Consider the following 133032-nt stretch of genomic DNA (forward strand, 5'->3'; position numbering starts at 1 on the left):
GTTTTACAATACAATATTTCCCTCTAATTCACTTCATGGCTGTGTTTTCCTTTTAGTCAGACTTGGCAATTTACTAAATATAATTTGTCATTAGAAATGTCCTGCCGGGAAAATCACAATGGGAAACAAATGTGTAGGAATACTATGCACATAAAGAATACTCTTCACTTCTCCAGCTGGCTACATCTGTGCTGCTGTACCTCCAGAACAACTGTCTTCCAGAGTATGTGAATCATGGAGCAGAATGTGCATGAAGTAAGACCCTCTTTATTTATTGAACCTTTATTTAACTAGGCAAGTCAGTTAAGAACAAATTCTTATTTACAATGACGACCTGCCCCGGCCAACCCCGGACAACACTGGGCCATTGTGCGCCACCTTATGGGACTCCCAATCATGGCTGGATGTGATTCATCCTGGATTCAAACCAGGGACTGTAGTGACGCCTCTTGCACTGAGATGCAGTGCCTTAGACCGCTGCACCACTCGGGAGCCCCTTTACACAATAGGCCAACTGGGAATCCTCCTCAAATTCAACAGCCTTTTTCCTCAGTGTCTCCTTTAGCTAACTTTAATGTTACACCAGTTTTCCAGGATCATTCTGTGGTCTGATGAGACCAGAAAAGCAAAATATACAAAGGCTTGACTCCCCTGAATTTGTCGGCCACTATGTAATGTAAGCTAGTACAGTATCTTAGAGGCTGCTACAGATGGATGAGTATTGCAGGGTTTGTTTATTTCACTAACATTCCATCAAATCTTTAGTAGTATGGTTCTTTTTTGCATTGTGGACAACACGATCACCCTCTTAGTAAATGTGTTTCCTGTCAAAGCTGATAACCTTGTACTCACCTTTGGTACTAGTGTTACAGTACATCATAGTGATCTATTGGCAATGACACTAAGTGAAATGACTTGACTAAAAAAGCTGTTGAGTCATCAGAAAGTTTGTGGTTTGTTTGTAACATTTTGACTCATTCAGAGAGATAGAAAACCGTTTCACACACACAGCTGGTACTGACAGTGAGGTTGTAGCTGAAGCATCCTGTGTCAATGGACTACAACTGAATCTGGAAGCCATTAGAAAATACATTTGACTTTTCATTATGTCAGATAAGTATTCTCTCTCTCTACTCTCACTCTCTCGCTCTCTTTCTCTCTTTCTCTCTACTCTCACTCTCTCGCTCTCTTTCTCTCTCGCTCTCTCTCTCTCTCTCTCTCTCACACACACACGAACGCACACATGCACACACACACACACACACACACACACACACACACACACACACACACACACACACACACACACATACCCACACACACACCACAGACTGGCAGTTTCTGCAGTAAACAGGAAGACCTGAAGTCAAGTAATAACCTCCCTGCGTTTCCTGTTGTGTCTTCATTAAGGTCTATTCATCAGGCTGAAAGTGACTAGGAACAGCAGCAGGACATTTTGAAAATATACTTTAATCCATATTCTGATATGTTTCTACACTACAGTAAATCAGTTTAATCAATACTATGAGTTGTATACAATCACTCTATATCTGATGATTCTGTCATTTACTGTCATTGCTGCAGGCATGATTTACAGGCATAAAACACTGATGATTTTATCATATTTGACATCATGTGATACTGATTTCAAAAATATAATTGAATTACATGGGCCATTAGCTATTAATAAGAAATATTTAACATGGAGTTAGCTTGTCTCTCTCATCCCTGACATAATGTGAATAATCACATGAGCATAAAGTCTTCCAACTGTTTTTCCACCCAATGAAATGACCTTCAATGGTTTTCCTGAAATCTGGAGAGAGGGGGAGTTTAGCAGTGGGAATAGTCAGGAATTTTAACTTCTTCTCATTGCCATTTACAACCTACTGTCTGCGGACTGTCTGAAACCTTCTGTAAATCACTAGGGATAAAACATGTATTATTTGTGGTATTTATGAACTTCACAGATGTACTGTTGGCATCCATCTATCTCATAAGTGTAGTTACACCCTTCTCTCTCTGACACACGCAAGTGTGCACACACACACACACACACACATTGTGTCTTTGGAAAAGAGAGTGGAAAAGGTGGCAGATGATCAGGCCCGTAATGATGTTCATGGGACAGATCATTGAGATGGGTCACTTAAGGGCTGTGACGAGCCACTTAACCCGATGGAAAGGAGAATATCATCATTCTTTCCAGAAGTTGAAAAAAATCATAGAAAATGTCTCTCCATTCTTCTGCACTCCCCTGTTCCCCATATGAACCCTATCTCCCAACCCCCATTCCCTTCCTAGGCATGGCACTGTTATAGATTCCACATTGACTCCAGACTTGATTTATATACTATTACTCGGGAAGCAATCTGAGGTATGTGGAAGAATGAAGACATATGAGATTTCTGTGCTGCAGGCCAAACTGAGAGGGGAAACACGTCTGCGTCCCAAATGCCACATTATTCCCTTTATAGTGCACTACTTTTGACCTGGGCACATAGGGCAGGTTCTGAGATGTCATTCTCCACAGCATGGACAGCTCACAAAATGACCACACTAAGACAATTAAGACTAAAGACCAACTTTCTTTTGAGGAATGTGTACCTGGCAAAATGCATTGGTTAGTTGTCAGGGCTTCTCTTCTCCTCAGGCTCAGGTAAAGTGTCCTGGTTTTCAGGCCACCTGTTCAGAACCCATGCCTACGAAACAAAAGATGGGGGAGGGAAGTGATTGTGGTGTTATAAATTCTTTTCTGGTATTATTTCCTTTCTGTTTTATGCAAGAGAGGTACAGCAACATTTCACTCTTTACTCAGCAAGGCATGGCCTGTTCATGCATTGTACTGAACTCTCCTCCCCTGAACATGACGTTATACTCATGCTTAGAGCATGCTGAAAGGCTGAGTGCTTGATGGCTGTTGAGTGGAGGGAAATTACTCTGTTGGTCTCCTAGACTAGAGTGCACAGCAGCAGATTGTGTTGACTCATCTATCATTAGAGTAGTGGTATAGCTTACAGTGATGGCTGTCTATGGTAAATGGCCACCTGCATACTGTATGTGAGCTACTCCTGCAGTATCAAGTCATTTAATACAGTTTGTGGTAGCTAGGCTGCTTTGCACTGGGGGCACTGTACCCAGGTGTCCTTTTGAAATACAGCGAGGTGCAGTCTGCATTTAAAAAATAACTCACAATTGTCATGTGTTGCTCAGTTGGTAGAGCATGGCACTTGCAATGCCAAGGTTGTGGGTTAGATTCTCACGGGGACCAGTATGAAAACAGTGTATGCACTCACTCTGGATAAGAGCATCTGCTAAAATCTAAATGTATCACATGACACAATCTGACATACATGTGTGTGTGTGTGTGTGTGTGTGTGTGTGTGTGTGTGTGTGTGTGTGTGTGTGTGTGTGTGTGTGTGTGTGTGTGTGTGTGTGTGTGTGTGTGTGTGTGTGTGTGTGTGTGTGTGTGTGTGTGTGTGTGTGTGTGTGTGTGTGTGTGTGTGTGTGTGTGAGATCACTCCTGGGGTGAAGTGCTGTTGGCAGGGAGAGTATCAAAAGAGCATGGCAGTGAATATGGACAGCAGATGGGGTTCTGGTTTGGTTACTGTATGTGCCTGGCTTGTCCTGGCTAGGCCAGCGAGATCCAAGGTGGAGTCCACCATGCCTGGCACCACTCCTGGTATCCCCTGCTGCAGGGATCTTTCCAGAGTATAGGCAGAGAGCTTCTTCCAGTGCCAACCAAACCTACAGGTCCCGAGCATGGGGGAGGTGACTCATAATATCAGCCCATCATCCAAGAGCTGGTCAATAGCAGTGCCCAAATATGGGAGGCATGCATGTTCTTTGTTCACAACCAAGACCGTAGTCATGGACTAAGAATGCCTTTGACTGTTGTTGTTTTTGTTGGTGCACTAGCTAGAATGCTCACAGTACCTCAGGAAATACCTTTTTGAACCACAACGCTTCAAGGAGCAAAGCAGAGGAGCCACAAATGAAAAGGTAATTTATGTTGACAGTCAACAGTCAACAAAGCCTCATGAACAAACCATTGAATATCACAAGAAATCTGCATGCTGTACATTGTGTGGCCCCCATTCTCCTACTGTACCCTACGCCACAAAACCTCTACTCCCTGCTTGAGAGAATTATCTTAAGAGTGTTATCGTGAAAAGCCGAGGGGCACGCATACTTCTATGCTGATCTTGATAGATGTGCCCATCGCAGTTTGGAGATGTCCGGTTGCTAGAAGCATTAAACGAGTTAAAGATGTTGCTTTCCTTGGCAACGAGGTCTTAATTAAAAGCAGTGTAATTTGAGTTCCACCTCTGAAGCGGACAAGCAGCGCTACTGCATGTGCTGCTAGCTACACCCAGCTCAGCTGACACAACAGAAAATTCACACGCAACCTTAGACCTGGGGGAAAAATTACCCGACACTGGCCAGGATGGGGGCTGTGGAGTGGAGTGAGGGAAGCAGCAAATCAATATGGTTTTATTGGCCTGAATCATACATAAATATTCCCTCTTAGCAGGCCTATTTTCAGTCATGTTTGATCTAGTCTCTCCAGGGGAGGACTGAGAGGAGGCATGGGGAGGGTCCCACATGCAGGCTGCCTGGTGGGGTAATGGAGAACATTAGGGCTGCGTCCCCAATGGCACTAAAGTCCCTTTATAGTGCACTACTTTTGACCAGGGCCCTATGGCCCAATGGGACTCAACCTAGGACTGTTAGTTTTCCTTCACGTCAGCCATCCTCAACACTGTTTCAAACCTGCCATGCACCAACACACTCAATATTCACCTTTAAAGGGACATAATATAAAACATACTGTAGCAGTCAAACTCAACTCATGGCTGCCATCTATAGGCTTGCAGTTACTAATGGACATCTCTGACATGAGGAAAGAGAAAATCATGTAAAAGCCGGGAAAAGCTACAGTACACTCACAAGCTCTAAATGCTACGCTTGTAAATGTGACAAAAAAACATTTCCATGACATCATAGCTCTGTAAAATAAAAGAAGACATTTGTTCTTTTACTAGACAAAATCTCTCTCTTTTATAGATTTTTTTTTATTTCACCTTTATTTAACCAGGTAGGCTAGTTGAGAACAAGTTCTCATCTGCAACTGCGACCTGGCCAAGATAAAGCATAGCAGTGTGAACAGACAACACAGAGTTACACATGGAGTAAACAATTAACAAGTCAATAACACAGTAGAGAAAAAAAAAGAAAAAAGGGGGTCTATATACAATGTGTGCAAAAGGCATGAGGTAGGCGACTAATTACAATTTTGCAGATTAACACTGGAGTGATAAATGATCAGATGGTCATGTACAGGTAGAGATATTGGTGTGCAAAAGAGCAGAAAAGTAAATAAGTATGAGGTAGGTGAAAATGGGTGGGCTATTTACCAATAGACTATGTACAGCTGCAGCGATCGGTTAGCTGCTCAGATAGCTGATGTTTGAAGTTGGTGAGGGAGATAAAAGTCTCCAACTTCAGCGATTTTTGCAATTCGTTCCAGTCACAGGCAGCAGAGTACTGGAACGAAAGGCGGCCAAATGAGGTGTTGGCTATAGGGATGATCAATGAGATACACCTGCTGGAGCGCGTGCTACGGATGGGTGTTGCCATCGTGACCAGTGAACTGAGATAAGGCGGAGCTTTACCTAGCATGGACTTGTAAATGACCTGGAGCCAGTGGGTCTGGCGACGAATATGTAGCGAGGGCCAGCAGACTAGAGCATACAAGTCGCAGTGGTGGGTGGTATAAGGTGCTTTAGTGACAAAACGGATGGCACTGGGCCAGGGAAATGGCCATAATTAAACTCAAATTAGCCTTAAAGTGGCAAGTAGCAGTAGAAACAATAATACAAGTTCCCCTCCCCTGTTTCTGTAAAAAGCTGAGGGTAGCTTAGCGGTTAAGAGCGTTAGACCAGGAACTGGAAGGTTGCTGGTTTGAATCCCCAAAGCTGACTAGGTTGAAAATCTCTTGATGTGCCTTTGAGCAAAGTTATTAACCCAAGTTGCTTAGGATAAGAGTGTCTGCTAAATGACCAAGAATGAATGGGGTTGGAGAAATGTAACCACTTTGGCAGCATCATATTGTGGGGGTGCTTTGCTCCAGGAGGTACTGGTGCACTTCACAAAATAGATGGCATCATGAGGGAGGAAAATTATGTGGATATATTGAAGCAACATCTCAAGACATCAGTCAAGAAGTTAAAGCTTGGTCGCAAATCGGTCTTCCAAATGGACAATGACCCCAAGCATACTTCCAGAGTTGTGGAAAAATGGCTCAAGGACAACAAAGTCAAGGTATTGGATTGGCCATCACAAAGCCCTGACCTCAATCCTATAGAACATTTATTGGAAAAACTGAAAAAGCGTGTGCGAACAAGGAGGCCCACAAACCTGACTCAATTACACCAGCTCTGTCAGGAGGACTGGGTCAAAATTCACCCAACTTATTGTGGGAAGCTTGTGGAAGGCTACACGAAACATGTGACCCAAGTTAAACATTTTAAAGGCAATGCTACCAAATACTAATTGAGTGTATGTAAACTTCTGACCCAGTGGGAATGTGATGAAAGAAATAAAAGCTGAAATAAGTCATTCTCTCTACTATTATTCTGACATTTCATATTCTTAAAATAAAGTGGTGATCCTAACTGACCTAAGACATGGAATTATTACTAGGATTAAATGTCAGGAATTGTGAAAAACAGAGTTTAAATGTATTTGGCTAAGGTGTATGTACACTTCCGACTTCAACTGTATATGTGCCCTTTGGTTTCCATTGGGGGGTCGATTATTGTTAGTTTGTCCGTTGATCGTGTGAGTACCTGTGCTGTGTGTTTTGGCTTTCATGCCATTGTGGATTGCGCAGATGGTTACGGTCTCGTCCCGTGTGATAATCATTGTGCACTTGTGTTATCTATTCGAGGTACTCCTCGCTCTTTCGTTTGGGTTTCAACCCTGTGTGTTGCATACGTGTTTGTTTGGTCCCTGTGCCTTTACATGGCATGCTGTAATTTGGGTGCAATAAAAAAACTATTACACATTCCTGTGCTTGTCTCCTGATCCTTCATGCCAACGTGACAGGTCCATTTGTAGCTCTGTTGGTAGAGCATGTTGCTTCTAACACCAGGGTAGTGGGTTTGATTCGCGGGACCATCAACACGTAAAATGTATACACGGATGACTATAAGTCACTTTGGATAAAAGCGTCTGCTAAATGGCATATATTATTTGGAATAGGGTGTCATTTAGCACTCAAAGGCTGACTCCAGGGCTGGAAGTGCAGAGTGTTGGCCCGACAGGGTGACCAGGGATGATCCAAAGGTCTGAGCCAAGAATACACATGCATGGATGATGAGAGCAGAGCTCCATGAAATCCTTCATGGTGCCTTCTCGTGTATTCACTGACCGTCGGACCAAAGCATTCCTGTTACTCACTTTACTACAGGTTGAAGGACTAGCTGTGTTGATACAGGAATCACCATAATCACAACTGGATCTGTAGAGCCAGACTCTCTCTGTCCAATTAACCTTTAACCTCACAGCAGCAATAGACCTGATCACAATAGACCTGATCACGACCTGGCCTGATCAATATATAACCATTCACCCAATGCTTTTCACATAAGCATCCAAACAGAGAGATATTTCTCTCTGAATTACCTTTATCCCTATTCTCTTCGCCTTATGGATCTTGACCTGTGTTGAACCTGTGCTGAGTTAGCGTTCACACCAATGTTCACACAGTCCTGGTGTCTATCTACGAGTGTGATCTATGGTGGTGATTGCTGATGACAGCCCAGTATAGGTTTGAGAGGCAATAGTTCAAACCCCAGCCCTACCTCTCCACTCCCCATCCTCCTCTCTCCAGGCTCTCCAAGCCTCATCCACCCTGGATCATTGTTGATGGAGCCATTGATCCCCTTAATGGGCCAAGGTTAATTAAAAGCAATTAGTCATGTCCTGCACCTATATTGTGGGGAGTAACCTATAGTCAACTCTTATCTATGCCTGAGGCTCTGATCCTGTTGAAATCTATTCTGCTACTTCATATAATATGTGCACACACATATTACCATCAAATCTAACATAATAAATAATAACTAAGGTATGTCAAATATGAAATATGTCACCAGACAGTGATATGATAATACTGTATGTTTTGTTTATATAGTAGATGTTATACAGTACCAGTGTATGATATCATTTGTAATATTCAGCGTGAGACAGGACAACAAGAGAAATCCTTTTATATCCATGTAATGAAAAGACAGCAGTCAGTCCTTCCAAGGACCCTGTGGATGGTCTCTCACCTGAATGTCAGGCTAAATGTCACTGACTGTGAGCTTCGGTGCCATATCAGAGGCAGGCCTGCGATCCATAAATAAACTCCATTATTCCCCAGGCCCACCACACCATCAAAGATAAGTACAAACAACACCTTCAAAACAGCCTTAACAGCCCTAGAAAGGTCACAACAGTTTCTTCTTACATTAATTAGATTTAGTTTCCTGCATTTTTATTTTATTTTTTATTTCACCTTTATTTAACCAGGTAGGCTAGTTGAGAACATGTTCTCATTTGCAACTGCGACCTGGCCAAGATAAAGCATAGCAGAGTGAACAGACAACACAAGAGTTACACATGGAGTAAACAATTAACAAGTCAATAACACAGTAGAGAAAAAAAAGGGGGAGTCTATATACAATGTGTGCAAAAGGCATGAGGAGGTAGGCGAATAATTACAATATTGCAGATTAACACTGGAGTGATAAATGATCAGATGATCATGTACAGGTAGAGATATTTGTGTGCAAAAGAGCAGAAAGGTAAATAAAGAAAAACTGTGGGGATGAGGTAGGTGAAAATGGGTGGGCTATTTACCAATAGATTATGTACAGCTGCAGCGATCGGTTAGCTGCTCAGATAGCTGATGTTTGAAGTTGGTGAGGGAGATAAAAGTCTCCAACTTCAGCGATTTTTGCAAATCGTTCCAGTCACAGGCAGCAGAGTACTGGAACGAAAGGCGGCCGAATGAGGTGTTGGCTTTGGGGATGCTCAATGAGATACACCTGCTGGAGCGCGTGCTACGGATGGGTGTTGCCATCGTGACCAGTGAGCTGAGATAAGGCAGAGCTTTGCCTAGCATGGCCTTGTAGATGACCTGGAGCCAGTGGGTCTGGCGACGAATATGTAGCGAGGGCCAGCCGACTAGAGCATACAAGTCGCAGTGGTGGGTAGTATAAGGTGCTTTAGTGACAAAACGGATGGCACTGTGATAAACTGCATCCAGTTTGCTGAGAAGAGTGTTGGAAGCCATTTTGTAGATGACATCGCCGAAGTCGAGGATCGGTAGGATAGTCAGTTTTACTAGGGTAAGCTTGGCAGCGTGAGTGAAGGAGGCTTTGTTGCGGAATAGAAAGCCGACTCTTGATTTGATTTTCGATTGGAGATGTTTGATATGGGTCTGGAAGGAGAGTTTGCAGTCTAGCCAGACACCTAGGTACTTATAGGTGTCCACATATTCAAGGTCGGAACCATCCAGTGTGGTGATGCTAGTCGGGCAAGCGGGTGCAGGCAGCGATCGGTTGAAAAGCATGCATTTGGTTTTACTAGCGTTTAAGAGCAGTTGGAGGCCACGGAAGGAGTGTTGTATGGCGTTGAAGCTCGATTGGAGGTTAGATAGCACAGTGTCCAATGACGGGCCGAAAGTGTATAGAATGGTGTCGTCTGCGTAGAGGTGGATCAGGGAATCGCCCGCAGCAAGAGCAACATCATTGATATACACAGAGAAAAGAGTCGGCCCGAGAATGGAACCCTGTGGCACCCCCATAGAGACTGCCAGAGGACCGGACAACATGCCCTCCGATTTCACACACTGAACTCTGTCTGCAAAGTAATTGGTGAACCAGGCAAGGCAGTCATCCGAAAAGCCGAGGCTACTGAGTCTGCCGATAAGAATATGGTGATTGACAGAGTCGAAAGCCTTGGCAAGGTCGATGAAGACGGCTGCACAGTACTGTCTTTTATCGATGGCGGTTATGATGTCGTTTAGTACCTTGAGTGTGGCTGAGGTGCACCCGTGACCGGCTCGGAAACCAGATTGCATAGCGGAGAAGGTACGGTGGGATTCGAGATGGTCAGTGACCTGTTTGTTGACTTGGCTTTCGGCAGGGCAGAATGGATATAGGTCTGTAACAGTTTGGGTCCAGGGTGTCTCCCCCTTTGAAGAGGGGGATGACTGCGGCAGCTTTCCAATCCTTGGGGATCTCAGACGATATGAAAGAGAGGTTGAACAGGCTGGTAATAGGGGTTGCGACAATGGCGGTGGATAGTTTCAGAAATAGAGGGTCCAGATTGTCAAGCCCAGCAGATTTATACGGGTCCAGGTTTTGCAGCTCTTTCAGAACATCTGCTATCTGGATTTGGGTAAAGGAGAACCTGGAGAGGCTTGGGCGAGGAGCTGCGGGGGGGCCGGAGCTGTTGGCCGAGGTAGGAGTAGCCAGGCGGAAGGCATGGCCAGCCATTGAGAAATGCTTGTTGAAGTTTTCGATAATCATGGATTTGTCGGTGGTGACCGTGTTCCCTAGCCTCAGTGCAGTGGGCAGCTGGGAGGAGGTGCTCTTGTTCTCCATGGACTTCACAGTGTCCCAAAACTTTTTGGAGTTGGAGCTACAGGATGCAAACTTCTGCCTGAAGAAGCTGGCCTTAGCTTTCCTGACTGACTGCGTGTATTGGTTCCTGACTTCCCTGAACAGTTGCATATCGCGGGGACTGTTCGATGCTATTGCAGTCCGCCACAGGATGTTTTTGTGCTGGTCGAGGGCAGTCAGGTCTGGAGTGAACCAAGGGCTGTATCTGTTCTTAGTTCTGCATTTTTGAACGGAGCATGCTTATCTAATATGGTGAGGAAGTTACTCTTAAAGAATGACCAGGCATCCTCAACTGACGGGATGAGGTCAATGTCCTTCCAGGATACCCGGGCCAGGTCGATTAGAAAGGCCTGCTCACAGAAGTGTTTTAGGGAGCGTTTGACAGTGATGAGGGGTGGTCGTTTGACTGCGGCACCGTAGCGGATACAGGCAATGAGGCAGTGGTCGCTGAGATCCTGGTTGAAGACAGCGGAGGTGTATTTGGAGGGCCAGTTGGTCAGGATGACGTCTATGAGGGTGCCCTTGCTTACAGAGTTAGGGTTGTACCTGGTGGGTTCCTTGATGATTTGTGTGAGATTGAGGGCATCTAGCTTAGATTGTAGGACTGCCGGGGTGTTAAGCATATCCCAGTTTAGGTCACCTAACAGAACAAACTCAGAAGCTAGATGGGGGGCAATCAATTCACAAATGGTGTCCATTGCACAGCTGGGAGCTGAGGGGGGTCGGTAGCAGGCGGCAACAGTGAGAGACTTATTTCTGGAGAGAGTAATTTTCAGAATTAGTAGTTCGAACTGTTTGGGTATGGACCTGGAAAGTATGACATTACTTTGCAGGCTATCTCTGCAGTAGACTGCGACTCCTCCCCCTTTGGCAGTTCTATCTTGACGGAAGATGTTATAGTTGGGTATGGAAATCTCTGAATTTTTGGTGGCCTTCCTGAGCCAGGATTCAGACACGGCAAGGACATCAGGGTTAGCAGAGTGTGCTAAGGCAGTGAGTAAAACAAACTTAGGGAGGAGGCTTCTAATGTTGACATGCATGAAACCAAGGCTTTTTCGATCACAGAAGTCAACAAATGAGGGTGCCTGGGGACATGCAGGGCCCGGGTTTGCCTCCACATCACCCGCGGAACAGAGAAGGAGTAGTATGAGGGTGCGGCTAAGGGCTATCAAAACTGGTCGCCTAGAGCGTTGGGGACAGAGAATAAGAGGAGCAGGTTTCTGGGCATGGTAGAATATATTCAGGGCATAATGCACAGACAGGGGTATGGTGGGGTGCGGGTACTGCGGAGGTAAGCCCAGGCACTGGGTGATGATGAGAGAGGTTTTATCTCTGGACATGCTGGTTGTAATGGGTGAGGTCACCGCATATGTGGGAGGTGGGACAAAGGAGGTATCAGGGGTGTGAGGAATAGGACTAGGGGCTCCATTGTGAACTAAAACAATGATAACTAACCTGAGCAATAGTATACAAGGCATATTGACATTTGAGAGAGACATACAGCGATGCATACAGTGAACACAGGTGTTGAATTGGGAAAGCTAGCTAAAACAGTGGGTGAGACAACAGCTAATCAGCTAGCATAACAACAGCAGGTGAGATGGCATTGACTAGGCAACTCGGCCGACAGATAAAACAAACAAGCAGAATGGAGTACCTTGATTAATGGACAGTCCAGCGTGCATCAGCTATGTAGCCAAGTGATCAGAGTCCAGGGGGCAGCGGTGGATGGGGCAGGGGGGCTGGGCTGGCGAATGTTATCCAGGTTAAGAAAACTAACAATGACTAAATAGCTTGTAGCTAGCTAGCTGGTTAGCTTCTGGAGGTTCTTGAGTGTGTTCTAAAAATAAAGATAATAGCGATTCCGTATCACATTGGGTGAGGCAAGTTTCGGAAGGTATAAACAATTTTTTTTTTTTAAATCGGGAAGAGATAGAGTACATATGGGCCACTGCGTTTTTGGGACGCGGCGGACGGTTAGCAGGCCTGTGCTAACAAGCTAACAGATTAGCAGGCCGGGGTAAACAAGGTATGAGAGGGAAAAGATTGGGGTTCATGTTGTCCTTGAGACACGCTAAGTCAGTGTAGGAAATGAGGTGATTGAGATTCATGTTTCAGTGACTCAGTGCCTGGCAGTAGAAATGGAAGATGTTTAAACTGAAATAATAACCTTCAGTGAATTTTACGGTTTGTGTTTCTTTAGCATACAGTAGATTGGATAGTAAAATGCCTGCCGCCGTTTTCAAACCTGAGAGATGATCTTTATGATACAGTTTATGAGATTTATTCCAGTGGCATTGGATTTGCATCTACATTCTCTCAAACAACTTGAAAACCACTTAAATGGGAAACAGGAAATTGCACTTTATCAAAGAATCGGATGCGTCTTCCTAATACAAAACAATGAAATATAAAACGAAAATGTAACAAAAATGTATTTTCCACTTAGCAACTATTTCAAAAAGTGGCAACCAATAAAAAATGGCTTTGTTTTATTGTACTTGAGAAAAACTCACGAAAGGAAATATCAACAGAAGACGTTGTTGTTCTAGTCCTGACTATTAACTAAAGGCTTTGAATTATACCCATAACAATTTAGAACCACTAATTACTGTAAAAGACTGGTCTCAATGGATAAATCACTGGAAACAAATCACAGCTACAGTGGGGAGAACAAGTATTTGATACACTGCTGACATTGCAGGTTTTCCTACATACAAAGCATGTAGAGGTCTGTCATTTGTATCATAGGTACACTTCAAATGTGAGAGACGGAATCTAAAACAAAAATCCAGAAAATCACATTGTATGATTTTTAAGTTGCATTTTATTGCATGACATAAATATTTGATACATCAGAAAAGCAGAACTTAATATTTGGTACAGAAACCTTTGTTTGCAATTACAGAGATCATACGATTCCTGTAGTTCTTGACCAGGTTTGCACACACTGCAGCAGGGATTTTGGCCCACTCCTCCATACAGACCTTCTCCAGATCCTTCAGGTTTCGGGGCTGTCGCTGGGCAATACGGACTTTCAGCTCCCTCCAAAGATTTTCTAGTGGGTTCAAGTCTGGAGACTGGCTAGACCACTCCAGGACCTTGAGAAGCTTCTTACGGAGCCACTCCTTAGTTGCCCTGGCTGTGTGTTTCAGGTCGGTGTCATTCTGGAAGACCCAGCCATGACCCATCTTCAATGCTCTTACTGAGGGAAGGAGGTTGTTGGCCAAGATCTCGCGATACATGGCCCCATCCATCCTCCCCTCAATACGGTGCAATCGTCCTGTCCCCTTTGCATAAAAGCATCCCCAAAGAAAGATGTTTCCACCTCCATGATTCACAGTTGGGATGGTGTTCTTGGGGTTGTACTCATCCTTCTTCTTCCTCCAAACACAGCGAGTGGAGTTTAGACCAAAAAGCTCTATTTTTGTCTCATCAGACCACATGACCTTCTCACATTCCTCCTCTGGATCATCCAGATCGTCATTGGCAAACTTCAGACGGGCCTGGACATGCGCTGGCTTGAGCAAGGGGACCTTGCGTGCGCTAGAGGATTTTAATCCATGACGGCGTAGTGTGTTATTAATGGTTTTCTTTGAGACTGTGGTCCCAGCTCTCTTCAGGTCATTGACCAGGTCCTGCCGTGTAGTTCTGGGCTGATCCCTCACCTTCCTCATGATCATTGATGCCCCACGAGGTGAGCTCTTGCATGGAGCCCCAGACCGAGGGTGATTGACCTTCATCTTGAATTTCTTCAATTTTCTAATAATTGCGCCAGCTCTCTTCAGGTCATTGACCAGGTCCTGCCGTGTAGTTCTGGGCTGATCCCTCACCTTCCTCATGATCATTGATGCCCCACGAGGTGAGCTCTTGCATGGAGCCCCAGACCGAGGGTGATTGACCTTCATCTTGAACTTCTTCCGTTTTCTAATAATTGCGCCAACAGTTGTTGCCTTCTCACCAAGCTGCTTGCCTATTGTCCTGTAGCCCATCCCAGCCTTGTGCAGGTCTACAATTTTATCCCTGATGTCCTTACACAGCTCTCTAGTCTTGGCCATTGTGGAGAGGTTGGAGTCTGTTTGATTGAGTGTGTGGACAGGTGTCTTTTATACAGGTAATGAGTTCAAACAGGTGCAGTTAATACAGGTAATGAGTGGAGAACAGGAGGGCTTCTTAAATAAAACTAACCGGTCTGTGAGAGACGGAATTCTTACTGGTTGGTAGGTGATCAAATACTTATGTCATGCAATAAAATGCAAATTAATTACTTAAAAATCATATAATGTGATTTTCTGGATTTTTGTTTTTGATTCCGTCTCTCACAGTTGAAGTGTACCTATGATAAAAAATTACAGACCTTTTCATGCTTTGTAAGTAGGAAAACCTGCAAAATCGTCAGTGTATCAAATACTTGTTCTCCCCAATGTACGTTCATAGCTATAAAATGGAGACAAAAAGTGCTGCAGAGTTTTAAAGGTAGAATCCTTAGTTGCTACATCCATTTTTTAACTTATAAATTAATATATATCCATCTTGAAGAATATCACTTATAAATGCCTCATGAGCTTAGTTCAACTGTTGTACCCCATCAGAAACCAAAACATAAGCTTGTTTGTAAACAAAGTACATATACACAAACACTTTATGGCCTCAAATCACGGTTAAAACTCACATTTCTGTATCTTGGATGATTACAGTAGTCCTTGCGTCCATATCTCTGTCTATGAATTTGAGAAAGGTTACATTTACCCAGAGGCACGTCTTCAGATTTTTACCAAAACAGAGGCGTTATTGCTTTGTTATTGTTTCATTTAAAGATTCTAACATTAATTAGGTTATAACTAAAGACTAAAGTAGTTGTCCTATCAAATCTTTGTTCATATGGATGTGGAATGACTAGTCACCCAGGAGAATCATGTTGAGGAAGAATCAACACCCATCCCCCAGCTCTGAAAAAACAGCAGACCTTGTCACAGTTGGGTGGCCCTGCCTGGCGCCCCAACCTCCTCTGGCTATTCTGGCTTTACTTGATCGCTGTGTCCACACTTCCACAGCTCTCTCTCTCCCTCTCACAATATATCAATAATGACTCCACATTCAGACTCAGAGACACACATCTGCACAAAGCCTGTTCTCTATTGCAAAGCCTATTCTCTATTTCCCAAACTCGGTCCTGGGTCCCCCTTAGGTGCACGTTGTTTTTGTCCTAGCACTACACAGCTGATTAAAATCATCAAAGCTTGATGATGAGTTGGTTATTTGTATCAGCTGTGTAGTGCCAAGTTTGGGAAACCCTGCTCTATTGGCACACGTAAATATTGAGTCTGACTGGGATGACCTGTGTCCCTAGCAACAGAGTTACCGGAGTCATGGTTTGGTACAGTAGACATGCAGAGCCTCATTAAAACACATGGGCTGCATCTAAAATGGCTCCCTAGTCCTCTATGCAGTGCACTTCTGACCAGAGCCCATAGGTATCTGTTCAAAAGTAGTGCACTATGTTAGGAATAGGGTGCCTTTTGGGACACAGACATAGGACTTTCTCTCCTCTATAATTAGTGACTCACTCCTGTCCAGTGTCTGCTTAATGACGTCCAACATCAAGTAAAAAGAGAAAAAAATAGTCTCCAAAAAGTCACATTTTTGCCACATATTCCACCTAATAATTTTAGGGGCTCAACATTTTCAGTCAATAAAAAAGGTCTGGAGCCAGACATGGTGGCCAGACGGTTTTATTGCCTTCTGGGATTATACAAGCCAGGCTGAAAAATTAAAGTGCATAGTCACGGTTACCAGCTAGCTACCAGTCCTCTGATCCTCATTGCTAGAGTGACACACATTCATGACCCCTCCTCTCCAGGTAGCACAGCCAGGGGTCAATTGAAAAGCCATGGGTCCAAACGGCAGCGTGGCCAAAAGAGAGCTGCCACATAACATTTGTTCTGCTGTCACCACGGGAGCCGCTTGGAGATTTAGCTAATTGAAAGAGCTCAATAACTTAGTCACCCTTGAGGGCATATAAAGCCGTCTTTGTCTGAAAGCCATTTTTAGTTGAGGCATAATCTAAAAGGATTTGTTATTTTACTCTATGCACAGTAACAGTCACCTAAATCATCTCTCACTAGGCATTATTACACCATACGAATCTTTCTCGTTTCATCTTCTTGGATCATGTGAATATACTCCACAACTTCCTTTTGAAGTTGTGTGATAAAAACAAGCACTAACTGGTCTAAAAGAGGGTTCCAACCCTGACAGCACAGCGAGGGAGGAGACAAGGGCCAAGGTTAACAATGTCCAATCTGATTCACATGGTAAATATCTAACCCTCATGATGCCCTCTATAAGGTACTGTATTATGTAGCGCAAATGGCTCCCTATTTCCTATGTAGTGCACTATGGGCTCTTGTCAAAAGTAGTGCACTACATAGGAAATAGGGTGCCTGCCATTTGGGACACGACCACAGTAAGTCTTGACCAGCTCCTCTCTCTCTCAATGTCTGGTCCTTTTCCAAGTTCATTTTCTTCTCTCAGTGTGAACAGCAGGCAGTGCCATGTGATTGGTCAGCGGGAAGTAAATTGGGATCATTATTGCAGGTAAACTCAGTGAGCATGAAGGTTCAACCTGACAGGAGTAATGTTGTGAAAGTAGCTGATTTGATGATGGAATATTCCTCTCCAGTCCTCCCCTCCTCTCTCCCTCAGACTGGTCCAGTCAAGGTCAGAATGTTGCCTAACCTGATTATACCTAACGTTCCAGACAATGGATTATATCTGCCTCTATAACGTCCCGTTATGCCCCAAGTCTCAGACCTGAGAGGCACCCTATTTCCTTTGTAGTGCACTACTTTTGACCTGGGCTCATAGGGCTCTAGTAAAATGTAGTACACTACATAGGGAGTAGGGTTCCATTAGGGACAAATCCACTGCCTTCAGAAGAAGGGTCAGTCAGTCTCCTCTCCTTCCTCCTGGCAGCGGGAGCAGCAGGTCTAAACTCCAGACCAGCGCAGCGTGAGTGCAGCACAGGCCAGTGTTAAGTCCCTGTAATTAGGACTTCACGCTGCTCACCTTTAAAGGCCTCTAGATGGGGCCTCTCACATCCCCTCCCTTTATATGTCATGTCATTTATTAGTTTGACATCAGTTGTGTTTTCACCTCATCTTCCCCTCCGCTGTCACACGTCTGGGTTGTCTTGTGGAACAATGGTATTACTTTGCTCCCTTTGTTTGATTTTCGTATTTTATCATCTACCATGCTGGATACTGTACTGATTGTGTTTAATTAAATCAAAAGTGCCTCTGTGTTACAATGGACAAACCTTAAAACTAGTACGTATCTTTAAGGCCAAACTTTCCTAAAATACAAGGCCAACAAAAGTAGTTCAAGAGAGCAAGTTCCAAGCAGTAGTGAAAGCAGGCATATAGCACTGTCAGTGCATTAGGGTTTTGAACTTATATCTGAGACAACAATCTCAAGTGGTGCTCAAACAAAACCGACAACTCTCTTGGCTGTGAGCCTCTTCATCAAAGCAGGAGTCATATGATGTGTGGTGTCACGTGTACAAAGGCACAGCTGGCAGTAGAGAAGAGCAAGGAGACAATCAAAGACACTATAACAAGTGTTCTATATGGAGACAATACTGTCAGTCCGTCAAGCAAACAGACAGCAGAGCACTATGTTTGAGAGGAGGGATGAGACATGGAGTGTGTGGTGTGGTGTCTACTCCTGCTACTCCTCAGCTGTCTGTCAGGAGGAGTGCCTGTCTGTTTTGAGTGACAGACAGCCAGAGGACAGGTGGAATAAACACAGCTTTAATGCTAAGGATAACAGCAGCTGATCTCTGAAGAACAACAACATGGCCGACAGACAACCTCTCAGGCAGCCAGGGGAAATCACTAGACAGATGGTGCTCTCTGGCACCCTATTGCAGTGTAGTGCACTACGTTTGAACAGAGATCAGTCCGGGTCAAAAGTAGGGTGTCATTTGGGATGCACACTAATTCTGACTATCTTCGCTAGTTTGTTGCGTCAGTCAGGACAATTATGTCTTAGGATATCGGAATGTATTATGTTCCTTTTGGTCAAATACATTACCCAGTTATGTACTGTATGGACAGTATATTTGACACCAGGCCAATCCTACTACTATAGTAGTATCTGAGCCGCCACCTCCACCTGCTCTCCCTTGTTCTGTTGTTTTTTTGTAGGCTATTTCCCAGGGACCATTGCAGTGTTTGGGCCTGAAGGATTTAAATGCATTGAGGATTATATGTGCTCCAGCACTGAGAACAATGTCGGGGATGTGGGGGTCTTGTAACGTCCCAGTGCGATGACTGCCCACCCATTCTAATCCCAGCCCCTTGCATACCATGAGGGCAATTCGAGGTTGATCCGACCTATGTGAAAGCAGCTCTCTGCCCCTGCCTGCCTTCATTGCAGCATGTCAATGTTTTTGTGTTGAAGTAGCTTAACCTGTTCCCAGATTTTGTTGTGCTCTTTCCAAGTGACAAGGATTTAGCATGATAGCACAAACAGACTGGCACTCAGGCTAGCTACTGCAGGCCTGGGATGTAGATATGCATAATGGTGGATTTTATTAAAGGGGCATTTGGCTCATGGCTGTCATAAAACCCTGATAGACAGACCTATGGTATCCAAAGACAGTACCGACCATACTGCACATCTGGACTCTGAGAATAGACACAGTATGCCTGAAGTAGAGTATGGTAGTACTGCACAGTCATGGCCAAAAGTTGAGAATTACACAAATATTAATTTTCACAAAGTCTGCTGCCTCAGTTTGTATGCTGGCAATATGCATATACTCTAGAATGTTATGAAGAGTGATCAGATGAATTACAATTAATTGCAAAGTCCCTCTTTGCCATGCAAATGAACTGAATCCCCCTAAAAACATTTCCACTGCATTTCAGCCCTGCCACAAAAGGACCAGCTGACATCATGTCAGTTATTCTCTCGTTAACACAGGTGTGAGTGTTGACGAGGACAAGGCTGGAGATTACTCTGTCATGCTGATTGAGTTCGAATAACAGACTGGAAGCTTTAAAAGGAGGGTGGAGCTTGGAATCATTGTTCTTCCTCTGTCAACCATGGTTACCTGCAAGGAAACACGTGCCATCATCATTGCTTTGCACAAAAAGGGCTTCACAGGCAAGGATATTGCTGCCTGTAAGATTGCATCTAAATCAACCATTTATCAGAACATCAAGAACTTCAAGGAGAGCAGTTCAACTGTTGTGAAGAAGGCTTCAGGGTGCCCAAGAAAGTCCAGCAAGTGCCAGGACTGTCTCCTAAAGTTGATTCAGCTGCGGGATCGGGGCACCACCCCGACTGATATTCTGCAAAAGGTACAGGGATTGGACTGCTGAGGACTGGGGTAAAGTCATTTTCTCGGATGAATCCCCTTTCCGATTGTCTGGGCATCTGGAAAAAGCTTGTCCGGAGAAGACAAGGTGAGCGCTACCATCAGTCCTGTGTCATGCCAACAGTAAAGCATCCTGAGACCCTTCATGTGTGTTGTTGCTTCTCAGCCAAGGGAGTGGGCTCACTCACAATTTTGCCTAAGAACACAGCCATGGATAAAGAATGGTACCAACACATTCTCTGAGAGCAACTTCTCCCAATCATCCAGGATCAGGTTGGTGAAGAACAATGCCTTTTCCAGCATGATGGAGCACCTTGCCATAAGGCAAAAGTGATAACTAAGTGGCTCGGGGAACAAAACATCGATATTTTGGGTCCATGGCCAGGAAACTCCCCAGACCTTAACGCCATTGAGAACTTGTGGTCAATCCTCAAGAGAAGGATGGACAAACAAAACCCCACAAATTCTGACAAACTCCAAGCACTGATTATGCAACAATGGGCTGCCATCAGTCAGGATGTGGCCCAGAAGTTAATTGACAGCATGCCAGGGCGGATTGCAGGGGTCTTGAAAAACACTGCAAATATTGACTCTTTGCATCAACTTCATATAATTGTCAATAAAAGCCTTTGACACTTAGGAAATGCTTGTAATTTTACTTCAGTATTACATAGTAACATCTGACAAAACTATCTAGACACTGAAGCAGCAAACTTTGTGAAAATGAATATTTGTGTCATTCTCAAAACTTTTGGCCACAACTGTAAGCTCCCATCACTCTCCACCCTCTCTTTAAAACTTTGTGACAAACACAGCTATCTTCTCATCCAGCAGAGAGAGAGAGAGAGAGAGCAGGCTGGGAACAGCAGAGCTACGATAGAGTATAATCTGTGAAAGGCCCTCAGTATGAAAACCTTCATTGTCTTTACTCCCAGTCTCAGAGGAGGTGCTCAGTACAAAAGGGCTTTTGTTGTGCTGTCCTTGCCTAGTCTTTTACCGAACACAACCCTTTAGCCGAAAACAATGAATATCCACTGATTCATTCAAACAAAAACGGCTGCTTCTTTCTTTCCTAAATTGCCCTGTTCATTTCACGGGTATTTGTCAAAGAAGTTTCACGCATGCAAATGACTTAAAGTACTCCACATTCAGCCACATGTATGATTTGAAAAGGTCAAGTGACTAGGGGAGTATAGAAACATTTTTTTTTAGTAGATACTGCATGTTTTCAGGCTTACATGATGTCTGCCAAACACGTAAAGAAAGAGAAATGGCAGTTTTATAGAGAGGGAAGGAAAATGGTGAAAAACAAAGGCTTCAGAAGTAAACCCTTAACCCTCTCCATGGCCTGGCCTGCTTTATGAAGTGCACTGAACCAAGTCGCCGTGGAGACAGCACTCCACTGCTGATGTATGGAGAACCTTTTTCGCCCCGCTCTCCCCCTCGTCTGGCGCCCCGTCTCTCTCTCACGGTCAGAGGTGCAGCACTGACCCATGTGTTCATCTGGGACTGAGGGGTTCCTGTTTCCAAACTGGGCAGTATGACCAGATCACGACACCCACCTGACAGACAGCAGAGAGTTGCTTCTCACTCTGCCATGACATCTCTGCTGTAGGTGTTCTGCAGTCCGCAGTCCTCGTTACATCACATCAAGGAGAGCTGGCGTGGCCGGGGGTGGACCTTGACAACATTTTTGTTGTAACTGTGCTGCACTCTCCCACCCTCTGCAGCATTTAGTTATTTCCGAGCCCATGAGCCCAAACTATTTCTCTGTTCAGCTATATCAGCTGTGGCCTTTGATGTTCTTAGACCTTCTCTCCCATGTTCTCTCCCTGGTGCACTGCTTGTGTTAATTAGCTAATAATTGTTGGGTTGTTTATGGAAAGACTCAAACATTGGGTGGGGTCTACCAAGAATGTTGAAAGTTTTGGCTGCTGTATAAGTTAACAAAAGCAAAACACATTCGCTGACAGATTCGTTAAGCGTGAAAAAAACACAAACCAAGAAAAAAAACTCTAGCAGACAGCTGCAAGAGAGAGAGACAGAGAGAGAGAGAGAGAGAACAACTGAAGCCCACCAACAGAGCTATTTACTCCTGCAGCCTGTACAAACATGCAGATAGTAACAATGATGAATTAGGCCAGGGTTATCCCGGTCAGGTAACGTGACAGTAATAGAGCGGGTGTGTTTGGAACGGCCGGGGCCACTGTGGCCAGTCAAGTGATGAACGCAGAGTTAGGCTGTATCGCAAATGGCTCCTTATTCCGTATGTAGTGGGGCCTGGTCAAAAATAGTGTACTATATAGGGAATAGGGTGCAATTTGGGATAGACTCCAAGACTGAAAGAGGGGAGATTTCAGTCTGACATACTAGATCTGGTTTCTCTCTTTATCTGGGCTGGAGGGGAGTGAGTGTCACTCTGGCTTAGTTGAATAACAGACAATGATACTCTTCATGCCACCTCCAGAAGCAGGTTAACACAGAGGATTAGATACTAACACTTAGAGGAAGAAGAGGCCAAATTGAAGATCTGAGCTGGCATACGACAGAACGATTATGTAACAAAGGGGCCTTTTTGTGAACATCATGCAGTTTGATGCAATACTTTTTTTTTTGCATTTATCATGGTAAATAAAAGTGGGATATGAATACATTACACCATATTCTATTAAATTCATTCCAAAGTGCAGAGGAAACACCCGCTCTGAAACTTCATGGAATAAGGCTTTATTTTTTCACCAAATCAAGGTCAATAAAAGAATGGGACTCATCTCGCAGCAATCACTCAAGACCTCATTGGTGACTAATGGGCTTGGGGACAGGTTCAGAAACCAAACCCAACCACCTATCCCAGTACAGGTGTGATCCATTTGTCCATCAGAGAGTGGGTCTATTCTGTAGGCCAGTGATAGAGAGGGTGCTGAATGAGACAGGAGAGGGGTGATGTGTCAGCAACTGATCAACAAAGGTGTGGGCAGTGAAGGCTGCCGAGCGTGACAGAGATAGATGGGTTAGGGTCTGAGAGAGGGGAACACCTTTGTCCTTTCAAAGTGGATGCAAATGGAACCTTATTCCCTATATAGTGCACTACTTTTGATCCGGGCCCCTCGGGCGCTCCACTCTTTGCTTCTGTCCAATAGGGCAATGGTTAAAAGTAGTGCACTATATAGGGAATAGGATGCCATTTGAGACACACCGTTCAGCCTCTTCCAATGCAATCAGATTACACTAAATGGGCCAAGAAATAAAACTATTAGTAGAAAAACAAACAACCTGTTCTTATTATACCCATAAAGCTCTTGTTTGTTCCTGATATGTGATTTGAGGTTAAAGATATTGCTGACTATCACTGCAACAGAGATGAGAATATAAACCTATGGGTCAACACAGTTCAGTATGATTCAGATAAGATATTCTTATTACAAACAGATAACTAATTAATTGGCAACCAAATAATTAGTCACAAACTTTTGAGCACTAATATCTGTGTAAATCTACTAGCCCCGGCCCGCTAGATTTTCTGAACGCTGTGTCCCCTGCTCGCCTAGCGTATTAGTGACTACCGAACGGCACCCTGACTCACCTATTGCTGCTCTTTTGACCCTATGATCACTCGGCTACACAGTTGATGTTCCCTGGACTGTTCCAATAACACGGTACCTCATTTTGTTTACCTGTCGGCCCCAGCCTCGAACTCAGGTCCTGTATGTACCTAACTAACCCGCTCTGCCCATTCATCGCCATTTACCCGTTGTCTTAGCTCTTCTGAACAACACCTGTGTTTGCTTTATGCCTTGCTCTAATGTCAATATGCCTTGTCTACTGCTGTCTTGGCTAGTTCTTATTATTTTATTTCACTGTAGAGCCCTCAGTCCCACTCAAAATGCCTTAGATAGCTATTTTTTCCCACCACACACACATGCGGAGACCTCACCTGGCTTAATAACTGGTGCCTCCAGAGACCTTTCTCATCGTCACTCAACGCCTAGGTTTACCTCCACTGTACTCACATCCTACCGTACCATTGTCTGTACATTATGCCCTGAATCTATTCTACCACGCCCAGAAGTCTGCTCATTTTATTCTTTCCCCAATGCACAAGACGACCAGTTCTTATAGCCTTTAGCCGTACCCTTATCCTATTCCTTCTCTGTTCCTCTGGTGATGTAGAGGTTAGCCCAGGCCCTGTAGCCCCCAGTTCCACTCCTATTCCCCAGGCACGATCTTTTGTTGACTTCTGTAACCATAAATGCCTTGGATTCATGCATGTTTGTCACGACTCCTACCGAAGGTGGCTCCCCTTCCTGTTCGGGTGGTCGTTGTCATTAGCCTACTAGCTGCCACTGATCCTTTTTTTCCCCCTTGTCTGTTTATTCGTTACACCTGTGTTTAGTTAGGTTAATTGGTTGGGCTTTATTATCCAGCCGGCCCGCCTGCTGGGTGTGCGGGATTGTTTTCTGTGTACTTTTGTGCACACCTGTAAGTCATGGTCTTGCGTGGACGTGTGTTGTTCTGGACTGTTTAGTTCCCCTGTGTTTTGGGGCATTTGTTTGAGTGGCGTCATTTTCAACAGTGTGGTGAATAAAAAAGTATCGCTACTCTGAATTCTCTGTTTCCTGCGCCAGACTTCTTCCTCCACTCCACCCCGGGCATTACAATGTTAACATCAGAAGCCTCCTCCTTAATTTTGTTTTATTCACTGCTTTAGCACACTCCGCCAACCCTGATGTTCTAGCCATGTCTGAATCCTGGCTTAGGAAGGCCACCAAAAATTCTGAAATTTCCATCCCCAACTACAACATTTTCAGCCAAGAACTGTCAAAGGGGGTGGAGTTGAAATCTACTGCAGAGATAGTCTGCAGAGTTCTGTCATGCTATCCAGGTCCGTGCCCAAACAGTTCGAGCTTCTACTTTTAAAAATGCACCTTTCCAGAAATAAGTCTCTCACTGTTGCCACCTGTTATAGACCCCCCCACAGCCTCCAGCTGTGCCCTGGACACCATATGTGAATTAATTGCCCCACATTTATCTTCAGTTTGTACTGTTAGGTGACCTAAACTGGGATATGCTTAACACCCTGACCGTCCTACAATCTAAGCTAGATGCCCTCAATCTCACACAAATTATCAAGGAACCTACCAGGAACAACCCTAAATCCGTAAACACGGGTACCCTCATAGATACAATCCTGACCAACCTGCCCTCTAAATACACCTCTGCTGTCTTCAACCAGGATCTCAGCGATCACTGCCTGCATCCGTAAAATCACCACCCCTCATCACTGTCAAACGCTCCCTAAAACACTTCAGCGAGCAGGCCTTTCTAATACCTGACCCAGGTATTTTTTTATTTTACCTTTATTTAACTAGTTAAGAACAAACTCTTATTTTCAATGATGGCCTAGGAACAGTGGGTTAACTGCCTGTTCAGGGGCAGAATGACAGATTTGTACCTTGTCAGCACAGGGGTTTGAACTTGCAACCCTCTGGTTACTAGTCCAACACTCTAACCACTAGGCTACCCTGTATCCTGGAAGGATATTGACCCCATTCCGTCAGTAGAGGATGCCTGGTTATTCTTTAAAAGTGCTTTCTTCACCATCTTAAATAAGCATGTCCCATTAAAAAACAATTGAACTAAGAACAGATATAGCCCTTGGTTCTCTCCAGACTTGACTGCCCTTGACCAGCACAAAAACATCCTGTGGCATACTGCATTAGCATCGAATAGCCCCTGCAATATGCAACTTTTGAGCTAAGTTAGGAACCAATACACAGGCAGTTAGGAAAGCAAAGGCTAGTTTTTCCAAACAGAAATTTGCATCCTGTACCACAAACTCAAGAAGGTTCTGGGACACTGTAAAGTCCATGGAGAATAAGAGCACCTCCTCCCAGTTGCCCACTGCACTCAGGCTAAGAAACACTGTCACCACCGATAAATCTAGGATAATCGAGAACTTCAATAAGCATTTTTCTACGGCTGGCCATGCTTTCCACCTGGTTACCCCTACCCCGGTCAACAGCCCTTCACCCCCCACAGCAACTTGCCCAAGACTCCCCATTTCTCCTTAACCCAAATCCAGATATCTGATGTTCTGAAAGAGCTGTAAAATCTGGACCCCCTACAAATCAGCTGGGCTAGACAATCTGGACCCTCTTTCTAAAATCTCAGCTCACTGGTCACCATAGCAGCACCCACCCGTAGCACGCGCTCCAGCAGGTATATTTCACTGGTCATCCCCAAAGCCAACTCCTCCTTTGGCCGCCTTTCCTTTCAGTTCTCTGCTGCCAATGACTGGAACGAATTGCAAAAATCACTGAAGCTCGAGTCTTATATTTCCCTCACTAACTTTAAGCATCAGCTATCAGAGCAGCTGACCGATCTTTGCACCTGTACACACATCTGCAAATTGCCCACCCAACTACCTCATCCCTATATTGTCATTTCTTTTTTCTCTCCTTTATACCCCAGTATCGCTACTTGCACATTCATCTTCTGCACATCTATCACTCCAGTGTTTAATTGCTAAATTGTAATTATTTCGCCACTATGGCCTATTTATTGCCTTACCTCCCTAATCTTACTACATTTGCACACACTGTATATAGATTTTTCCATTGTGTTATCGACTGTGCGTTTGTTTATCCCATTTATCCCGTTTGTTAACTCTGTGTTGTTTGTGTCGCACTGCTTTGCTTTATCTTGGCCAGGTCGCAGTTGTAAATAAGAACTTGTTCTCAACTGGCCTACCTGGTTAAATGAAGGTGAAATAACATTTAAAAAATAATATAAAATAATCTAATGCACTGTGACAATTTCAGACCAAAAAAATACAAAACATTTGTTTTTTTAATAAAGAATAAAAAAAAGCCAGCATATTTTCAAAACAATAACATTGACTATGATTCTGGCCTGCTTAGTACTACCCATGTAATTTTCCAGTGAAATACAATTATCAGGTACATTGTAACTTAAGTTGCTACAAGAGTCTGTGTGTATAAGGCTAAACAATTCACCTTAAGTCAACTGTGCTGGTTTAAAAACAAGCAACAAAATCATAAATATTAAAAATTAAAAAAGTACATAAAAAGGCATAAGGCACCAACCTTTCTCTCCAGGGGCCTTCAGGACTTAAATCAACACATGAATCATCACACATAAAAACCATGAACATATATACATAAGCAGAAGAATAAACCATAAAGGATTCAAATTAAATGAAGGCAGTATAGGCACAACAATAACTTAATATATTTCCATTCCAAAGAAGGTCAAGTTGAAAACAAAAGCTTTGCCAAATTAAACATTCAATCACTTTCTTCCACTCTCAATGAAATTACATGTCAAAGGTCAGCCTGTATTTGGACAAATGTTCAAAACAGGGAGTAAAACCAAGCTAACCTCACATTGTGTGTACAGACAAACAGTCAAAGACATGAGAATCTATCCCTGCATTGTATCTAACCTACGTGCCCACAACCCCTGGGTGGATGTCTGAGCAGTAGCTAAGCTAAGAAAAGCCTTGAATCCTTGACTCAAACAGATAAAAACACATGAGTGTGCTTGCATACACAGATGCTCTACACGTCACTGAGGTCAAACATTCGCCAAGTCCATCCAGAGAAGAGAAGTTAATTAAAAAGCTAAAACTTTGAGGTGAAGGCTGGGCTTTGAACATGACAGGGTTGGAGTGGCCTAGGAAGCAGGCAGCATGTGGAGTGTGTGTGTGATACACAAGTGTTTTATGAGCCACCAAAGGGTTGGGAGCAACAAAAAAAAGAAGGATCAAATTAAAAAGAGTGTGCCCTCAATTTGCAAAACCCCAGAAGAAGAAACAAAGAAACCTCAGGCTAAAGCCAAGCCCCATCTTGAAATGCCACAGGGAGATCTCCCCCTCTACAACCCCCTCCTCCAACAGTCAGTGTATACATGCTCCCCTCCACCCGACCAATTGACTGAAGAGATCTTTCCTTTAACGGCGAGGCTTTGGAGAGGTCACTTTGATCCTTTAGTTTCTCAGGTAGAACGAAGCTACCGGCTGAGCAGTAACAGGAAATGGAAGGTCAATACCAGCTAATGGAGATAGAATCACTGGTGATGTCAACCCTTTAGTAGCTACAACCTCATGTCATGGACTCATTCCCAAATGGAATCCTAATTCCCTATATAGTACACTACTTTTGACCAAGGCCCATACGGCTCTGTTCAAAAGTAGTGCACTATGTATGGAATAGGATGCCATTTGGGACAAAACCATGTCATGGTGCCTGGTTGTGTACTGGAAAAACCCATCACATATCACACTGACACACACTGAGTTTTGCCTGGTCCGACAAATTCTGGTTCCTATCGCGTCATTCTGATGACAGTCAGGACTATATGGGTGCACCTAATAAACTGGCCACTGAATGTATATGGAATAGGGTGCCATATGGGACACAATCTAGAATGTGCCACCAATGCTAAAGAACAATACACTGTCCTAAGTAGATACAAACCTTGAGATATATTCCTCCGATGTGCTTAAAAGTGTCTTATCACGTCCCATAGTCCTGACAGTATCACTGTGCATCCTGCTCACAACATGTGGATATATTCTATTGTCGTCTAGAACCATAAACTTGGCAAATTGCTCCCTTTTTGTCACGTTGTTGAATCCTTTTCCCTTTCACATCTGTATAACAGTTTGAAAACTAAAATATAATCTGATTTAGGTGCTCTCAACAGCAACAAGCAATCAGAATGTAACCTTTATGAAAAAGTCATAAAGTCATATGATTACAGGCAATTGTTTTGGAAATGTCATTGAATATGAGGGGTTTGAATTGATGCAACATATGGGCACATAGTTTAGAATTTTCAAAAGGGATAGAAATATTTCACTAATGAGGGCTGAAATGCCAGACTCATGACGTAAGACAGGTGTTTAAATACATAAAAGCAGAACGACAAAGTGAACCACTCACATCTGTTGAAACAACATAGTACAGAGAAACCCTTGCCAAATGAACCCTAGTTCTAAAGTTAAGCGGATAATGACAGCAGATTACTGCCATTCCCAGCCTGCGATCATCTGTTGAGATGCTACGACATTATAACACACTCCATATGGAAGTCATATGGAAGTCCTTGGGGTCAGAGCACACAAATGAGCCGGGAATGTTCATTCTTGTGTAGAAGAGTCTGTTTATTGAATTGACAAATTCTCTATAATATATCTATTTCAACTCCTGTTAAATTATTGTCTCACCGAGTCATTTTGAGCCAAAAGGTATTTTCCAGCTCCCCTGTAGCGCTCAGACATACCACTCTCTGCGTGAGATCACAGACCCATCCATGTGGGACACATACTCGCTGTCTGTGCCGTTGTCATAGCAGTCCTCCGGCAGGTAGGGGGAGCCGTTGGTCACAGTGGGAGTGTGAACGAGCGGCCCTTTGGGGTGGTGGATGTTGTTGTGGTTTTCAACAGGGTAGTTGCCCTCCCGGAGGCCCCTGTGGCCGTCGCCCCAGTCCTCCTTGTCCTTGATGTCATTGGGATAAATTATGTCCCCTCCCAGTCCTGGCTTGGGTTTCAGCTCCTGGCTGTCCTTGCAGGTAGAGTTGTGCCTGTCCCCGTAGACCTCCTGCAGCTCGTGGGGCTGGAGCACGTCCAGCTGGGACTCCTTCTGCATGTCGGAGGGGCCCAGGTACTGTTTGGTGTAGTAGTCCCCCCTGAAGGTCCTCCGCTGGCGCATGAAGCAAGCTCCGCCCAGGATCAGCAGCAACCCCAGGAGCAGGACCCCGCCCACAGCCCCGCCCACTATGGTACCCAGGCTGCTGTCTGACAGGGAGGCCAGGGTGGGGGATGTGAAGTGGCCGCTCGCTCCTCGCCGCTTGTTGGGGGCCATGCTGGTGTCACTGGTGTCCAGGAAGAGGGGAGTAGAGGTGGTAGGGACTGGTGCCGTGGTGGGGGGAGGATCTGAAGGATGGATAGAGGATGGGGGAGAAAGAGAGGGGGTGGGGGGGGGGGCAGAGATGAGGTTTAATGGAGGGAGGGAATGGCATGACAGAATATATTTTTTTAATATCAGTTAATAATCTGTAGGAATCAATGTCTTTAGTATGAATCTGATTGGTGACACAGTATAATAATTGAATACAGAACAAATAGAATACACTAATGTTTATATACCTGTTAGAAAATGACAGTTTACAAAAAAGCTTAATTGAAATTCTAAGACGTTGTTTTGAAAGAGCATATTAATTAAATAAGTAAAGTGTCTGGACAAACAGCAAAGGCTCTGGGCTCTGTAAAAGAGTGAGTGGCTCTGGGGTCTGTAAAGGAGTGAGTGGCTCTGGCCTCTGTTAAAGAGTGAGTGGCTCTGGGCTCTGTAAAGGAGTGAGTGGCCCTGGGCTCTGTAAAGGAGTGAGTGGCCCTGGGCTCTGTAAAGGAGTGAGTGACTATTGGGCTCTGTAAAGGAGTGAATGACTCTGGGCTCTGTAAAGGAGTGAGTGACTCTGGCCTCTGTAAAGGAGTGAGTGACTCTGGCCTCTGTAAAGGAGTGAGTGACTCTGGCCTCTGTAAAGGAGTGAGTGACTCTGGCCTCTGTAAAGGAGTGAGTGACTCTGGCCTCTGTAAAGGAGTGAGTGACTCTGGCCTCTGTAAAGGAGTGAGTGACTCTGGCCTCTGTAAAGGAGTGAGTGACTCTGGCCTCTGTAAAGGAGTGAGTGACTCTGGCCTCTGTAAAGGAGTGAGTGACTCTGGCCTCTGTAAAGGAGTGAGTGACTCTGGCCTCTGTAAAGGAGTGAGTGACTCTGGCCTCTGTAAAGGAGTGAGTGACTCTGGCCTCTGTAAAGGAGTGAGTGACTCTGGCCTCTGTAAAGGAGTGAGTGACTCTGGCCTCTGTAAAGGAGTGAGTGACTCTGGCCTCTGTAAAGGAGTGAGTGACTCTGGCCTCTGTAAAGGAGTGAGTGACTCTGGCCTCTGTAAAGGAGTGAGTGACTCTGGCCTCTGTAAAGGAGTGAGTGACTCTGGCCTCTGTAAAGGAGTGAGTGACTCTGGCCTCTGTAAAGGAGTGAGTGACTCTGGCCTCTGTAAAGTGACTCTGGCCTCTGTAAAGGAGTGAGTGACTCTGGCCTCTGTAAAGGAGTGAGTGACTCTGGCCTCTGTAAAGGAGTGAGTGACTCTGGTGGAAAGTAAAGAGAATATGTGGATTTAAGAGGGGAAGACGACTGTGTGTGTGTGTGTAAGTGCGCACGCGTGCATGCGTGTGATTTGTTCTTCCCCTCTCTCTGGGAAGTCATCTGAGAAGATTAAGCAGTGTGTGATCGATGCGAGGTTCCTGCCTCTGGTTTGTCCTTCAGTGGCTAGTTACTGTGATGACACCCAGAGCCAGAGAAGACAGCGAATAGAGACACAGAGACAGACAAAGAGAGACAGAGAGCCAGAGAGAGGATTACTGTGTCTGAATATTGACCTCCCTTCAGGACAAAAAGCAGCCTGTATCTAGAGACACATGAAGAGCCTGACTACAAAAACACACTGAAAGCTGCACTAGGACCGCATTGTATCTCCAATTAACACTGGAATCTAAGCTGCACTAGGACCTCATTGTATTTCCAATTAACACTGGAATCTAAGCTGCACTAGGACTGCTTTGTATCTCCCCTTAATACTGGAGTCTAAGCTGCACTAGGACAGCTTTGTATCTCTCCTTAACACTGGAGTCTTAGCTACGACTGATCAAATACAATCAGGATGGCAGCAAGCATAGCCTTCAGCTAATTACATCATGGCTGCAATTTACCTGACTGAGTGAGAATCTAACTAACCTGCAATTATAAAGCAGTGACTAAGGGACCAGTGATAATCTAAAGGGGGGATAAGGGGGAGGGGAGAGGCAGCTCAAGGTCAGTGAGCTAATATATAACGCCTCCTCCTTAGCCTTAAGACAACCACCCCCAACCTCCACGGCTGGACCTCCTCATATCAAATCAAATCAGATTTTTCACATGCTTTGTAAACAACAGTGAAATGCTTACTTACGGGTCCTTCCCAACAATTGAGAGAGGAAAAATGGATAATAGAAAAATAATAATATGAGGAATAAATACACAATGAGTAACGATAACTTGGCTATGTACCCAGGGTACCATTATCGAGTCGATGTATACGAGGTCATAGGAAATGATGCCGAAAATATTATGTACAAAAAAGTTTACGTAAAAAAACACACAAAATAGCAGAATTGGTGAGGAGCCCGTAAGACAGCAGCTATCCACTGCAGTGCCATCTCATCCTGGTAGCTAGAGAGGGACATGGTGTATGATGGGGAGCACTGAGCACAATATAGGCTCCAATAGGCACAATATACAGTGCATTCGGAGAGTATTCAGACTCCTTGACTTTTTCCACATTTTGTTACGTTAAAGCCTTCTAAAATGTATTAAATTTTTTAAAAAACTCATAAATCTACACACAATACCTCATAAGGACAAAGCGAAAACAGGTTTAGACATTTTTGCTAAATTATTACAAATAAAAACTGAAATGCCTTATTTACTTAAGTATTCAGACACCTTGCTATGAGACTCAAAAATTGAGCTCAGGTGCATCCTGTTTCCATTGATCATCCTTGAGATGTTTCTTCAACTTGATTGGAATCCTCCTGTGGTAAATTCAATTGATTGGACATGATTTGGAAAGGCACACACCTGTCTTTACAAGGTCCCACAGTTGACAGTGCATGTCAGAGCAAAAACCAAGCCATGAGGTCGAAGGAATTGTCCATAGAGCGTCGAGACACAGATCTGGGGAAGGGTACAGAAAAATGTCTGCAGCATAGAAGGTCCCCAATAACACAGTAGCCTCCATTCTTATATGGAAGAAGTTTGGAACCACCAAGACTCTTCCTAGAGCTGGCCGCCCAGCCAAACTGAACAATAGGGGGAGAAGGGCCTTGGTCAGAGAGGTAACCAAGAACCCGATAGTCACTATGACAGAGCTCCAGAGTTCCTCTGTGGAGATGAGGAAACCTTCCAGAAGGACAACCATCTCTGTAGCACTTCCATACGGAAGCCACTCCTCAGTAAAAGGCACATGACAGACCGCTTGGAGTTTGCCAAAAGGCACCTTAAAGACTCTCAGACCATGAGAAACAAGATTCTCTGGTCTGATGAAACCAAGATTGAACTCCTTGGCCTGAATGCCAAGCATCACATCTGGAGAAAACCTGGCACCATCCCTACGGTGAAGCATGGTGGTGGCAGCATTATGCTGTGGGGATGTTTTTCAGCGGCAGGGACTGGAAGACTAGTCAGGATCTAGGGAAAGATGAATGGAGCAATGTTCAGAGAAATCATTGATGAAAACCTGTTCTAGAGCGCTCAGGATCTCAGACTGGGCCGAAGGTTCACCTTCCAACAGGACAATGACCCTAAGCACACAGCCAAGACAACGCAGGAGTGGCTTTGGGACAAGTCTCTGAATGTCCTTGAGTGGCCCAGCCAGAGCCCGGACTTGAACCCAATCAAACATCTCTGGAGAGACCTGAAAATAGCTGTGCATCGACGCTCCCCATCCAACCTCACAGAGATTGAGTGGATCTGCAGATGAGAAGGGGAGAAACTCCCCAAACACAGTTTTGCCAAGCTTGTAGCGTCATACCCACGAAGAATCGAGGCTGTAATCTCTGCCAAAGGTGCTTCAACAAAGTACTGAGTAAAGGGTCTACTTATGTAAATTTGTTATTTAAGTTTATTTTTAATACATTAGTAAAAATGTCTAAAAACTAGTTTTACCTTTGTCATTATGGGGTATTGTGTGTATATTGATGAGGAAAAAAACAAGTTAATACATTTTAGAATAAGGCTGTAACATAACAAAATGTGGAAAAAGTCAAATGGTGTGAATACTTTCGAATGCACTGTACACCTTCCATGGTCAAAGGTAGTGCACTGTATAGGGAATAGGGTGCCATTTGGGACACAGTCAATGAGATGCTGCTGGTGGGGAGAAACACTTGCAGCGCCATGCAAGGCACTGTGAAAACATCACAGTGTATCCGAGACAGCCACGAAGGAGAAGGGCAGGGGATGATACAACATGCTCTGCCTGTATGCCTGCTACTGTGGCTTAGGCCTAGATGCATCTATGTCCACAGGGGCTTAGAGTGAGAGAAGCGGCATATGCCGGACTCCTCCATGTTGTTGGCTTGGAGAGGCTAGATAATTGCTCAGTGCAAGTCCTTCCTGGACAGCGTGTCAAGCAAGCTTTAGATCACGTTCCAAATGGCACCCTATAACCTTTATCGTGCACTACTTTTGACCAAGGTCCATAGGGCTTTGGTCAAAAGTAGTGCACTATATAGCGAATATGGTATAATCTGGGGAGCACTCTTAGTTTTTGAGTGAACAGGGCTCCAGTCCGAACCAGGCCAACTCACAGATGGACCGTGGTGTAATCATAACAACATACAGGAAATCAAGTCCTTTTGTTCACCTGACCTAGAATTCCTTACAATCAAATGCCGCCCATGTTATCTCCCTAGAGAATTCTCATTGGTTATTGTCACAGCTGTGTATATCCCCCCTCAAGCAGATGCCACGACTGCCCTAAAGGAACTTCACTGGACTCTATGTAAGCTGGAAACCATATATAATGAGGTTGCATTTATTGTAGCTGGGGATTTTAACAAAGCAAACTTTTTAAATTCTAAATTCTATCAGCATATTGACTGTAGCACTCGCGCGGACAATACACTGGCTACTCTAAATTCCGCGATGCATACATGGCCCTCCCCCGCCCTCCCTTCGGCAAATCCGACCACAACTCCATTTTGCTCCTACTGTCCTATAGGCAGAAACTCAAACAGGATGTGCCCGTGACTAGAACCATTCAATGCTGGTCTGACCAATCGGAATCCACGCTAAAGATTGTTTTGATCATGCAGACTGGGAAATATTCCTCAGAGAATAACAACGATTTATACGCTGACTCAGCGAGTAAGTCTATGAGGAAGTGCATTGGAGATGTTGTACCCACGGTGACTATTAAAACCTACCCTAACCAGAAACCGTGGATAGATCACGGCATTCACGCAAAACTGAAAGCACAAACCACCGCATTTAACCATGGAAAGAGGACTGGGAATATGGCTGAATATAAACAGTGTAGTTATTCCCTCCGCAAGGCAATCAAACAAGCGAAAGGTCGGTAAAGGGACAAAGTGGAGTCACAATTCAACAGCTCAGACACGAGACATATGTGGCAGGGTCTTCAGGCAATCACGGAATACAAAAAGAAAACCAGCCAATTCACGGACACCAACGTCTTGCTTCCAGACAAACTAAACACATTTTTTTCCCGCTTTGAGTATAATACAGTGCCACCGACACGGCCCAAGGACCGTGGCCGACGTGAGACATTTAAACGTGTAGACCCTCGCAAGGCTGCTGGCCCAGACAGCATCCCTAGCCGCGTCCTCAGAGCATGCGCAGACCAGCTGGCAGGTGTGTTTACGGACATATTCAATCGCTCCTTCCCCCAGTCTGCTTCAAGATGGCCACCATTGTTCCTGTACCCAAGAAGACAAAGATAACTGAACTAAATTACTATTGCCCCATAGCACTCACTTCTGTCATTATGAAATGCTTTAAGAGACTAGTCAAGGATCATATCACCTCTACCTTACCTGCCACCCTAGACCCATTTCAGTTTGCATAACGCCCCAACAGGTCCACAGACGATGCAATTGTCATCACAATGCCCTATCCCATCAGGACAAGAGGAATAATTACATAAGAACGCTGTTCATTGACTACAGCTCAGCATTCAACCCCATAGTACCCTCTAAGCTCGCGGCCCTGGGTCTCAACCCCGCCCTGTGCAATTGAGTCCTGGACTTTCTATCGGGCCGCCCCCAGGTGGTGACGGTAGGAAACAACATCTCCACTTCGCTGATCCTCAACACTGGGGCCCCACAAGGGTGCGTGCTCAGCCCCCTCCTGTACTCTCTGTTCACCTATGACTGCGTGGCCATGCACGACTCCAACTCAAATCCTAAAGTTTGCAGACGACACCACAGTAGTGGGCTTGAATACCAACAGCGACGAGACAGCCTACAGGGAGACAGCCACTCGGAGTGTGGTGTTAGAAAACAATCTCTCACTCAACGATAAACAAAAATAAGTTGATCGTGGACTTCAGGAAACAGCAGAGGAAGCAACCCCCTATCTACATCAACGGGACAGTAGTGGAGAAGGTGGAAAGTTTTAAGTTCCTCGACGTACACATCATGGACAAACTGAAATGGTACACCCACACAGACAGTTTGGTGAAGGCGCAACAGCGCCTCTTCAAGCACCTAAATCTGTCAAACTTTTACAGATGCACAATTAACAGCATACAGTCGTGGCCAAAAGTTTGAGAATGACACAAATATAAAATTTCACAAAGTCTGCTGCGTCAGTTTGTATGATGGCAATTTGCATATACTCCAGAATGTTATGAAGAGTGATCAGATGAATTACAATTAATTGCAAAGTCCCTCTTTGCCATGCAATGAACTGAATCCCTAAAAACATTTCCACTGCATTTCAGCCCTGCCACAAAAGGACCAGCTGACATCATGTCAGTGATTCTCTAGTTAACACAGGTGTGAGTGTTGACGAGGGCTGGAGATCACTCTTGTCATGCTGATTGCGTTTGAATAACTGACTGGAAGCTTCAAAAGGAGGGTGGTGCTTGGAATCATTGTCCTTCCTCTGTCAACCATGGTTACCTGCAAGGAAACACGTGCCGTCATCATTGCTTTGCACATAAAGGGCTTCACAGGCAAGGATATTGCTGACAGTAAGATTGCACCTAAATCAACCATTTATCGGATCATCAAGAACTTCAAGGAGAGCGGTTCAATTGTTGTGAAGAAGGCTTCAGGGTGCCCAAGAAAGTCCAGCAAGTGCCAGGACTGTCTCCTAAAGTTGATTCAGCTGTGGGATCGGGGCATCACCAGTACAGAGCTTGCTCAGCAATAGCAGCAGGCAAGTGTTAGTGCATCTGCACTTACAGTGAGGCGAAGACTTTTGGAGGATGGCCTGGTATCAAGAAGGACAGCAAAGAAGTCACTTCTCTCCAGGAAAAACATTGGGGACAGACTGTTATTTTGCAAAAGGTACAGGGTACAGACTGTTGAGGACTGGAGTAAAGTCATTTTCTCTGATGAATCCCCTTTTCGATTGTTTGGGGCATCTGGAAAAAAGCTTGAGAACTTGTGGTCAATCCTCAAGAGGCGGGTAGACAAACAAAAACCAACAAATTCTGACAAACTCCAAGCATTGATTATGCAAGAATGGGCTGCCATCAGTCAGAATGTGGCCCAGAAGTTAATTGACAGCATGCCAGGGCAGATTGCAGAGGTCTTGAAAAAGAAGGGTCAACACTGCAAATATTGACTCTGCATCAACTTCATGTAATTGTCAATAAAAGCCTTTGACACATATGAAATGTTTGTAATTATACTTCAGTATTCCATAGTATCTGACAAACATATCTAAAGACACTGAAGCAGCAAACTTTGTGGAAATTAATATTTCTGTCATTCTAAAAACTTTTGGCCACAACTGTACTGTCGGGCTGTATCACCGCCTGGTACGGCAACTGCACCACCCTCAACCGCAAGGCTCTTCAGAGGGTGGTGCGGTCTGCACAACGCATCACCGGGTGCAAACTACCTGCCCTCCAGGACACCTACAGCACCCGATGTCACAGGAAGGCCTAAAAGATCATCAAGAACAACAACCACCCGAGCCACTGCCTGTTCACCCTGCTACCATCCAGAAGGCGAGGTCAGTACAGGTGCATCAAAGCTGGGGCCGAGAGACTGAAAAACAGCTTCTATCTCAAGGCCATCAGACTGTTACAGCCATCACTAACACAGAGAGGCTGCTGTCTACATACAGACTCAAATCATTGGCCATTTTAATAATGGATCACTAGTCACTTGAAATAATGCCACTTTAATAATGTTCTCTTACAGTATATACATATGAGATGAGTAATGTAAGAGATGTATCTTATTGCATCTTGCCTATGCCGCTCGGTCATCCATATATTTATATGTACATATTCTTATTCCATCCCTTTAGATTTGTGTGTATTAGGTAGTTGTTGTGGAATTGTTAGATATTACTGCACTGTCGGCACGAGAAGCACAAGCATTTTGCTACACTCACATTAACATCTGTTAACTATGTGTATGTGACCAATACAATTTGATTTGACCGCCTGCTCTCCCGCTCTCCTCTCAGTGAGAAACCAGAGAGATTGTATGCCTTGGATGAATGTGTCTAAGAGTAGCAGTCATTATGTTTGGATATAGATTAGAAGAAGGAGGAAAATGGGGAGCACAGTTCTCATGCTCCATACCTAAAGAATAATAGAGGAGCCAAACGTAAAGAGAGGAGGAGAGGAGAGGGAGACAAGAGGAGGGAGAGGAGGAGGGATGGGGAAGCTGCTGGCTGTGTGTTCTCCAAGCAGTGTTCCCTTGCATCAGAACAGCCCAGTACCGTAGCCAAGTGAGGCCAAATTTATAAAAACTATGTTTCGAGAGCTTTGGGGGGGAAATCCTCTGTCTGTTTCGCGAGTCAGACATTAATTAATGTGTATTAAATTAAAGTAAATATAATTAGTAATCTCTTGATGAGAGAATGGAAACTCCATGCAGCTCTTACAGCAGAGCATGGAGCACACATCCTATTTCATGAGGAGGGAATATACTAGAGTCTGTTACTGTATCTGTATGTCATTCATTGTGTCCAACCCTGACAAATAACCTTGGACAACAAACAAGATAAACAAAAAAGGGCTAAATGTCTGCACACTGTGGTCCCATTGACAAGCAGGCATATTGTTGCATATTAGTGCATACTGTGTTCCCAAAAACAAACAGCGTGAAACACTACCTCTCTTATCACAGATATCTAATGTTGTCATAACCACAACAGTTTGAACCTTTGGTGCTGATAGTGTGTGTTTATGCTGCTCTTTTCTCCTCTGGTGTCATGGTGGGAGAACTCTGTTTGAAGGGTTTAACGAAGGCCATACTCTCTCACCTTGTATCCAGACGTGAACGTCATGACTGCGTGGACCGATGTCGTTGTACACCTCACACCTGTACAGTCCAGAGTCATTTCTCTCCAGAGGACGAGTGAAACTAAAAGTGTTGTTCACTATATCCACACCATCAGGCATCGGCCCATCCAACCTGTAAAGAATATACAAACACAGGGATATAAACATTATCTGGATATTACTAGCCAGCAATGATCACAGTAGTCGTGCGTCCAAAATGGCACCCTATTCCCATTATAGAGCACTACTTTTGACCAATGGGGTGCTATTTGTGATGCGGTTTGTGTATAGCATGTTGTGGGGTGTAGTGGGTGGGTAAGCTGCTAGCTAGAGGACCCTGACCTGGTCCAGGAGAAGTGGTGGGCAGGTGGGTTTGCTTTGGCTCCACAGTCCAGCTTCACATTCTCCTGACCAACAAACCAGTTCTGATCATATCCCACCACCGTCACCTCAGGAGCAACTGGAAAAGAAGAACAATATCTATGAAAATAACTTGATTCTTTATTCTATAATCTTATTATTCTTTATTACAGTTTTTCTCAGTCGCTTTTGTGCATTTCTTAGATCAAAAGTGCAATTCTTGATACTACTTGTACAAATTCCAAATCATCTAGTCACTTGTGCACATCATTAACTTCTTCGAGATAGGGGGCGCTCTTTTTATTTTTGGATAAAAAACGTTCCCGTTTTAAACAAGATATTTTGTCACGAAAAGATGTTCGACTATGCATGTAATTGACAGATTTGGAAAGAAAAAACTCTGACGTTTCCAAAACTGCAAAGATATTATCTGTGAGTGCCCCAGAACTAATGCTACAGGCGAAACCAAGATGACATTTCATACAGGAAATGCCCCAGATTCTGAAGGCGCTGTGTTCCAATGTCTCCTTATATGGCTGTGAATGCGCCAGGAATGAGCCTGCACTTTCTGTCGTTTCCCCAAGGTGTCTGCAGCATTGTTACGTATTTGTAGGCATATCATTGGAAGATTGACCATAAGAGACTACATTTACCAGGTGTCCGCCCGGTGTCCTGCGTCAAAATTATTGCGTAATCTCCAGGTCCATGCGCGTTCCATTTCTTCAGAGGAGAAACCAAACTGCCACGAATGATTTATCATCGATAGATATGTGAAAAACACCTTGAGGATTGATTCTAAACAACGTTTGCCATGTTTCTGTCGATATTATGGAGTTAATTTGGAAAAAAGTTTGCGTTGTAATGACTTAATTTTCGGGTTTTTTCTTACCCAAACGTGATGAACAAAACGGAGCGATTTGTCCTACACAAATAATATTTTTGGAAAAACTGAACATTTGCTATCTAACTGAGAGTCTCCTCATTGAAAACATCTGAAGTTCTTCAAAGGTAAATGATTTTATTTGAATGCTTTTCTTGTTTTTGTGAAAATGTTGCATGCTGAATGCTAGGCTTAATGCTATGCTAGGCTATCAATACTCTTACACAAATGCTTGTTTAGCTATGGTTCAAAAGCATATTTTGAAAATCTGAGATGACAGTGTTGTTAACAAAAGGCTAAGCTTGAGAGCAAATATATTTATTTCATTTCATTTGCGATTTTCATGAATAGTTAACGTTGCGTTATGGTAATGAGCTTGAGGCTATAAATAGGATCCTGGATACGGGATTGCTCGTCGCAACAGGTTAAAGCAATTTCTTATTCCTTTGAACAAATTGCAATTGATAATGTACAAGTGTCCACATTATCAATTGCTCATGTCATGTTGATCAAAATATAGTAGATGGTTCTCTGTTGAATAGTCTTACCCCTCAAAACATCTAGGCATTAGTTCCTTGCATAAGCCATTACATGCAAAATTGTTGAACTATTTGTCATAAACTGTCAAGCATAGTTTTACACATTTCTATTAGACCTTTTGTACAAAAACGTTAATTGATGAATCGTGCAGGTGAAATTGACCCTCACTCATGAAGGAATGTAAAGTGTTAGTTCAACCAACAATCAACCAGTTGTCTAAATTGCTCAAAGGTGCATCTCATGAAGAATCAATTGGCAAGCATATATAGACAGACCACAACACAGAGTTGCAATTTTCCAATAATGGATGGACCAAGAAACGAACAGGGTCAACAGCCAAGAGGAGGAAGAAGAGGAGCAAGGATGTGTGGTGGAAAGCAAAACAGAGGAAGAGGCAGAAGAGGACATAGGCGCATATCTGATGACATAAGGGCCACTATTGTAGACCATGTTGTCAATCATGGCCTTACAATGGCTGAGGCGGGTCGAAGGGTACAGCCGAATATTGGGAGATCAACCGTGTCCTCAATAGTTCAAACGTTTCAAAGAGAGAACAGGTATGTCCACCAATGTACAGTGCACTGTTACTGTATATAAGCAGTATACTGTATACTTCCTACAATGCTTCATCTTACAGTAGTCCACTTGTATTTCACAGCATACAGAAATATACTCTATACAGATACATACTGCACCTTACATGCACCCACCTGTATGTTTTGCAGTAAAATGTGTGTTCGCATAGTTTTTGTCTATGTGAAAGTGTGCGATGCATCACTGCATTTTTCCCCACATAGGACTGCAAGATTACCTCAAACCGGTGGCAGAGGACGCCTTTTCACACCTCAACAGGAGGAGGCTATTTGCACCATGGTCCGAGCAAACAATGCCATGAGACTCAGGGAAATACAAAGGACCATTATAGAAGACAACGATGTCTTTGAAAACATCCATACAATTAGCATCTCAACCATCGACAGGGTGCTGCATAGAAACCAGATGAGTATGAAACAGCTGTACCGTGTACCATTCCAAAGGAATGAGGACAGAGTTAAGGAGCTACGGTACCAGTATGTACAGGTAAAACATATATCTATGTAACTACTTTACAGCAACATTTTATAGTGATACATAGTACAGTAAGCATAAACTGCACACATTTCCATTGCTGTGGAAGGAACATGCAATATATGTAAATTTTATGTCACTCTTCCTTATCAAAACAAATTGAAACTGTGTGTTCTGGGATATAGCGTATAATGGAGTTGGGATCAAGTTAACCCTCTCACAACTTTGTATACGTGGATGAGGCTGGCTTCAACCTGACCAAATGCAGAAGGCGGGGTCGGAATATCATCGGTCACAGAGCTACTGTGGATTTGCCAGGCCAACGGGGAGGAAATATCACCATGTGTGCTGCTATTTCGGAGCATGGTGTCCTAACCCATATCCCCCTTATAGGGCCATACAACACCCAGCATCTACTCAACCTTTTAGAGACTCTCTTCCCTGATGATGAGAGGGGTCTGTTTAGAGAGGATTTGCCAAAGTATGTGGTCATTTGTGATAATGTGAGTTTCCATTGATCAAACATCATAAGGCAATGGTTTGTGACCCACCCGAGGATGCTCATAGAATTCCTCCCACCTTATTCACCATTCCTTAACCCAATTGAGGAGTTCTTTTCAGCATGGAGGTGGAAGGTGTACGATCGTCAGCCACACACACAGATGACCCTGCTGGCTGCAATGTATGCAGCATGTAGACGCCTGCAGAGGATGGATAAGGCATTCCAAAAGATTATTTCCACGTTGCATTGGAAGGGAAAATATCTGGTGTGATGTGGATGAGAATATGTGGGCCGACAGACAGGAATGTCTGGATGTGTAGAGACAGCACAACAGTGCTGCGGGCAAAGTTGTGCCTTAGGGGTGGTTTCCTGTGTTTCTTTCTAAAAAAAAATTCTCCTTTGTGCCCCGTGGGTTGTCCAGTCTCTTTCAATCAATAACCCACTTACAGTAATATGTAAATAGTACTGTTGAAATTGATATATGCCATAGAAGTGCAGCCTTGTGCATTTTCAATACAGTAGCTGTCATCCAAACTGTAGCCTAAGTTTACATCAGGTAATACTGTCAAAGTACACAGTTCCATTGACAACATGCCTAAACATTTTGGGGACCTTGTTTGTGAACAATGACTCAGTGACTTATCATTCTGATGACACTGACATGATCATTGGCATGAATATTTACTTTTGAGAGATGTACTAAGGATTTTTAGTGACTGACTAGCTTTAGAAACATATCTATTGTATATTGCAGTTTGTACAAATTGTTCTGAGAAATGCACTTATTATTTTGCACATGTTAGTGATGATGTGAAAAATGCACCAAAGCAACTGAGAAAAACTGTATTATTATTATTATTAGTTACTTACTGTAGCTACTTTGTAATAAAGTAGACTAGGGTACATACCATATAGGCCTATTGTACAAGATACACTATGATCAGGATCCTTTAATAACACAATATTCTTTCTATACAAAACAGGAGATTCATTTAAAAGAAAATACCCTAGAGTGCATTGTACATTCTACACAATAGCCAATGTGACCTCTAGCAGTACAGTGATGACAAATGAGCTTTCCCCCCAGGAGGAAAAAGCAAGCAATATACAAACAAAACAAGTGATAATCTAAATGAAAAAGCAGAATTGAAGAATTCTACTGCACAGAGGTTTTGTTGGCTGTGTGAAACCTAGAAAACAATCAACGAGAGAGAGAGAGAGAGAGAGAGAGAGAGAGAGAGAAAAAGAGAAAGACAGACAGACAGACAGACAGACAGACAGACAGACAGACAGCCTACTTCAGACAGGTCAGAGCGTGGAGATATAGGGGTAATAATCCACTCTCTCCAGCAGCTCACAACCAGCCACTACCAGAGCTATTACAGATGTAATAACTGTAAACAATGACTTGGTATCCAATTTCCCCTTTTTGATTTCTCTGGAGAGTGAGCAGGCAAAACGTATTACAGTACACGGTCGGGCAGGGAACAAGACGTGATCAGTGTGTCATGTTGACCTTTGCACTCTGTTCATGGTGAAATTGTGCTTCTTTGGCACTTAAAATCCCCTGCCTCTGCATTTGACACGATTTATTGAGCTACAAACCTTTCTCTTCCTAACCTCGGCTTTCTGCATCTCCACCCTTCTGCCCCCACCTCCTCCTACCTCTCTTCCACCTGCTGCTGCTGAGGCTTGATCAATATTTCATACAACGCCTTCATTAGCTTGCACTCACATAGTCCAAAATAGATACTACCCACTATTCACCAGTTCAGCTTGCCAAGGAAGCATGCATCAATGATTATAAAATGAAGATGACTCCTTAATGGCCCTTTTATGAGCAAAAGAGGGAAGACAGGGAGTCAGTCTGTTCTCTGTGCAAACTGTACTGTAAATCAGGCTAGCAGTATGATAGGTTATAGATCAGATACAGACAGCATCACTTCACTGATACATGTGGCAGTTGTCTAAATGTTTATGTAGTCAGAGAGAATATGCTGAAACAACATGAGCAGCAGCTGTCGCTGACAGACAACTGAGGCAAGACAGATCATCAACACAAAGCCCACCTATCAGCACAACAACCACTCTCAAACAAAACACAAAGATAGCTAGCTATCCCTCTCCTTGTAATGGTGGCACCCATCTCTATATACAAACCATGAAAAAGCTGATCTAGTTGTTCTATTTAAATGACCCTACTGCTCTGCTGTCCTGTACGACCTGGTCCCCCACAACACTCACACTGCACATCGAGCACGTAGGGTATCCTGAACTCAGTCTGCAGGGCCGGGTGGCGCACCACACAGGTGAGGGTGTGGCCCTGGGAGTGTCTCCGTGGCTCCAACACATAGTGCACCTGGGTGGTGGAGGCGACATTTAGTTAGACGTGTAAATATTTAAACATGTTTAAAGAGTGTCAGTGTGAGCTCTGCATGCCTGCTTCATGATCTCTCGCTTTCTCATCTCTCTCTCTCTCTCTATTGTGTCCCAAATGGAACCCTATTCCCTATATATTTAGCTTTTGCCTAGAGCCCAAGGGCAAAACTGGCCAAAACTGGTCTTTGTCAAAAGTAGTGCACTATATTGGAAATAGGCTGACATTTGGAACACAATCTGTCGGTACTGTGGTGTGTTGTCAAAGCAGGAGCTCTGTTCTGTTTGTACCTGGGTGGAATAGGTGCCGTTGGGCTCGTCCTGCGTCTGGACCTCAGAGCGGCCAAACAGCTCAGTCTCCCAGGACACCTCGGCTGCAGGCCGGCCGCGCTCCGCTATGCAGGTGGCTGCCACCGACTCATTACCACCATCCACCAGGGCCATTGAGCCGGCAGAGACGTAAACCTTGGGCTCCACTAAGGGAAAGAGAGAGATGAGAACACTAGAATGTTCCCAATGTTGCAATTCATTTCGCAGCATTGGCGATATACATACAGACAACAACAAAAAATTGAGCGAGAGAGGCAGAGGAGAGACAGTGAGACACAAGGAGAGAAAGAAAACAAGCGAGAGAGAGAAAAGGGCATGCAGAGAGATAACAAAACAGAATGGAGAATAGATTACAAAATGAGTATTGATATTTTGTATATGAAGATAAATAAATAATGTGCAACATAAAACAGGGACGGAGATGTGGACAGACAGGAGGAAGTGGCCACGGTACACACACGCTGCTGCCAGACACACATTGAATCCCTGCATTTCACAGATATCTATTAAAAAATGATGAGCCAAGCAATCTGATACTATAGCAGCACTTTGGAGGGAACTCAACTATTTTGTATTGTTATTGTGCTGGAGATGTTTGCGAGAGATGTTTGTGAAAGCAATATTATTGTGCAGCATCGACCAAGACATCTCTATTAGAGTGACTTTTGGAGCATCTCCATGAAGCTGTTTGAACTCCATTCCCTTCCTCCTAAACCAAAACAATGGATTTTGTGTTGTAAATGCTGTACTTTGAAACTGCTCCTACTACTCATGGCTTGCTAATATGGTTCATAATGACCTGGAAAACAGTTTAACACAGACCAATGTCAGACATAATACTCAGTGCTGTTGTGTGTCTCTGTTTCATTGTGTGGTGTCCTGTCCTGAGCTGGGGAGGTGGGTTGCTGTTAATGTGTGCTGATATTCAGTGCTTTAGATCCACGTGAAAGGAAAGTGACCGCTGTGATATAGCACTCGACCTGTTCCACAAAGCACAACTTGAACTGTTCTAGTGCACCGACAGACATACTAAATATTAGACACCTCTCACAATCACTAACTGTCAACGCTGACAGCCAGTAGGGGTTTCACTAGGGATTAATATTTCCTACTAGACTTCAATACCGGGAAAAATGTATATTTATCCCGAGAGTCCCGGGAAATACAGCAAAAATCGGAAGTGCCCATTTAAAGTGTTTAAAACCAAGATATGGTCACTATGACAAAGTTCTCTCCAAATAAGAGCAAATTAAACTGATGATATTTAGTAATGATAGTTACTCTATCTTTGATCGCCAATTACGTTGTGAATTGCGAAACAGGCCGTTCATAAATGATGAGCGTTATCATGTTCCTCAATAGCCTAGGCTCTTGAGAAGACTACATTTTCCTCATGCCTCTCTGAATTGACTTCATGTCTGTGACAGAGATACCCATGTAGTGAATTGTGTATAGGCCTATCAAATTTGTGACTGTCTGAAGAGTCACAATAACTGCTCAAAGAGACACGTTCTTGGATAGTCTATACTGTAGGTGTTTCCTGTATTTTTGTTGCGTGTGCAGTCCGGCAGTGTCAATTATGTGTGCATTTTGAATTTATGGCGACTTTGTGTGAAGTAAATACGCTAGGACTAAAGGCTTGCATGCAACAATCTGTTTGGATAATGTGTAATAAATATTTTGCTAAATTGATGCTACGCATGTTGTGTATTTGTGGAATTGCAATAGTGCAGGAAGGTGAGGGAAAGAGGCTGGAAAGCGCTATTCCACTTCACAAATTGGCTCTAGTGGTTAAATGTATGATTCAGGGAGCAGCCAGGCTGCCTTTCTTTTCCATCATTACTCATCTGAATCTATTGCCTGGCTACCCAGACACCTTGCTTCAGCCAAACGCTATGCCACACCCTCTGACGTTAGTTTCTTCTCTGCAATGAATCTGGATCTGAGACCTCCCAAACCCTTCACTGAATGTGAACACATTTGGGGGAGTTTGACTGGTCCAGAAACCAATGGGTTGGGCTAGAGCCAGAACACACGTGGATAAAGCGGTGGTTTTAAAAATTGACATTGGCTTTGATACTCAGATTGGTTAGAGACGACTTTGTTTTGTTCAAAGCCCCGGACGTGCTAATTTGGAGAGGCTGACTTGTAACCTGTAAGAAAGACCCGATCATGCGAGTGAGAGGTGCTTCGGCATGCAGGGGGGATTATAATTATTTTCTTCATATCATGTTTCTTTAGACCTGTCAAAAATAAATAATGGATTGATTGTGATGCTGTAGTCTATATTATATGGATTTATTATACTTTTTAAAATGTAAATGTTTCAAAGGTCTACATCGGTGGCTTGTAGGCTATGAGTGGAAGACAAGAGATCCTAAATGTGTTTATGTTAATTAACGGGTCAATTACCATGAGACCAACAGTTATTTGCTTGACAATTACAGGCTGACAAAATTTCATGACCGCCACAGCCCTTGTTGCTACCCTACGGTCACGCACTACTCAAAGCAGATGTATAACGTTTATTATTGAAAAAACATAAAAATACCAAATATAAAATTCCCGGTCTACCGTCCATTTTTTTTCTTCTAAATACGTGATATAATATTTTGGACATATTGCCCAGCCCTATGAGCACAACTGACAAAGCGAGCCAACCAGGTGTCACGCCCTGGTCGTAATATATTGTGTTTGTCTTCATTTATTCGGTCAGGCCAGGGTGTGACATGGGTTTAGTGTGGTGTGTTTTGTCTTGGAGTTTTGTGGGGTGTTGGGTGTGTGGCTTAGTGGGGTTATCTAGCAAAGTCTATGGCTGTCTGGAGTGGTTCTCAATCAGAGGCAGGTGTGTATCGTTGTCTCTGATTGGGAACCATATTTAGGCAGCCATATTCTTTGAGTGTTTTGTGGGTGATTGTTCCGGTCTTTGTGTTTGCACCAGATAGGGCTGTTTCGGTTTTCACATTTCATTATTTTGTAGTTTCTTCATGTATAGTTTTTTCCTTCATTAACTAGTTGCTCCTACCCTCTACTTTTTTGAACATTTTGTTAAAAATCGCGCAACATTTCAGCGCCCTGCTACTCATGCCAGGAATATAGTACGTTCATATGGTTAGAATGTGTGTATAGGAAACCCTCGGACGTTTTTAAAACTGGTTAAATCACGACTGTGGCTATTACATAACGTGCGTTACATCGGAAAGCGCAGGAAAACCTGATCACAGAAAATGGAAATAAATATCCTTGCGCCACTTCCAGCAATTGTTAACAGTGAGCCGAATTAGATAAGACCGAGCATTCAACTCCCACAGCATCCCCATGTAGTCGAGTATCTTGTGAATTTAATCCTCTTTGATTCTTGGTTGAACCGAAAGAGGGGCACGACGTACATCCGGTCTCCGCCCAGATCATTCCGGAAGAGCTCTCTCCTGAAATTTTTTCCAAGACGACAGCTAATGATATGTACATCGCCTACGGATGATTTTTATCGCTTATTAACGTTTACTAATACCTAAAGTAGCATTACAAACGTATTTCGAAGTGTTTTGTGAAAGTTTATCGTCTACTTTTTGAATTTTAAAAAATGACGTTACGTTGTGAAATCGCTGTTTTTTTCGTTTATCACACAGTCTACATATAACGATATCTTGGCTTTATATGGCCCGATTTAATCGAAATAAAGACCCAATAGTGTTTATGGGACATCTAGGAGTGCCAACAAAGAAGATGGTGAAAGGTAATGACTGTTTTCTATTTTATTGTGCGGTTTGTGTAACGCCGAAATGCTAATTATTTTGTTTACGTCCCCTGCTGTTCTTTTCTGTTGTAGTGTATTGGTGCATGCTATCAGATAATAGCTTCTCATGCTGTCGCCGAAAAGCATTTTAAAAATCTGACTTGTTGCCTGGATTCACAACGAGTGTAGCTTTAATTTGATACCCTGCATGTGTATTTTAATGAACTTTTGAGTTTTAACTAATACTATTAGCATTTAGCGTAGCGCATTTGCATTTCCAGAGCTCTAGTTGGGACGCAAGCGTCCCAGGTAGAGGTAAGAGGTTAAAATATCATGAATCATCATCACGCTGCATTTTGGTCCGATCCTTGTTCCACCTCTTCGTCAGAGGAGGAGATAGAAGAGAACCGTTACACCAGGACTACAGTTGAACTGTATGGCCAGTAGTCAAACCATGCATTAAATCCACAGTTTTGACAGATCAATCAATCAGTACACTTTAAAATAATTACAATGATCACCAATCACTGCATTTATGGGGCTCATTGGATGATCAAGTAAATCCTAGAGAATGGATATTTTGACTATCTAATGCAACAACTTCTAACAATAAAACAATACAATTTGACCCTGAACAAGTCTTGCAATGGCACTGCACTTCTGCAAGGTTATGTTCTCTTTAGCTTTTATGACTCAGCTGAAAAGAGAAGATGTTATTGCTCAACATCAAATGCATCTCGGAGGACCTGAGCCCTACCTAGGACCATGCCTCAGGACTACCTGGCCTGATGACTCCTTGCTGTCCCCAGTCCACCTGGTTGTGCTGCTGCTCCAGTTTCAACTGTTCTGCCTGCGGCTATGGAACCCTGACCTGTTCACCGGACGTGCTACCTTGCTGTTTTCGACTCTCTCTCTTTCTACTGCACATGATGTCTCTAACTCTGAATGATCGGCTATGAAAAGCCAACTGACATTTACTCCTGAGGTACTGACCTGTTGCACCCACTGTTATTATTATTATTTGACGCTGCTGGTCTGCTGTCCGGACCTCTGGCAGTCTCTATGGGGGTGCCACAGGGTTCAATTCTTGGACCGACTCTCTTCTCTGTATACATCAATGAGGTCGCTCTTGCTGCTGGTGAGTCTCTGATCCACCTCTACGCAGACGACACCATTCTGTATACTTCTGGCCCTTCTTTGGACACTGTGTTAACAACCCTCCAGGCAAGCTTCAATGCCATACAACTCTCCTTCCGTGGCCTCCAATTGCTCTTAAATACAAGTAAAACTAAATGCATGCTCTTCAACCGATCGCTACCTGCACCTACCCGCCTGTCCAACATCACTACTCTGGACGGCTCTGACTTAGAATACGTGGACAACTACAAATACTTAGGTGTCTGGTTAGACTGTAAACTCTCCTTCCAGACCCATATCAAACATCTCCAATCCAAAGTTAAATCTAGAATTGGCTTCCTATTTCGCAACAAAGCATCCTTCACTCATGCTGCCAAACATACCCTTGTAAAACTGACCATCCTACCAATCCTCGACTTTGGGGATGTCATTTACAAAATAGCCTCCAATACCCTACTCAACAAATTGGATGCAGTCTATCACAGTGCAATCCGTTTTGTCACCAAAGCCCCATATACTACCCACCATTGCGACCTGTACGCTCTCGTTGGCTGGCCCTCGCTTCATACTCGTCGCCAAACCCACTGGCTCCATGTCATCTACAAGACCCTGCTAGGTAAAGTCCCCCCTTATCTCAGCTCGCTGGTCACCATAGCATCTCCCACCTGTAGCACACGCTCCAGCAGGTATATCTCTCTAGTCACCCCCAAAACCAATTCTTTCTTTGGCCGCCTCTCCTTCCAGTTCTCTGCTGCCAATGACTGGAACGGATTACAAAAATCTCTGAAACTGGAAACACTTATCTCCCTCACTAGCTTTAAGCACCAACTGTCAGATTACTGCACCTGTACATAGCCCACCTATAATTTAGCCCAAACAACTACCTCTTTCCCAACTGTATTTAATTAATTTATTTATTTTGCTCCTTTGCACCCCATTATTTTTATTTCTACTTTGCACATTCTTCCATTGCAAAACTACCATTCCAGTGTTTTACTTGCTATATTGTATTTACTTTGCCACCATGGCCTTTTTTGCCTTTACCTCCCTTCTCACCTCATTTGCTCACATCGTATATAGACTTGTTTATACTGTATTATTGACTGTATGTTTGTTTTACTCCATGTGTAACTCTGTGTCGTTGTATCTGTCGAACTGCTTTGCTTTATCTTGGCCAGGTCGCAATTGTAAATGAGAACTTGTTCTCAACTTGCCTACCTGGTTAAATAAAGGTGAAATAAATCTGTGAACGTTTGAACATCTTGGCCATGTAATGTTATAATCTCCACCCGGCACAGCCAGAAGACGACTGGCCACCCCTCAGAGCCTGCTTCCTCTCTAGGTTTCTTCCTAGGTTCCTGCCTTTCTAGGGAGTTTTTCCTAGACAGTGTGCTTCTACATCTGCATTGCTTGCTGTTTGGGGTTTAAGGCTGGCATTCTGTATAGCACTTTGTGACATTGGCTGATGTAAAATGGGCTTTATAAATACATTTGATTGATTGATGTCATGAACAGTGAGCTATGCAGAGAGATCTGGGCCGGAGTAAAAGAACGCTTATGGTTTGATGATATAATAATAACTCAGAAAGTGAAAGTGGAGCTGGGCCAGACTGTGGAGTTTGCCGCAATGTCAGGCCTAGTAGCATCAGTTGGCATCTTCATTAATGCAGCTTTTTTAAGTGTTGTCTTGTTAACTCTTAGAAATCTTAGCAGAAACTCAGTTTCTTAGAAAACTACAGGTTTCTCACTTCCTCGCCAGCAATAAAAATCCCAAACAAAAGGTATTTCTAATTTTCAGAGTTTCGGTGGTGGTGTATTATTCCTTTTCCATTGTTTACAGGTGAGGGCCATTAAAACGTAACCCTGTGCCTTTTGTGTGGTTAGGAGGAAGGGGGTGGTGTATTACCTGAAAGTAGACTGAACTCCTCTTATTAGATTAATATCTGTCCCAGACTACTTATTCTTACAACCGTCAGATTCCTAAAAGACGTTGTAAGAAAGGGAAGCATTTTTTTTTTTACTGCTATGAGCTTTTGGTTTTTATAACAGTGATTATTCTCAGAAGAGGAGAGTACCCACTCACAGTGTTAACAAATAAAACACCCCCAATAAACAACAACACAGTTAAGGAAGGCTGTGGAAGCCCAGACACCAGACAAATTACACTATTCCCCATGGGTCCTGGTCAAAAGGAGTGCACTAGAGAATAGGGTGCCATTTGGGACTCAAACAGAGTAAAGGTAGATGTGGGCTAATGGAAGGCTGTGGAGGCCCAGACACTGAGTCGAGTCAGGCAGCATCCTGTCACAGCGGTACTTAATGTAGCCCTCATTAGTCATCCGAGTCTCAAAATGTCACCCTACTCCATATATTGTGCCCTACTTTCACCAGTCAAAGGCAGTGAACTAAATAGAGAATAGGGTGCTATTTGGGACTTTGGTCTCAAGAGAGATACACATGAAGCCTGGCTGCAGCTTTCATCACTGTCCACAATCCAATCAACCATTATAGTGGTGGAAACATGCTGACCGCATAACAATCTTTAAGTTCACTTTCCACTTTCAGTAAGGTGCTACTTTAATGTTTCCAGACGAATTGGAACCTTTACGTGTGGATTTGTTTATATTAAGTCAGTAAATCTATGAGGCATTTGGCTCCTACAGTAATAGCTGTATGAATATTTATCAAGGACAAGTCTGAATTGACCTCTGATTATTCATGGGACAGTGAGAAGATTTTCTGAGAAAGGACATTCAGGTAAAATGGAGCTGGTGCTGTATTCTTCATGGTGGGTGCAGAGTGTCTGTGTCCCAAATGGCACCCTATTCCCCATTTAGAGCACTCCTTTTGACCAGGGCCCATTGGGGCTGCATCCAAAATGTCCCCCTATTTCCTCTATAGTGCACCACTTTTGACCAGGGCCGACACAGTCTAAAGAGTTCCACGTACCGAGTATATTGACGGTGATGGATGCCTGCGTGTTTCCCAACGGGAAAGTCGCCACTTTACACGTGTAAGACCCAATGTCCTGAAAACCCACGCCTTCCAGGACGATGGTGGCATCGTGCACGGAGGGGTTCATGAAGGACAGGCGCCTGGTGTAGTCTGGGGAGATGGAGATGCCAAACTGGGGGTTGAAGACGGCCAGGGTGATGGTGCCTGAGGGCAGGCGACGCTCCCAGGAGCTCTGGGTGAGGCTGAGGTTGGTGCCCACCTCCACCCTGCAGCCCAGAGTAATGTTCTTCCCCAGCACAGCACTCACCCTCTCTGGGACCAGCACCGCATTACTACTCACACCTATAGACAGGGGGAAGGGGAGGGACACAGTCAGCTAGATATAAACAAACACGGTTATAGGAGAGATCCATGTTGTTGAGAACAGTCATAAAAAGAAAGACTGTAAATCAATCAAAAAGGAGAACAGCATAGTCTTACTTATTTTCAACTTTTATTACACTTTTTTTATTCCTCTTTCATGCTTTTATTCAGAAACAATCACCCCTTCCAAACCATAGAAACCAAACCGCCTTGATGAGATCTGCCTACATTATGAAACATACTATATCACGTCAATTCCCTCTCATGTTACTCTTCCTATGGGAATGGGCTGACCTGACTTCTTTCTGGAACAACTAGTTGTGCTGTATGTTTGTGATATTACGATGGTATTTCAACAGTTTAGCAAGGGCTGGGATTTAAGCTTTTTAGGGGGTTCATCAGGGAAAGGTGTCAGGGTCTGGAACCCCTCAGTGTGTGAACAACACATATTCAGCCTCCCTGTTCACCACATAACATTCTCACTGTCCCTGCTGCTAATTGTTAGAGCACCTTGCCATATAAAGTCAAAGCATTAACAAGAAAAAATAACTTTTATGGAAGGAGATTAAACATAACAAGCAATTTGACGTTTTTCCCCCTGTTTTTGAAAGTCCCTTTCATCTGTGTCTATGCACACCACATATTTATTTGGAAGTTATTTTCAGCTTGCTGTAACATGTAAACGTGGGATTTTCATGGGGGCTGGCTGGCTGGTTTGGATGCTGTGATTGAGTAAAGGTGCAGAAAGCCAATGGAGAGAGGATGAGCACATGATTATGGCACAATGCTGTCAACAGTGGGAATCAGCCGCTTCAATGGACAGAAATGATGCAATGAAGCCCAACATGATTCAACAGTATTGTGTCCCTCTACTTTTTGTTTTCTACTAGGCTTATTTGATTTATAGTAGATAAGACACTAGTCTGCCTAGGGGGTGTACTTGTACATCAAGTTACAGAAACATGAGATACCGGTAGGCGCCTCCTGCCCTACAGCAGGCCTACTTCTTACTAGATAGGACTAACGCTTCGTGCTGAATGTTTGCAATAACTAGCTAATCTAACCATTAAAAAAAAAAGAGCAACACATGCCTAATGTAACATTTAGAAACACCACAGGCAGCAAAATCTGAATGAATCACTAGCCTACAACTTAATGAGGGAATATGAATTTGAAATAAATGTTAAATTACTGGTTAGTTCTATATCTAGAATCATGGGCAAAATCTATTCCAAAAAGTTAAAGACCAGAGTCAAATGTCTCTAAACATAATAACACCAATGAGTTATTGATACCCACATATATATTTAAACATTAAGTTTATGTGAACTTTTACAACCCTGTTGTCTGGATTGAATTGTTGGGGGCACCCCTCATTGTAAATCTTGCACTAGCCTTGATGTTTTTACATGAACTGAATGCCATTCAAAACATTCAGTGTAAGGTCTAAGTTTTCTTAACACAATTTAAAAAGTTATATTTGGGAGATCTAAATTTCCACCTACAAACGTGTGTGGAGTAACCTAATAAAAGTGGCTGGTACTTTGGGATCCTTGGCATCAATATGAGTGGTAAACCACAGCTATGCTATCCTGGCTAAGAGGGAATATAGGCTCTCCTTCTCCCGCAATTTCAGGGATCATGTACATGCAGACGCACACACATGTGATATCTTTCCACTATAAAAACTGAGGGTGAATGTGCGAGCAATCTGTGCATGTGTGTATGATTATTTGTTATTCTTTAATTATTTGTTATTCTTATCTCTTACTTTTTGGGGGCTATTTTCTTAAAACTGCATTGTTGGTTAAGGGCTTGAAAGTACGCATTTCACTGTAAGATCTACACCTGTTGTATTCGGCATGTGACAAATATTATTTTATTTTATACGCACGCACACACACACACACACAGGAGCAGGAGCAATACATTACCATGAAAACACAAGCTACTGTAACATGGGAATACATCAGTCAAAACAGACAGGAGGACAGGAGGGTAATAAAAAGAAACGCATTCAAACATACAGCTTTTTCTGTGCAGCAGTAGTAGGAGAGTGAGTACCATGACATGCTTGGCATGTGTGACAGGCATGTTGATCCAGGCACATGCATGACACACGTCTCAGACTGACTGGGCCACTACGCTCCGCTAGGCTAGCAGCATGCCCCACATACTGTACCTGCCACACAGTGCCACCATTCCTACATACATAGCTAGGCTACTACAACAAGCAAATAGCAAGACAGTCAGTGTCTCTATCTGCATCTGGGACTGCCTCCAAAATGGTACACAATTAAATTCCCAATATAGTGCACTACTTTTGACCAGAGCCCTATGGGTATCGGTGAAAAGTAGTGCACTATTGTAGGAAAAAAGGTTACATTTGGGATGCCGCCGCAGTCCAAGCAAGCATCAAGGCAGTGTGTCTTTCGGTTTCAGCCTCTGGGTCCAGGTCTGTCAAAGCACACAGGGAAAAACTAGACTCCATCTATGTTTGTTTTACAGAACTGCATTTAGGAGGGAGGGGAGAGTTTAGTGCTGCACCCACCCCCCTCCTCCCACCCCCGCCACCACAGGAGAGGAGACAGATGGCTTCTGCCTGGGACACCAATACTACAGCCAGGAGAGTGTGGCCGGCTAGGCTGTCTCCCAAATGGCACCTTACCCTGCTTATAATGCACTAATTTAGTTTTTGACAAGAGCCCTATGAGCCCTGGTTAAAAGTATTATAGAACAGCTCTAGGCCCGCAATCAATACAAATAATCCAACAATGAAATAGAATCTGGAAAAAAACTGGAGGTAAGTAAATGGGAACAGGGCGTTAAACAAAACAAGGCATGCTGTTCCACCAGGGAGGGAGAGAGCCTTTAAAACACAGACAACCCTGCGGACCAGACAGGAGTGGAGGCACTGTAGGCTGCAAGATGAGTTGTATCCCAAATGGCACCCTATGCCCTATGTAGTGCACTACTTTTGACCAGGGCCCTAGTGGCACTATATAAGGAATTGGGTGCCATTGGGGAACGCATCCATTGTCTCTGTCCAATCCACTGCATCTCTCTCTATGAAGACACAATCTGTTCACTGTTCTATTCTAGGAGAAGTAGGCTACTTTCATTTCAGATCTCACTAAAACAAAGCCATTCTCTTTATTTCTAGTCCTAGTTTTTATGCCTTACTTACAGCTGATATTTTAACGCATTCTGCACTTCACTAATTTTGATTATCCTCTGTTGTTTAATGTAGGAAGAGAATAATCACTAGTGATGCACCGATATGATATTTTTGGCCGATATCGATATCTTCCTTGCCCCAAAAAAATGATACAGATATTTAACATTTTTAGCGGCCATTCTAGTACAGTTAAATCGTTAACACACACACACGCAGTGGTCTAAGGCACTGCATCTCAGTGCAGAGGCGCCACTGCAGTCCCTGGTTCGAATCCAGGCTACATCACATCCGGCCGTGATTGGGAGTCCCATTGGGCGGCGCATTATTGGGCCAGCATCGTCCGGGTTTGGCCGGGGTAGGCCGTCATTGTAAATAAAAATTAGTTCTTAACTGACTTGCCAAGTTAAATAAAGGTTACACACACATACAGACACACACCAAAAAGTTATTCTGCTGGTATTTACGTATGTCCCCATTACCAGTAAAACATAATCAAAACCTATTTCTTTCACTTACTTGCTGTGTTGTTTCATTGTTCATTCTTTCAGTTGTTTCATTCTCAACCAGGATTTCTAAGGAAAGCCGTTTGGGTCTTTGCGTGTCAAAAAAGATACTATTTAACAATATTTGACGTGTCAAATAACACTATTTGACAGCTAGCTAGCTCATGGATGCAAACAATGTTCTTCCCCAACACATAGCAAAACGATAATCTGTTTCAGTAGCTATATAGTTAGCCATATAGCTAGGTGTCATCTAAAATAACCCTAATTTATAAGACGGTTCTTATTTGATTAATGGTGGTTAGACCCATTTATGTGAAGCTAGCCACAATAAGGATTAGCCACAACAGTGGACTTTGCGGTTAGCCTTCAAAATAAAAGTATGGCATAATTCCACAATTTGTATTAATTTGCATCACTGTCAATGACATACTTTTATTTTCAAGGCAAACCGCAAATTCCACTATTGTGCCTAATCTTTATTGTGACTAGTTTCACAACACATAACCCGGTCTGGTCGAGTATCACTAGCCAGATGAAGCTAGCTGGCTGCTTATAACGTTAGCTTTGGGCAACAGAGTTAAGTAGCTGGATAGCTATTTACTTTCATGAACTGAAGTTAATTTTCAATTGGCGAACAACAAGTGGCAACCTAGCTCATACTTACTCACAAGGATTCCTAAATCATTGCTAAAAATAATGAAAATGACTGCAGTTTCTACTGGTCATTGTTTTCAGGCTGGTTGTATTAGTGACCCAAACGGCGTGCCATAGTATGTATGTCGTGAAACTAATAGCAGTGACGCTATTACTGTGTAACTCCGGTAGGGCAACATCTGAAAAATAGCGCACTTGGTAGTGTGTACTGGTGCTCGACCAGACGGCGAAAGCCAACATCACCCAAGACAGAGAACGGTTGATTGTCAAGGGCAATGAATTCCATTATATTGGCGTTAATGGATTTCACCTTTGTCTCGCTGAAATGTTCTTACTCTTTCAAATGACTGCTCGACTTGTTGACTGCTCGATCCACACAGCAGACATTGTGGGCTAAGTTAGGAATGCTGTGTTGCACGTGTAGCGCAACATTTTACGTGGTGTCATTGCATCATGTAACTACATTATATTGGTATGCACGTCGGCTTTGACATCGGTTGCACATCGACGTTAAACTAGACATCGGCCGATACCGATGTTGGCATTTTTAGCTAATATTGGTCGATTCCGATATGTTCACCGATATATCGTGCATCCCTAATAATCACCTAGCTCTCTTGCCCTAAATTATGCAGAGTCTATTGGTTTCAATGGAATGTTTTGGAGTTTACAGCCCTGAATTAGCACGACCAAAGAAAAAGACTAGGGGAAGCACTGAAGCCTTCATGTATGGTAGTAGTCCTGGCATCAAATGAACAAGATGACTAAGGGAAAGAGGCCAAACAATCAATTGATGAATGTTAAGACTACTAACATATGAGGACTCTCTCAGAGAATAGCCTAAGCCTACTAAAGACAGGATATTACAAAGAGAGGAAGCAGAACTAAAATTGATATTAGGCCCCTATATGGATGGAAAACCTGAGAACCCATCAGGCAGGGTAGGAATGAACTCATGAAAAGGATATGCTATGCTGGCCCTTTGAAGTACACTTTCTGTTTGTTTCTCTCCCTCCTGACGCCACTAATTGTGACAAGCTGCTCTGATCGCTGTAATGGTAAATCAAAACCAGTTTGCTTGGCAACCAGCTTAAACATTCCACACTGGCCACTTGACGAGCCAAAATCCCCCACCCACACAGAGCTGACCCGGCCTTGGCCCTGATTTTCCCCAAAGAACCTACATGTTCCCTGGGTTGTTGTCCTCTCCTCTCCACAGTCTGGTCTGGAGGAAGCAAGAGAGACTCGGCACAGAGACAGAGACCCAAAGCTGCAGTACAAACATGAGCAATGGGATAAACACACCACGTAGATGTGGGTAAACTCCATGAATCGATTAGCATGTGAAGTAACACTCACACAGGACGGAACTAGATCTAAAGACCTCACAGTTGAGGTATGCAGACAAATTAAATCTGTGCAGGCGGGAGTGAGTTTAGAACAAAAACTATAGGGAACTAATGTGTAATGTGAGGATAAAGAATAAAGAAAGTGAGAGAGCAAGAGTGAGAGAGGATGAGTGAGAGCGAGGTGAAGGACAGAATTGGTGATTAGACAATACAATGGAAAGGCTATACAAAAGGAAATAATGGAAGAGTTGGGTTAAGATTTGAGAAGAGGGGGCAACAGAGACGTGGCTTTGGCCAGGCAGTCAGGCAGTGAGTCAGAGTAGAGGAGAACAAGGTCATGGCTGTGCATGGAGTCACAGGCAGGGAAGACAATAACAGTGAGAGCTTGGCCAACACATCAGTGAGTCAGCATTAGAGGTGGGGTCAAAAACAGACACCCCAAATAAAACCGGTCAGACATAGATAGATACCCGCACACGAACACACACTGGCTAGGCTAAATGGCAATGTCAGAATTACAACTTGTGTCGTTAAATCATACAATACGGTTTGTATTTAGAACCCTTGTGATGATGAGTATAGCAGTACAGGAAGAAAATGTTGATGTTTACCAGTTTGACGTTAGAACATGCCTGCATACATTGTATGATGCGTTAACAGGTTAGACAGCTTCCAGCTGGTGGTACATGCTCTACAAGAGTGTGGAGGGGTGAACACAAGTTGAGCCCTTAAAAGGAGAATCAGTGGCAGAGCACTACCTTCCAAGTCTAACCTGGTTGCCATCATGCAATCCGGACAAAGGTAGGCCAGTTTTGCCTGTTCCAAAATCATGAAGACAAAGTGCAAACACCATTGAAATAGAATCACTTGAACGTTCCACTCATTCCAATTCTATGGAGAACACAACTAAAATGGGGAACAGTAAGATAAAGATAATTCATGTCATGTGTATTAAAGTAAAATAAGCCTCTTCCTTCATATACAGTAGGCCTACCCCCATATATATCCTATTAAATTACTAGAGGAGTTTGTCATAAACCGTCAAAGTTCCAGAATGGGGGAAAAATGGCAGCCATATTGGTCATGGAGAAATTGGCATTTACAACTTGTCTAAGTCCTATCAACTTATTTCAGCCAGTGTATGGCTGTGGATTGAATGCATTGTTTGAATGGAATGTTGGGATATTGGCAGTTACAAAAAAATAATTCCTCTAAAACTGGCTAACAAACAAAGTATAGGACAGATACATATTTTACACAATATCTTATCACAGCACTGGCAAGTCATGGTTGACCAACTCCCTGACCACAATGGCTAACCTTTATCCCATCATAAGGAGGTTCATGTCCATTCAAGTATTTTAATTTCTAATTCTGTCTACCCCCACATTGTTTGCTTTGGGAGACATGTCCTCACATTACTGATGAATGACACACGCCAATAGAGACTGACACATGGAGAAGGTAATCGATTTAAGAACAACAATTAGCAGCCATTGAGCTGAGCTGCTCTACGGTCCTGATTGAATTTGTCCTCCCAAAAATCTGTATGCACACACACACTTCACACTCCCTGAGAGTTGAGTGGAGAGAATCAGAGGGACAGCAGGGTAGGGGAGTACTCAAGTTGGGCGCTCCCTTCACTCACATTAACCTGTGAGGGTATGATGAAACGCAACACAGTTTACAGAAGGCCCACTAGTAAAAAATAAAACATAAAAAGTAGTTTTTCTCAATAGGTTAGCTCAAATGACAGAGAGACCAATTCATTAATTCATTCAGACAAAGAATGTGAGAACTGAGAATGCTCTACTGGCAAATAAATAACTTTTACAACCGGACACCATCTGTCTAGCAGTGAGTTATTAACCAAGGCACAGAGCTCTCACGATTAATCACTAGCTCTGAGAAGCTTACATCCATTTCCTGTATACTCACTCAATTCTTAGAGTACATAATTGGCAGACCGTTGTGTAACAGTTACCACTGTGCCAGCTTTTTCAAATACCATCCAATTCCCCCTTTATCTTGTTTCCGTCATTCTATCATTTTCCTATAATTTTTCATGTCCCTCAGACATAGGCCCTACACTAGGCACCAGGTGGTTACAAACAGTCACGATTATTTATTGATGTGAAGGTAAATAATTTGTTTCCACAAACTTGGGAAAGGAAGGAAATGGTACAATACAGAACAACATCTGTTTAAACAATTAACCTACTGTTGGAAAGGTAGAAGGATGCACATTCTAAGATGGTGACATCAGTGCACTGTTGTCAAGGGCATGAATGTGAAGCAAACTGTTCCCATTGATCATCTACACTTAGAATCTGCTTAAACGGCTGACTTGCTTTCGGTAAAACCTTCAACTGATGTTTCCAGTTTCCACCACCCTCAAATCTCTCCATGGAATGAGAGGCAGAAACGTGGGAGATAATCACTTATCTCTAAGGGTGGTTTACTGTCATCGGCTCTCTTTGTAATCCTTGCCTCTAAAAACATTGCACACTCAGGAGACTCAATGGTCATTGAGTAGGCTTGGGCAGTATACCGCATATACAGTATATGGGGTATTTGGAAAAGGCCACGGATGGTTTCAGTCAAAACTATTTATCTGATGTTTTTCAATAAATGTGATTATTTGTAGCTCCTTTTTAAGTTAACTTGTGCAATACGTAAGAGATAAAGCCGATTGCATTCTGAATTTTACATTATGAAGCTTACCGTAGTTCTCCAGAACAGTTGAGCCAGCCACGTGTTTGTTTGTAAATAGCACAACAGGAGACGGCGGGAGCTGGTGAATCTATTGGAGTGCCTCTGGTGTGCAGCACACGAAGTGATGAAGTTACACTTGTATGCAATTCACTACTAAATGTTTGCCATGAGATATTTAAGTGATTGCCATGAGATACAACAGGTTACCAACATATTCAAATAATTATATTTAAAAATGATATTAAAAACTTTATTTTGATTAATTTATTCATTCTAATGCATCCTTCCACGAGATATAATCCTGACACAAATCTATGGTTGCTACACAAGCCGTCTGGTCGCTCGTTCTATCGGTTCGGATGCCAGAGACACAACCCAGTCGTTAAGTATTTTTGTTCTGTATCTATGGACGCGACCCAGTCATTCGTTCTAAATGTTCTATTGCCATTCTGGCTGGCAACATTCATATCCCTTGCTTGATAACTAGCCAACTACGGCTAACTTACAGTCATGTCAAACAGTGCAGCCAGAATAACAGCAAAGTAGCTGCATTTGTTTAAGCTGTTTTCTAGTGACATTTATTTGGATACATTCATAAGAATGAGTTAATGATGCGCGATTTCACCTGGCATAGAAAATATGCTCTCTCGTCAGGACACTGTTGTTCAGGAGCTTTTGTTTCGTTTTATCTGTTTTCTATAAAAAAATTGCTGTATATATCCATAAAAATTATGCTGATTAATGATTTTGACTGGCTGAGAAAAGCTGCCTGTTTGTCTCGTCCCGACCCCTACTCGCTACTATGGGACAGCTGGAGATCGAATTTCAACATTGAAACAATGTTGAAATGTCAGAGAGACAGACCGCAAGTTTTATACATATCTCCGCTATTGAAAACCAATTGCTAGTCTAAAATTAATTGGAGATAATGTCTAGATGCTTTTTACAGTGGAGATCAAGATTATAAATTGTCTGGCTGGGCTGATGAGACAGTGGATTGTGCAGTAAAATGGAATAGAGTAAATAGGCATTTCAATGTCATAGATTTAACTGGTGGTAACTGGTGGAATAGACACCAGCTGGAATATGGTTTTAACCAATCAGTGTCCAGGATTAGACCCACCCGTTGTAACTTATAATGGCTTTCTGCCAGAAGTCAAAGAGCTCTGGATTGGTTGTCTGTACACTTGTCAAGCCCTGTAACACTACCGCACCACACTTGGCCACTCCTGTCTCAAAATGATATCTGCCGAATAATGGACCATAAAAGATTAAAAAACAAAAATCTGTAGCTAGCTAGGCCTAGGTCTCTGACTGAATTTAGTGGACTCTAGTTTGAAAAACTAAAAGTACCAGACAAATGGCTCTCAATGGTGGGCTGGTATCCAGATTGTCATACTGGTATACCGTCCTTCTCTTATCCCGGAATTTACGGTATTACCAGATTTATGGTATTAGCATACAAGGGACCAATAAAAACGCAAGAAAAGCCCATAGGAACAGAATGTGAACAAAATGATAACGTAATCACATAGACACTGTTAGATAAATGCTAACGAGCGAACACTAACAAACTATTTGCAAAGACAGGCAAATCCAGCTCATAAAGTTATACAAGCATATCTAGTAGCTACCAATGTTATTTTCGGTCAGTGCGAACATTTACAAGCGAAGGTGAATCAGAGAAATTGTGCAAATTAACAAAGTTGTGTTGCATGCTTTTCTGAAGGAAGAGCAGCCTGTGTACACGGAGCAGAGGGGAGAAGAACGGAGTAGAAAAAAAAACACTAGTAGGAAGCACAGGGGAAAAATGGGACCTGTACAGACAACCAATCCTGGCTTTATTACAGAAAGAAATACTCCTCAGTTTCAACAGCTGTCCGGGTAGCTGGTTTCAGACGATACCGCAGATGAAGAAGTCGGATGTGGAGGTCCTGGGCTGGCGTGGTTACACTGCGGTTGTGAGGCCGGTTGGACGTACTGCCAAATTCTATAAAACGACATTGGAGGCGGCTTATGGTAGAGAAATTAACATTAAATTCCTTGACAACAGCTCTGGTGGACATTCCAGCAGTCAGAATCAGAATTGCACGCTCCCTCAAAATGCTCCCTCAACATCTGTGGCATTGTGTGACAAAATTGTGGACTTTTATTGTCCCTAGCACAAGGTGCACCTGTGTGATGATCATGCTGTTTAACCAGCTTCCTGATATGCCACACCTGTCAGGTGGAAGGATTATCTTGGCAAAGAAGAAATGCTCACTAACAGGGATGTAAACAAATGTGTGCACAAAATTGGAGAAATAAGCTTTTTCTTGCATTCAGAACATTTCTGGGATATTTTATCTTTCATTTCTGGGATCTCATGAAACATGGGACTAACACTTTACATGTTGCGTTTATATTTTTGTTCAGTATAGCTATTTGCATGTATTGTCATTTCCAATGTCCTGAAATAACTTTCCACCGGCACACGTATATAACAACAAATGGCCAACACGCGGTTGATACGGGTGCACAGTTGATGAAACCAATGATGCATACACCGGATGTGAAACACTCTCTCAAGCGATCAAAATTGGATACGATTCTCCACTATTCAATACTGACCATGTAATGCTGACAAAGTTTATATGCTTAGAAAAGCCTAATTGACAAGTCTCCCCTGAACACTGAATATTTTTACCTTACAAATAGATAAACATCTTAATTGCCATTTGATCCCTGGTTCATTGAATGAGGGAATTATTTCATAAAGACATGAACAGTATTTGGTTGTAATTGTAATGTTGCAGGGTGGCCAACCATCCTCCATGATATTCCAGGAGAGCTACTGGGCGTGCAGGCTTTTGCTCCAGCCCTGCTTGAACACACCACAATGTAAAAAAAAATCAGCTGCTCAACAGGACCTTGATAAGCTGACTGGTGTTTCTAAGCATGGTTTGATCAAAAGCCTGCACACCCAGTAGCTCTCCAGATTTTTTTTATTTTTTTATTTCACCTTTATTTAACCAGGTAGGCTAGTTGAGAACAGGTTCTCATTTGCAACTGCGACCTGGCCAAGATAAAGCATAGCAGTGTGAACAGACAACAGAGTTACACATGGAGTAAACAATTAACAAGTCAATAACACAGGGTTGATGGACCACATGTGTTTTATACAGTAGCCTATCAGTTCAGTATTTTAATTTGTGTGGGGTTCAGTGCATTCCTTGCTCAAGGCCACAACGGCAGGAGACACTGTATAATACATGGGATTGGAGACAAGTAGCCTTCCATTGTCAATACCAGTGATAATAAGGAATGTTATTTTGTGAAGTGGTTCCTTGAGTCATACAACACAATTTACAGTCACCTTTTTGGCCCATGGTGTTACAGACCTTTACTTTTTGGGGAGGACAAGTGACTTGAGTATTCAGACAAGTAAAACATCTGTTCTACTTGTCCAAAGGACAATTGGCTAAAAAAAGTTACTGTCAAGCCCTGCAACACTACCGCACCACACTTGGCCACTCCTGTCTCAAACAGATATCTGCAGAATAATGGACCATAAAAAATTAACCACACTAATGGATTCTAGTGTGGTGCGGAAAAACTCATTCTGATTGGCTGGTCTTGGATCCCAAGTTGGTGGGTCTAGGCCCTCCCAGGCCCACCCATGTCTGCCCAGTCGTGAAATCTATAGATTAGGGCCTAATGAATTGACTTAAATTGACTGATTTCCTTATATGAACTGTAACTCAGTAAACTCGTTGAAATTGTTGCGTTTATATTTTTGTTCAGTATAGTTATGTCTCTCTTACTCGCTCTCTCCTCTGGCAACGGCACAATGGCACACGCAGGTGATGCACACGCTATTACTTTTATTCCCCAGGATGAACTTTAACTAGGAAAGTAACTCACTAACTAGGAATGAATATCAACAAATGTGCACACGCAGCTCACTTTTATCTAAATAATCCATCTTGCAACTGCATGATTGAAAGACCGCTCATGCATGTCAATGCAGGCCTACAATCAAATCAAATCAAATTTTATTTGTCACATACACATGGTTAGCAGATGTTAATGCGAGTGTAGCGAAATGCTTGTGCTTCTAGTTCCGACAATGCAGTAATAACCAACAAGTAATCTAACTAACAATTCCAAAACTACTGTCTTATACACAGTGTAAGGGGATAAAGAATATGTACATAAGGATATATGAATGAGTGATGGTACAGGGCAGCATACAGTAGATGGTATCGAGTACAGTATATACATATGAGATGAGTATGTAAACAAGTAAACAAAGTGGCATAGTTAAAGTGGCTAGTGATACATGTATTACATAAGGATGCAGTCGATGATATAGAGTACAGTATATACGTATGCATATGAGATGAATAATGTAGGGTAAGTAACATTATATAAGGTAGCATTGTTTAAAGTGGCTAGTGATATATTTACATCATTTCCCATCAATTCCCATTATTAAAGTGGCTGGAGTTGAGTCAGTGTCAATGTCAGTGTGTTGGCAGCAGCCACTCAATGTTAGTGGTGGCTGTTTAACAGTCTGATGGCCTTGAGATAGAAGCTGTTTTTCAGTCTCTCGGTCCCAGCTTTGATGCACCTGTACTGACCTCGCCTTCTGGATGATAGCGGGGTGAACAGGCAGTGGCTCGGGTGGTTGATGTCCTTGATGATCTTTATGGCCTTCCTGTAACATCGAGTGGTGTAGGTGTCCTGGAGGGCAGGTAGTTTGCCCCCGGTGATGCGTTGTGCAGACCTCACTACCCTCTGGAGAGCCTTACGGTTGAGGGCGGAGCAGTTGCCGTACCAGGCGGTGATACAGCCCGCCAGGATGCTCTCGATTGTGCATCTGTAGAAGTTTGTGAGTGCTTTTGGTGACAAGCCGAATTTCTTCAGCCTCCTGAGGTTGAAGAGGCGCTGCTGCGCCTTCTTCACGATGCTGTCTGTGTGAGTGGACCAATTCAGTTTGTCTGTGATGTGTATGCCGAGGAACTTAAAACTTGCTACCCTCTCCACTACTGTTCCATCGATGTGGATAGGGGGGTGTTCCCTCTGCTGTTTCCTGAAGTCCACAATCATCTCTTTAGTTTTGTTGACGTTGAGTGTGAGGTTATTTTCCTGACACCACACTCCGAGGGCCCTCACCTCCTCCCTGTAGGCCGTCTCGTCGTTGTTGGTAATCAAGCCTACCACTGTTGTGTCGTCCGCAAACTTGATGATTGAGTTGGAGGCGTGCGTGGCCACGCAGTCGTGGGTGAACAGGGAGTACAGGAGAGGGCTCAGAACGCACCCTTGTGGGGCCCCCGTGTTGAGGATCAGCGGGGAGGAGATGTTGTTGCCTACCCTCACCACCTGGGGGCGGCCCGTCAGGAAGTCCAGTACCCAGTTGCACAGGTCGGGGTCGAGACCCAGGGTCTCGAGCTTGATGACGAGCTTGGAGGGTACTATGGTGTTGAATCCCGAGCTGTAGTCGATGAACAGCATTCTCACATAGGTATTCCTCTTGTCCAGATGGGTTAGGGCAGTGTGCAGTGTGGTTGAGATTGCATCGTCTGTGGACCTATTTGGGCGGTAAGCAAATTGGAGTGGGTCTAGATGCGCTCTGCAGAGATTGGGAGAACAATGTGCAACATTGTTGTTGTCCAGAGGACACTGATCCAATTATGGTCGGAGTAGTCAAATTGTTTGATAGTAATTTTTGTGTGATTTGTTTTTACTTGTCCATTTGGACAACTTAAATCTATATTATTATTTTCCACACAAGTGGAAAAGGGTTCATGTCAGCCCTATGTTTCTATTGCTGCTTTTATGACCATGTCTTTATCTCGGGTCATATTTGTGCAATGTGAAAAAGCCATTTGGCCCAACACTAACTGTAATCTGCCTCCTTTCTTCCATGAATTGTAACTTGGAGAAGGTGTTAGGGTATTTCAGACAGTTAATTCACGGCAGAAACAATCACATTGTGGAAGACAGGCCTTTCAGAGGGGTACGCTGACTCTTTCAGAACAACGTTCCCAGTCAGTCTTCTCCAGGATCCTTGGAAGCGTCTCAAATGGCACCCTATTCCCTTTACAGTTCACTACTATTGACCAGGGCAGTAGGGCGCTGGTCAAAAGTAGTGCACTATAGAGAATAGGGTGCCATTTAAGACACTGTCCTTTTCTCCTTGCTCCTTCAGAGCACCCCGCCTGACTGCAGCCCCTCTCATCCTGCCACATTTAATTAAAAATCAGTGCTTAAACAGAAAATAGAAATCAATAGTGTTAGCGTACAGAGTGTCAGGATGGGTTGCAACCTCTCGACACAGTGGACTATATACTCTCTAGGATTTGTGAAGGACGATGTCTGCCAGTGTCCTTAAGCAATCCAATACATCCCTCCAGTGCTCAGAAGTCTGGGTCGTGTGTTATGATTGGTTACAGGGAGAATGTGGGACACGTTGGTGAAAATATGCAGTAACAGGGATATGAGTATAAGCATAATTCAATTCCTCAAAGAAAACTGTCTAGCCGAATTGTTTGATAGTGATTTTTGTGTGATTTGTTTTTACTTGTACATTTGGACAACTTAAATCTATATGATTTTTTACCACACAAGCGGAAAAGGGTTCATATCAGCCCTGTGTTTCTATTGCTGTAGATAGCTTTTAAAGATCATATATATTGTAAGGAAACACAACATTTTGGCAGCTCCAAATTAAGACTAAAGAGATGACAGTTAGGGGGAGTGAAAGGAAGGGAAGAACTGAAGAAGGACGACTCGTGGTCTCGTCTCACACTCTGGTGTTTCTCAACCTGTTCTGTGAATGTGAATGAGATGGGCTAATTTGGTAACTGAGGTGTCAGAGGGTCAGGCTAGGACCTGAGTCTTGCTCCATTAGAACACAAGTGTATTCTTATTTGTAGAATGGCGCCCGAGAAGATGGCTGACGTTTTACATGCTCCTAACCAACTGTGTTATTTTGTTCGTTTTTATGCATTGTTTGCACCTTCTTTTTAAAATTATTTTGCAAATAATGTTGCTGCTACTGTCTCTTATGGGAAGACAGGTAACCTAGTGGTTAGAAGATTGGGCCAGTAACCGAAAGGTTGCAAGATCGAATCCCCGAGCTGACATGGTAAAAATCTGTAATTTTGCCCCTGAACAAGGCAGTTAACCCACTGTTTCTAGGGTTAACTGGGAACAGTGGGTCAACCCTAGACCGTCATTGTAAATAAGAATTTGTTCTTAACTGACTTGCCTAGTTAACTTCTTATGGCTGGGGGGCAGTATTGAGTAGCTTGGATGAATAAGATGTCTAAAGTAAACGGCCTGCTCCTCAGTCTCAGTTGCTAATATATGCATATTATTATTATTATTAGTATATGATAGAAAACACTCTGAAGTTTCTAAAACTGTTTGAATTATGTCTGTGAGTATAACAGAACTCATATGGCAGGCAAAATCCTGAGTTGAAATCAAAACAGGAAGTGAGAAATCTGAGCTTTGTATGTAGTCACCAGAGTCCCCAATGAAATCCCCTTGAGATATTAATGATGTTGCACTGCCTAGGGGTTCCACTAGATGTCATCCATCAATAGAAATTGTAATGAGACTCTATGGTGTTTGTGGGAGTGAATGATAGCAGAATGCATCAGGTGTCTATCAAGCAGCCATTTTCTGATCACGCTTATTCCTCATGGTACCCACTTGCGTTCCATTGCCCATGAAGACAAGAAGGAATACTCCGGTTGGAACTTTATTGAAGCTATATGTTAAAAACATCCTAATGATTGATTCTGTACTTAGTTTGAAATGTTTCTTCGACCTACAATATAACTTTTTGAAGTTTTTGTCTGATGTAACGCTGACCAGAATTAGCGTTTGGATATGTATACCCAACGTGCTAACAAAATAAGGAATTTGGACATAAATAACGGATATTATCGAACAAAACAAACATTTATTGTGGACCTGGGATTCCTGGAGTGCTTTCTGATGTAGATCATCAAAGGTAAGGGAATATTTATCATGTCATTTCTTGTTTATGTTGACGCCATCGTTGCGGCTGTGGTGATTTTTACTTCTGAGCGCAATCTCAGATTATTGCATGGGTTTCTTTTTCCGTAAAGGTTTTTTAAAATCTGACACAGCGGTTGCATTAAGGAGAGGTATATCTATAATTCCATGTGTATAACTTGTATTATCATCTACATTTATGATGAGTATTTCTGTTGAATCGATGTGGCTATACAAAATCACTTGATGTTTTTGGAACTAGTGAATGTAACGCACCAATGTAAACTCAGATTTGTTGATATAAATATGAACTTTATCAAACAAAACATGCATGTATTGTGTAACATGAAGTCCTATGAGTGTCATCTGATGAAGATTATCAAAGGTTAGTGATTAATTTTATCTCTATTTGTGCTTTTTTTCCTCTCTCTCTTTGGCTAGTAAAATTGGCTGTGTATTTAAGTGAGTTGATGGTGACCTAACATATTCGTTTGTGGTGCTTTCCCCGTAAATCCTATTTGAAATCGGACACTGGTGGGATTAACAACAAGACTACCTTGAAAACGATATAAGATACATGTATGTTTGAGGAATTTTAATTATGAGATTTCTGTTCTTTTGAATATGGCGCCCTGTACTTTCACTGGTTGTTGTCATATCGCTCCTGTTAACGGGATTGCAGCCATAAGAAGTGAAATAAAAGTGAAATAAAGCAAATAGAAATTATGACCGAAAATAACTTCTGAACATCAGAACAGTGATTACTCACTACGAACTGGTAGAAGCTTTTCCTTTAACGAGTCCGACGTGAAGGATATACTACTTTCCTGGGAACAGGCCAAAATCCCTGTAATTTGCGTGAAGAGAAGACAGAGAAAAAGGGGGCGGATGTCGGGCTGCCTTCTGAGAATTCGTAGGTGAGTGAGTAAAACCCCACTGCCATCCGTTCTATTGGGGGGAAAAAATCGATGACCTACAAGCAAGATTAAACTACCAACGGGACATTAACTGTAATATCTTATTTTTCACCGAGTCGTGGCTGAACGACCACATGAACAACACACAGCTGACAGATTTTACACTGTATCAGCAGGATAGAACAGCAGCCTTTGGTAAGACAAGGGGAAGCGGTCTGTGCATATTTGTAAACAACAGCTGGTGCACGATATCTAAGGAAGTCTCGAGGTTTTGCTTGTCTGAGGTAGAGCATCTCATGATAAGCTGTAGACCACACTATCTACCTAGAGAGTTCTCCTCTATATTTTTCGTAGCTGTCTACATACCACCACAGACCTAGGTTGGCACTAAGACCACACTCAATGAGCTGTAAACCGCCATAAGCAAACAGGAAAACACTCATCCAGAGGCGGCGCTCCTAGTGGTCGGGACATTAATGCAGGGAAAGAAAGCAGTTTAATCAAATTTCCACCAGCATGCTAAATGTGCAACCAGAGGGGAATACATTCTAGACCACCTTTACTCCACACACAGAGATGCATAAAAAGCTCTCCCTCACCCTCCATTTGGCAAATCTGACCATAATTCTATCCTCCTGATTCCTGCTTACAAGCAAAATTTAAAACAGGAAGCACCAGTGACTCAGTCAATAAAAAAGTGGTCAGATGAAGCAGATGCTAAGCTACAGGATTGCTTTGCTAGCACAGACTGGAATATGTTCCGGGATTCTTCTGATGGCATTGAGGAGTACACCACATCAGTCACTGGCCTAATCAATAAATGCATTGATGGCGTCATCACCACAGTGACTGTAAGTACATTCCCCTACCCAGAAGCCATGGATTACAGGCAACATCCGCACTGAGCTAAAGGGTACAGCTGCCGCTTTCAAGGAGCGGGACTCTCCACAGCCAACGTGAGTAAGACCTTTAAACAAATCAACATTCACAAGGCCGCAGGGCCAGATGGAATACCAGGACGTGTACTCCGAGCATGCGCTGATGAACTGGCAAGTGTCTTCACTGACATTTTCAACCTCTCCCTGTCTGAGTCTGTAATACCAACATGTTTCAAGCAGACCACCATAGTCCATGTGCCCAATAACACTAAGGTAACCTGCCTAAATGACTACCAACCTGTAGCACTCACGTCTGTAGCCATGAAGTGCATTGAAAGGCTGGTCATGGCTCACATCAACACCATTACCAGAAACCCTAGACCCACCCTAATTTGCATACCACCCTAACAGATCAACAGATGATGCAACATCTATTACACTCCACTCTGCCCTTTTCCACCTGGACAAAAGGAACACCTACCAACAAACTAACATGGTCCAAGCACACCAAGACAGTCGTGAAGAGGGCACATCAAAACCTATTCCCCCTCAGGAGACTGAAAAGATTTGGCATGGGTCCTCAGACCCTCAAAAGGTTCTACATCGAGAGCATCCTGACTGGTTGCATCACTGCCTGGTAATACCACTGCTCAGCCTCCAACCGCAAGGCACTACAGAGGGTAGTACGTACGGCCCATTACATCACTGGGGCCAAGCTTCCTACCATCCAGGACCTCTATACCATGAGGTGTCAAAGGAAGGCCCTAAAAATTGTCAAAGACTCCAGCCACCCTAGTCATAGACTGTTCTCTCTGCTACCGCATGGCAAGCGGTACCCGAGCTTCTAAACAGCTTCTACCCCCAAGCCATAATACTCCGGAACATCTAATCAAATGGCTACTAAATTTGCATTGCCCACTCCCCCTTCTTTTACACTGCTGTTACTCTGTTATTATCTATGTATAGTCACTTTAATAACTCTACCTACACTACTGTTCAAAAGGTTGGGGTCACTTAGAAATGTCCTTGTTTTTTAAATAAATTAAAATATTAAAATAACATCAAATTGATCAGAAATACAGTGTAGACATTGTTAATGTTGTAAATGACTATTGTAGCTGGAAATGGCAGATTTTTTATGGAAAATCTACATAGGCGTACAGAGGCCCATTATAAGAAACCATCACAAATAACTTTCTTCTGAAACTCGTCAGTCTATTCTTGTTCTGAGAAATGAAGGCTATTCCATGCGAGAAATTGCCAAGAAACTGAAGATCTCGTACAACACGGTGTACTACTGCCTTCACAGAACAGCGCAAACTGGCCCTAACCAGAATAGAAAGAGGAGTGGGATGCCTCGGTGCACAACTGAGCAAGAAGACAAGTACATTAGTGTCTAGTTTGAGAAACAGACGCATCACAAGTCCTCAACTGGCAGCCTCATTAAATAGTACCCGCAAAACACCAGTCTCAAAGTTGTTAAGCTTTCGTTCTGAAGGTAGGTAAGGAGTCAAGCGCAGGAGAGCAGAGATGTCAATGTCAAGTTTTTTTTTAAAGGCAAGTCCCAAAACGGTACAGGTACAATCACCAACAAAAAAAAACAAGACAATGGGAACTCACAGTACTCACGGAAGGAGAAATAAACAAACGCTCCTTCCTATAAATCACACACGTGAATAAACTGATGGAAGCCTCTACACGCAACATGAAAATAATCCCACACAAACTAAATTGGGGAAACAGGGGTAAATATACACACAGGAATGAAAACTAATGCAAACCAGGTGAGAATGAACCAAAGACAAAATAAACGGAAAAAGAAAAATGGATCGGTGATGGCTAATAGGCCGGTGACGCCGACCGCCGAGCACCACCCGAACAAGGAGAGGAACCACCTTCGGTGGAAGTCGTGACAAACGTCAACAGTGAAGAGGCGACTTCGAGTTGCAAAGAAAAAGCCATATCTCAGACTGGCCAATAAAAATAAAATATTAAAATGGGCAAAAGAACACAGACGCTGGACAGAGGAAGAATATATATTTTTTTAATAAACAGACAAATCTAAGTTTGAGGTGTTCGGATCACAAAGAAGAACATTCGTGAGACGCAGAAAAACATGAAAAGATGCTGGAGGAGTGCTTGACGCCATCTGTCAAGCAGTGTGGAGGCAATGTGTTTTGTAGAGGGTAAAAGGGATCTTGAAGAAGGAAGGCTATCACTCCATTTTGCAATGCCATGCCATACCCTGTGGACGGCACTTAATTGGAGCCAATTTCCTCCTACAACAGGACAATGCAATAACTATTTAGGGAAGAAGCAGTCAGCTGGTATTCTGTCTATAATGGAGTGGCCAGCACAGTCACCATATCTCAACCCTATCGAACTGTTGTGGGAGCAGCTTGTAAGAAGTGCCCATCAAGCCAATCCAATTTGTGGGAGGTGCTTCAGGAAGCATGGGGTGAAATCTCTTCAGATTACCTCAACAAATTGGCAACTAGAATGCCAAAGGTCTGCAAGGCTATAATTGCTGCAAATGGAGGATTCTTTGACAAAAGAAAAGTTTGAAGGACACAATTATTATTTCAATTCAAAATCATTATTTATAACCTTGTCAACGTCCTGACTATATTCCCTATTCATTTTACAATGCATTTCATGTATGCTTTCATGGAAAACACAGACATTTCTAAGTGACTCCAAAGTTTGAATGGTAGTGTACATGTACATATTTCCTCAATTACCAGTTACCAATTATCAGTGCCAATTACCAGTGCCCCCACACATTTACTCTGTACCGGTACCCCCTGTATATAGCTTCGCTATTGTTATTTTACTGCTGCCCTTTAATTATTTGTTACTTGTATTTCTTATTTCGTTTTTTTTATTTGTTTAAACTGCATTATTAGTTAGAGCTTGTAAGGAAGCATTTCACTGTACGGTCTACCTACACCTGTTGTATTTGGCGCATGTGACAAATCAAATTTGATTTGATTTGTATGACATCCCTGACATGCTTCTGGAAGTGACATCATTCCAAAAGGTGTTTAGCTGACCCAGTTACAGGCCTTTCATATTACATACATTGGTGGTAGGCCTACATCTTCCAGTAAATGTACAACTAGTTTCAACACAAAGCATGAGTTCTAAGCCTAATGTGTCCGGCTTAGCCTACACACAGACCATTTTTGGAAGTTGAGTTATGCTTTTCACAATCAGAAACTCAGCTGCTGACGTTACTAAGCCCCTCCCCCAAAAAAATCTCTCACCACTCCAGTCAGTCAGACAGCCATGAAATTCTTTGTAACGACATATGAGAGAACCAGTAAATTGAATTGTGTCTATTCACTCAATCTTTGTAGACAAGTGTTTTATGGTTTGTTTTTGATCAATTTACCTGAATCCATAACTGAATCATTCCCAAACATCACATTACAGAGTCGTGACAAGACAAAAGGTATGGTAAACTGAGCTCTTTTGGGCTGAAATACACAGCTGTTGGCAAACTCATTACAATCCAGACAATCATGCAGGCTTCCATACCACAAACTGAACAACACTATACCAACCAAGCATCTCCCACCCACTACGCGCTGTGTCTCTGAATGCATCCCAAATGGCAAACAATTTTTCCAATATAGTGCACTATTTTTGACCAGAGCCACATGGGCCCTCGTCAAAGGTAGTGCACTATAGGGTTAGGGTACCATTTGGGATGCAGACTCTCTGACAATTCTCAATTGTAAATCCAGCAGTGAACCATGCCTAGAAACACACGACAGACGGATGACACTCCAGGGGACAGTATACTATCTGAGCTAACAAGGGTTGGGCACTTGCTTTCCTTCCAAAATTCACACAAAGTCTCCTTTGAAGGACTAGGTACTTTCTCTGGTTCACAAACTAAGTTTAAAAATCACAACCTCAACCTGATGCACAATTACACAGACAGAAATAGACTGAAATACATCAAGCCAGAGTCTTAGGGGGATAGGTGGGGACTCACTGTCTGGGAGACAGTGTCCTATACAAATCCCAGCAGTTGGTAATTAGTTCATGTGAAGAAAAAAAAACTCATCCACATCCTCAACTAAATAATGTTACTGTAGTTTCATTAATTTCTCACAGTTTCCTACATGCCACAGAGACCCTGGAGGAAATGGGATTGTTTGGCTTCTGGCTTTAAAATGATTCCCAGGGGTTTTTCTTACCCTTTTCTGACTTCATGAACAGTTTTTGCCTGTATTTTTAGTTAGCAGTAGCTAACAAACTCTTTCAACAATCAGTAATCTAGCTTCCCTGACATTCCTTCAGTCTAAACTGCTACATGACGATGATGGAGGCAGTCACAAAAACAGAACGGAAAGACGTGAGAGTCATAGAGACTGAAGACATGCGATGGGGAGACGGGAGATATCAAATAGGAGGAAAACATGATGATTCAATCTTAAGGGGATGCAAACACTTTGGACAATGAGCGTGGCCGTTGTATTTGAGAGAGACATTTCCTGTGATTTTATTTATGAGCAAGGGGGTTTCCATTTACAAGGATATGTTCCAAGTGGCAACATATGGTCCATTCCCTATACTCCCTCCATAGGGTACCGGTCAAAAGTAGTGCACTGTAGGGAACAGGGTGTCATTTAGGACTTACACCATCTTTTGTACATTATGAGCATTTCTTCTCCCAGCAACATTATGCTAAACTCAACTCTGAGAGCTGTGTCATCTGTCTTTGTGTAACATCTATAAATGTTTTTTTAAAGGCCAGATTCTAGTCCTTTTATCCATCTCAAAGTAATACAAATGTCAATAAAGGCTACACAAGCGTTTCAACAATTACTTTAAATCGATGGTACATAGGCTAGATACAGGATGTATCAGTTACTTTGTTATACAAGAAATTACCAAATTATTCAAAGACAGAATACAGGGTTTGGAGCTAGGATGATTTGCTTTCGCTCTTTCCTAATTGAAGCCTTCCAGCATGGTCATTTCAGCAGAGGAATGGGTCCTGGGAGATTGGATCTGATTTTGTGACAAGCTATAGGCTACAATTTTTACTTTAAATAATCGCTTAAATTCACAGGCCTATTAATGATGTCTGCCCTAGCAGTGCCTGGCTATAATTAGAAAACGGTGTTTAAGAATCTTGGCAATGGGGAGGGATTAGTGAGCAAGCAAAACGTTACAATCGTTCGCATGCCTGAAGTCTTATTTTGGCCAGTCAGCTTGAGGAGGAGCAGGAAAACAAGTCAGTAATCTGATTTGTGTCTTTAACTAAAATGTCATTTACTAGTTCAATTTCAAAAAGGATGTAATTAAATTCATGTCCACGCTTGTGCAGACAATATCAGGAAATAGGCTACTTTATTTCACTTCATGTCCTAAATCCATTACGTTGACAACTCTATCGTAAGGACAACAGTAGCATTCCTCAGTGGCGTGGAGGGAGAAAGGGAGCGGTCTTTTCTCTCGTTGTAGTTGACAAGCATCCTCTGACTGAGACACAGAATGTATTGTTTCCTAACAGTCCAAGAAAATATTTGATCAGTACATTTAAATTGCCTTGAGAATGCCTTGATCGTTTCGGCTAGAAATATAGGATATAATACCATGCTTGATGGGATCCATGCAGGCCATGGCTTTAGAGAAACATTTCTAAATAAGAGGATTCTAGTGAAGCTATGAACTTCTTTAAACTTAGAAAGTAAATGGTTGATATAGATCATCACTTCACTTAAGCATCAATTAAGTGACCTGGACCAAAACTGCTGAGCAAAGCTGTCTATTCTTCCTTGCAAACCTCCATGCAATCACCAGTAACAATAACATGTTTTACCATCTAATTTGTCCAATAGCGGGACCATATTCAGCCACTTAAATTCTATGATTTACAGTGCATTCCGAAAGTATTCAGACCCCTTGACTTTTACACATATTGTTACGTTACAGCCTTATTCTAAAATTGATAATTTTTTCCCCCTCATCAATCTGCACACAATACCTCATAATGACAAAGCAAAAACTTTTTGCAAATGTATTAAAAATCACAATGTAAAATGTAAATCACATTTACATCAGTATTCAGACACTTTACTTGGTACTTTGTTGAAGCACCTTTGGAAGCGATTACAGCCTTGTGTCTTCTTGGATATGATGCTACAAGCTTGGCACACCTGAATTTGGGGAGTTTCCCCCAATCTTCTCTGCAGATCCTCTCAAGTGCTGTCAGGTTGGATGGGGAGCGTCGCTGAACAGCTATTTTCAGATCTCTCCAGAGATGTTCGATCAGGTTCAAGTCCGTGCTCTGGCTGGGCCACTCAAGGACATTCAGAGACTTGTCCCGAACCTATCAATTAGAGGTCGACCGATTATGACTTTTTTTACAAGATAAGTTTAATGCTAGCTAGCAACTTACCGTGGCTCCTTCCAGCCACAAGGTCATTTTGATGCTGCACTCACATGTAACAGGTGGTCAGCCTGGATTGCAATATCATCGGCCATAATCGGCATCCAAAAAAGGCTGATTACCGATTGTTATGAAAACTTGAAATCGGCCGTAATTAAATCGGCAGACCTCTACTATCAATCAAATTTATTTATAAAGCCCATTTGACATCAGCCGATGTTACAAAGTGCTGTACAGAAACTCAGCCTAAAACCCCAAACAGCAAGCAATGCAGATGTAGAAGCACGGTGGCTAGGAAAAACTCCCTAGGAAGAAACCTAGAGAGGAACCAGGCTCTGAGGGGTGGCCAGTCCTCTCTGGCTGTGACGGGTGGAGATTATAACATTACATGGCCAAGATGTTCAAACGTTCATAAATGACCGGCAGGGTCAGATAGTAATAATAATACTCCTACATTGTCTTGGCTGTGTGGTTAGGGTCCTTGTCCTGCTGGAAGGTGAACCTTCGCCCCAGTCTGAGGTCCTGAGCGCTCTGGAGCAGGTTTTCACCAAGGATCTCTCTGTACTTTGCTGTGTTCATCTTTCCCTAAAACCTGACTCTTTCCCATCTTTCCCTAAACCCAGTTCCTACTTCTGAAAAACATGTGACTCTTGGCATTCACTCTTGGCATTCAGGCCAAATACTTCAATCTTGGTTCCATCAGATCTTGTTTCTCATGGTTTGAGACCCGTTTAGGTGCCTTTTGGTAAACTCCAAGCGGGCTTTCACATGTCTTTTACTGAGGAGAAGCTTCCGTCTGGCCACTCTACCATAAAGGCCTGATTGGTGAAGTGCTGCAGAGATGGTTGTCCTTCAGAGTTCCTCCACAGAGAAACTCTGGAGCTCTACTGTTGTACCTGATAATTAATTGCACCTACCTGGAGCCCCAGGTCTAAATCAGTCCCTGATTAGAGGGGAACAATGAAAACATGCAGAGTATCTGGATTCGAGTTCCAGAGTTGAGTTTGAGGGCTCTACACTTACATAGCTTGTTTTGACACAAACTGAAATTAGGCTAACTATACAAATTTAGCAACCAGGAAATGGCCCGAGCGATTCCATTTTGCGATAAATTGCCTGAATTGATGCAATAACGATAAATAGAACGATAAGTTTAACATTAATGTGCACCAATTTGTTTTTAAATGATCCTTTAAACTACTACTACTAGTTTGATTGTTGTAGCCATCAATTGTCCCATTAACAATCACCCATATTAGCAAACCTATTTCATTTCAAACTTCACATTTCTAGTATAGGCTCCTTATCATAATAAACAATATCAGCAAAATGCCTGCAAAGTGATTGATATGGTCGGTGTCAATAACTTTCGGCTTATTGTCCCAGCTCTACTGCAGTACACAGTGTCAATAATTTGACCAAGAACCAGTTTGGGGTTGAAACATTGTCCTATTAAACAAGTTGGGAGCATTACACCAGTGTGCAGATTTACTTATTGTTCTGCGTCAATCACTTGACAGCAAAGCAGAGGAGTTTCTTCCTCGTGCTCTGGGCGATCTCAAACAGTATACATCACTGCCCATGTCAGCAATCAGAACAAACAATCGAGGAGGAAGGGAAACCAAACCAAACACAACAAAAACAAAGCCAGTAAACTGCGTGTACTACAGTGCTCCATAAAAGCACTAGTTTGGTCAGCGTGGCATCCTACCAGAGGGCGTGTACTTTCTAGCCACTACAACTCTCTCCCTCATGCTCTCTCGGTCTCACCTCCTCCAGATTAGTGCAGTAATCTGTCTTGATACACTGAACCACCCACTTAGTTTGAACAGTTAAGACGGCTATGATTTGTTTATTCTGCCATTTTTCTTTTAAGGAGGGATGTGTAACCATCACTTGGGACACATATTAAACAATCAAAACTGTCTGAACTAAAACATTTCCAGAATGACTTCACAGGAAGACAAGTGACTATTTATTATCCTAATCCTGCCCAACCAAACGCTTACTACTCCTCCCATTCACAGATGGTACTATTGCCGTATCTTTCCTTTAGTCCTCCTTGTCTCCTTGACATTGTTTAGGGTGATTTGTGGATAAGCCTAATTAGAAATATACCAGCATTCCTTTTTAAACTTCAAATAGAACTGGTCAGTTGTTTTGATCCCTTGCTTTCACAATCCAGAGAGTAAAGTCACAATAAAAACCAAAGCTAACTGACAATCATGCAATCATCTATCATCCACCCCCCCTGTTTGTAAAGAGTAGCCTAGTGGGGTTGTTGACAGATGGCCCTAATTCATCAACACAAGGACAGTCACAGAAGTCTAAGCCTGCACCCCATGTCACCATCAAAGTCTGTCAGATTATATTCAATCAAGAATAGTCTGATGGGTGTCAATATTAGCCTATCACTTGTGAATGATGCCCAGCGTGTGTGTAGTAAGGGAAGAAACAACACATGCCTTTTTTGAGACTTGAGACTCAAAATCATAGTCGCACACCTCATGTAGCCTAGCCTATAAGCCTATACGTTTTGGCAAGGTTTGTATCACACTAAAGAGGCCAAATAACTTCTTAAAATTAAGCACATTAATAATTAATCTGGTTTACAAACAGGTGTAGAGCCTAACTGACATTCATTCGCACCGTGTGAGTTTCAAGTTTGGGGAAGATCATTTTCACTATAAAAATCCACCTTAATAATAAAAGCATTACAACAATGCTCAGCATATGTGGGAACTCCTTCAAGACTGTTGGAAAAGCATTCCAGGTGAAGCTGGTTGAGAGAATGCCAAGTGTGTGCAAAGATGTCATCAAGGCAAAGGGTGGCTACTTAGAAGAATCTCAAATATATTTTGTTTTGTTTAACACTTTTTTGGTTACTACATGATTCCATACGTGTTATTTCATAGTGTTGATGTCTTCACTATTATTCTACAATGTAGAAAATAGTAAAAATAAAGAAAACCCCTTGAATGAGTAGGTGTGTCCAAACTTTTCAGACTGGCAATATATATATTTTTCTCATCAATCTACACACAATACCCCATAATGACAAAGTAAAAAAATGTGTGAGCCATTTTTGCAAACTTGTTGGAAGTGAAATACAGAAATATCTCATTTACATAAGTATTCACACCCCAGAGTCAATACGTTGTAGAATTACCTTAAAGTTGTGAGTCTTTCTGGGTAAGAGCTTTCCACACCTGGATTGTGTGACATTTGCCCATTATTCTTTTCAAAATTCTTCAATCTCTTTCAAATTGGTTGTTGATCATTGCGACACCACCATTTTCAGGTCTTTCCATAGATTTTCAAGTAGATTTAAGTCAAAATTGTAACTAGGCCGGTCAAGAACATTCACTGTCTTCTTGGAAAGCAACTTAGTGTAGATTTGTCCTTGTGTTTTAGGTTATTGTCCTGCTGAAAGGTGAATTAATATCCCAGTGTCTGGTGGAAAGCAGACTGAATCAGGTTTTCCGCAGTATTACTTTAGTGCCTTGTTGCAGACAGAATGCAATATGTTTATTCTGTACAGGCTCACTTCTTTTCACTTTGTCAATTAGGGTAGTATTGTGGAGTTAATCCATCCTCAGTTTTCTCTGATCACAGCCATTAAACTCTGTAACTGTTTTAAAGTCACCATTGGCCTCCTGGTACAGTTGCTTGCGAAAATATTCACCCCCTTGGCATTTTTCCTATTTTGTTGCCTTACAACCTGGAATTAAAATAGATTTTGGGGGGGTTGTATCATTTGATTTACACAACATGCACTTTGAAGATGCAACATATTTCTTTATTGTGAAATAAGAAAAAAAAACGGAATTTAAGCATGCATAACTATTCACCCCCCCAAAGTCAATACTTTGTAGAGCCACCTTTTGCAGCAATTACAGCTACAAGTCTATTGGGGTACGTCTCTATAAGCTTGGCACATCCACTGCCACTGGGATTTTTGCCCATTCTTCAAAGCAAAACTGCCCCAGCTCCTTCAGGTTGGATGGGTTCCAATGGGGTACAGCAATCTTTAAGTCATACCACAGATTCTCAATTGGATTGAGGTCTGGGCTTTGACTAGAACATTCCAAGACATTTAAATGTTTCCCCTTAACCTCTTCAACCTATGGGGGCGCTATGTCATTATTGGATAAAAAAACGTGCCCGTTTTAAGCGCAATATTTTGTCACGAAAAGATGCTCGACTATGCATATAATTGCCAGCGTTGGAAGGAAAACACTCTGACGTTTTCAAAACTGTAAAGATATTATCTGTGAGTACCCCAGAACTGATCTTACAGGCGAAACCAAGATGAAACTTCAAACAGGAAATTAACAGGATTTTTGACGCTGTGTTTTACTAACGTCTCCTTATATGGCTGTGAATATGCTGTGAACGAGTTTATGCGCTCTGCCGTTCATCCAAGATGTCTGCAGCATTGTGGCGTATTTGTAGGCATATCATTGGAAGATTGGCCATAAGAGACTACATTTGCCAGGGGGCCGTCCGGTGTCCTTTGTCTAAATTGGTGCGCAAGGCAGTAGGCTATGTGCTAATGTGCATTTGGCTACCGGACAATGAAAGAAAGTTGAAAACCAATACGGGATTAAATGGCATATGGAAGTTTTAATAAAATAATTGCCACTACAGATATGGTTGGATTTTGCCTAGGCTACTTTGAAGCAAGGTAAAATGTGCCTCATAATATGTATTAAAACTTTCAGGATTCAAACAATTAAAAAGCTATATGTTTTCAAATTGCATACTGCCTCCACCTCATTGCAAAGTGGTGTGTGACACGCTGATGAAGCCTGTCTTCTGTTGCCTAGGCATTTGAATGGTGAATGGGAAGCATGTTTCAATGACCAGTTGAGAAATAAAAATAACTATTTTTAATCGTGGCCAAAAAACTATTTTTAATAGGGATGCATGATATATCGGAATCGGACGATATTAGCTAAAAATTCCAACATCGGTATCGGTTCGATGTCTAGTTTAACGCCGATGTGCAAAACCGATGTCAAAGTTGACGTGCATACCTATATAATGTGGGTACATGATGTAATGACGCCACATAAAATGTTGCGCTACACGTGCAACACAGCATTCCTAACCTAGCCCACAATGTCTGCTGTGTGGATTGAGCAGTCAACAAGTTGAGCAGTCATTTGAAAGAGTAAGAATATTTCAGCGAGACAACAAAAAGGCGAAATCCATTAACGCCAAGATAATTTAATTCATTGCCCTTGACAATCAATGAACGATGTGTTTACAATACCACGTTGGTAATAAAGCATTATTTGTTTGACCGCAACTTCTGGGGTAGCTAGCTAGCTTTAGCTTGGTATCTAGCTAGCACCAATACAACCAGCCTGAAAACAATGACCAGTACAAAATGCAGTCCTTTTCATTATTCTTAGCAATGATTTTGGAATCCTTGTGAGTAAGTATGAGCTAGGTAGCCACTTGTTGTTCGCCTATTGAAATTGAACTTCAGTTCATGAAAATAAATAGCTAGCCAGCTACTTAACCCTGTTGTCCAAAGCTAACGTTATAAGCAGTCAGCTAGCTTCATCTGGCTAGTGAGGCTTGACCTGTTGGTTATGTGTTGTGACACTGGCCACAATAAGGATTAGGCACAATAGTGGAATTTGCAGTTAGCCTTCAAAATAAAAGTACCTCTTTGAAAGTGATGCAGAAGGTTACAATTGGTGGAATCATACCATATTTAGACTAGATAATGTTAAACAAGGTTGGAATGTGAAGCAATGAAATGGGGTATCAGTCTACCCGTGACACCCACAGAACACAACTGTGAAGAGTTTACCCAAATATTTGTGTTGTAGCTCTTATCATGGGATTGTGACTGTGTGAAACCACCTCCCCAGTCAGCCTATTGTGTGTATTGACATTCATATTGCACTGTACAGCTTTACCTAAGGATTGGGGATCAATGAAATGGGTTATCAGTCTACTCAATACCCAAGATATTTTTTCCCAATGTCCTCCTCAGAGTTATCAGACTCCAAAACATCCACACAGTATTGCTTTTCTTCTGGAATAGTGTTCAATACTAATGTTCTCGGTCACTAAGTAGACTGATACCTATGGATTGTGGATCAATGACATGGGGTAAGGTTATACAGTGAAATAAGTATGCCCCCAATGCAATTCCAAAGTATAATACATCCAGTGTGATTTCAACAGATTTTTGTCAAATTAACAAATGGTCTTTTGTTGATTTTATATAGTTATTGTTTTTGTTTAACCTTTATTTAACTAGGCAAGTCAGTTAAGAACAAATTCGTATTTACAATGACGGCCTACTCCGACCAAACCTGGACGATTCTGGGCCAACTGTGCGCCGCCCTATGGGACTCCCAATCATGGCCTGTAATACAGCCTGGATTCGAACCAGGGACTGTAGTGACACCTCTTGCACTGAGATACAGTGCCTTAGACCGCTGCGTCCATGTGTGTGTGTGTGTGTTATTTAACTGTACTAGAATGCTTAAGGCCGCTCAAATTTTAAATATCGGTATCGGTTTTTTGGGGGGGTGGGGGAGAATGTAATATCAGTGCATCACAAATTTTTAACACATGATTGCATTTTAAATAGTTGTGCAATGATTGGGTTTATAAAAGCGCTGTCTGACAAATTTTCCGCTCATATGCTCTGTATGTTGTGGGCGTGTGATAAATAAGATACACATAAGCGGAAATTTAATTCCACAAAATTATGCCAATTAACCCATAGACCGACAAGCATGACCGGTCAAATGTAATTCCATCAACTGGTATTTCCATCAATGAATAGGCTAAAAAGCATAATTTCGCAATGGGATTTTTCTTCTTCTGTTGGGCAATTGGCCAGTGCCAAAAGCTGGCTATTACCGGCTATTGGAAATCCTGGTAAGCACTCACCCCACATGCCTCTACTTTTAGGTCATGAGGACCATGTATGCATCCCAAATGGCAACCTATTCCCTTTATAGTGCACTACCATTGACCAGGGCCCACAGGGCTCTGGTCAAAAGTAGTGCACTGTAGGGAATAGGGTGCCATTTAGGGGTAGAAACCACGTCAAAAGTGACCCCAGAACAAGACTGAAATTGTACTCTGTACCTTGCTACCCCTACAGCTCTGCTCCCCAGATAACTCCCTCCACACGGCAGCCACTCGTTAAAAACTTCCAGCGTAACTACAAAGACAGGGAGGAGCGCTGCAAACAAACAAGCTCTTTGTGTAATGTCCTTGGTGACAGGGACGAGGACAAAGTAGCTCCCTCCCGAGTCATGACGGGTTTGTTTGCTTCACATGGCCCTCCAGTACTTGTGAGCTACAACTGAAGTGGAGAGAAGAGTACAATTGTCATTCATTCACTTGGGATACATACCTCACACTTGCTAGGTCCGACGTAAACTGTCACTCAAAGGAGCTGATTACATGCGAAAATATGGAAGAAGCTAGCCAACTTTTAATTGATTGAACTTTGAAGGTGTCCCAACTGACACATTCAGAGTAAAGATGTGATTATGATGTTTGGAAAGTGTCGCCTTTGTATCCCAGAATAAAAGTATTTTTTACTTTGGGCTTTTAGGCTATTTGCATGTGGAAATCAAATCGCTGCAAACAAAAGGTCTGTTGTTTTAACTAGCACTGTCTCCTCAAATCACATACATCAACAGAACATGTCTGCAGGAGTTACCGAGGTCTACGTGACAGAGTTAGCACGGTATGTGTGCGAGTTCATTACAACTGACAGTTGAGTGAGTGGTGAAAAAGGAGACGCACTAGTTTCCCATAACCCATGAGCTCCTATCCTAGAGGGACTACTCTGCTGACTGTGCACATCCTGCCTACACTGCCCTGTGCCACTCTAATACCTCACTGTTAAACCACAATGCCCCAATTGCATCAGGTGTTTGCTGTGATCTGCTCTCCCAGTGTAAAAAAATACATTCCTGACAGCGAGGCAGCAGTGGGCAAAATAGTTTTTAAAGGTTGCCTCTATTCATTCACAGTATGGTCATTTACCATGACAAATATCTGAAAGCTATTTATGCCACCCAGTTATAAATGTGGGCCAGAATATAACCTAAGAAGCAATGGCAACACTTAGGTTGCCCGTGTGCTATCATGTAGCCTAGTTACTTTGCATGAAACTACAGTTTAGATAAATAAGACCTACATGAAAAAGCCTAATGGTTGTAAGTTACAAACTTAGCTTTGTTACTGTGTAGTTATATGCAAATAGCCTAATGCACACCACAAAATGAAGAAGTAAGACAACTAGTTTAATGGATTCTGTACAACTTTATAGAGCGACTGAAACATTCAGATTGACTTTGTTCATTCCAGAACAACATAGTTCTTTGAATAGAGAAGAAAAAAAACATCACATCAAACAGTATAGCCTACTTCCTAAACAACAGCATGTTATGAAAGACATGAATTGAACATCATGATACTGAACCTGATAGCGATTCCTTCCTAAAAAGGAAAACAGAGCTCTGGAAGAAGTGCTGTGTCACAGCTTCATAGGCATCAGCATTGCTTACTGTTTAATCCCAGTTAGAGCCATGTTCAAGAGCGGATGTCCCATGATGCCAGGGCTGGAGATCAATCTGTTACATTCACTAATGGACTATTACTGTAGTACCGTACGGGGTGCTGCTGTACAGCCTGCATGGCTGCAGTTGCATCCCAAAAGGTGCCCATAGGGCTAGTCTAAAGTAGTGCACTATAGGGAATAGGGTGCCAATTGGGAAGCATGGCTACCTCTGATCTGATAGTCACATCTGTCAGAGGAGGAGGATGGGGGCTCTGCAGCACACTCCCCACACAACCACCCTGCTCCCCACACAGCCAGCCCGCTCCCCACACAGCAAGCCACCAGCCGCCACTTCCCACAACAAAGCACAACACTCATCTTCTGACGGGTCTTCCTTCAAAATAGCCTTTTAATGTGATAGGGAGATTTCAGACCCGAGTCTGCTGCTGCCTCACAAGTGAGATTAAGAGAGGATCAGATGGGATACAACAGCTGCACATCATAGATGTGAACCAAAAACACAGCTTCTTTCGAAGCCTTGTATAGCTAAGCTTACCAATAGCAATTACGTCTTGCTTTTCCAAAACATAGCAAGGCCAGATTTGGTTTGTTGTGTGTGTACTGTGTAGACTTATTGAAATAGCTTCAAAATAGTTTGTTTGGCTCTGAACTTTAACCAATAAGAGGAAGAAAAATAATGGTAATTTATTAGTAACAGAGACTGATAAAGTGGAGAGAAACTAATAAAGTGCATCAGCAATGGCGCCTTTTTGTAGGCACTAATGGAGGCTCACTCTGGCATGGCTCGTTGGACAAAGTTAAGGAAATAAATAGGCCATGGTGGCGAAGTACAGATAGGCTAAGTACAGGTGCAGTGATCTGTAAAATGCTCTGACAGCTGGTGCTTAAAGCTAGTGAGGGAGATGTGAGTCTCAAGCTTCAGAGATTTTTGCAATTCGTTCCAGTCATGGGTAGCAGAGAACTGGAAGGAAAGACGACCAAAGGAGGAATTGGCTTTGGGGGTGACCAGTGAGATATACCTGCTGAAGCGCGTGCTACGAGTGGGTGCTGCTATGGTGACCAGTGAGCTGAGATAAGGCGGGGCTTTACCTAGCAGAGACTTGTAGATAACCTGTAGACAGTGGGTTTGGCGACGAGTATGATGCGAGGGCCAACCAACGAGAGCGTACAGGTCGCAATGGTGGGTAGTGTATGGAGCTTTGGTGACAAAACGGATGGCACTGTGATAGACTGCATCCAGTTTGTTGAGTAGAGTGTTGGAGGCTATTTTATAGATAACATCACCGAAGTCGGGGATCGGTAGGATGGTCAGTTTTACGAGGGTATGTTTGGCAGCATGAGTGAAGGATGCTTTGTTGCGATATAGGAAGCCGATTCTAGATTTAATTTTGGATTGGAGATGCTTAATGTGAGTCTGGAAGGAGAGTTTACAGTCTAACCAGACACCCAGGTATTTGTAGTTGTCCACGTATTCTAAGTCAGAGCCGTCCAGAGTAGTGATGCTGGACGGTCGAGCAGGTGCGGGCAGCGATCTATTGAAAAGCATGCATTTACTTTTACTTGCGTTTAAGAGCAGTTGGAGGCCACGGAAGGAGAGTTGTATGGCATTGAAGCTCGTCTGGAGGTTAGTTAACACAGTGTCCAAAGATTTGTCATTATGAGGTATTTTATATATATTGATGAGGAACATTTTATATTTAAGTCAAAGGGTCTATGGTTTTCAATTACAGACCTCACAGTTTGGTGGAACCATCCCCTCCTCCCCTTAGTCAACCTCATCAGTCTTTCTATACTCTGGGAGCGCTGAAAATGACAAATTCAGGAAATTTTGTCTACCCTCCAACTCTATCAAATCTGCTCTTCTTAAAATCCCCCACAGTCCATACAGTCAGAGGAATCCCTGGCACACTGTCCAACACTAGTCTACACACTACATCACCTTTTACTGCAAAAAATATAGCTCCCTAAGCACTGTTTATCTACTGTCTGATGGTCAAGATTTATGAACCCATAAATAATGTGGTCGTAAAGAGAGTGAGAAAGACAGCATACATGCAGGCGTGGTTGTGTGGAAGGGGAGTTATTACCAATCTAGGCTATAATGGGGTCATATCAGATTACTTCAGACTAAAACAACAATAATACAGATCAGTGATTTACTGTTATTTGCTTTGGTTAATGTTTTTCCTGGTTCATTTTTTACTTTAATAAACGGTAGTACAGTATGTGTTGTGTCCTGCTATGAGTATGTGGTATAGTATGGTATAGGTTACGTCCTAAATGACACCCTATATTGTGCATTATCTTTGACCAGAGCCCTGGCCCTGGTCAAAAGAAGAGCACTATAAGGAGAATATGGTGCCATTTGTGACCCAACCACACAGTGGAGTATAGTATGCCTCCCTCCCCAGCTGCTCTGTTTGTGACAGCGAGACTGGAAGGTGCTCTGGAATGGAGCCCAACTGCAGGTCAATACTTCCAGACTCTGCGGCAGCAGTGCTTTTCCTCTCTGTCACTGAAATGTCTTAATTTCCCCTGCCGCCACACACACCCAGCCTTAAGAGGCTCCACTTCTCTCCCCTGCTCGCCTCTCCTCCTCCTGACATGTTCCATTCCTTTCTCCTGTTTTTATTTCTCAATTTCCCATTGTATACCAGCCTCCTTAGTCCTCATATCATTCAGTCTCAACTCCCTCTTTTTCCTCAAGCAGCAGCATAGGCACTGACATGTGGAATGAGATTGAGGAAATGAAAGTCTGTATTATTAGGAGATTCATGTGAAGTTAAATCAATGCAAGTCATTTAGGATATCATGATTCCAGTAGTTAGCTAAATTACTGTCACCCTTGATATCAAGGAAACATGATACAGTGACAAAATGTTAATGTGGGGAATCTGAGGGGGGATTTTTTTTTTTTTTACTTTGTTAATATAGAGTATTAGAGTATGAGTCATGATACCCATAAAACCTAACAAGGAAATGGTTTCAATAAGACCCCAAGCCATAAGACTGCTGAACAATTAAGCAAATGGCCACCCGGACTATTTACTCCTCTTGCACTTTGATGCAGTGCCTTAGACCAATGCGCCACTCAGGAGCACACTGCTGGTACTCACTGTTTATTATCTACTGCATAGTCACTTTACCCCTACCTACATGTACAAATTACCTCGACTAATCTGTACTCCTGCACATTGACTTGGTACTGGTACTCCCTGTATATAGCCCCGTTATTTACATTTTATTTTACATTAGTTTATTTAGTAAATATTTTCTTAACTATTTCTGGAACTGCATTGTTGGTTAAGGGCTCGTAAGTAAGTATTTCACGGTAAGGTCTACTACACCTGTTGTATTCGGAGCATGTGACAAATAAAATTAGATTTTGATTTAATTTGTTTTTGCACCATAAATTTTTCCATAGAGGATTTTATAAACACTTAAAATAAGGTCTGCGTTTTGTGTGGTCGTTTTGATAACCTTGTAAATCTCTCTAGGACTATGTGACTTTTAATAAATATATTATTTAACCTTTATTTAAATAGGCAAGTCAGTTAAGAACAAATTTTTATTTACAATGACAGCCTACCCTGGCGACGCTGGGCCAATTGTGTGCCGCCCTATGGGACTCCCAATCACGGCCGGATGTGATACAGCCTGGAATTGGAACAGGGATTATAGTAACGCCTCTTGCACTGAGGTGCATTGCCTTAGACCACTGTGCCACTCGGGAGCCCATCTTGCATGATGTCTACTTTTATGCTAATTAGCATTTTTGAATCAGAGAGTAAATAGAGCCAAATATATTGATAAAAGTCACCATGTCTGAGAGAGATTTACATGGTTATCAAAACGTCATGCCAGGATAAGCCTACACCTAGCAAACATTTGCCGATTTCTGTTAGGGAATACCTACTCTGAAGTGGGTGTGCGCTCTTCACAACTCAATTCGCCTTTGAGCTCCTAAACAACTGCAATTCTTCTTTTACTTTGGCAAAGGGTAAAGTCTACAAAACTTTGTTCACTCTTTTCGGTACAGATTCTAGTTTTGGGAACAGAAAACTGCATTGAGATCAAATGTGTTATTAATGAGAAAATTAGTAGAATGATGGGACCAAAATAGATCTCGTTCCATCTTCTTCCACTGACAGTGTTGTGCCGAAAAGCTTCCCCCTGACAGAATTCTCCCCCCGCCTTTGCGTGAACATGGACGCACTCAATTCTTCATTGTGGCGACTTGCTTGCTAGTTGAGATTTCTGATCACGTTAGGCTGCGTTTCATTTTATTTTTTGTGTCGGTTTGATCGCAGGGGAGGCACTAGTAATGTCTGCAGTTTTCAGTTAGGCTATTTGTTTCAAGTGTATTAGTCTATAAATAAATCTCTTTGCCAAAATGTGTCATCTCTCCCATGTCTTAGTAGTTCTGAAATGTTTATTGCTTGCCTAAATTTGACTCCTTCCTCTGTTTAATATAATACACATACATTACTTATTCATTTTGGTTGCCTATCCTGATGTGAAGTTTGTTCTATAGAAATGTGTGCCACAAGAAGTATTAGACTCTAGTCACAAAAGGAAGTGGTTATTTCAGCAATAAGTTCAGAGCCCTCTACTGTTCTCTCTACCCATCCCTCAATCCCCCATCCCATCGTGCTTTTCCCTCTAATGGCTTTTCCTACATTTTTTAAAACACATTTCTGTTTAATTTTTAAGAATGTAAGTACAGTAGAAATAATAAAAATAATAATAACAATAAATAAAAAGTGTACTCTGGGTTGAAAAATAAATATATGTCAACATGAGTGCATATCCATATCCATAATCACAGGAAACTGTTATAATAATAGAAAAAAAAAATACATGTATAATAATATAATTAATAAAACTATGACTGAATGTGCCTCCGTGAAGAATCTCCTCCCCAATAGGACACCCCCAGCACCTCTGCCATCTCCATCAACCTCCCCCCAACCACAAAACACAATAACAACAATAATAATAATAGAAATTCAAATCCAAAATATATATACAGTCGTGGCCAAAAGTTGAGAATGACACAAATATTAATTTCCACAAAGTTTGCTGCTTCAGTGTCTTTAGATATGTTTGTCAGATACTATGGAATACTGAAGTATAATTACAAACATTTCATAAGTGTCAGAGGATTTAATTGACAATTACATGAAGTTGATGCAAAGACTCAATATTTGCAGTGTTGACCCTTCTTTTTCAAGACCTCTGCAATCCGCTCTGGCATGCTGTCAATGAACTTCTGGGCCACATCCCTGACTGGTGACAGCCCATTCTTGCATAATCAATGCTTGGAGTTTGTCAGAATTTGTTGGTTTTTGTTTGTCCACTCGTCTCTTGAACACAAGTTCTCAATGGGATTAAGGTCTGGGGAGTTCCCTGGCCATGGACCCAAAATATCGATGTTTTGTTCCCCGGGCAACTTAGTTGTCACTTCTGCCTTATGGCAAGGTGCTCCATCATGCTGGAAAAGGCATTGTTCGTCACCAAACTGTTCCTGGATGGTTGGGAGAAGTTGCTCTCTGAGGATGTGTTGGTACCATTCCTTATTCATGGCTGTGTTCTTTGGCAAAATTGTGAGTGATCCCACTCCGTTGGCTGAGAAGCAACCCCACACATGAATGGTCTCAGGATGCTTTACTGTTGGCATGACACAGGACTGATGGTAGCGCTCACCTTGTCTTCTCCGGACAAGCTTTTTTCCAGATGCCCCAAACAATCGGAAAGGGGATTCATCAGAGAAAATTACTTTACCCCAGTCCTCAGCAGTTCAATCCCTGTACCTTTTGCAGAATATTAGTCTGTCCCAGATGTTTTTCCTGGAGAGAAGTGGCTTCTTTGCTGCCCTTCTTGACACCAGGCCATCCTCCAAAAGTCTTCGCCTCACTGTGCGTGGAGATTAGAGGTTGACCGATTAATCGGAATGGCCGATTAATTAGGGCCTATTTCAAGTTTTCATAACAATTGGAAATTGGTAATTTTGGACGCCAATTTTGCAGATTTTTTTTACACCTTTATTTAATCTTTATTTAACTAGGCAAGTCAGTTAAGAACACATTCTTATTTTCAATGACGGCCTAGGAATGGTGGGTTAACTGCCTTGTTCAGGGGCAGAACGACAGATTTTTACCTTGTCAGCTCAGGGATTCAATCTTGCAACCTTATGGTTCACTAGTCCAACACTCTAACCACCTGCCTCACGAGGAGCCCGCTTGTTATGCGAATGCAGTAAGAAGCCAAGGTGAGTTGCTAGCTAGCATTAAACTTAATCAATCATAATCACTAGTTATAACTACACATGGTTGATGATATTACTAGTTTATCTAGCATGTCCCGCGTTGCATATAATCGATGCAGTGCGCATTCGCGAAAAAGGACTGTCGTTGCTCCAACGTGTACCTAACCATAAACACCAATGACTTTCTTAAAATCAATACACAGAAGTATATATTTTTAAACCTGCCTATTTAGCTAAAAGAAATCCAGGTTAGCAGGCAATACTGATGGATGCCACCCGTTAGATAAAATACGGAACGGTTCCGTATTTCACTGAAAGAATAAACGTCTTGTTTTCGAGATGATAGTTTCCGGATTCGACCATATTAATGACCTAAGGCTCGCATTTCTGTGTGTTATTATGTTATAATTAAGTCTATGATTTGATAGAGCAGTCTGACTGAGCGATGGTAGGCACCAGCAGGCGCATAAGCATTCATTCAAACAGCACTTTCGTGCGTTTTGGCAGCAGCTCTGCTGTTTATGACTTCAAGCCTATCAACTCCCGAGATTAGGCTGGTGTAACGATGTGATGTGAAATGGCTAGCTAGGTAGCGGGGTGCGCGCTATTATCGTTTCAAACGTCACTTGCTCTGAGACTTGAAGTAGTTGTTCCCCTTGCTCTGCATGGGGAACTCTGCTTCGAGGGTGGCTGTTGTCGTTGTGTTCCTGGTTCAAGCCCAGGTAGGAGCGAGGAGAGGTATGGAAGCTATACTGTTACACTGGCAATACTAAAGTGTCTATAAGAACATCCAATAGTCAGGTATATGAAATACAAATGGTATAGAGAGATAGGTTGTAGTTATTATAGGACTAAAACTTCTTACCTGGGAATATTGAAGAGTCATGTTAAAAGGAACCACCAGCTTTCATATGTTCTGAGCAAGGAACTTAAACATTCGCTTTCTAACATGGCACATATTGCACTTTTACTTTCTTCTCCAACACTTTGTTTTTGCATTATTTAAACCAAATTGAACATGTTTCATTATTTATTTGAGGCTAAATGTATTTTATTGATGTATTATTAGGTTAAAATAAGTGTTCATTCAGTATTGTTGTAATTGTCATTATTACAAATAAATGTCAAAAATCGGCCGGTTAATCGGTATCGGCTTTTTTTGTCCTCCAATAATCGGTATCGGCGTTGAAAAATCATAATCGGTCGACCTCTAGTGCCGATGCACTCACACCTGCCTGCTGCCATTCCTGAGCAAGCTCTGTACTGGTGGTGCCCCGATCCCGCAGCTGAATCAACTTTAGGAAACGGTCCTGGCGCTTGCTGGACTTTCTTGGGCGCCCTGAAGCATTCTTCACAACAATTGAACCGCACTCCTTGAAGTTCTTGATGATCCAATAAATGGTTGATTTAGGTGCAATCTTACTGGCAGCAATATCCTTGCCTGTGAAGCCCTTTTTGTGCAAAGCAATGATGGTGGCACATGTTTCCTTGCAGATAACCATGGTTGACAGAGGAAGAACAATGATTCCAAGCACCACCCTCCTTCTGAAGCTTCCAGTCTGTTATTCGAACTCAATCAGCATGACAGAGTGATCTCCAGCCCTGTCCTCGTCAATACTCACACCTGTGTTAATGAGAGATTCACTGACATGATGTAATCTGGTCCTTTTGTGGCAGGGCTGAAATGCAGTGGAAATGTTTTTTGGCAAAGAGGGACTTTGCAATTAATTGCAATTCATCTGATCACTCTTCATAACATTCTGGAGTATATGCAAATTGCCATCATACAAACTAAGGCAGCAGACTTTGTGAAAATTAATATTTGTGTCATTCTCAAAACTTTTGGCCACGACTGTATATGTACAGTACATATACATAGTCACAGGACACTCAATTTATCTCTTTTCCTACATCAGATATGCAGGTGACAATCCACCTGGATGACAGCACATAATCAGCAAGACGGAGATGCTCTTCGAGGGAATGCCTGCCCATTCTCAGATGTTAGATAATCCGAGATGATCACGTCATTTACATTCCAGCCATTTTCAACTCCAGATTTGACTACTTCAACTCACACCCTGCTGGAATCCCTGAATTCTCAAATTACCCTCTGTTATTAATCTCTATATTGTAATCAATAAAGTGTTTCAAAATGCTGTACTTTTATTAGCATATGTTCAGATCATTCCTGAGAGAGAAGCGGTGTAATATCTCCAGATGGGCGTGTGGTACCCTTCCTCACCCATGCCAACAAGATGTTACTTCTTGAGGGGTCTTTGTCTTGAAAGTAAGTATGAGAGTATAAGTAATGTACAATTAACCTACTGAAAGTATACTGACTAAAAGGCAAAACAGAACAGTCAAATGATATTATAGCTGTGTCGTTGTATACTTGCGAAATAGAATCTTAAGTGTAACATAATTTTGTTGGGGAAAACACATTTATTTCCCGGTTTGCTGAATGTGTTCTGAAGGAGGAGTCAATTGTCATTTCAAACATGGACAAAGATGTTAACATCATGAGAGAAGAAATAGCAGTCACTCTCCTCCAAAACACTAGGCAACTGACCTGAGTCAACTGTGCCACTTCTGTGGGGAGCTGGACAATAATGAGGAAGACACTAACTGGGTAATTGCTTGTTCACTTCTAAAGGCACATTTTTAGGAGTACGATTTTGTATAAGCAGTTGTCTGATAATTAAATAATTGTAATTCAAGAAAATGTACTTAATGATTAAATATGAACATTTTTCATATAAATTTCAGATTGGTTGTGACTGCCCACGATGGTTCCAACAGACCTGTATGAAAACCATCCCATCATTGGAGGATTATGTCTGCGCTGCCTGTCAGGACTAGGTTAGGCTTGAGTTCCAGGCGATGGTTTCACCTGGAAAACTTTCCATAAAAAGTGGACTAAATGTTCAGTTGAGCTGGTGCAGCTTTCCAATATTTGTTTATGTTATTTATTGTCTTTTATATTTGATTTATTGTCATTTTATCTTATTATGCAAAGATTTACATTTCTATTTCTTATTTCATGTTTGTTAACAAACTTAACTTTGTTGTGTTTTTGTGTTATTGTGTGATAATATTTGTATTATCATTATTTTCTTAAACATTACAAAATGTTTCTAAAATAAAAGTTTGTTACTTTATACTCTAATTTTGCTTTCTGTGGCACACACTACTGGTCAACATGAGCTACCAAAATGATTCTGAAGTGTGCCAAGCCTTGCAGTCCCCCCCACACACAGCTATTTTCCTAAATTTTGTGGCTAGAGTCAAATACTTTCTGTGGCACACATCAGAGTCAAATACTTTCTATAGAACAAACTTCACGTAGGCAACCGAAATTAATAATTTATGTATGTGTGTGTGTTAAATTAATTTCAGAACAACTACTAGTCGAATAAGACATGGGAAAGATTACGAATTTATTGCTCGAGCTATATTTAGACTAATACAATTGAAACAAATAGCCAAACCGAAAACTGCAGACATTACTAGTTCCTCCCCCGCGATCAAACCGAAATATAAAAATGTATATAAAATTAAATGCAGACTAAAGTCATCAGAAATCCAAACTAGCACGCAAGTCGTGATGAATGAAGACTTAAGTGAGTGCGCGTTCACGCGAAGATGGGGGGAGAATTTCTGGCACAACACCGGCCAATGCAATGTGCTACCATATCTGGCAGTGAGTGGAAACGCCAAGTGGATGCTTCACAATAGAAACTTCATTAAAGCGCACAACAAACGAAATGGTCGGACACCTGAGATTAGCTAACACTAGTTAGTTGTCAGCACACGATATCAGAAAGCTTCATTTTTGTTGAAGTAAGTTATTGTAAATAGAGCCACACAATATATCAAACAATATTTCCTTAGTTGCGATGGCAAATTTCGATTCGAAAGATGCCGGGGAAAAAGTGAACTTCATTGCATTTGTTAGTAATGACGCACAGTAGCCAATGGAGTAAATACTAGAACGTTAACTAGCCTTGTGATCATACTTTAATTGAGGGACTAAAACCCGTAACTCGCGACTGTGCACACACACACACGTCGTTCCCATTCCGGACATAGAATTAGCATTCCCGTTAGCAAAGCTAGCTAGCTACAGACGGTACTTTACCACGTAGCTATCAAACAACAACTTCAAATGCCAACTTCAATATCCAGAACTTTAAAATACATTCGTAAATACAGAAGTAAAAGAAAACTAATAACTTACAGGTAAACCCATAAATGAGAAGCAAAACTGTGGCGGCTTGCAGTCCATTGGGCGGCAGAGTCTTGTGGTAATCGAGCAGCAATCTTTTCACCATGATTTCCCACTGCACTTTCGTTCCTTACCTCGCTCAGCTTCTACGTCTGTTCTACTGCTGATTGCTTCTCTAGCAACTCCTCTCCATAGCGACCGCCCGGGCGCGAGAGCTGTACCACTTCTAGGATTGACAGGGGCACACACCTTAAATCAGTCAACAAATTCCTTTTGTTATGCACTCTGTAAAAACATGAATACATTTTACAGTGTATAGCTAAGTAGTTAATGTGTCAAGACTTTATAGACCTTTATTAGACTTAAACCCCTTATTATTGACCAATGACTAAGTGGAATTGAAATGGTGCACTGTAAATCATCTTATATCAGTCATCCATTCAAGAATAGCCCTAATATAATTTCACAATTAGGCATATTTTTGTTGTGATAGTGTACTTTCACAGGGTATTTCATTTCTGTCAGTTGTGTAATGTAGTCGAGCCTGTGTTTGTGATCACTTTGAGAATGATCCCTTGTCTGAAAGACATTAATCAAATAAACATTTAGGAGAGTGCAAGACCTGAGTCAAGATCCCTTAACCAGTGTTAATTAAGTCTAAAAACAACTGTTGGAATTGTTTACAGCCCATTTAAAGAAAACACAGCAGGTCTGGAGTTAACATTCCATCCAACCAAATAGCATAGCACCATTGCCAGGTTACCACTAAATGAACACTGAAGTCTCCATGTGGATGAGGTCTGATAATCTTCTCATCAATTAGAATGATGGTTTTATCACATACAGTGACTTCAGAAAGTATTCACACCCCTTGACTTTTTCAACATGTTGTTGCCTGAATTTAAAATGGATTAAATCGAGATTTGTTTAAATCAATAGCCTACACACAATACCCCATAATGTCAAAGTGAATTCATATTTTTGGGATTTTTTTTATTTTTACAAATGAATTAAAAATGAAAGCTGAAATGTCTTGAGTCAATAAGTATTCAACCCCTTTGTAATGGCAAACCTAAATAAGTTCAGGAGTAAAAATGTGCTTAACATGTCACATAAGTTGCATGGACTCACTCTGTGTGCAGTAATAGTCTTTAACATGATTTTTGAATGATTGCCTCATCTCTGTGCCCAACACATACAATTACAGTGGGGCAAAAAAGTATTTAGTCAGCCACCAATTGTGCAAGTTCTCCTACTTAAAAAGATGAGAGGCCTGTAATTTTCATCATAGGTACACTTCAACTATGACAGACAAAATGAGAAAACCTCCCAAGGTGTCACAGAAGAATTAGAGCAGTAAACTGGTGTAGTGTCACAGTGCCAAGCAAGACAGGCAGAGAGAACAGTCACATGTCACAAAGGCATTCCACACACAGATGAAGAATTGTTGTAACTGATACACCAGTAAGGCCTTCACCCTGCACACTCACTAACCAGTAACATAAACATACTGGAGCACAGCTTCTCTGTGACACACAGCAAATATGTCACTTGTTAGTTTGTAGCATCAGAGACATATTAGGGATCCATAAGAAAACAAATAGGAAGCTGAGCTATAACGTTGTTGCAGGCTGCATCTATAAATATGTCCATTCTACCTCTGTATGCACTGGGGCATGTATGACATCTCCATAGCGAGGCCCTACAACAGCTGTATCTGAAAAAATAATTAGTTCTCTTAGCTCTTCCCATTTATCCTAATCAATCACTCTCCCCAGACCACTTCAGAAATTAATTGTATGTTATGTTAATGTTGCTCGGTGCAATGGAAATACTTAAAATAGTAGCTTCTTGATGGGATTATTAATCAAATAATCTATTTCCGTTTAATTTTATACTAAGATTATAGGATTTGGTAGCGGTATAGCATAGATCTGGTCAGAATGTGGGACCATTGGCAGCATAGTACTTTTCCTATGGAAAATATCAACATAATAAGGAACTCATGTGCTATAATCAAATGGTTTATTGAGCCTTTATGGTGTGTGACCTTGGTAACAGTGGTGACTCACGGAGAGACCTCTAGACCCCACTAAACATTTAGTCTGATTGTGTTATTACAATTCCTCCCTGGCAGTCAGAGCTGTATTGGCACCACCTTTCCTGTGACCAGTAGTTGCACATCCACAGACTGATGTTCGAGGCACTTGGTTTAACAGTCTGTAAAAACAACCTTTGTTAAACTTGACATTCCTCCCTAGTCGGTCGCATTGGAGATTGCCAGAGAGCCAGCCCTAGTACACCTCAAACCCCCATGTCCCACACCCGCCTCCCCGCTGTTCCTTCTCCTTCTAAGGCTTGGCCATCTAAGAGCAGCCTGGGGAGGATGGAGGTCATCCCAGTGCTGACGCTGCACACTGTTGTTTACAGCTTGAGTGGTGCCTCCCCTATAATGAACTTTCTCTGCAGCATAACTTGACTTTAGGGGACGTGAGGGAACACAATTAGACTAATATACCTCAGTCACTTTACAGATATGCATTCTCACAGATTATCACTAAAAGGATTTTGTACTGTAAATCATTATCATCACTAACTATTCAGCTGGCTTACTATGAGCAGCTAGAGTGCATTCGGAAAGTATTCAGACCCCTTGACTTTTTTCACATTTTGTTATGTTACAGCCTTGTTCTTAAATGGATTACATTGTTTTATTCTCCTCATCAATTTATACAAAATACCCAATAATAATTGTTTTTTAAATGTTTGCAAATTTATATAAATATATTTTTTAAATCTAATATCACATTTACATACAGTGGGGAGAACAAGTATTTGATACATTGTCGGTTTTGCATGTTTTCCTACTTACAAAGGATGTAGAGGTCTGTAATTTTTATCATAGGTACACTTCAACTGTGAGAGACGGAATCCAGAAAATCACATTGTATGATTTTTAAGTAATTCATTTGCATTTTATTGCACGACATAAATATTTGCTACATCAGAAAAGCAGAACTTAATATTTGGTACAGAAACCTTTGTTTGCAACTACAGAGATCATATGTTTCCTGTAGTTCTTGGCCAGGTTTGCACACACTGCAGCAGGGATTTTGGCCCATTCCTCCATACAGACCTTCTCCAGATCCTTCAGGTTACGGGGCTGTCGCTGGGAAATACGGACTTTCAGCTCTTTCCAAAGATGTTCTATTGGGTTCAGGTCTGGAGACTGGCTAGGCCACTCCAGGACCTTGAGATGCTTCTTACTTGCCCTGGCTGTGTGTTTCGGGTCGTTGTCATGCTGGAAGACCCAGCCACGACCCATCTTCAATGCTCTTACTGAGGGAAGGAGATTGTTGGCCAAGATCTTGCGATACATGGCCCCATCCATCCTCCCCCCAATACGGTGCAGTCGTCCTGTCCCCTTTGCAGAAAAGCATCCCCAAAGAATGATGTTTCCACCTCCATGCTTCACGGTTGGGATGGTGTTCTTGGGGTTGTACTCATCTTTCTTCTTCCTCCAAACACGGCGAGTGGAGTTTAGACCAAAAAGCTATATTTTTGTCTCATCAGACCACATGCCCTTCTCCCATTCCTCCTCTGGATCATCCATATGGTCATTGGCAAACTTCAGACGGGCCTGGACATGCGCTGGCTTGAGCAGGGGGACCTTGCATGCGCTGCGGGATTTTAATCCATGACGGCGTAGTGTGTTACTAGCGGTTTTATTTGAGACTGTGGTCCCAGCTCTCTTCAGGTCATTGACCAGGTCCTGCGAGTAGTTCTGGGCTGATCCCTCACCTTCCTCATGATCAAATCAAATCAAATCAAATATTATGTCACATACACATGGTTAGCAGATGTTCATGCGAGTGTAGCGAAATGCTTGTGCTTCTAGTTCCGACAATGCAGTAATAACCAACAAGTAATCTAACTAACAATTCCAAAACTACTGTCTTATACACAGTGTAAGGAGATAAAGAATATGTAAATAAAGATATATGAATGAGTGATGGTACAGAGCAGCATAGGCAAGAGACAGTAGATGGTATCGAGTACAGTATATACACATATGAGATGAGTATGTAAACAAAGTGGCATAGTTAAAGTGGCTAGTGATACATGTATTACGTAAGGATACAGTAGATGATATAGAGTACAGTATATACGTATGCATATGAGATGAATAATGTAGGGTATGTAACATTATATTAGGTAGCATTGTTTAAAGTGGCTAGTGATATATTTTACATAATTTCCCATCAATTCCCATTATTAAAGTGGCTGGAGTTGAGTCAGTGTGTTGGCAGCAGCCACTCAATGTTAGTGGTGGCTGTTTAACAGTCTGATGGCCTTGAGATAGAAGCTGTTTTTCAGTCTCTCGGTCCCAGCTTTGATGCACCTGTACTGACCTTGCCTTCTGGATGATAGCGGGGTGAACAGGCAGTGGCTCGGGTGGTTGTTGTCCTTGATGATCTTTATGGCCTTCCTGTAACATCAGGTGGTGTAGGTGTCCTGGAGGGCAGGTAGTTTGCCCCCGGTGATGCGTTGTGCAGACCTCACTACCATCTGGAGAGCCTTACAGTTGTGGGCGGAGCAGTTGCCGTACCAGGCGGTGATACAGCCCGCCAGGATGCTCTCGATTGTGCATCTGTAGAAGTTTGTGAGTGCTTTTGGTGACAAGCCAAATTTCTTCAGCCTCCTGAGGTTGAAGAGGCGCTGCTGCGCCTTCTTCACGATGCTGTCTGTGTGAGTGGACCAATTCAGTTTGTCTGTGATGTGTATGCCGAGGAACTTAAAACTTACTACCCTCTCCACTACTGTTCCATCGATGTGGATAGGGGGGTGTTCCCTCTGCTGTTTCATGAAGTCCACAATCATCTCCTTAGTTTTGTTGACGTTGAGTGTGAGGTTATTTTCCTGACACCACACTCCGAGGGCCCTCACCTCCTCCCTGTAGGCCGTCTCGTCGTTGTTGGTAATCAAGCCTACCACTGTCGTGTCGTCCGCAAACTTGATGATTGAGTTGGAGGCGTGCGTGGCCACGCAGTCGTGGGTGAACAGGGAGTACAGGAGAGGGCTCAGAACGCACCCTTGTGGGGCCCCAGTTTTGAGGATCAGCGGGGTGGAGATGTTGTTGCCAACCCTCACCACCTGGGGGCGGCCCGTCAGGAAGTCCAGTACCCAGTTGCACAGGGCGGGGTCGAGACCCAGGGTCTCGAGCTTGATGACGACCTTTTAGGGTACTATGGTGTTGAATGCCGAGCTGTAGTCGATGAACAGCATTCTCACATAGGTATTCCTCTTGTCCAGATGGGTTAGGGCAGTGTGCAGTGTGGTTGAGATTGCATCGTCTGTGGACCTATTTGGGCGTTAAGCAAATTGGAGTGGGTCTAGGGTGTCAGGTAGGGTGGAGGTGATATGGTCCTTGACTAGTCTCTCAAAGCACTTCATGATGACGGAAGTGAGTGCTACGAGGCGGTAGTCGTTTAGCTCAGTTACCTTAGCTTTCTTGGGAACAGGAACAATGGTGGCCCTCTTGAAGCATGTGGGAACAGCAGACTGGTATAGGGATTGATTGAATATGTCCGTAAACACACCGGCCAGCTGGTCTGTGCATGCTCTGAGGGTGCGGCTGGGGATGCCGTCTGGGTCTGCAGCCTTGCGAGGGTTAACACGTTTAAATGTCTTACTCACCTCGGCTGCAGTGAAGGAGAGTCCGCACAAAGCGGGCAAAAGAGTTATTTAGTCTGCCTGGGAGCAAGACATCCTGGTCCGTGACTGGGCTGGTTTTCTTCTTGTAGTCTGTGATTGACTGTAGACCCTGCCACATACCTCTTGTGTCTGAGCCGTTGAATTGAGATTCTACTTTGTCTCTATACTGACGCTTAGCTTGTTTGATAGCCTTGCGGAGGGAATAGCTGCACTGTTTGTATTCGGTCATGTTACCAGTCACCTTGCCCTGATTAAAAGCAGTGGTTTCAGTTTCACGCGAATGCTGCCATCAATCCACGGTTTCTGGTTAGGGAATGTTTTAATCGTTGCTATGGGAACGACATCTTCAACGCACAGTTGAATCGCACACCGAATCAGCGTATTCGTCAATGTTGTTATCTGACGCAATACGAAACATATCCCAGTCCAAGTGATGGAAGCAGTCTTGGAGTGTGGAGTCAGCTTGGTCGGACCAGCGTTGGGCAGACCTCAGAAATGGAGTCGTGGTCAGCTTTTCCGAAAGGAGGGCGGGGCAGGGCCTTATATGCATCGTGGAAGTTAGAGTAACAATGATCCAAGGTTTTTCCACCCCTGGTTGCGCAATCGATATGCTGATAAAATTTAGGGAGTCTTGTTTTCAGATTAGCCTTGTTAAAATCCCCAGCTACAATGAATGCAGCCTCCGGATAAATGGATTCCAGTTTGCAAAGAGTCAAATAAAGTTCGTTCAGAGCCATCGATGTGTCTGCTTGGGGGGGAATATATGCCCCACGAGGTGAGATCTTGCATGGAGCCCCAGACCGAGGGTGATTGACCGTCATCTTGAACTTCTTCCATTTTCTAATAATTGCGCCAACAGTTGTTTCCTTCTCACCAAGCTGCTTGCCTATTGTCCTGTAGCCCATCCCAGCCTTGTGCAGGTCTACAATTGTATCCCTGATGTCCTTAAAACAGCTCTTTGGTCTTGGCCATTGTGGAGAGGTTGGAGTCTGTTTGATTGAGTGTGTGAACAGGTGTCTTTTATACAGGTAACGAGTTCAAACAGGTGCAGTTAATACAGGTAATGAGTGGAGAACAGGAGGACTTCTTAATGAAAAACTAACAGGTCTGTGAGAGCCGGAATTCTTACTGGTTGGTAGGTGATGAAATACTTATGTCATGCAATAAAATGCTAATTAATTACTTAAAAATCATACAATGTGATTTTCTGGATTTTTGTTTTAGATTCCGTCTCTCACAGTTGATGTGTACCTATGATAAAAATTACAGACCTCTATATGCTTTGTAATAGAAAATAGAAAATCTTTGGAGGGAGCTGAAAGTCCGCATTGCCCAGGAATCAGGAGGATAGAGTTGTGGTCGGATTTACCAAATGGAGGGCGAGGGAGAGCTTTGTATGCGTCTCTGTTTGTGGAGTACAGGTGATCTAGATTTTTTTCACTCTGGTTGCACATTTAACATGTTGATAGATATTTGGTAGAACTGATTTAAGTTTCCCTGCATTAGTCTCCGGCCACTATGAGCGCCACCTCTGGGTGAGTGGTTTCCTTTTTACTTATACAGCTGACTGAGTGCGGTCTTAGTGCCAGCATCTGTTTGTGGTGGTAAATAAACAGTCACGAAAAGTATAGCTGAAAACTCTCTAGGCAAGTAGTGTGGCCTGCAATTTATCACAATATACTCTACCTCTGGCAAGCAAAATCTAGAGACCTCCTTAGATTTCGTGCACCAGCTGTTGTTTACAAATATGCCCAGACCGCCTCCCCTCGTCTCGGAGTGTGCTGTTATATCCTGCCGGTGCAGCGTACATCCCGCTAGCTGAATATCCATGTCGTCATTCAGCCACGATTCCGTGAAACATAGGATATTACAGTTTTTGATGTCCCGTTGCTAGGATATTTGTGATCGTACCTCTTCTAATTTGTTGTCCAATGATTGCACGTTTGCGAGTAATATTGACGGTAACGTCAGCTTTCCTACTCGCCTTCTGCGGGCCCTGACGAGGCATCCGGCTCTTCATCCTCTGTACCTGCGTCGCTTCCTCTTGAGAACTACTGGGATGTCGGCCCTGCCGGGTGTTTCGAGAATATCATGCGAGTCTTGCTTGTTGTTCAAAAAATCTTTGTCTAATCCGAGGTGAGTGATCGCTGTCCTGTGCTCCAGAAGCTCTTTTCTGACGTAAGATACGGTTGAGGAAACATTACGTACAAAATAAGTTACAAATAACGCATAATAGCACAATTGGTTGGGAGCCCGTAAAACTGCTGCCATTTCTTCCGGTGCCATTTTACTGTGGTGGAGTACTGCAGAGATGGTTGTTCTTCTGGAAGGTTCTCCCATCCTGACAGAGGATCTCTGGAGCTCTGTCAGAGTGACCATCGGGTTCTTGGTCACCTCCCTGACCAAGGCCCTTCTCCCCGATTGCTCAGTTTGGCCCGGCGTACAGCTCTAGAAAGAGTCTTGGTGCTTCCTAACTTTTTACATTTAAGAATGATAGAGGCCACTGTGTTCTTGGGGACCTTCAATGCTGCAGACATTTTTTGGTACCCTTCCCCAGATCTGTGCCTTGACACAATCCTGTCTCGGAGCTCTATGGACAATTCTTTCAACCTCATGGCTTGGTTTTTGCTCTGACATGCACTTTTAACTGTGTGACATTATATAGACAGGTGTGAGCCTTTCCAAATCATGTCCAATCAATTGAATTTACCACAGGTAAAGTTGTAGAAACGTCTCATGGATGATCAATGGAAACAGGATGCACCTGAGCTCATTTTCAAGTCTCATAGCAAAGGGTCTGAATACTTGTATACAAGCTATTCTGTTTTTTATATTTAATACATTTGCAAACATTTCTAAAAACCTGTTTTCGCTTTGACATTATGGGTGTAGATTTATACTGAATATTTTTATTTAATCCATTTTGAAATAAGGCTTTAATGTAACAAAATGTGGAAAAAGTCAAGGGGTTATACTTTCCGAATGCACTGTATTTCTGATCTCTAACAATTGATTGTCATGTTAAAAAGTGTTATGTTAGCTTTGGCTCCATAAGTACGTTATCCAGTCATATGAATGTCTCTCTGTCCAGAGCTTAGTGTGCAGCTTTCTACTGAGGTATGAGAAAGTATTGTCAAACTACTATGTAATTACAGTTTTTCTTAATCTCATACAAGCAATTTTTTGATCTATGTTGAAACATATCTATAGCGGAACGGCAACGACCAAATGCTTAACTTTGATAATTGACTTGCTTTGTACCTGACTTGCATATCTTAAACCACCTTTTGCTAAACTTTTAATACAAATGTCATCAGTCAATTCAAAATTCATTGTTAAGTGTTTTGTTTAACGAAAATGAACACATTGTCCATCAGAAGAAAAATGTGAGAAATTGTGTTCACTGTCTAACTCCAACTGTCATCATCTCCAACATTGTGACCTTCCATTTTAGAGCTTTGCTTTGGTGTGGATTGCGGCTTATACATTCATACCAGTTGTGTTCCTCCATTGTATTCACCTTTCCTTATTTCTTTTATGGACTGTGTTTCTGGGAACCAATGGAACGTCTACAAAACTATGAGCAAACCAGCCTATGTATTGAGTACATGGATTTGGATTGTGATGAAACCGATTGAGGAATTCTGCACACAATATGCTTATTGGGAGTAATTGGCCATAATTCTGCCCGTAATAGTTATTCTTCCATTTTTGATCCTCTTGATTTAGTCAAATCAAAGTTAATTGGTCGCGTACACAGTTTAGCAGATGTTATAGCGGGTTCAGCGAAATACTTCTGTTACTAGCTCCTAACAATGCAATAAAATGGCAAGCAAGTGCACAAATAATAATAATTTTTAAAAATTTGAAAAATCCTCAATAAATCAATAAATCTTGTAACATATCAAATTAACAAACCAAATAGCACTGTAACAGTAATACAAATACAATCTATACGTATATACACCAGATGAATTTACACAAGATATACAGTAAGAATGATATGCAGTAGACATACAGTACAGTATAAAGTGGGAAAAACAGTATGTAAACATTATTAATAAAGTGACCAGTGTTCAATGACTCTATGTACATAGCACAGCAGTCTCTAAGGTTCAGGGTAGAGTACTGGGTGGGAGCTGTAAGAATATAGAGCCGGGACACCATATTGTTAGCTTTAGGAAACTGTTTAGTAAGTTAACACCGGATGTCGTTACAGAGCATTATGTGTCCTGTAGTACATCATGCTACAGTAGGCGGCTACTGATGGAGTCTGGCTAGTGGTGACTGTTTAACAGTCTAATGTACTGGAGATAGAAGTCTCTCGGTTCCAGCTTGGATGCTCCTGTTCTGAGACTCTCCACCTTCTAGAATCTAGATGGTAGTGGGGGGAACAGGCTATGGCCAATGTCCTTGATGATCTTTTTGGCCTTCCGTTGACACCGGGTCCTGTAGTTGTCCTGGCGGGCAGGCAGTGTGCCCCCGATGATGTGTTGGGCTGAAGGCACTACCCTCTGGAGAGTCCTGCGATTGCAGGCGGTGCAGTTGCCATACCATGCGGTAATACATCCATACAACAAGCTCTCAATGGTGCATCTGTAGAAGTTTGTGAGGTCTTAGGGGCCAAGACAAATTTCCTCAGCCTCCTGAGTTTGAAGAAGTGCTGTTCCACCTTCTTAACCTTGCTGTTGGTGTGAAGTGACTGCAAAGAAAACGTATTGATCTATTAGGAGTTTAAAGACAGAGTTCTGTTATTGTTCCAAAAAAATGCTCACACCCCATTGTGAAAAACGGAAATACTGGAATTTAGGTTTGATTGAATTGAGCCTTTTATTTTATTTTATTATAGATTTAGACCGCCATCTACAGGTAAATTTTTACACTAAAACAATATTACACATGAAGGTCAAACAGTAAAGAACACACAGAGCATGCTATACAGTTATCTATGTTTGGTGACTTTCTGTTTCAGTTCCATTTGATTCCATAAAACCTCATAAAGATAGTTATATCAAGTATTAAAGAAATCCATACAATTACCACACAATGAGACAACGTAAAACACTAAAGTAAAACACTAAATGTCTATTCACAAAGCAATCCGTAAAGCTGCTCAAATGTTTCACAACCCAAAGAGCTCTTTCATAGTCAAGTGAGTTTGCTTTGAACTGCCTCCCACATCATGAACTTTGACAGCTGACACAAGTTGTCTTCAGCTCATTCATTCACCTGTTCACATGTCCCCCCAGCCTTCTGTGTGTCTAATGGACAACACATTACACTCTCATAGATTGAGAATTGTTTTTGTACCATTTCCTTTCTCTTCTTCACAAAAAAAGAAACAGTACCAGACATTACACATACGATCACTGGTTTGCCTTATGTTCAAGGTAATATTAAAAACTAAATAAACATGTCAAATAAACATAAACTGACCTAAAAGAGAAGCCAATTCAAGTATCAACCTGTTTTCCAAACCCATTGACCGCGTATCTTAATGGTATTTTGTGTGTTGTCTGAGCCCTTGGTTTAGGTGACATGGTGGATTGGGTGATGACAGCAGAGGTTAGCAAAATAGACTAAAAGCTGTGAGGAGGAAATGTGTGCGGATTATTAGCAAAGAATAAAAAGTGTTGAGTGAAAGGGCAGACATAACTAACAAAGACATGGTAGAGGGGCAGAACCAAGTACCAAGAAACATTTTGATATTTCCTCTTTCAGAAATCCTGAGAAATTAGTGAGGGAAAAAAAACAGCACTTTGCCATCAACTACTAGAAATGTATATAAAAAACATTTTTCTGACAACACGCAAAAAATGAAGTTCTTCTTGGCATAAAAAGTACCTGAAACCCTAAACATAGTTGGCACCTCGTTTAGATTGGTCAATGAATGTCTCAAATGACATCACTGGTTTTATGCAGAGTTAAGAGGGAAAAACAGCCCAATTTTGTTAACAAAATATGTCCCAAGAGGACCACAAGTGGTAATTTTCTCTCCAGGTTGGCAGAGACACAGTGTTCCCAGCTATGAAATCTAGTCTTACCCACAATTAACAGTAAAGAAGAAAAATCCTTACTGCCAAATACCACATTTTTACAGAACTCACACGGACTCTCAGGCAACCCCAAAACATGCAGATAAATATGAACTTCTCTCCTTCTCTGTAAAAGTTAGACAATTGTTTTATTTTTTATTCTTCAGCTGAATTGTATTGTAAACTTTGAGTATTCAAATCCATACTGACAAGTATATTCACTCTGAGAAAATGTCCAATAAACCAAAAGAAACAGAATACAATTCAAACAGCTATATGGAAAATATACTTTTTATTATAAAGTTATTTAATTTACACATCATAAAATACAAATAAACAAATGCCACCATACTGTACTGCTATGTTGACCATAGTCCATACAATTCACTTAGGATACACTGATTGTCAATTATTATTTTCAGTTTAGACATGAAGTTGTTATTCAAAGCTGTATGAAAATAAATATTATAATTTAGTGTTACAGTTCAAATAAGTGCATGAAATTGTAATCAACTCAGCTTTATAAACAAGGAAGCATGACATTATATCCGCTAAAATAATAACGGCGTTATTCAATTCACCACTAAATTCTCTACATGCTTTTTGTTTATTATAATATTTTTATATAAACAACAACCCCAATGACACACAACTCCTGAACTTCTCAAATGATGGACTGTGTACTGTCTACTTGTTTAGGATTTAAACCACAATAAATGACTCAAACTTGTTTTACTCTCAGGATTAGTCTTAGTCCTCTCTGAGGTAAGCCTCATGCACGTCATCACTGCCACTCTCTATGAAGGCATACTCCGCCATCCTCTGGATCTCCTCGGCCTGGGTCTCAGTCAGCTTCCTCTCAGCATCCACAGATATCTGCCGGACCTCCTCCACCTGCACCTTGGCCACCTGCAAATTGGTCTTGGCTGTGACAGATGCATGCTCAGCTCCTGGGAAACAAACATAAGACAGTGGTCTTAGTCAAATTTCACCATAACAGAGAAAGTGGCCAAAGATGAAACTTTCAATCCATGATGATAACAGGTGACACTGAGCAGGTGCCCGTGTCCATCATTTCTCTATTGTGCTGCATCATGGGAATTAGAGTACATGGTGACCTGGAGGTTTTAGTCTTCTTTACCATCACAAAGCTGTATTCACTGACAGCTACTGATCCATACGTTGGCCAAAGTGTGAGACTGACAGGTCTTGAAAAAGAGGGGCGCAAACAGCAAACTACAAAGTAGTGAGACGGAGAAAAACAAACATTATGGGGGCGTTTATTAGAGCTCGTAAGTTTATTACTGCACTGACAGGTTAACGTCTGTGTGAGAATAACAGTAATGACGGAGGAATGCTAACTGTCATGGGGAGCAAGGAGCATCAGGTTGTCAATTTGGTGGTAAACAGGTTGTATTGGTTTATTGTATTGGTTTATTCGAACCCCTTTGTCTTTTGCCGAACAGGAGCTATTCTTTCTCGCGTCCAAACGAAAACATGACAGGTAACAATACACCGATGGACAGTCACACACATGTTTAACACAGCCTTTTCAGTAATGTCACTGGTAATGAACACACCTGTGTTGTACGCTGCCTCAGCTGCCATTTCACAAAGGTTGACGGCATTAATCCAGTTTGACTCGAAGCGGTTGCATTCATCTAGTCTGTCGCCAACCTGACAGGACAGAGAGAAACTCATCAGAACATTTCATTACATTCTTGAGAAGTTTATAGAACTCAAACCATATTTACTTTTAGAACATCAATGACAAACATTGAAAGGCAAACAGGAGTGACTAAAGCGTTTACTATTTTAGATTGTAAATCAAGTTAAAAGTTATTTGGAAATAAACAAGACACCCTAAAGACATAGCTTTTCCAGATGGCTGGATACAAAAATACAGGAACATATTTTTTCTGAAAGATGACTTAATACAACAGTGTATTTTTGGTTTATTTTGAGTACACATTTCACACACCTACTTCAACACGCTGGGCAATGATCACTTGCCAAATGGCATCCTCCTCAGCAGTGGAGAGTTTTTCCAGTGAAGCCAGATATCTCCTTTGAAGGGAGATGAGGGTATGGAGAGCCTGAGTACAACGCAAACAAAACAAACGGTCAAAAACACGAAGGGTCATTTAGGTAGCATGGTGCCATTTCCTTTACCGGTTAAATTAGCATTTGATATTTATGGATATAGTTATCACACTGTACATCTTAGCATACACGTTAACAAAAATCCACTACGACCCCTTCAGGTACTTACTTTGGAATATTGTGTGATGGAGTCTACGAGAGCCTGAGTGGTCTGGGAGAGGTAAGTGTTTGCACTGTCTGTAACCATAGAGGATGCGCTTCGGATCAGGGATTCATGAGAGAGGTTCTCCACTTGCTGGATAGGGAGAGAAACAGAAACAGTTTAATATATGAGCTGAAAGGGGGGATTTTTACGATTAAGGCATTCATGTACAGTGCATTCGGAAAGTATTCAGACCCCCTGACTTTCGCCACATTTTGTTACGTTACAGACTTATTCTAAAATGGATTAAATTGTTTTCCCCCCCTTTTCAATCCACACACACAATAGCCCATAATGACAAAGCAAAAACAGGCTTTCAGAAATAAAAAATAAATAACAGAATATGACATTTGCATAAGTATTCAGACCCTTACTGAGCACTCTATTGAAGCACCTTTGGCAGGGATTACAGCCTCGAGTCCTCTTGGTTATGACGCTACAAGCTTGGCACACCTGTTTTTGGGGAGTTTCTCCCATTCTTCTCTGCAGATCCTCTCAAGCTCTGTCAGGATGGACGGGGAGTGTCGCTGCACAGATATTTTCAGGTCTTGTGGGAGCAAGATGTACATATAGGGAGAAACATAATACTGTACCACAAGAGAAAGATACACTTAAAGTGCATTTGCCATTCTGGTAAAATGCATTGTCTATTGTATAGGACAGGAAACCAAAGTAAGGCCATGAGAGCATAGGACAGCTGGACATACCAAGGTCAGAGGGACACACAAAGGAGGGGGTCAGCCAAATGACCAACTGATGGACTATAGACATAGGGCATATATTTTTAGGACATGAAGAGAAGAGACACATAGTCTACTAGTCCTAATAAGGACAGACATACCAAAGAACACACCAAGCTAAACTTAAGGATAAGATGGGCATGTATTATTTTTGGGACATGAAGAGGTCCTGTCACCATTATAACTTAACTGAAAGCAGATATGGGCGTGAACAAGCAGGATGCACAGATTGGGATATAATGGTGGCAGATGGACTGAGGGAAGTAACTTAATTTGCATGTGGGATGGACTCATATGTTGTATGTGTATAAAAACAGAGCCAGAGCTCTGGAAAAGGGTGTGTTCCGCGGACCATCTAGGCTTCTGATATGTTTGCATTAAAAGCCTATATTGAATTCACAAGTTCTTGTAAGTGTTATATTTTGTAACGATCCTCCACGACAGTCTCTCGAGATGTTCAATCGAGTTCAAGTCTGGGCTCTGGCTGGGCCATTCAAGGACATTCAGAGACTTGTCCCGAAGCCACTTCTGCGTTGTCTTGGCTGTGTGTTTAGGGTCGATGTCCTGTTGGAAGGTGAACCTTCACCCCAGTCTGTGGTCCTGGGCGCTTTGGAGCAGGTTTTCATCAAGGATCTCTCTGTACTTTGCTCCGTTCAGCTTTCCCTCAATCCTGGCTAGTCTCTGCCAATGAACGACATCCTCACACCATGATGCTGCCACCACCATGCTTCACCGTAGGGATGGTGCCAGGTTTCCTCCAGACGTGACGCTTGGCATTCAGGCCAAGGAGTTCAATCTTGGTTTCATCAGACAAGAAAATGTGTTTCTCCTGGTCTGAGAGTCTTTAAGTGCCTTTTGGCAAACTCCAAGCGGTCTGTCATGTGCCTTTTACTAAGGAGTGGCTTCCGTCTGGCCACTCTATCATAAAGGCCTGATTGGTGAAGTGCTGCGGAGATGGTTGTCCTTCTGGAAGTTTCTCCACAGAGGAACTCTGGAGCTCTGTCAGAGTGACCATCAGGTTCTTGGTCACCTCCCTGACCAAGGCCCTTATCCATCGATTGCTCAGTTTGGCAGGGCTGCCAGCTCTAGGAAGTATTGGTGGTACTGTTCTTCCACTTAAGAATGAAGGAGGCCACTGTGTTCTTGGGGACCTTCAAGGCCGCCAAAATGTTTTGGTACCCTTCCCTAGATCTGTGCCTCGACACAATCCTGTCTTGGAGCTCTACAAACAATTCCTTCAAACTCATGGCTTGGTTTTTGCTCTGACATGCACTGTCAACTGTGGGACCTTTAATAGACCGGCGTGTGCCTTTCCAAATCATGTCTAATCAATAAAATGTACCACATGTGGACTCCAATCAAGTTGTAGAAACATCCCAAGGATGATCAATGGAAACCGGATGCATCGGAGTTCAATTTCGAGTCTCGTAGCAAAGGGTCTGAATACTTAAATAAGGTATTTATGTTTTTAATGTTTTTGTACATTTGCAAAAATGTCAAAAAATCCCTTTTGGCTTCGTCATTATGGTTTATTGAGTGTAGATGGATGAATATTTGTATTTATTTAATACATTTTAGAATAAGGCTGTAAAGTAACAAAAGGTGGAAAAAGTCAACTTGTCAGCCTTATTCAAGTTGTTCAGCATTATTCAATGACACTAATATAAAGTGATGAGTGGTCCTTTACCTGCATGAAAGGGACAGCGCTCAGTCCACTGCCAACACTCAAAGAGACCAAGCTCGTTCTGGTAACATCTCTCAAACGCACGAGCCTATGGCGCAAGGGTTTCCTACTGTTGAGGACACTCGCTGCTGTGCTCCTGCAAGGTAATGAGTAAACAACAACACCGATATTAGCAAGCTATAGTGATTACAGCAATTCGATATTTATCTAAGACGAAACATTTTCTGTTTGCGTACGAATACAATGCATTAGGGTGCAATGATGCAGTTGTTATTATAAAGATATTTACCTGAAGAAATTGAGACATGCAATGCTTCTTCTGAGCGCGGCCATATTGGTCAGGAGCAAAAGGAAGTCCGTCCCACAGTAGCACAAACAGAGCATTGTCTAATAGCGTGCATTTTAATTGTAATGTCGTTTATTACTATTCAACTAAAATAAATTATATGAGGTTACTTTTGTGATGTATTAAAATCTCAATAAATAATTTTAAAATTTACCAGAATTCTTTACGACAAAAAGTAAGTCTCTGTCGTCACCTAGTGGTAAAATAGGCTCAAATTTGTATGTTGTGTTTCTGCTGTAGTCTTGTATTCCTTTCCTCAACTATAATATATTGTGACAATGAACATTATACTGGTTTTCAAAAGCCAGAGATAATGGTTAAACATATAGGCTGGAATACTATAAGGAGAGTCATCTTGTTTGTGTTATCTACACGCATCGTAGATCAAACTATTGATAAATGATGTGACTACACTCAACAATAATAATAATAAGAAACTGTATTATGCATAAATAATGATTTTTTTTGTGCTTTAAAGGTAGTTATGGGCAGAAAGACAAACTCAACTCAATCTTTCATCAAATCAGATGCCTTATTCATCACAAAACCATTTGATGTTGCCAATTATTTTAATGATTTCTTCATTGACAAAGTTGGCAAACTTAGGCAGGAAATGCCATCAACGAACAGTGAGCCATCATATTCCTATCTGTCATATCTATTTATTTATTTATTTTTACCCCATTTTTCTCCAATTTAGTGATATCCAATTGCGATCCAATTACGATTTTGTCTCATCGCTGCAACTCCCCAACAGGCTCGGGAGAGGAGAAGGTCGAGTCGTGGGTTCTCCGAAACATGACCCACCAAAAACCACGTTTCTTTTTCATTTTTTTAACCCCTCCACCACCCCCTTCTTCAGAGGACAAATATCTTTTTGGGTTTAAGAATAATTTATGTATGAGTGAAGCTTTTAGTGAAAGGTTTAAAGCTTTAATGTTGAATAATTTAGGCCCCTCATATTCATTATATAAATAGGCACGTTTAATTTTGTCTGGTTTAGCATTCCAAATCAAATGAAATATTTTTTGCTCATATGATTTAAAAAAACAGGTAAATCTGGAGTAGAGAGTGCCTACTGTAAGTAAACTGTGATAAGACCAAAGACTTTCCATAAATAGACAAGTATTTACCTCTCCATGGTTGCAGAATCTTATCTATTTTTGCTAACTTTCTATTGAAATGAATTGTGGTAAGTTCATTTATATTTTTTGAGATGTGAATACCAAGTATATCTACTTAACCATCCACCCATTTTAATGGTAAACTACAAGGTAGTGTAAACACTATTTTTGTAACGATCCAATGCGTAATATGGTTCACTTGTCATAATTAGGTTTTAATCCAGAGAGGCTAGAAAAGTTATCAAGATCTTCAATAAGACTGTGCAGGGATCCAGATTGCGGACTTAAAAACTAGAGTTATCAGTATACAGGAACCACAGCTGCTAAGAAAATGATTGTACAAAAGGTGGATTGTACCTCATCAGTTACCATTGCGACAATGGCTGCTCACATTTAAGGGAATTGTATTTATGGAGCTCTCCACGGCCAGGATCTACAGGGCCAAGGTGTCCACTCTGGACACATGGAAAAAAGCAGTAGTGGACATTTCTGAACTCTTAACCAATGGGCCTTTACACCTTTACATCCATGAATGTGTATCAATAATGTTTCACTATTTCTGAGACTATATGATGTATTGTTCAGTAGATTAACTATTTCATATTTATGTTTTTCTCATTATTTATTTTACATGCTATCAGATTGCTGGTGTGGGGGTGGGGTTAAAAAATCTATTAATAAAATGTATTGCATGAATCCTATGAATTGAAATAATAAAAACTTGATGTAAAAATAAAAACTGTACAAGGCTATAAACGAGCAGGAAACCATGTGCCCAGAGGCTGCTTTTCTGGTTGCCTGTGATTTTAATTCCACGTCACTAAGACACTAGGGGTGATAAAGTCCTAGAGCGCTGTTACTCTCCCCACAAGCAAGCATACAACGCTCTACCTCATCGCCCCTTCGGCAAATCAGATCATGACTCTATACTCCTGTTTCCTGTCTACAAGCATAAGCTCAAACAGGAAGTACCCATGACGCACTCCGTAGAGAAATGGTACTCCGAATTGCCTACAGCAGTCCTGGACTGCTTTGCTAGCGCAGACTGGAATATGTTCTGGGACTCCACCGATATCATCATCCAGAACTACCGCCGTCACAGGCTTCATTAGGAAATGCATAACTGACATTGTCCCCACAGTGAAGGTTCGCTGCTTCCCCAATCAAAACCCCGGATTAACACATAGGTTGGCGCTACCAAACTAAAGGACAGGGCTATCGCACACAGGGCTATCACAGCCAACCCAGAGGCTACAGCTGAGGACACGAACAAGTACAATAAGTCCTTCTATGACCTCCACAGAGCCATCAAACAAGCAAAAGGGAAATATAGGAACAAGGTGGAATCCGATTACACAGGCTCCGCCGCCCGTCACATGTGGCAGGGGCTACAGTCCATTACGGATAACAAAGGAAAACCCAGATGTGATCTGTCCAAAGATGCCTCTACCAGACAAACTCAATGCATTTTACGCACACCTTGCCAGAATATCACAAGGCCGCCCGTCAACCCAGAGGACTGGGTGATCTCGTACTCTGAGGCTGACTTGAGTAAGATCTTTAATCAGGTCAACACTTGCAAGGCCGCAGGGTCGGACGGGATTCCGGGCCACATTCTTAGAGCATGCGCAGAACAGCTGGCAGGCATGTTCATGGTCACTTTCAACCTCTCCTTGTCCCAGTCTGTAATCCCCATGTCTCAAGCTGACCACCATCATTCCTGTTCCCCAAATTCTAAGGCTACCTTCCACAATGTCTACTGCCCTGTAGCACTCACATCTGTAATCATAAAGTGCTTTGAAAGGCTGCTTATGGCACACATAAACTCCATCATCCCAGACACCCTAGACAAGGGATGGGCATCTCCAGTCCTCGGGGGCCTGATTGGTGTCACACTTTTGCTCCAGCTGATACATCTTGACTCCAATAATAAACTAATCATGATCTTCAGTTTAGAATGCAACTAATTTAATCAGCTGTGTTTGCTAAGGATGTTGAAAAAGTGTGACACCACTTTGGCCCCCGAGTACTGGAGTTGCCCATTCCTGGTCTAGACCCACACCAATTTGCATACCGCCCAACAGATCCATAGACAACACAATCTAAATTGCACTCTACACTGGCCTCATCCACCTAGATAAGAGGAGTACCTATTTAAGAATAATGTTCATTGACTACAGCTCAGCGTTCACCACCATAGTCTCCTCCAAGCTCATCACCAAGCTTGAGACCCTGGGACTGAACATCTCCCTCTGCAACTGGATCCTGGACTTCCTGACGGGCTGACGTGATGAGAGTAAGCAACATCACCTCTGCCAGCTGACCCTGAACACTGGGGCCCCACAGTGGTGTGTGCTTAGTCCCCTCCTGTACGCACGACTCCAACATCATCATCAAGTTTGCTGACGACAGGTCAGTGGTAGGCCTGATCACCGGCGATGATGATACAGCCTACAGGGGGGAGGTCAGTGACCTGGCAGTATGGTGCCAGGACAACAATCTCTACCTGAACATTAGTAAGACCAAGGAGCTGATGGTGTCCCACCACCCGCCAACCCCTCTTTTACGCTACTGCTACTCTCTGTTAATCATATATACATAGTCACTTTAACCACATCTACATGTACATACTACCTCAATCAGCCTGACTAACCGGTGTCTGTATGTAGCCTCGCTACTTTTATTGCCTCGCTACTGTATATAGCCTAGCTACTGTTCTTCACTGTCTTTTTACTGTTGTTTTTATTTCTTTACTTAACTATTGTTCACCTAATACCTCTTTTGCACTATTGGGTTAGAGCCTGAAAGTAAGCATTTCACTGTACGGTTGTATTATACCTGTTGTATTCGGAACAAGTGACCAATAAACTTTGATTTGATTTGGACTACAGGAAACGGGCGAGCATGCCCCCATCTAAATCGATGGGGCTGTAGTGGAGCTGGTCGAGAGATTCAAGTTCCTCTGTGTCCAAATCACTAAGGACTTAAAATGGTCCACACACACACAGTCGTGAAGAAGGGGAAAAAGAGCCTCTTCCCCCTCAGGAGGTTGAACATATTTGGCATGGGCCCTCAAATCCCCAAAAAGGTCTGCAGCTCCACAATTGAGATCATCTTTACTGGCTGCATCACTGCTTGGTATGGTAACTGCACCACCCTCGATCACATGGCGCCATATAGGGTGGTGCGAACAGCACAGTACATAACTTTGGCCGAGCTCCCTGCCATCCAGGACCCCTATATCAGGCGGTGTGAAAGGTAGGCCTGGAAAATTGTAGCTAAAATTGTACCTAACAAATAGCTAACAAAATGGCTACACGGACTATCTGTACTGACTCTTTTATTTTATTAGTATTTTTCCACTGACTCTATGCACACTTACAGAACTCTACACACTCACTCACTCACACATACACACTTAATTTGCTCACACATATAACTCACACACACATTTATACTGACTCTACACACACACATACTCAAATACAATCATCATATATGCTGCTGCTACTCTGTTTATCATATATCCTGATGCCTAGTCACCTTAACCATATACAGTACCTTCGGAAAGTATTCAGACCCCTTGACTTTAAAAGAAATTCCTCAGCAATCTATGCACACTACCCCATAATGTAAAAGATAATTTTTTTTTAGAAAAACAGAAGTACCTTATTTACATAAGTATTCAGATCTTTTGCTTATGAGACTCAAAATTGAGCAGCCCAAAGAAATGTTTCAAAACGTTCAAGTAACAGACACATCTCAACATCAACTGTTCAGAGGAGACTGTGTAATTTCAGGCCTTCATGGTCGAATTGCTGCAAAGAAACCACTACTAAAGGACACCAATAAGAAGAAGAGACTTACTGGGGCCAAGAAACATGAGACATTAGAGGACATTAGACCGGTGGAAATCTGTCCTTTAGTCTGATGAGTCCAAATGTGATATTTTTGGTTCCAACCTCTGTGTCTTTGTGAGACGCAGAGTGGGTGAACGGATGATCTCCGCATGTGTGGTTCCCACCGTGAAGCATGGAGGAGGAGGTGTTATGGTGTGGGAGTGCTTTGCTGGTGACACTGTCTGTGATGTATTTAGAATTCAAGAGTACACTTAACCAGCATGACTACCACAGTATTCTGCAGCTGTTATGCAGGTGAGTGAGGACCCAAAAGCGGTTTAACAAAAACAGAGTCCTTTAATGTCAAAACACAGGGAAGACATAGATCCTCTTCAGATGTACTGAATAGCAAAATAGACAAGAGGGCGACAAATAAATCATAAAGTCCTTCTGATATTACAGAAAAGTCCCCTTCTTAGCAGCAGAGGAGAATAGCAGGGTTAGCGGCGACAGACTGCTGGTCTCTCTGGGTAGGCGCGGGTTGTAGATGACAGAGGTACCTGATCGCACGTAGCATCAGATGAACAGGCAGATTCCGACAGGACGAGACAAGGGTGAAGCAAACGTGACGATAGTTTGGTTCTGGCATGAGAAACTCAAAACGAGAATCTGACAAAGACAGAAGCAGGAACAGAGAGAGAAATAGAGAACTAATCAGAGGGGAAAAAGGGAACAGGTGGAAAAAGGGTGAACGAGGTAGTTAGAGAAGATCAGGAACAGCTGGGGGAAGGAAAGGAAGAGAAGGTAACCTAATACGACCAGCAGGGGGAAACGAAGTGAAGAGAAAGAACAGGAACAAGACATAACATGACAATACATGACAGTACCCCCCCCACTCACCGAGCGCCTCCTGGCGCACTCGAGGAGGAAACCTGGCGGCAACGGAGGAAATCATCGATCAGCGAACGGTCCAGCACGTCCCGAGAGGGAACCCAACTCCTTTCCTCAGGACCGTACCCCTCCCAATCCACTAGGTACTGATGACCACGGCCCCGAGGACGCATGTCCAAAATCTTACGGACCCTGTAGATAGGTGCACCCTCGACAAGGATGGGGGGGAGACGAGCGGGGGCGCGAAGAACGGGCTTAATACAGGAGACATGGAAGACCGGGTGGATGCGACGAAGATATCGCGGGAGAAGAAGTCGCACTGCGACAGGATTAATGATCTGAGAAATACGGAACGGACCAATGAACCGCGGGGTCAACTTGCGAGAAGCTGTTTTAAGGGGAAGATTTTGGGTGGAGAGCCATACTCTCTGACCGCGACAATATCTAGGACTCTTAGTTCTACGCTTATTAGCGGCTCTCACAGTCTGCGCCCTATAACGGCAAAGTGCAGACCTGACCCTCTTCCAGGTGCGCTCACAACGTTGGACAAACGCCTGAGCGGAGGGGACGCTGGACTCTGCGAGCTGAGACGAGAACAGCGAAGGCTGGTACCCGAGGCTACTCTGAAAAGGAGATAGCCCGGTCGCAGACGAAGGAAGCGAGTTGTGGGCGTATTCTGCCCAGGGAAGCTGTTCTGACCAAGATGCAGGGTTACGAAAAGAAAGACTGCGTAAGATGCGACCAATAGTCTGATTGGCCCGTTCTGCTTGACCGTTAGACTGGGGGTGAAAGCCGGAAGAGAGACTGACGGAAGCCCCAATCAAACGGCAAAACTCCCTCCAAAATTGAGACGTGAATTGCGGACCCCTGTCCGAAACGACGTCTGACGGAAGGCCATAAATTCTGAAAACATTCTCGATGATGATTTGTGCCGTTTCTTTAGCAGAAGGGAGCTTAGCGAGGGGAATAAAATGAGCCGCCTTAGAGAACCTATCGACAACCGTAAGAATAACAGTCTTCCCCGCTGACGAAGGCAGTCCGGTGATAAAGTCTAAGGCGATGTGAGACCACGGTCGAGAGGGAATGGGAAGCGGTCTGAGACGGCCGGCAGGAGGAGAGTTACCGGACTTAGTCTGCGCGCAGACCGAACAAGCAGCCACGAAACGACGCGTGTCACGCTCCCGAGTGGGCCACCAAAAACGCTGGCGAATGGAAGCAAGCGTACCCCGGAAGCCGGGGTGGCCGGCTAACTTGGCAGAGTGAGCCCAGTGAAGAACGGCCAGACGAGTAGGAACGGGAACGAAAAGAAGGTTCCTAGGACAAGCGCGCGGCGACGGAGTGTGAGTGAGAGCTTGCTTTACCTGCCTCTCAATTCCCCAGACAGTCAACCCGACAACACGCCCCTCAGGGAGAATGCCCTCGGGGTCGGTGGAGGCTACTGAAGAACTGAAGAGACGAGATAAAGCATCAGGCTTGGTGTTCTTAGAGCCCGGACGATAAGAAATTACGAACTCGAAACGAGCGAAAAACAGCGCCCAACGAGCCTGACGCGCATTAAGTCGTTTGGCAGAACGGATGTACTCAAGGTTCCTATGGTCAGTCCAAACGACAAAAGGAACGGTCGCCCCCTCCAACCACTGTCGCCATTCGCCTAGGGCAAAGCGGATGGCGAGCAGTTCGCGGTTTCCCACATCATAGTTACGTTCCGACGGCGACAGGCGATGAGAAAAATACGCGCAAGGGTGGACCTTGTCGTCAGAAAGGGAGCGCTGAGAAAGAATGGCTCCCACGCCCACTTCTGACGCGTCAACCTCGACAACGAACTGTCTTGAGACGTCAGGTGTAACAAGGATAGGTGCGGATGTAAACTGATTCTTGAGGAGATCAAAAGCTCCCTGGGCGGAAACGGACCACTTAAAGCACGTCTTGACAGAAGTAAGGGCTGTGAGAGGAGCTGCCACCTGACCGAAATTACGGATGAAACGACGATAGAAATTTGCGAAGCCGAGAAAGCGCTGCAACTCGACGCGTGACTTAGGGGCGGGCCAATCGATGACAGCTTGGACCTTAGCGGGATCCATCTTAATGCCTTCAGCGGAAATAACAGAACCGAGAAATGTGACGGAGGAGGCATGAAAAGAGCACTTCTCAGCCTTCACATAAAGACAATTCTCTAAAAGGCGCTGGAGGACACGTCGAACGTGCTGAACATGAATCTGGAGTGACGGTGAAAAAATCAGGATATCGTCAAGGTAAATGAAAACAAAGATGTTCAGCATGTCTCTCAGGACGTCATTCACTAATGCCTGAAAGACAGCTGGAGCGTTAGCGAGGCCGAAAGGAAGAACCCGGTATTCAAAGTGCCCTAACGGAGTGTTAAACGCCGTTTTCCACTCGTCCCCCTCCCTGATGCGCACAAGATGGTAAGCGTTACGAAGGTCCAACTTAGTGAAAAACGTGGCTCCCTGCAGGATCTCGAAGGCTGAAGACATAAGAGGAAGCGGATAACGATTCTTAACCGTTATGTCATTCAGCCCTCGATAATCCACGCAGGGGCGCAGGGACCCGTCCTTCTTCTTAACAAAAAAAACCCCCGCTCCGGCGGGAGAGGAGGAGGGGACTATGGTACCAGCGTCGAGAGCTACAGACAAATAATCCTCGAGAGCCTTACGTTCGGGAGCCGACAGAGAGTATAGTCTACCCCGGGGGGGAGTGGTTCCCGGAAGGAGATCAGGAGGAAGAGAGGTGGCCCTGGACCGACTGAACACCGTGCGCAGATCGTGATATTCCTCCGGCACCCCCGTCAAATCACCAGGCTCCTCCTGTGAAGAAGAGACAGAGGAAACAGGAGGGATAGCAGACATTAAACATTTCACATGACAAGAGACGTTCCAGGAGAGGATAGAATTACTAGAACAATTAATAGAAGGATTATGACAAACTAGCCAGGGATGGCCCAAAACAACAGGTGTAAAAGGTGAACGAAAAATTAAAAAAGAAATGGTTTCGCTATGATTACCAGAGACAGTGAGGGTTAAAGGTAGCGTTTCACGCTGAATCCTGGGGAGAGAACTACCATCCAAAGCGAACAAGGCCGTGGGCTCCCCTAACTGTCTGAGAGGAATGTCATGTTCCCGAGCCCAGGTCTCGTCCATAAAACAGCCCTCCGCCCCAGAGTCTATCAAGGCACTGCAGGAAGCTGACGAACCGGTCCAGCGTAGATGGACCGACAAGGTAGTGCAGGATCTTGAAGGAGAGACCAGAGTAGTAGCGCTCACCAGTAGCCCTCCGCTTACTGATGAGCTCTGGCTTTTACTGGACATGAAGTGACAAAATGACCAGCGGAACCGCAATAGAGACAGAGGCGGTTGGTGATTCTCCGTTCCCTCTCCTTAGTCGAGATGCGGATACCCCCCAGCTGCATAGGCTCAGCACCCGAGCCGGCGGAGGAAGATGGTAGTGATGCGGAGAGGGGGGCAACGGATAACGCGAGCTCCTTTCCACGAGCTCGGTGACGAAGATCAACCCGTAGCGAGTTCAATCAAGGAATCCACGCTGGAAGGAACCTCCCGGGAGAGAATCTCATCCTTTACCTCCGCGCGGAGACCCTCCAGAAAACGAGCGAGCAAAGCCGGCTCGTTCCAGTCACTGGAGGCAGCAAGAGTGCGAAACTCAATAGAGTAAACTGTTATGGATCGATTACCTTGAAAACAGGACCCTGGAAGCTTCCTCCCCAAAAACAGAACGATCAAAAACCCGTATCATCTCCTCCTTAAAGTCCTGATACTGGTTAGTACACTCAGCCCTCGCCTCCCAGATTGCCGTGCCCCACTCACGAGCCCGTCCAGTAAGGAGAGATATGACGTAGGCGATACGAGCTGTGCTCCTGGAGTAAGTGTTGGGCTGGGAGAAAACACAATATCACACTGGGTGAGGAACGAGCGGCATTCAGTGGGCTCCCCAGAGTAACACGGTGGGTTATTGATTCTGGGCTCCGGAGATTCGGAAGCCCTGGAAGTGGCCGGTGGATCGAGGCGGAGATGGTGAATCTGTTTTGTGAGGTCGGAGACTTGGGCGGCCAGGGTCTCAACGGCATGTCGAGCAGCAGACAATTCCTGCTCGTGTCTGCCTAGCATCGCTCCCTGGATCTCGACGGCTGAGTGGAGAGGATCCGAAGTCGCTGGGTCCATTCTTGGTCAGATTCTTCTGTTATGCAGGTGAGTGAGGACCCAAAAGCGTTTAACAAAAACAGAGTCCTTTAATGTCAAAACACAGGGAAGACATAGATCCTCTTCAGATGTACTGAATAGCAAAATAGACAACCCGCAGAGAGGGCGACAAATAAATCATAAAGTCCTTCTGATATTACAGAAAAGTCCCCTTCTTAGCAGCAGAGGAGAATAGCAGGGTTAGCGGCGACAGACTGCTGGTCTCTCTGGGTAGGCGCGGGTTGTAGATGACAGAGGTACCTGATCGCACGTAGCATCAGATGAACAGGCAGATTCCGACAGGACGAGACAAGGGTGAAGCAAACGTGACGATAGTTTGGTTCTGGCATGAGAAACTCAAAATGAGAATCTGACAAAGACAGAAGCAGGAACAGAGAGAGAAATAGAGAACTAATCAGAGGGAAAAAAGGGAACAGGTGGGAAAAGGGTGAACGAGGTAGTTAGAGAAGATCAGGAACAGCTGGGGGAAGGAAAGGAAGAGAAGGTAACCTAATACGACCAGCAGGGGGAAACGAAGTGAAGAGAAAGAACAGGAACAAGACATAACATGACAATACATGACAGCAGCGATACGCCATCCCTTCTGGTTTGCGCTTAGTGGGAATATCATTTGTATGAACCAAGGCTGTGTAAGGGCTATTTGACCAAGAAGGAGAGTGATGGAGTGCTGCCACAATCACCCAACCTTAACCCAATTGAGATGGTTTGGGATGAGAGTGAAGAAAAGCAGACAAATGCTCAGCATATGTGGGATATCCTTCAAGACTGTTGGAAAAGCCTTCCAGGTGAAGCTTGTTGAGAAAATGCCAAGAATGTGCAAAGCTATCATCAAGGCAAAGGGTGGCTATATGAGGAATCTCAAATATAAAATATATTTTGATTTGTTTTAAGACTTTTTTTGTTACTACATCATTCCATATGTGTTTTTTCATAGTTTTGATGTCTTCACTATTATTCTACAATGTAGAAAATAGTCAAATAAATAAAACACCTTGAGTGAGTAGCTGTGTCCAAACTTTTGACTGGTACTGTATGTAAATGTGATTTCAGTTTATTTCATTTTTTTATCTGCAAAAATGTCTAACAACCTGTTTTTGCTTTGTCATTATGGGGTATTGTGTGTAGATTGATGAAAAAATCAATTTAATCAATTTTAGAATACGGCTGTAACCTAACAAAATGTGAAAAAAGTCTAGGGGTCTGAATACTTTCCAAATGCACTGTACATATCTACCCTTACTACTCCAGTATACTTGAACATTCTAAATATGGTATTGGCACCGCTCTGGAACTGATCCTGTATAAAGCTTACTAGCTTTCTCATGTTCTTCTTAATGTCTATTTCTCATGTGTTGTTGTTCTACTTTCCTTTATTTATAGTAATATATATTGAGCTCGCAAGAAAGGCATTTCACTGTACTTGTGCATGGGACAATACAACTTAAAACTTTGGGACTCATTAAAACACAGATGCATGCTCTCGTCCCTTTCATGCAGAATGTATTGTAGGATAAGTGTGATTTATGGTTAATGAGGAAAGTGCAAACTACAGATATTCTCAATAGGCTTTAAAAGTATAGGCTATTCCAACTTGCTGTTATATTTCTTGCTGTGAAGCCTACTCCACTTCTGAATGGATTCATATGACAGCCTTTTGGGAATGTTATTTGGAGAACACACGACGGCCTATGACATAATTCTCAGGAACTAATGTAGTTTTATGGGAATTGGGAAGACGACCCAGTGAGTAATAGATGGCCAAGAGTTTGTCACAATAACTGTTGAGTGAATTTCAGAATCAGCAGAGTTGAGTATCAGCTCATACTTTGTTACTGTAATTTTTCAAATCTGTACTATACCTCCTCTTTGCAGGTTTTCACAGGTCTGTTTAGATGCATCTACTGGCACACAACAGTCAAAGTTCACGTCATTGATACAGTTACTGTACATTTCCTGGAGCTAATCACAACTGTAACTCACTGCAAATGCCACTTATTACAGAATACATTTTTTTGAAACTTTGCTTGGGAGGTGGAAGGAATGTTTTATTTCTCTCAATCAGGTCATCTTTGAAATTACACACATGGTTAATGTTGTTTGAGACGTTTACATTTTTTCTAATTAGAAGACGCTGCAATGCATATACCATAATTAGCTTAAACACATAAGCATATGTAACATAGCCGTTCATTAAAATATACCTTAAGATTAACACAATATATCATATTGTCTGTGGTCTTTGAAAACCAAAGTGCTTTTCAATACCACAAAATCATGTGATAAATAATAACAATACCAATGGCCTTGCCTGTTAAGCAAGTGTTATGTTTTCATATGACCAGTAATTAAGTTATCAACAAGTATTGGGGAAATGTTCTTATTCAGCCCAAAAAATACATAATATTTAATTGCAAGGAAAAACTTTTCATCCCTTAGGCCATAGACAAGTGGACAAAGACATCGCGGGGCCAGAATAAAAACAATGTAATCAAAGAATCTCACATTATTGTACAATTTCAAATTAATTGGCAGGATGGCAGCCTCAATGAACGGGCACCACAGCTGGATCAGACACAGGAACAACTGGATAGCGTGGAGAATCACCGTTTTACGACATTTAGATAAAGATTTCTTATTTTCCGAAGCTTCTTTGGCCACTGCAAATATTCTAACATAGGCAAACACAATGGTGATGGACATGACCAGAAAGTATAACTGACCTATAACTGATCTAAGGTGTCTCTGCCACTTATGTGCAATAAACATCTCTGCTGAACACAGCTTATACTGCGTGTAGAAGCCCAGAGGGACTGAGGCAAAGAAGATGGAGACAATTATGATGGGCTGTATGGCACTGATGCTGTGGATGAGTAGGATGCAGTGAATGGCTCTGCGTACAGTGGAGAGCTCTCCATGGCGCAGGGGCATGCAGATGGCCACATACCGCTCCAGGCTCATGGCTGTCAGTGTCAGCGGCGTGACAAAGGTCAACTCACAAAGCAACACACAGAAGAAAACACACACAGCAGCTGGCATGGTGACACTAAAGTAAGTCAGGAGGAGCAAGTTATTAGTCATGATTAGGTACAAACAGTCAGTCAGCAGTGTGTGAGCAAAGAAAACATAACGTGTGTTTGAGAGAAAGGTGTCCTTTTTGAAGAAGGTGAAGATGAGCAGGCAGATGATGTAAATGAACATTGCATTCATCACCTGGACTATTATGATCCTGTCGTTAACTTGTTGCAGAGAGGAGCTGCTACCACCATCTGCAGCTGTTGTATTGTTGTCAGCCATAATCACACAATGAAATAACCAATAACAAGAAGTTATGTACAGTAATTGCATTTCATAAACATGTCACAAAGGATGACATTTAAACATGAAATCATGTTAACTTTCGAGCAATAGATAACATATTTAAATATATTTAAAAGCTTAGATGAAATTAAAAAAGCAGAAGCACATTTCCAATATAATGCTTTGTTTCTTCTTGGTTGTAGGATATAGATTTAAATATGGCAGGTTGCCTTAGAAAGGAATCATGCCATTGAAGCAGCACAGTACAAACAGGTATTCTCTCAGTCTCCTCTTGAATCCCCAGGCAAAGATCTACTGACAGAGTGCTCTGGATGAAGCCTTTATAGAACATTTGATTTCTCAAAGGAATGTTGTCATGAACCTTGAGATACACCTCATTCCTATATTTAGACCAACCATATAATTACTGTAATGCACAGTAATCTCATAGGATTATAACATTTTGACATGTTTTCAGGATATATGCCTATGTGTGGCATTCACGAGGAGTAACACACAGATTACAGTAAACATTTTTCATCAAATGTAGTGATATTTCTGACTGAGATGTGTAAATAGGCCTACATGTGAGTGTTAGCAGTGTTTGTTGTGTAGCAGTACAAGTGGCAGCATCATATCACCCAGCCTACCACTGCTGGCTTGCTTCTGAAGCTAAGCAGGGTTGGTCCTGGTCAGTCACTGGATGGGACCCCAGATGCTGCTGGAAGTGGTGTTGGAGGGCCAGTAGGAGGCACTCTTTCCTCTAGTCTAAAAAATATCCCAATTCCCCAGGGCAGTGATTGGGGACACTGCTCTGTGTAGGGTGCTGTCTTTCGGATGGGACGTTAAACGGGTGTCCTGACTCTCTGAGGTCATTAAAGATACCATGACACTTATCGTAAGAGTAGGGCTGTTAACCCTGGTGTCCTGGCTAAATTCCCAATCTGGTCACCTAATAATCCTCCTCCTCTCCTCTGTAACTATTCCCCAGGTCATTTGCTGTAAATGAGAATGTGTTCTCAGTCAACTTACCTGGTAAAATAATGGATACATTTTTTTTAAAGTGCAGTTGTACTGTAGATACTATTGATGTGTGAGTTGACTCATAACCTGCAGTCATATTCGTGGGTTTAGGGTAATGAAATATTGTGTGGATGAAGGGCAGGTGGGAGGCTGTCTGGTTGAATAAAGTGAAAACAATGCATTAAAAATCCATAAATGTATATTTCTTCTGCAATTCATTACTATAGGCTACATTGAGGATTTTCTTTCATTATTTTAATCTTTTTTTATTTTTTATTTTACCTTTATTTAACCAGGTAGGCAAGTTGAGAACAAGTTCTCATTTACAATTGCGACCTGGCCAAGATAAAGCAAAGCAGTTCGACAGATACAACGACACAGAGTTACACATGGAGTAAAACAAACATACAGTCAATATTACAGTATAAACAAGTCTATATACAATGTGAGCAAATGAGGTGAGAAGGGAGGTAAAGGCAAAAAAGGCCATGGTGGCAAAGTAAATACAATATAGCAAGTAAAACACTGGAATGGTAGTTTTGCAATGGAAGAATGTGCAAAGTAGAAATAAAAATAATGGGGTGCAAAGGAGCAAAATAAATAAATTAATTAAATACAGTTGGGAAAGAGGTAGTTGTTTGGGCTAAATTATAGGTGGGCTATGTACAGGTGCAGTAATCTGTGAGCTCCTCTAACAGTTGGTGCTTAAAGCTAGTGAGGGAGATAAGTGTTTCCAGTTTCAGAGATTTTTGTAGTTTGTTCCAGTCATTGGCAGCAGAGAACTGGAAGGAGAGGCGGCCAAAGAAAGAATTGGTTTTGGGGGTGACTAGAGAGATATACCTGCTGGAGCGTGTGCTACAGGTGGGAGATGCTATGGTGACCAGCGAGCTGAGATAAGGGGGGACTTTACCTAGCAGGGTCTTGTAGATGACATGGAGCCAGTGGGTTTGGCGACGAGTATGAAGCGAGGGCCAGCCAACGAGAGCATACAGGTCGCAATGGTGGGTAGTATATGGGGCTTTGGTGACAAAACGGATTGCACTGTGATAGACTGCATCCAATTTGTTGAGTCGGGTATTGGAGGCTATTTTGTAAATGACATCGCCAAAGTCGAGGATTGGTAGGATGGTCAGTTTTACAAGGGTATGTTTGGCAGCATGAGTGAAGGATGCTTTGTTGCGAAATAGGAAGCCAATTCTAGATTTAACTTTGGATTGGAGATGTTTGATATGGGTCTGGAAGGAGAGTTTACAGTCTAACCAGATACCTAAGTAGTTGTCCACGTATTCTAAGTCAGAGCCGTCCAGAGTAGTGATGTTGGACAGGCGGGTAGGTGCAGGTAGCGATCGGTTGAAGAGCATGCATTTAGTTTTACTTGTATTTAAGAGCAATTGGAGGCCACTGAAGGATAGTTGTATGGCATTGAAGCTTGCCTGGAGGGTTGTTAACACAGTGTCCAAAGAAGGGCCGGAAGTATACAGAATGGTGTCGTCTGCGTAGAGGTGGATCAGAGACTCACCAGCAGCAAGAGCGACCTCATTGATGTATACAGAGAAGAGAGTCGGTCCAAGAATTGAACCCTGTGGCACCCCATAGAGACTGCCAGAGGTCCGGACAGCAGACCCTCCGATTTGACACACTGAACTCTATCAGAGAAGTAGTTGGTGAACCAGGCGAGGCAATCATTTGAGAAACCAAGTCTGTCGAGTCTGCCGATGAGGATGTGGTGATTGACAGAGTCGAAAGCCTTGGCCAGATCAATGAATACGGCTGCACAGTAATGTTTCTTATCGATGGCGGTTAAGATATCGTTTAGGACCTTGAGCGTGGCTGAGGTGCACCCATGACCAGCTCTGAAACCAGATTGCATAGCAGAGAAGGTATGGTGAGATTCGAAATGGTCGGTAATCTGTTTGTTGACTTGGCTTTCGAAGACCTTAGAAAGGCATGGTAGGATAGATATAGGTCTGTAGCAGTTTGGGTCAAGAGTGTCCCCCCCTTTGAAGAGGGGGATGACCGCAGCTGCTTTCCAATCTTTGGAAATCTCAGACGACACGAAAGAGAGGTTGAACAGGCTAGTAATAGGGGTGGCAACAATTTCGGCAGATAATTTTAGAAAGAAAGGGTCCAGATTGTCTAGCCCGGCTGATTTGTAGGGGTCCAGATTTTGCAGCTCTTTCAGAACATCAGCTGAATGGATTTGGGAGAAGGAGAAATGGGGAAGGCTTGGGCGAGTTGCTGATGGGGGTGCAGTGCTGTTGATCGGGGCAGGAGTAGCCAGGTGGAAAGCATGGCCAGCCGTAGAAAAATGCTTATTGAAATTCTCAATTATGGTGGATTTATCAGTGGTGACAGTGTTTCCTATCTTCAGTGCAGTGGGCAGCTGGGAGGAGGTGTTCTTATTCTCCATGGACTATACAGTGTCCCAGAACGTTTTTGAGTTAGTGTTGCAGGAAGCAAATTTCTGCTTGAAAAAGCTAGCCTTGGCTTTTCTAACTGCCTGTGTATAATGGTTTCTAGCTTCCCTGAACAGCTGCATATCACGGGGGCTGTTCGATGCTAATGCAGAACGCCATAGGATGTTTTTGTGTTGGTTAAGGGCAGTCAGGTCTGGGGAGAACCAAGGGCTATATCTGTTCCTGGTTCTAAATTTCTTGAATGGGGCATGTTTATTTAAGATGGTTAGGAAGGCATTTTAAAAAAATATCCAGGCATCCCCTACTGACGGGATGAGATCAATATCCTTCCAGGATACCCCGGCCAGGTCGATTAGAAAGGCCTGCTCGCTGAAGTGTTTCAGGGAGCGTTTTACAGTGATGAGTGGAGGTCGTTTGACCGCTGACCCATTACGGATGCAGGCAATGAGTCAGTGATCGCTGAGATCTTGGTTGAAGACAGAAGAGGTGTATTTAGAGGGGAAGTTGGTTAGGATGATATCTATGAGGGTGCCCGTGTTTAAGGCTTTGGGGAGGTACCTGGTAGGTTCATTGATAATTTGTGTGAGATTGAGGGCATCAAGTTTAGATTGTAGGATGGCTGGGGGGTTAAGCATGTTCCAGTTTAGGTCGCATAGCAGCACGAGCTCTGAAGATAGATGGGGTGCAATCAGTTCACATATGGTGTCCAGAGCACAGCTGGGGGCAGAGGGTGGTCTATAGCAGGCGGCAACGGTGAGAGACTTGTTTTTAGAGAGGTGGATTTTTAAAAGTAGAAGTTCAAATTGTTTGGGTACAGACCTGGATAGTAGGACAGAACTCTGCAGGCTATCTTTGCAGTAGATTGCAACACCGCCCCCTTTGGCAGTTCTATCTTGTCTGAAAATGTTGTAGTTTGGAATTAAAATTTCTGAATTTTTGGTGGTCTTCCTAAGCCAGGATTCAGACATAGCTAGAACATCCGGGTTGGCAGAGTGTGCTAAAGCAGTGAATAGAACAAACTTAGGGAGGAGGCTTCTAATGTTAACATGCATGAAACCAAGGCTATTACGGTTACAGAAGTCGTCAAAAGAGAGCGCCTGGGGAATAGGAGTGGAGCTAGGCACTGCAGGGCCTGGATTCACCTCTACATCGCCAGAGGAACATAGGAGGAGTAGAATAAGGGTGCGGCTAAAAGCAATAAGAATTGGTCGTCTAGAACGTCTGGAACAGAGAGTAAAAGGAGGTTTCTGGGGGCGATAAAATAGCATCAAGGTATAATGTACAGACAAAAGTATGGTAGGATGTGAATACAGTGGAGGTAAACCTAGGTATTGAGTGATGAAGAGAGAGATATTGTCTCTAGAAACATCATTGAAACCAGGAGATGTCATTGCATGTGTGGGTGGTGGAACTAATAGGTTGGATAAGGTATAGTGAGCAGGACTAGAGGCTCTACAGTGAAATAAGCCAATAAACACTAACCAGAACAGCAATGGACAAGACATATTGACATTAAGGAGAGGCATGCTTAGTCGAGTGATCAAAAGGGTCCAGTGAGTGGAGAGGTTGGTTGGGGGTCACGGCGATTTAGACAGCTAGCCAGGCCATCGGTAGCAAGCTAGCATAGGATGGAGGTCTGTTGTTAGCCACCTCTTGCATTCCGTCAGGAGATTAGTGGGGTTCCGTGTGGTAGAGGGGATTAATCCAAATCACACAACAACAACAAAAATAAAAACAATAGATATAGTTATAGAGGCCCAAGAAGAAAACATAATAATAATAAAAAATAAATAAATTGTCCGATTGTCTATTCGGATAGCAGCCGGTAAGACGGCTAACGGTTAGCAGGCCGCAGATGGGCGTTCAGGTAACGTCGCGACGGAGGAGCCAGCCGGATCTCCTTCGGGTAGATAAAGTCGGCAGTCCAGTTGTGAAGGCCCGGTGGGGCTCCGCGTAGGCAGTAAAACGGGTCCGGATAGGTGACTGCAGCCCAGGAGTGATTGATGGAACTCAGGAGTGATTGACGGAGCTGGCTAGCTCCGGAATAATTGATGTTTGCTCCGGAATCGACGAAAGCCGATAGTCACACGGATAGCAGCTAGCTAGCTGTGAGATCCGGGTATGAATGTCCAGAGAGCAGTTGAAATCCAGGGACATGGAGAGAAAAATTGGTCCGGTATGTTCCGTTCCGAGCCGCGCTGCGCCGTACAAAACTGGCGATATATTTTCGAGCTAAAGGATAGCTGATGACCACAAACCGTGGTTAGCTGAATACTAA

The 133032-nt window shown here is 42.8% G+C and overlaps 3 protein-coding genes across 5 annotated transcripts; all 3 read right to left on the minus strand.

The window, feature by feature from the left end:
* Positions 1-26895: 26895 nt before the first annotated feature.
* LOC115141811 (nectin-3-like protein) lies at positions 26896-97347 on the minus strand. The gene is made up of 7 exons (XM_029681032.2): positions 97122-97347; positions 53051-53398; positions 45190-45374; positions 44767-44881; positions 39515-39632; positions 39154-39305; positions 26896-30022 (listed from the first exon to the last, which is right to left on the minus strand). Exons 1-7 carry the CDS (start codon positions 97213-97215, stop codon positions 29361-29363), a joined length of 1674 nt encoding a protein of 557 aa, XP_029536892.1. The 5' UTR covers positions 97216-97347; the 3' UTR covers positions 26896-29360.
* Positions 97348-109132: 11785 nt separating this feature from the next.
* On the minus strand, positions 109133-113963 carry LOC115142173 (diablo IAP-binding mitochondrial protein-like). 3 transcript variants are annotated; one of them, XM_029681635.2, is made up of 6 exons: positions 113878-113963; positions 113592-113724; positions 111132-111257; positions 110845-110955; positions 110440-110536; positions 109133-109809 (listed from the first exon to the last, which is right to left on the minus strand). In XM_029681635.2, the coding sequence occupies exons 1-6, from the start codon at positions 113919-113921 to the stop codon at positions 109610-109612; spliced, it is 711 nt and encodes a 236-aa protein (XP_029537495.2). In that variant the 5' UTR covers positions 113922-113963; the 3' UTR covers positions 109133-109609. The 3 variants fall into 3 exon arrangements, with proteins under 3 accessions (XP_029537495.2, XP_064856422.1, XP_029537496.1); XM_065000350.1 differs by lacking the exon at positions 113878-113963 and adding an exon at positions 111618-111711 and having other exon boundaries at positions 113592-113679; XM_029681636.2 differs by lacking the exons at positions 113592-113724; positions 113878-113963 and adding an exon at positions 111618-113585.
* A 12376-nt stretch (positions 113964-126339) lies between these two features.
* LOC135575004 (odorant receptor 131-2-like) lies at positions 126340-127311 on the minus strand. Its single transcript, XM_065027137.1, has one exon. It carries the CDS (start codon positions 127309-127311, stop codon positions 126340-126342), a length of 972 nt encoding a protein of 323 aa, XP_064883209.1.
* Between the last annotated feature and the right edge of the window lie 5721 nt (positions 127312-133032).

This window comes from Oncorhynchus nerka, linkage group LG14 (assembly GCF_034236695.1).
Source record: "Oncorhynchus nerka isolate Pitt River linkage group LG14, Oner_Uvic_2.0, whole genome shotgun sequence".
Taxonomy (NCBI): Eukaryota; Metazoa; Chordata; class Actinopteri; order Salmoniformes; family Salmonidae; genus Oncorhynchus; species Oncorhynchus nerka.

Bases quoted from the DNA above. Each gene is read 5' to 3' on its own strand.
- LOC115142173 (XM_029681635.2), bottom strand. From the start codon at position 113,921: ATGGCCGCGCTCAGAAGAAGCATTGCATGTCTCAATTTCTTCAG. The intron at 113,725-113,877 runs GTAAATATCTTT...ATTACCTTGCAG, and splicing joins GCATGTCTCAATTTCTTCAG to GAGCACAGCAGCGAGTGTCC. The intron at 111,258-113,591 runs GTAAAGGACCAC...CTCCCTATCCAG, and splicing joins GCGCTGTCCCTTTCATGCAG to CAAGTGGAGAACCTCTCTCA.
- LOC115141811 (XM_029681032.2), bottom strand. From the start codon at position 97,215: ATGGTGAAAAGATTGCTGCTCGATTACCACAAGACTCTGCCGCCCAAT. The intron at 53,399-97,121 runs GTAAGTTATTAG...CCCTGTCTATAG, and splicing joins TCTCATTTATGGGTTTACCT to GTGTGAGTAGTAATGCGGTG. The intron at 39,633-44,766 runs GTGAGTGTTGTG...CTTCTTTTCCAG, and splicing joins CTACGTGCTCGATGTGCAGT to TTGCTCCTGAGGTGACGGTG.
- LOC135575004 (XM_065027137.1), bottom strand. From the start codon at position 127,311: ATGGCTGACAACAATACAACAGCTGCAGATGGTGGTAGCAGCTCCTCT.